Source organism: Corapipo altera, unplaced genomic scaffold (genome assembly GCF_003945725.1).
Source record: "Corapipo altera isolate COAL_440 unplaced genomic scaffold, ASM394572v1 343, whole genome shotgun sequence".
NCBI lineage: Eukaryota > Metazoa > Chordata > Aves > Passeriformes > Pipridae > Corapipo > Corapipo altera.
Genome location: NW_020884913.1, coordinates 885,118 through 1,029,296, shown reverse-complemented (window position 1 = coordinate 1,029,296; position 144,179 = coordinate 885,118).

Genomic DNA, 144,179 nt, shown 5'->3' with positions numbered 1-144,179 from the left:
AGCACACACGGAGGGTCTCCTGTGTGCAGGCACGTTCAGACTTCGGTGTGAGGCAGTTTTGGTGCACAGTAAAAGTGGTTATTCCTTCATGTGCAGGCTCTGAGGGAAGTTCAGTAAAATGGACGAGATTCCCTGTGGCAAACCAACCTCTTTCATATAAAACCAGTTTGATCTGGGGATCCCAGCTCGAACAAAACCTGACTTGAGCAGTTCCACAGTTCAAATGAAATGCATTGGGGAGCTCTCAGCAAAGCTCACTTTGACTGATGGTCTCTGCTCTGGAGAAGGACAAGAACTGGAGTTTAAAAGGTTTTCCTACTGTGAGTTTTATCCTTTTATCACTCCCTTGACAGAGGATGTGAGATGCCCTGCACTGTGCCTGGCAAAGAGCAGCCTCGTTGACCTTTCCCACTTGGGAATGCCACAGCTCCATAAAAAGTGATGACAACCATTTGTGGGGTGATTTCAACAGGGTCACGTCATGGGATAATCACACAGCTATTTATTGTGAGCACCCTCAACACTTTGGCCAAATGGAGCAGAGGCACTCTGAGAGAGAAGTACCTGCCACCAGCTCTGCCTTGTCCCTGGAGCATGTCTGAGCAGGAGATTCATTTCTCTGATACCTCCATTTAACCTGATAACAGAAAGAAAATAGCTACTCTGAGGGGACGTGGGATCTAAGTGTTTTGACATGTCTCTCTGTCTCTTTAGGCTCTCCCTCAATATCCAGTTCTCTGATGTCTGAGCACCTTTTGACCTTTCAAAAGTTGAGAAATCATTCTTTCCTCTGCTCTTCTTGAAATGTTAATTAAAACACCCTCTCAGTGCCTGTCAAAAAATCACCTCCTAAGCCAGGGCCAGTAGATACTAGTTGGCAGCATTCCTTAAAAATGCTTTCCCAAGGAGCTGGTTCGGTTTCCACTTTCAGTGACTTGTCTCAATCTGTGCTTCGAGGAAGAAAAATCTTCCCAAATCCTTGGCAAGAGTGCAGGTATGGAGAGATGTGGGGAGGTCAAAGAGCATGTGCTGCCAGCTGTGCCATCCTCTCCCCCCTGGCGTTTCAGCACTTTACAGCAGAATTCCCAATAATGAAATCCCAGCCCCACGACCCCGAGCGATCAGAGAAACCCTTCCAGAGTCAGTCCAGGCACAAATCATGCCAGGACTGGAACAATGGCTCCTTTGGAAGGCCAGTCTTCCAGAGGATTATGGATGACTTCCCAGCCCCAGTCCAAGGGACTGTCAGAGCTCTGGATTCCTGCTTCCCCTCTTTGTTTCCAAGCTCCTTTCTTGTGCCTCCCAGCCCGTGCTCCGTACCCTGCACCCCTCTCTGTGACCTCTGTGACGGGTGCCCAGCCCTCCTGGAGCTCCACAAAGCACACAAACACCTCTGGGGAGCTCATCCCACAATTCAAAGGGGCATCTAGAGGACATTTTTCTTGGATTTCTTCAGGCAAAGTGCTAAACTTCGCCCTGCTTTGCCCTCAGACAGTGACCTAAAGAATCATTTTACGTTCAAAGGCTGCCAGTGAGAGTTTTCCTTCTCTCTAACCTGCTGTCCCTTCACCCTCTGACTAATTTTGGCTGCATTAAGTAATTTTTTCACAACTCCAGTATTTGCTGGCATAGTTTCAGCTGTTTGGGAGTTGTCTGGAGGCAGTGGACACTGGGATTGTGCCTCATCCCACTGTTCCCCAGTCCTGTTGGAGCTGCCTGTGACTGGCAAAGCTCCTCAGCCCTGGACACCAGAGCACTGCTGTGTCTGTGCACACACGTGGGAAGTGGGATGTTCCCAAAGTACAGCAGTGCTGGACAGTTCATGCTTGTCAGAACTGGGAAAACACTCTAGAATGAAGTTTTAAATCATTGTTTTTTCTTCGAAACACCTTCAGTAACAAAATATTTCCTATTTATTGCAGTGACCATGCCTAGAGGGCACAATGGGGTATCTGCAATGATTATTTCTTTTTTTTTTATTAATAATTTCTCTTCTGCATGTAATCTCTTCATTCTCAACAGTTCTACTACTTTCAATGGAAATAATAGATGGATAGTAAAGAATCCTAATCTTCTGTCTATTCAGTAGTACAAATCAAACAAAGAAAATTCAGTCCCTTTTCTCTGCAAGACAGCTGATCTCATTCTCTTTTCCTTTACAGGTGAGTCAGAAACCAAGAATGAATTATACACTGACATTGATCTGCATGGAAGAGACAGAAAAAAAACATGCTGTGAGCAGGGAATGAATTCCAGTTTAAATCCTTCTGAGTTTACTCCAGGAAATACCCTGAACTGGATGTCTCTGTCATCACCAAGTGTAAACTGATCCCAAAGTCCCAAGGTCATGGATTATACTGGTACATGTTCAGGGAAAGCTCATAATTAAAATGAACAATTCCAAATAATTAAATTAAAGGAAAAACAAGATAATAATAATAATAAAAAAAGAAACAAAACAAACAAAAGAGAGGAAAGACTTGGCAAACTGGTGCAGCTCAGCCCTGACTCTCCTCATGTGCAGAACTGTGAACTTTCCACTTCACTGATTGACTGACTGATTGATTGATTGATTTACTTCTGCAGCAAATACGAGGATAAACACTCAGATCTACCCCTGGAAATATTCCTTCGTAAAGAAGTTTATTCCACATGAATTTCCAGAAGGCAATATCAGAGGGAGGGGAAGGGAGCAGGTGACCTGTGTGGCATTTTACAACTGCGAGGAGCTGGTTTGTGTTTATCTGTCCCTTCACAAACCTTCTGTGCTTCTTCCTCTGAATCACCCACCAAAGGCTTGCTCTGCACACAGAAAACTTGTGTGGCAATGGAGAACCAATGGCCCACCACCCACTCGAGCTATTTATAACCAGGGAGAACAGAAGGCATCCATATTAATTAACATTTATTGAAGAGCACGCTGAGCAGTGCCATAATCAGTGATGGGAGAAGGAGCTGCTTTGTTGACATATCACCCAACACAGATATTAATAAGATGCTTCTTAATGCAGATACTAATAAGATGTTTCTTATTTTAAGGCAATTAATTTCTGAGAAGAAAAGGAAAGTCTCCTACAACCTGAAGTGATTCACTTTTGTATTTGTATTAAAGAATATCCAAATGTACATGGCTTTTTTGTGATGCTTACAAATGATCTTTTTAGAATGCTAGGTGGTCTCCAAAAAGAAGAGAAGGAATGAATATGAAAACATTAGTAATAATGAAACCACACAAGCCTTGAGTTCTTCAAGAAACTGGTGGAACAACTGGGACAGAGGAAGGTGTCCCTGCCCATGGCAGGGTGTGGAACAAGGTGATCTTTAAGGTCCCTTCACACTCAAACCATTCTGGGATTCACTGATTCTATTTCCAGACTTACCATTCTATAACTTTGTCCCACTGTTTTTGGCTGAATGGGAGCAGATTTTGGTTGGGTTTATGCCTTTCAGGTTGCACTTTGTCAAGCAAGCAGAAGGGTGCAGGTGGATTTTAACAGGGATTTGTTTCCCTGCCTTTTTCTTTTCCTCTTCCTCCCCATCTCTAGGTGAGGGACGGGAAAAATACCAAAGGCAGAGTTTTGTTGAAGTTCCTGTGGTGTAGTTGTTATTTTACCAGCAGTGCCCCAGAGACAAACAGCAAACACCAGGGGAGGTAAAAGGTCAGTGGGACCCTCAGGTCTGTGGCAGGACTGGAGGAGCTGGGCCAGCCACGTGCACGTGGGGTCAGCACAGAAACAGGATCCCCCCCTGAGCAGGAGAGAGGATAAAAACCATTCGGGTGAGAGGGGAAAAGGTGAGAAGAGAGTGTGAAAGGTATTTGTAACACAGCCTAGAAGGTAAATCCTTCTGGAAACTCAGAGTGATCCAAGCCTGGAATAAAAATAGAAGGTGGGAGATCCTTGGCTCACGTTTCATTGGGGAAATCAATCCCAGGGCTGGAGGAGTGGGAGGGACAGGGCAGCGAGCGAGGGCTGCAAGGACACAGAGCCCATTTCTGCAAAGCCAGCTCAGGTTTCCTTGCTGTCCCAGTGCTTTTGGTGGGAATGCTTAGCCCAGTGTGAGCATTTTGGAAAGTCCCAGCTGTGGTTCCATCACGTCTTCCCTTTGACCCCAGCTCCTGTACACAAAAAAGTCTGTCCATCAGCAGCCCGTGGGCTGGATACTAAACTTTCAGAAAGGACACCAAGTGTATCTGGACCTCAAAGCACCTCTTAAATTATAATCAAATTAAAAAGAAATTCAATTGTAGGGCACCATATAAGCATTGTCCTTATGCTTTTTAGGGTGAGCAATCAGGGAAAGTTCTGTGGCCAGGCAGTGCCCTGGGAGGGACACCGTGTACAGCATTTCTCAGATCTTTGAAATACGCTTTAAAATAGTGCATTAATCCATGAAACTGATAATGGAGATGAAGAATATATGGATTATTTCTACATGCTGCAATTCCCATCCATGACAAGGGGTCATATAAGAGGCAAACAGCACTGACCTGACGTGCTGCTGTTCACCTTCTCCAACTCCCACTACTGTGGCTTTTGGCAGAGAGGCAACTGCAGAAGGGCTGTAACTGGAAATTGGATGAAATTGGGCAAGAAAAGGCAACCAAAGGCTGTGCCAGCAGCAGGAATGCAGGCCCCAGGAGGGCTGTGCACTGGCTGGGTTGCCACACACACTTTCCACACACAGAGGATCTTGGAAGTGCCATAACAAGTCAAGGCAACGTATATTGAGTGTATAGCTGAGGTTTCTAAATACCAGATGTCACATTACATCACTCTGCAGTGAGTAATGTTCTCTCATGTTATGCAATGTTAGGAGCAGTAGTCTGTTATTACAGAAGTTGCCAAGAGAAAAGCTCTGAATTTTTGGAGGTTTGTGTTTTTGTTTCGGTTTGCAGTCGTTATTTTTGCCACCGGTTTTGGGTTCCCTTTTTATTTACCTACAACATCTTAATCTGCTTCTCCTGCAGAGTGGATGGAAGTGCTTCCAAAGCTGCAGGAATGAAAGGCAAGTTGAATTTTTATAGGGTGGTAGGTAAGGAAAGTGACAAATAAGAGCCTTGCTGAGTGGTTGGTGGGGAGAGCAAACCCAGTGGTTTTTACTCTCAGAATCACACACTCTCTGCTCATGGATGAGTCTGCACTGGAGTAGTTTCTCACACACACGTGCTCTTTTCCTGCACTGAAAACAAATTGATTTCTGCAGGTGATGAGCCTCTCAGCTGGTTGGGAATGATGGGATGAGCAAGGAGATGAGCAGGGAAAACACAGACTGGGGGAAACTGCAGGTTCAGACCTGCAAAACCCAAGCAACTGGCTTGATGTGATCCCACCAGCACAGCTGGAGGCAGAGCAAGAGGAGACCTTCCCAGGGGTCCTGGGCACTGCTCAGAACCAGGGTTGAGTTGGCAGGAGCAGGCAGTGACAGGATAAAGGGAATGGCTTTCCTCTGGCAGAGAGGAGGTTTAGATTGGACATATGGGAGAAATCCTTCCCTGTGAGCGTGGGGAGGCCCTGGCACAGGTTGCCCAGAGAAGCTGTGACTGCCCCATCCCTGGAAGTGTCCAAGGGCAGGTTGGACAGGGCTTGGGACAACCTGGGCCAGTGGAAGGTGTCCCTGCCCATGGCAGAGGGTGGAATGAGATGATCTTCAAGGTCCCTTCCAACTCATACCACTCTACTATTCCATGATTCCTGATGTGCCTCAGGCATAAAAGGTGGATCCATCCTCCCAGCTGTGGCATCTGCACTGGAAGTGTCTCCACTTGAGTCTTCTCCCAATCTCCTTTTCAAGTCCACAAAATAAACAGGCATTTTGAATTTATCCCTCAGGAACAGACAGTAAAATGAGCCTTTCCCAAAAACACCCTAAGGACAAACTTTAGGGCAGCTGACACGGCCCTTTCCATCGATTCCAAAAGGAAGCTGAATTCTCCCATTTTACCCCAATTCTCTAAGACACTTTGATGAGCAGTTTCAGACAGAATAGTCACAATATCCTGACTGATGGCAGAATGCCTCAGCTTTGCAGTTTTCCTCCAGTTACAGCAAAACCTTCGAGGTTTCCAATGAGCAAAACCCGGCGTGAAAATGTGTGGAGCCTCTTCCTCCTCTGGGAAAGGCTTTGGGGAGCAGCTGGATCTGCACACCCTCAGAATCCTCAGAATTTCAGAGCACTGCAGCATTTGCTGGTGCCAGATATTTCCAAGATGTGGGTTCTGGGGAATGAATAATTCAACCTCCTTCAGCTCCCTGCTGAATGCAGTGTTTTAAATAAAACGATGTGTGCGTAGTAACGGGGAGGGAGCAGGAACCTTGGTTTCCTTTTGCTTTTAAGGTCAGAGATTGAATCATGTGCTAACTGCTCTTGCAAGCTCTGCCTTTTAAACATGCCCAGAATTATGACCTTTCAATTGTAGTCTAAATACCGGGTTTGGTTATGGGATCATCTCAGTGCCCCGTGTATGATTTATAAAGTCACATGTCAGTGAGTAGTAAAAGGGATTTACAGCAGATTGTAGGTCACAAGGGTTAGGGCACACTGGAAATATTGAAAACAGAAGTAAATTTAGCATAAATGAATGTACTGGATATTGAGTGCATGCCAAAGCATGTATGGGATTTCAGCCATTGTTTTCTATGGTCCTGAGCCAGTGGGCCCAGATTGGTGGATTTGTGAGTGAATGATTAAAAAAAAATTGTAATCAAAGCTATTAAAAAGGAGAAAGAATCTGAGTGTCATTGCTCTGTTAAACATTGAAATTAATCCCAACCTAGATCTCAAAGGGGAAGAGAAATCTTTCAATGGGTAAATGTAGGCACTTCAGAGGGTTTCTGTGGAGTTATTCACCTTTTGTTTTCCGCTCAGAAAAATCCAAATTTCTCTCTCACTTCTACATACTTGGGCTGCACTTTGCATTTTAACTTCATCCTGCACAATCAGCAGTTTCTTTAATTCCTCACAAAGCACAGCTGCCCAGCACACACGGGGTCCAGCCCTGAAACGTTCCAGCAATAAGGAGATAACTTAATTATGAGGTTTTGATAAGGAACCAAAGGCATTTGTCTCGCTCTTTATGTCACCCGGCTCCCCTCCCTCGCCCATTTGGATGAAACAGTTAAAAAAGAAACAAAAACAAAGCCAAAAAGATAAAACCAACCCTTAACTAATGTGGCATCTTGTGTGTTTTCTGAATTCCAGGCTGACAGCGCTGGAAGAAGAAAAGCCTGGGAGGCACAGAAAGCTCAGCCCCCCAAATACCTGCAGGCGGAGGAGGGAACGAGCCCTGCTGGCTGACAGGAACCTTCCCCGGGCCTTTTTTCCATCTCAGCTCTGCTGCAAAATAACTTTGAGGTTTCGAGAGTGAAATGGTTCCATTTTTTTTCCCCTTTTCAGCCAGGGAAGGTTCTGGTGCCCCTTTTCCACCCCATCTCTCGTGTCACACAGTCCACCTTTGCTGCCTGGAGCCTTTTCTCACGGGCGCTATTTCAGTCTGATGGGTCCATCCTCCTCGTGCCTTCCTTGTTTTCAATGTCCACCTTCCTGTCCTTCACAACACTGCCCTTCCTCTCCCTCTTTCCTGGTTTTGTTTGATGACACTCATCCCTCATGTCTTCCAGGGAGGCAGTGCTTTAACACTGCTCCTGCTGGTTGTTCACACCCTCCAGTAAACACAGGGAAATTGGGAAAATAAAGATTTTAATGGCACTTAGGGGTGTTTAAGTGACATGTGGTGCTCAAAGTCTCAGAGTTTTGTGAGTACAACGTGCAGGGGATGAGTGTGGCTTTTCCCCTCAGCCACAGAAAAGTGATAAAAATCCTTTACACTGATACAGAAGAAGAGAATCATACAATATCCTGAGCAGGAAGAAGCCCACAGGGATCACTGAGTCTGATCCCTGCACGGGACCATCTCCAAGAATCCCACCAAGTTCTTGGGATCATATCTTTTATTTTGCTTTCACAAACTAGAATGAGCTGTGCTGGTCAAAGCATTCTCACACCAGTTCAAGTGAAATGGAGCAGGTTATCCCTTTGGCTATGCTGACACCATGGAAAAGGATGGGAATATAAACCTAGCCTACCTTTTAGGATCTATTTTTCTAGAAGTGCTTGCTCCCCTCTTTCAGAAATGCTAAAGGAGTTTGCTTACGTTTGAGAGAGAATAATTTTAACTGTAAAGAAAGTGCAGGCAGGAGGATGTGAGCCAAGTATGGTAATATCAGCCCCCAGCTTTGCCAAGAAGTTAATACCCCCCTCCCTGGCTGTCAGCTGGAGGGTGGGAGTGGGTGGTAGGTGGTGCTGCTTCCCCAGCAAAAGAGCAGAGACAATGCAAACTGCTCTTTTTCCCCCTTTTTTTTTTCCTTGCTGCTTTTATAATAGGGCTCAGAGTAGCTTTACATCCTTTAAATAACCCAGACTGGCAGAACTTCTGCTCAGCCAGAGCAGCACAGGAAATAAATGCCATTTTGGGACAGGTTTTAAAGTGTGGCACCATCAGCACCCACCTTGTCATCCTGAGCAAGGGATCAGTGCAGGTAGAAAGGTGCTGGGCTGTGGGAAGGGCAGTGGCTTTAAACTTCAGACTGGAGAAGGGTTGATGAGATATAAGGAAGAGTTTTTTACTGTGGTGGAGGTGAACACTGGCCCAGGTTGTCCAGAGAGGTTGTGGATGCCCCATCCATGAGAACATTCGAGGCCAGGTTGGATGGGATTCTGAGCAGCCTGATCTAGTGGAAGATGTCCCTGCTCACTGCAGGTGGGCTGGACTGGAGGGTGTTTAAAGGTCCCTTCCACCCCCATTCTGTGAGTTGATGATTCCACACACCATTCCTTTGGGGCTGCTGTCAGCACTTGGGAATGGTGTCTTGCAGGCAAAATACCTCTTGCCTTGTGTGTGTGTCACAGCAGTGTCACACTGTGCCACTTTGCCCGGGACACACTGTGAGAGCAGCTCCGCATTTACAGAAAGGAAAGAAAAATGCATCCAAGTCCACATGAGGAAGATTCTGCTGGTTATCCCAAAGGGATGTGTGGGATATGTCAGGGCTTGGGATACCCCTTCATAATTCACTTTAGCAGAGGATACCCCAGTGCTGAAAGCACCAGTTGTTGAGCAGATGTTGGGCACAATAAACCCTGATGGCTGAGAATATTTCAGGTGTCTGTGTCAGGTGCTGCCTGAAAGGACTTTCAGTCTTTTTCCAGGAAGCTGCTGGACCCACTATTTACAATATGCTTTTATGGATTTAATCAGCAGGGAGAGGGGGAGCAGGAGGTTTCTAGTCCCTGCCTGAACCCCTCGTGTTTTCCCGGGATATCAGGGCACCCTTTGGAGACGCACAGGAAGAGCTGGTGAGACCTTCCTGGAGCTTTGCAGCTGCTAAAGGCAGTAAACACCAGAAGTGAGCATAGCACCAGGGCAGGCTGGAAAGTAAACACAGGAAGCTGACTCAAAACTGAAACAACAACAACAACAACCCCTCCCCCAGGTACAAAAAAAAAAAAAAAAAAGGATTTTTTTTTTTTTTTTTTTTTTTTTAAATCCTCACAACTTGAATGGGATCAAGTTTGAGCTCACACACACACACACAGAGGAACACAAAGCCTGGCTCTGTGCTAGCAGCCTTTCCAAGTAGTTTTTAAACAAGCAAGGGCTATAGAAAACCCTGGAATAATAGAGAGGACCCACGTGTTTGTTTTAAGCCCCAGAAGCTCCTGCCATGGTTGGGTGTTGGAGAAGCAGGAGCTTGTGCTGGGATTGCTGGTGATTTCCCCTTTGTCTATTCAAGGTAAGCTGCAACAATAACTTCCTGCTCACTCTGCTGTGAAAATACCCTCTGTTAGGGTATGAAAATAGCTGCGGGTCCCCTCATGCTGCAGCCTCCAAAACATCCCATCCCTGGGCAGGGAGAGGCTTGCAAACCTTGGGGGGACAGCTCATAAATCACATTTCAAAGGGCAGGTGCCCCCTGAGCTGTATCTGCCCAGCAATTTAAAGTCTAAAGAGCTTAAAAGTCAAAGGCCACATTCTGAAGGGTATTTGGTGAATGAAGAAGAAGTGCAAGGAAACAGCAACCAAGGCCAATCAGTGGGAGGGAGCAGAGCTGGCAGGGAATTGCTCCCAGCACAGGGAGGCAGGTGGGGCCCTTCTGCTACAGATTCAGTTTTGGAAATTGGATTGAGAGGTCAAGACAAGGCAGCAGTGAGTGTGTTGGCAGCCCAGAAACCACCCACGTGCTGGGCTGCATCAAGTTGTGGCTGCCCCATCCCTGGAAGTGTCCAAGGCCAGGCTGGACAAAGCTTGGAGCAACCTGGGCTGGTGGAAGGTGTCCCTGCCCATGGCAGGGGAATGAGATGGTCTTTAAGTTCCCTTCCAACCCAAAGTGTTCTATTATTCTAGAAAAGAAACCGTCAGGAAAAAAAAAATAAAAATCAGAGTACAACAATAAAATATGTTTGAAATTCATTTCTAGCCAATTTTTCACTTCAGAAAAGTCTCAAGTTTTATGTCAGCACTACTAAAACTGAATCTTTCCATTAAAAAATACTAAAGCGTAAATGAAGCATCACTTCAGCCTGAAAGAAGATTTTTCACTTTGGTTAAATGTTCTCTTTCTGCTCCAGAACAAATAATCTTTAATCTTTCTGTGTTGCTAAAAACTGGACCAAAATTAGGCTTGCATGATTTTTCCTTGCTCTTGTCTTTTTCCCAGACCCACCAGGCAAATTAAACACGGAGATCTTCGTACACCAGTTCTAAGAATGCCTGGTGGGATTTTCAGGAGCACCTAAGGATCTGTCTGCACCCTTAAGCATTTAAACAGCCTTAAATATAGCCCTAACAATGTCAGGAGGCTTTCTGTGAGCCAACGTGCTTCTTGACCCAGGATATTGTCAGCTAATCCAGCTGAGGAAGACCTGAGGTTTCCTAATCTGATACTGTTTCCAAACAACGAGGCTTGACCCGAGCAAATAACGCACATTTAGAGCCCCCTCGCAAATATTCCCACGTGGGGAGTTTGTGCAGGGAAATGAGCGTTTGTCTGACAGCTGCTGGAATCAGGTCGTTGTTGACATCTGGTTTATGAGTCATGTGCCATGCCAGCAACCTGTGCTGATATCCCAATAAATGTCCACCTCCTCACCCAGGTGTGTTGGGGGAGCAGAGCTCAGCTCCTGTGGCATCACAGGTCCCCTTTCACCAACGGGTCTGTGCAACCAGTAAAAAAAGGAAATAACGAGCAGCAAACGGCAGCTAACCCGAGGAATATTATTTGCTGAAGGCTCAGTCTCTTCATTCAGCCAAGAGATGGGACAGATTAGCTCAGCCACAATTATCTCCTCTCGGAATCGTTCCCCACCTGCTTCCTCGCCCCTGATTTTCTTATCGCGGCGTCCACGTCGTGCTCACGTACTTAAAACTGTTAATGGAAATCTTTTGTCCTCCTTCAACCCCTATTTTAGGAACCTCTATTTTCCCCTCTTTCCTGGGTCATTCTTAATAGCATCCCCAGACACGGAAGGCTCTGCTAAGCCTGCGAGCAGACAGGGCTGGGAGGCACGGAGGGAGGGGCACTCCAAGGTGAACCGAGGAACAGAAGCTCCTGCAAGGGACACACATGTGACATCTCCACGGGCCACATCCTTACGTGGCACCAGCCCTGCCTGGGGCAGCCAGACACCCCCTGCCAGCTTTACCCTGATGTTTTTGGTGCCCCGGTCACATCGAGTTCACAACGCAGCAGGTGCTGGGAGAAATGAAAGGAGGAGGTTTGGTGGGTTTTATTTTTCCTTTAGAGCTGGTTGTCTTCTTTTTAATGAAAAATCAGCTGCCCTGAGGGAGCCCCAGATTGCAGCCTAAACTTCCCTTGGCACACAGTGTAGACAGTTCCTTCGCTGTGTAAGTACCTTCCACCTAATCCCCAATCTTGTCAATATGTATTTACCCTTAATAACTTGGATCTGGGTCATCACTTTGTCTTCCATTTGTTTCAGTGTGTCCTAAGCTGGGGCTCTATTTCTGGCCAGGCTCAATGCTTGGTATTCCCCCCCTAAGACTTGGGAAGTTTCCAGCTCCTGTCTCACAAAATAAAGCAAGCTATAAACAAAGCCCCTTTCCAGCCAGGCACTGTATTGTGGGCACAAAGGCTTGTCAGGAGCTGAAATTTCCCACCCTTAAAAGTATGTCAAAGGTATTTTCACAGCCTCTGCCCCCGTGTCATTTCTCCAAAACATCTCGAGTCATTTTCCTTTAGGAGAACAGGGGATGGAAAAAAAAAAAAAAAACCCTACATACACACACACACAAACCCCAACCCTCTAATGCCTGTGTCAACAGGTGAGGCCTAAAAATTTCATTAGGGGGACAAAAAAAAAAAAGGGGAAGCAGGAACAGCTGCAGGCGTGTTTGGAGGAAATCAGAGGGGCACTTTCCATCTGGCATGTGCTCCATGGGCAAAAGAGCTTTTATAAGACTTGGGACTCAAAGACCACCTATATTTTGGGGAGCAGGCTATTCTTGTGCAGCTCATTTTAGGCAGCACAGCAACAGCTACCATTCAAAATACTCCAGCATCTCATCCCAGGAAAGTTCACACTGAGGCTCAAAAGAGACAAAAAAAAAAGTCCATCTCCAAGTGAGAGGATGGACATGGCCAAGGTGAGGATGTCTTCACTTTGTTTCAGCCCAAACCTGTTGTGAAATGCTGGATTTGACCCTTTTATCTCTGAGCTTGAGTATTTTCCCCTCTGATTTAGGACCTGACACGAAGGAAGAGATTCCTGCTTTTGACATTTTCGACCTCTGCAGAAGGAACCTCCAAAACTGAACCATTAATTCAGATAAAAGCTTCCCTTCACCTCAGCTGCCCCCAAACCTGCATCAGCTGCCACAGGAGCACAGATGGCACCTGCACTGAAGAGCAAATGGGGTTTGCTTTTCTTGTATTGTCAGGTTTGCCCAAGTAACATTTTTCCTCTACCAAGAGACTTTTTAAAACTTTGACAAAGCAGCTTTTCTGCAATAAAAAGCTTCTTCTCTGAAGGGAAAGGGCAGAGAGCAAAGGGGGGACTGAGGAAGAGCCTGGGATGCTCCTGGTTTGATGGTGTGTCATCAGACCACGGAGCAAATTGAGTCTTCTTCCTTAAGCCCTGACCCAGCAGGACATTTCCATGGATCTCTGACTGAAGCCAAGGTGACTGTGCTGCTCTGGCCCTGCTGCTCTCCCTGCTCCCTGTTTTTGGGTGACCCAATGCATCATCGTGGCTTGAGCTTTCCACAGGTCATAAAATTGGGCTTGTGTTCTGCTGGAGGTCATAAACACTTGACTCTTTTTGATGGTTGAAGCAGAGATGTGTAGCCAGCTATATCAGGGCCAAAACAGACTGGGTTTTCTCCTGGGAATCATTTCAGTTGGAAAAGACCTCGAGTCCAACTGTATTGGGCAACAAAGCAACTGGGATTGGATTTTTTTTTTTTTTTTTTTTTTTGTTAATTTTTTTTCTTTTTAATTAAAAATTGAAATTCCAACTTGAAACTGTGATTACCAATCCCTGGCACAGCAACAAGCCTTTTCTGTAAACCAGAGCTGCTCAAGTGCTGCTTCTCCTGCTCGGTTCCTCTCCTCCAATTCCTACAACTGATTTTCTTTTTCAAAGGATTTATCATTCCTGCCTTCTCCAAAGCAAAGAGGCCTTTGGAGCTGAGTTAATTGTGCAGAGGTCAGCCCTGCCACCTCTGAGCTGTGTGAAGGGTTCCTGGCCTAGAGGCAATTGAGTGTGAGGCAAGGGAAGATAATAACCTGCCACTCATAAGAGTAGGAGCACAGCAAGATCCAGAGGGGTCAAAAGAGACTCTGTACAAGAGAAATAAAAGCTCTGGCCAGATTAACTGTTTTCAAAACAAGCAACAAAGCTGTTTGTCAGTGTCCAAGCTGGAAAGAAGCTGATCAGCCTCCCCAGTCTGGTTCCAGTGCCAAGAGCTGGAGCACAAGGCGATGAATGGGATGAAATCATCCTTAAAATGAAGGTGGCCAGAGTTTATTGGAATTGTTGCGCCCACAGTTGAGGCTGGGGACTCATTCTGGGACGTGACATTCCTGCTCATGGTTCCCTCCAACCTTCTAGCTTCCAAACCTGTCCCAGGCAGGTTCAGAGAGGCTGAACTGACACCCAGGACTCTAAAGCCAGAAAGAGATCATTCATGTTTGTAAACTGAGCCCTCCACCTGTCAATATTGGGATATTTGTTGGTTGAAATGCCCTTCTGGGAACCCACTCACACTGGATGGAGAGGAGAGGGCTGGTCCCTTGGTGGATGTTGGTCCAGCCCTGTTTTTTCCATCAATTATTTAAACTGAGACATGAAAATGGATGAAAATGTTGTGGGTGAGAGGGGACACCTTTTATGACCTGCTGAGTTTCCCAGCAAGCTTCAGAAGCAGCTACAAAGGTGGGCATTGTGCTTTGCTTGAGTTGGTTTTCATTTGGTTGCCTTAATTTAATTTTAAAATCCCCAGGCAGGAGCAACAACTGCCTGAGCAGGGTGTGAGCAGAGGAGTGCCCCAACACACACAGGGGTCACTGGGTGGGTTAGAACTGCACCCATGTCTCCACGGCCTTGTTCCTGAAAACAACTTCCCAGTGTTTTCTTTTTCACGCTTTTAAATGTAAATGTTGAAAGTTCAGAGAACACTCATAAAATCTGAGTGATGAACGTTCCTCACTCCCCGCTTTAAAGGACGGCCCAAGCCACGAGCAACATAAAACCACAGATTTTTCCCAAGAGCAGAAACTTCATTAGTTGAATCATGTGGAATCAGAGCAGACAAAGCAGAGAAGATTGTCCTCTGGGGGACAATCCTGAAGCCCTTCCCTCCCACCCCCAGAACTTTCCCTCAGCTGTTGGCATGTGCCTTTCCTTACAGATTTCTTGCCAAGAAGGTCCTTTGCTTTCCTAAAAATGAGCAAATACAAACTTCCAAATCACTGAGAGCTTCCAAAGTATTGCGTGTAATTCTATCTGGATATCCATTTATGCTCAAGATGACTAAATATTAAACACACGCCTTTAATCTCGGATATTTATTGGCTGTATGTGCTCTCCTGATTTTTTCCTGCTAGTCAGGTCAGGGAGGTCAATTGGCAACACAGGTAGAAAACTAGGAAAGGTCTGACCTGTAAAATATATTGTTTCAATTTGTTATGGGGGTTAATGATCAAAATCTCAACTAACGATCACAAAACCCTTCCCTTTCCCCTCCTGCCTGAATGACACCACAAGCACTAAATGGGTCCTGAGCTCACAGATTTTAGTAAGTCTCAAATTAACTCCACCAAGACGGATTTTCCTCAATATCTCCTGGAGAACTTCCAGGTTGTTGCAGGAATGAATTCCATGGTCTTTGTCACACAGATTCTGTGAATGATGGAGGTTCAGTGTGGGCTGAGAGTGGACATGGCTGAGGAGCCCAGGAGCTCCAAAGACATGAGATTAGAGCTGAGGTTTCACAATGGAAGACATGAGGGCAGATCCAGAGGCAGGAATCCCACCAAATCCCAGCCACCCTCCCACTGAGCCGCTCTCCCCTCTGGCTCTGCCCTGCACAAGGAGCTGCTCCTCTGAGCACGGAGCTCTTCCCCTTTGGAAGGGAGCAGAGAGCTTTAATCCAGCCTGGGGAGCTCCTGGCACCTTCAGTTCAGGAGACCCATAAAACACATCCAAAGGATTCCGAGTCTGCGGCGATAGGAACAGAATTCCAGCCAAGCCACGGCCGGACTGGCCCTTCCCTGACACTTCTCCAGCTGCTCCAGCCCCGTAATCCCGTGGCCGGGAGTCCCCTCACGTCCCCTCTCCAGGGCTGTCAAGCACAGTCGTCCTTCTGTGCTTCCCAACGTGGTGTTTTAAGGAGGGATATCCCAGGAAATCCCCCTGGCTCTCCCTGCGCTCCCGCAGGTGTTCCCTGCTCCCCCCAGCCCTGCCTGGCCCCGCCGTTCAAACCGCTTTGAAATCAGCTCTCTTTGTTCCCTTTGGAGAAACGCTCTGATACAATAAAGCCTGAACAATCAGGAACGCCATCGAGCCCCCCTGAATCACTGCTCACACTGTTTCTGCATCCTCTGCCTGTGTTTGTCTTTCTTCCCAAGGCTATTCCCAAGCTGTTGCTTTCCCCTGGAGCCCTGTTAGAGCCTATTCTTTGTATTTACTAACAGGAAGCATCACAGTTCTGTCCTCACCAGCTTCACTCGCAGGCCCTCTTAATTATTAGTATATTTATTTTTTTTTTTTAAAGCTTATTTGGCAAAAATCTCCGTCCCTCTATTCTTCCTGGCTAGCAGGTTGTTTCTTTCTTCCTCAAGGTGCAATCCGGTTTCCTTTTGTTGTTAAACTGCCTAGTCCTGATACTTTCCTGGATATTGTGGGAAAGAGCCCTGGTTGACAACCAACTTTTCATTTCCATCCTGATTAGCAAGCACATAATAACTGGAAGCATAATTTACGGTCTGATTTAAGCCACCTCATTCACATTTGGAAGGAAATCCAGGATGACTAAATCTTGAAAGGAAAGGCAGGATAAGCAGCATTAAGGAACTGTCAGGGATTGGAATTGCATTAAATGTTCCTGTTTTATTGTCATAGGCTTGTGGTCTCTTGCATTAGCACAAGATGATACCGGAGAACTCTTTAATCTAAATGTATGAAACTCAGAAAATAAAATGGGAGAGAAAGGGAGGTGACAGGCATCCTGCATCTCCCTGTCTATCCAGCTCACCAAGATATCCTTTCATTATTTTCCTGGCACTGTTCCCCTGCTGACAGCTCTTCTTTTCCTGAGGCATTGCTTTACACTTCTGGTCTAAACTCTTTTGGGCAATTAAAAAAAAAACCAACAAACCCAAACAAATCCCAAACTAAACACAAAAAAGCCCCAGTGCTATAAATGTAAATAGAGGTCTGTCAATCATATTCCTGAGGCACTTGTCCTGTCTGGGGGCTGCTCAGAGGCTTCACCCTCCCTTCCAAGAGCAGCTTGAGGGGTTTGGCAGATTCAGCAGAGAATCCCTGTCACCTCCCACACTTCCAGGCTTTTGCTGCCCACGTTCCAGCTCAGGGATCCATGTCCAGCCTCAGGGATGCTCTCCCATCTCACCTTTTCCTCCCCATTCCTTTCCCTTCAGGCTCCAAAAATCAAACAATCAAAGCCACCTTGGCCTTTCAATCTTCCCAGGCACTGATGAGCAGCCAAACAACACACAAATTATTGACACTGCTCTTAAGAGATGGGGGTTGAACCCCCCTCACTGTGAAACATTAAAGCAGGAAATCTCTCTCCTTCCTGACCTGTTCAAACCAAAACAGATTGACAGGAAAGAACCACCACTTCCCAGCTCTGCAACATTCCCTTGGAAGTTTGTGCTTGTCTCCAGGCTGTTTAACTCGGGGAGAGGTTGGGACTGGGTTCAGTCACTGATGTAACAACCAGCCAGGACACAGAACCACTTTCAAACTCATGAAACTGGAATATAAATCACTATTAACACGTCATACTGTGCTTTTTCCAGCTGCAGCCAACCTAACTGTGCTTCCCTGAAAATATCAAGCAGTTCCACTGATGACATTTATCTCCTTTAGTCTGAAATGTAGGTGGGGTTTTTTATTATGCTAATTATTTTTTTGTCTGCAGATGAATATCGCCTTAGATAAACCCCCATGTTTTGTTGCCTCTCTGGAGCTGCTCTCACCCTCCTCTTCCCATTGAGGTCACCTTTTCTTGCACCTCCAGGGACCAGCCATAACTTCTCCCTGGTAAAAGATCTCAGGGAAGTCTCTGGCATTGTCCTAAATTCTCTTTCTCCCTTCTCTGATCGCCCTTCTTTGATCCTGAACAACGTTTTTTGTGACTTTTCTCCTGAGTTTCAGCCACGTGGTCTCTTATCTTCCCCAAATCAAAGTTCCTGGATGTTTCACTAAAACAATAACAAATGGAATTGTCAGCAAAACCCCTGGGGGTGTGTGTGTGTGTGAAAACCCCTCACCTCGGTGACAAGGAGGTGTTGGGGGTTAGTGCCACGGGCTGAGCCGAGGGGCAGGAGGTGTCAGAGGAGGGATCACAAGGAAGGGATGTTCAAAGGAAAGCTGGGAGAAGGGAAAAATGCAAACCCCGCACAAATTGCAGTCGTGCCCCAGCAAGCAGAGCCACGGGAAGGTCTGCAGGGGGGTCTGGGAGCTCATCCTGGGCACACTCGAGGCTCCCCAAAGCCTCCTAAATTAATCATGGCCTCAGCTTCAGGAGATGCTTTTAACGGTGGGCAGCTGGGTGTTGTAATTGCTCCTTCAATTAAAAGTGGAACGGAGCAGCCTTCGTTTGGCTTGACAAACTCCAAAGGGCTTTTAGTTTCAGAGTAAAACTCAGATAGTAACATTTTGTACTTTTTCTTTTTCCTGTGTCTCAAAAGGAAGAGAAGAAAAAGGAAAACAAGACTAAAAAATTTGAAAGAAAAATTTCGGGTTCTTTGACATTTGACAAAATCAAACTCGCACCGATTGTTCAAATCCCATTTTGATCAGAGAAGCTGGGGCTGCTCCACCCCTGGAAGTGTCCAAGGCCAAGTTGGATGAGGCTTGGAGCAACCTGGGCTAGTGGAAGGTGTCCCTGCCTGTGGCAGGGGGTGGAATGAGATGATCTTCCAACCCAAACCACTCTGGGATTCAGACTGAAACACAAAGCTCAGCCACTGCAACCTGCACAGCCTGGAATGTGGAAACAAAGCACAAAGCAAAGGGAAAAGCTGTGTTGATACCATGGCCCAGCTCTGCCTGCTCAGAGGGAAAAGGGGCTGTGAGATTCCTGAGGGAATGTGGAGCAGAAGATCATTTATTGAGCAGCAAAAGGAGGTGGTGGAAAGGAGAGTCTGGAAAGCACCACATGGACAGACCTTGAGGAAATCCCTGTGGGAACCACTTCCCTGGGAGAAGGTGACACCTGAAATACCTGGATTAGCTGCAGATTATCCACAGTTCCTCCATGCTTATTATTTGCCTCAGATGGGGGGATGGCACAAGGTTTGTCCCAGTAAAGCAACGTTTCTGCTGAACAATCCAATGAATCTCCCAACAGCCACACAGGAAGACAACACTCCATCACAGTTTCTGTGCTCCAAGTTTTTGCAGAGATTATTTGTGGTTCTTTCCCTTATATTTATCACTGTGACAAATGCTGGCCTTTCCCAGGCATGTAATAATTTGAGCTCAGCTCGTTTCAGGGTCCACAGTCTACTTCCACAGTGGAAAAACCAGGTGGATAAATCTCCCTCTGCCATTCCCTGGCACTGAGAGGGAAAAAAAACCCCACAGGTAAGGTGAGAATGACCTTCCAGCAGCATTTTAGAGTCTAACATCAGGTAGAGAAGAGCTATAACTGTCTTTCACAGGGCTGAACGGTCCCTGGTTAAAATTAGCTCTTGCACTGACACCCCAAGCCATGTCTAGCAGGTGAACACACAGGACAGGCAGTCCCTGCACCCCAAAAAAGGAGGAAGGTTCATCCCAATCCTAAATGATACTAAACATCCAAACCCCTTTATTTTCGAGACCAGTTCCTCAGCAGGTATGAAGTGACAAAATATCTTTATGCATAAAAATACACCCAGGGAAGTAAAACATAGAAAAATGTGACCTCTGACAGAACTGTTATAAATAGGATATTTGAGAAGTTTTCCATACAGCATCAGCTGCCCTTTAACCCTTGATCTGCAGGCATTTTCCATCCTTCCCTCTAGCCAACTACTGTGTCTTTGAGTGCATATATATATATATATAAATATGTATTTCTTTACCTTAGGACTGTGCAGTGGTTCAGTGCTGCTCTGGCAAAGAACTTTATTAATACTCATCTAACCTCCATCTCTTACTGCAGCTGAAGACACACAGTGGCTTCTTAAATGGCCTCTTTGCTTCTTACAAAACTCCTTTGTGCCACTCCAGGGAGGTCAATCTGCTCAGGAGTGAGATCTGGAGATCTAAAAGTGCTTTACCCCCCTGTGGCTGATGAGGAGATACAACAGACAGCAAGCCAAGAGGAGAAAGCTCCAGGGGATGGTGGGATCTGATCCTGGATCAGAGCTCAGAGCCTTTAAGCTGTTTGTTTGATTTTGTTTCGCAGGGATCAGTCCCAGCAGCATCACTCTGGGCCTGAGCTCAGCTTCACTCCAGCCCAGCTCTGACCCCACTGCCCCTCCTGAGCTGTGCCCAGGCCTCAGAGCAGAGTTACAGCTCCCAGCAGAGCCCTGGGGGGGGTCCAGTGAACCTACACCACGTCCCACCAGAGCCCAGCACTTGAGTTAGAGGTTTGTAAGAACACCAACAACTGGTCATGAGTGTCAGAGCCACACAAGAGACATGGAGACCACGGTGCTGGGTGCTAGTTTGCTTCCCCCAACACCTATTTAGGTGTTTTGAGCTCTAGGTGGGTTAGACAGCACCCAAACCTGTGCCAGGGAGGGGCTGGAAGTGTCCAGTCCTGAGCACCAGATGAGTGTTGGGACAGAAGAGCTGTGCCCTAAAATGAGAATACACCCCCCAACACCCCCAGGAAGTGAGTGCTGAGGAGCTCCCACCACTTTCCAGAACCCATTCAGACCCTTTTGTCCCTGTAACATTTAGGAACAGAGTCCAATCTCCCAGCTGCACTTCCCAGAGCTCTCCTCACACAGGGGTTGCCACATGCTGCACCTCCCTCTTCCCAAGGGATGTGCCCAGGGGAAGGTCACACCAAAACATGGGGACACCCCAAAGTCCTTTTTCACCTGTATTAAATGCAGAAATTAAAGGCAAAGGAAGAACCCTCAGGAGGTGGCAGGTGAGTGGCTGCAGGAGGGGTGGGAAGGGCTCTGGTTGCCTGGGTGGGGCTGGGAGCAGGTGAGCATTATTTATCCAGCTGGGGATGGACAAATCCAACAGGATGAAATAATAAACCACCTGATTTGCTGTGCCTGGGCAACTAGAAATGAGCTCCCCCCCTCCCCACCTGCTGGTGGGTTGCCCAGGTGTTTGTTAAAGATACGTGTATTTAAATGGCTGGCTATTTATTAGTCGTAAATAACAAAGTTATCACCAAGTGCTGGGTGAACACAAGCAATATATGTCCTTTTGTTCTAATCCTGGGCTCTTCTGATCATTTTGTGCCAGGGAAATCCATCACAAGTGAACCTGAGGTTGCATGTGATGCCTTTAGGAAATCTCATCCCTCCCTACCAGTCGTCTCCAAAGGAATTGGCTGGGGAACAATGTGGCAGTAAAATGGGAAAACTGAAAAGACTTTTTCATTAAGCAAGTGTTGAATGAATCAACTTAGGGGAGATATTAGGATGGTTGGCAGACAAAGCAATGGATCCTTCACTGTGTTTGTGGTGCCTTTGCACTTTACAGATGGAATATGAGCAGACTGTGCCTTGGCTGGGGACAGAGACATGAAGTCACTCTGGTTTCACCATTAAGTTTTTTGCACCCCTTTTGACGTAAAACCCAACCTGGAATTCTCTCCAGCCCTGCCTGCATGCTCATCTCCCATCTCTGGCTTTGCTCTAGAATTAGCTTGGTTTGGGTAAAGCCAAAACCTAAACCTAGACACAAGAAAGGAGACAAATGTGAGAAAACTGTTTAAAAAATTTTGAGTTACGTATTTAGCACCTCCTGTATTTCTCTGGGTCTCTGCAGGCTGCTTTTAAATGCCAATCCCAGAGTTAAAAGTACTAAAATCACTTTTCTCAGTGATTCTTCCTCAGCTAGATTATTTTCCCTTTATTTGAGTGGTCACTCCTTATAATACCTATTTATTTGGATCACTTATAATAACTATTTAAGTCCTTTGTCCAGTGTACTGTTACAATAAATTCATTGAGCTTTATCAGCAGCTCCAAGTAGAAGAAGAGAGCTGAGACACACTGTGGCTCTCGGGAAGCTGCTCTCTGAGTCCTGAAAATTACAGTTTTAGATCACACTTTGGCTCTTAAAAAAAAAAAAAAAGAAATAGTAATCTGAGGAAATGTGTCTCTTCCTTTATTCAGTGTCTGGAGAAATGACTTTCAGTCACCTCCAAGAGCAGTTAGAACCAGAGTGGGATGAATCCAGGCCTCTCTGCTAAGTGAGAAACACGGAGCCTCTTTTTTTCCTTTTTAAGGCTGGGAGTTACACAGGACCCAAAATAATTAGGTCCCCCAAACCATCTTAACCCTGAGAGGCTCTTCTGAAAATCCCAAGCTAATTTCAGCCCCTGGGTAAGTGTCCAAATGTTTGGGTCCCCATGGAAACCTTCCTGTGGAGTATCTGAACCGTGAGGAAGCTGTTTTTGTAGCCCCACTCCCTGTGCATTTCCACTGGTACCATTAATACATGGCAAGAATGTAAGTAGTAGGAAAATATGTTCACAGCCCTTGGTTGATTCTTTCAAGATGGTGCTGTTGTAGGAAAAAGGATTAGGTGAGTTAAAAGTGCTCGGGGCTCAGCAGTCATCGAGAGCTACAACTGCTCCCAGCAAAAATACCCCTCGCAGCTGCACTTTGGGGAGATGTTTCTCGTGGTTTGGGTTGTTTGGTTCCTTGTCAGTGTTGCTCAGTAGGGATCTCTCCCCATTCAGCAGCAGGACCCAAGGTGGGTGGGTGGGTTTTTGGTGAATGATGAGATCTGTCAGCCCCTGGGGGGAATCCAACAGGGAGACGTCGAGCTTGGAGTGAACGCAGAGGGTGAGCATGGGGTTGATTCTGCTTTGAGCTGCACCTCCCCTCCTGCTGTGCTGCCAACACTGGGATACATGGGATGTTCCTGGCACTTCCCAGCCTCCCATGAGCAGCCCTTTCACCCTTCCCTGCTGTGGGTTCACCCAGCTCTGCAAATCCTTGTGTTTTGAACCGGGACATCACCAACACTGCCAGGGTGACCCGCCCGTGGCACTGCTGCAGCCTCGGCCCTCGCTGGGCTCTCAGGCAGGGACAGCCCAGAACTCACTCAAAAAATAGGATGGAGCTGCTTCCCTGCAGCAGTGGGGTGTGGGGACACACTGGGAGCAGCTGCCAGCTCTGGCTGAGCAACCTGGGCTGGTTAAGGGTGTCCCTGCCCCTGGCAGGGGGGTTGGAACGATCTCGAAGCTCATCTCATTCCAGCCCAAACCACCCGGGGATTTTCTCTGCCTGAATTCTACTCTTCCCTCTAATGAGGACAGGGGGAAAGGCATCATCCTAAAACTCGGCCTTTTACCATCACTTGGAAATGCATCTGGTTTAGCATTCACTTGTCATGGGTTTTCCTGGGACAGCATTTGGGAGCTTCAGCACCACGGCCTGAGATTCGATGGCCTTTGCAAACCCAAACACGAGAAAAAAATATTATAATGGCATTTTAACCCATTTTAAATAGGTACTTATGGTTTAAGGCAAGGCCAAACTTTTGGTCATGACCTGTTATCTTATTTTACCTCAAACTTGCACCTATGATTAACATCCTGGAGATGTCTCATTCTGAACCAGTGAAAGCAGGGAGAGTTTATTCCTTTCCTTAGTCATTTGTTTTGATAATTACACACCAATTCTTTAGACAAGGCTTATATTTAATACGATCTCACCATTTTTTCACCTCTCTCTTCACAGAAAAGTGCTCCCTGAAGCCCAGTTCTATCCCACTCCAAGACAGGAGCTGCTTTTCAGCTGGTTGTTGAGGTTGTGGTGCCTCCAAACTTCCCTCTAATCTCTCTGGCTGTAAGTCAGGCTGTTGTTGCCAGGCTCTGCAATGGGCTCAGCCTCTTGTTTTCACAACCCACTCACCCAATATTTCCTCAGCATTATCCTTTTCCAAGCAAACTCCAATCTGTAACACCTTTGCCTGCAGCAGAGCTTAAAAAAAAATAAATAAAATCAATAGCATTAAGCCTCTGTGTAAAGCTCCTAATTTATCTGGATTTTTGGCTGGCTGAACTTCCTCTAAACTTGGAAAAATGTGTAAATCAACTAACAGCAAGAAGATAAAGAGTTGAATAAACTGTGGAGATACAGGGAAAAAAAACCCTGAAGTTTAGGGACTTCCCTGCTGTGTGGGTCTTTCATGACACACAGGAGATCAGGGGATGGTTGTTATTAATATGTAAAATATAGATGAATATATCAAGAATACAGTCAGAGACCTGGAACTGATGGTAGAAGGAATTTCAGATGGGAGAAATAACATGGCTGGTTCTTATAAATGGATAAAATAGAAAGGTATATAAATGAATATATTGCTGCAGTGTCAAGGATAGAGTCAGAGATTGGGATCTTGTGGTAGAAGGAGATTCAGAGGGGAAAAATAACATGGCTGGTTCTTATAAATGAATATAGGAGAAATATGTATAAAAGAATAAAATAGAAATGTGTATAAATGAATAAAATTGAAATGTATATAAATGAATGAAACAGAAATGTATATAAATGAATATATTGCTGCAATGTCAAGGATGCAGTCAGAGACCTGGACCTGATAACAGGAGTTTCAGAGGGGAAAAATAACAAGGTGGTGCTTAAAGCTAAAGGCAAATATGAGAGGAGATGATACCAGAGGAAAAAGCAAAAAGCACACGTTGTGTGGGAAAAAAATGTATATAAAAGTGATGGTTTGTGAGATAATATTCTATATCTCCTTTCACTTGCAATAGTTCATGGTGGTTTTCTTACATATGCCACATAAGAACCATGGTGGGTGTTTTTGTGTATACCACATTAACTGCAGAGAGCAAAAACCAACGACCAAGGCAAAACTTTGTTAAAATGTGTCCACTTTCCAAAGGAAAAACTGGAAATTACAGCCAGAGAACCTTGTGCTGGCCCAGGTGGGGCTGCCCCCCGGAGAAGGATACCTGTTTACTGCAAAGCACTGGAAGCTTCCAGGACTAAAAACCACTTTAAAAACCCTTCCCCAAACACTGAGGCTAAAAGTTGAACTGCAGGAGCACCAAAGTGGGACACTCCGAGATGTTTTCAGCCTTACTGACAACAGCCACAGCGAGGCTGCGAGAGAGAAACTCGTCCCTATCCTGTTTTTCCTGATCATTCAAACCTCTGCCTGTCTGGAACAAGCTGCCCAGAGCTCCAAACCTCCTGCAACCACATCTGTGCCGGTGCCCCGGCGAGGAGATGCTGTTGTGCAGAGCAGGGATGTGCTCATCGCCCTTTGTTCCAGCCCTGGGGGCCAGAAAACACGTCAGGTCACCGAATCAACGCAGTAAATCTTCCCCTTTTACTTAGAAAGACAAAAATAATCCTGTCTTTTCGATGAGCTCACACAACACCAAAAGACATTTCAGGCTCAGGAAAGTGTCTCATTTCTGCTGGCCAAGGGAGGCACAGCAGAAGTTGGACCGGGCTGCACTTGGACGGGCTCTGGAGCTCCACAGCGAGTCCAACTCATCCCAAACATCTCAAGGCACAGAGATTCGGTGGCAAACCCTCATATATACCCAGCTCTCTTTCTGAGCTGGTTCCAGCCTCGATATTAAATGCAGAGAAGGAAAATTCCTTGTGCAGGAGCAGAGGTTGGACCTCCTGGGCGAGAGGTCCCGGCTGCCGCAGCGAGCGCATAATCTCTGTTCATGATCTTCATTTTAAGAGCTGGCCTGATTTTCTTTTCATGTGTCCTCACTATTCCTACTGGAAGGGATTTCCAGCCTCTGTCTATTTATACCCATTTTTTCTGGTGCCAACATTGTCTCTTCACTTAAATAACTTTCCTCTGCCTGCTGCTTTGCCTCCTTGATGCACTCGCCGGCAGCTGTCAGAGCTCTGAGCCTCCTCTCCTCAGGCAAAACAAGTCAATCCCATTTCATAACCTCTGAGAAAGACTCCCCATTCCCTGGATTCTTCCTGCCCATTCCCTACAGCAAGCTCCTCTTTTTGGATGTGCTGATGAGGGTCCTCCACAACCCTTCCTCTGTGGAGGTTTCCCATCCAACATATTTTAGGGTTGTATCTGAGGACTCAGAGAAAGGTCAGGGGTTCTTCCTTTGCTTTCACCCCTGCCAGTAACAAAACAATCCCTGTGGAATAACTCAACAATTGTCACACCTCTTGTGTCACACACAGAGCCAGAAGAAAACATTGGGTATCATATTGCAGAATATTAAACTTTGCAGCTCTTCCATTTTCTCATTGACAACAGCAAACGAGGACATTGGTTTTTCCCCTAAAAATTTCAAGACAGAGTTCCAAAAACTAACAAAAATATATATTTAATGGATAAAGAGGAATACAGATTGGTAAAGAGAACAGCTTCTCCTTCGTAGCCTGGTAAGGGCAATTAATTCCTTTTCTTAACATCTTCTCTGCTTCTTTCCTTTCTGTCAACATCATATCACAGAAACACAGGATGGGTTGGTTTGGAAGGGACCTTAAAGACCATCTTGTTCCAACCCCCTGCCATGGGCAGGGACACCTTCCACTAGCCCAGGTTGCTCCAACCTGGCCTTGGACACTTCCAGGGATCCAGGGGCAGCCACAGCTTCTCTGGGCAACCTGTGCCAGGGCCTCCCCACCCTCCCAGGGAAGAATTCCTTCCTAATCTGTCTAAACCAACTCTCCTTCAGTTTGCAGCCATGCCCTCCCTTAAATCACTGCATAGAAACGAAAGATCTGTTTCTCCTTGAAGTCCAGTCAGGGATAAAACTCCCTTTGACTTCATGGTGTAGGAAGGAGCAGTTCAGGGCTCTGGGTTTTGTAACACGGACAAAAATCTGCTGGAATAAAATGAATTTCAGTGATAACCTCGTTTAAAAGAGCACTCCTATCCCAGATGGAAAAGAAACAGAGGGCTTTTCAAAAGATGCAGAGAGGAGGCAATGGCAGAAAGAAGAGTGGGACTGATTAGTCCAGAAAATGCAGCTAAAAATTCTTCCAGTGGTTCCCCCTCTGCCCAGCTCATCCAAGGTCCTGATAACAGAGCTCTGTGCAGCCCTTTAGCTGCACAGTCGTTATTAACACATCTAAAAAGGTTCTTTGCTGCTAATGAGCATGGGGGGGATTATCATGATTTACACCTTGCCTTTGGAATACGCCTCCCCACAGGAATCCTGCCACACATGTCATGGAAGCAAACGTCAGGGAGGGCAGGAATAACAAGATCTCACAGCAAAAGTCTGCCCAGCTCCAACAGAAGTTTGTCAGGAGTAACAAAAACACGGCTTAGGGCAGAACCTGCTCGAGATAAGAGGAAATATTTTTTAATCAAGCCCAAGTACGGCCCTCGCAGATGTGGAAAGAATGTAACAGGAAGGAATTTTGAATTCCCAGGGGGCTGCAAGGAACAGGTTTTACAGAGGGGTTGCTTTGAATTTTCCTTTCAGCTGCCCCTTGCCCTCTTTGCTGGGTTTCCTTGGGAATTGGGGAGCACGTGTTCCCTCTGTCCCAGACAGGCAGGTCCAGGAGCAAATCCCGTGTCACTCCTGCCCCAGGCTGGGTGACATCCCAAGGCAGGAGGAAATGTGGCCCTCCCTGACTGATTCTGCTGCTGATTGGGAATTCTGATCCTGCACCAGTGGCAGAAACGACGGGAATTCGGACACGTGGGAATATTCTTCCACGAAACCAACCTGGCTCGTCCACTGAACACCTGGGAAAATGAGGGAAAATGGAGATTTCACTTTGGATTTCTCCCACTTAACGTGCCTCACAGTGGGTGGCATTTCCCTCCCTCCTTTCCTCTTTACTCTCCAGTGCAGAAAGAACTTATTTATGAGGCAGATAACAGAACATATCCTAGAGGAGCCTGCTTGGCCTGAGTGCCATGTTTTCATAAGTGAAAGAAAAATGAGGTTAAATCTTGAACTGGAGTGAACTATTTTTGAACATGTAAACTGGGGAGTGAAACACTGGTGCTGATGGAGTTAAGGTTCTCAGGCAGCTTTATTTAACTCTGAAAAAAAAAAGATCTACTTCTTTTTTCCTCCTCTAAGAAAAGTCAGTGTTTCACACTGGGTAAAGGACACCTTCCCCTCTTGATGGTTAAAAAGCCTCACACGAAATATCAGCTTGTACTTAAAATCCCTGCAAGTGTTTTGGGTGGCAAAATTCTGTGGAAATTTGGGTTGAGTTGGGTAACATTTTTTCCTTACAATGACTTTAGTACAATCCAAATTTCCAGACCAAACAGCATTTTTTCCCCCCGAAGATTTTTCATCGTACAGTGACAATTTGCAATGTGTTATTTCAATTAATTGTCAACTATTTCCAGATCTCAGAGCAGATCAGTGTATATAAACCAGTCACTGGTAGTCAATTTGCTTTTCTTTCCTCTCATTTATTTGCCAAGACAAGAGCTTTGGGGTGACCATCTGCTTCTTATTTCAAACCTGTCTGTTTTTGTTGATACCTGATGTCTTGTGTCTCATGCAAAGGCCCAATGAAAGATTGATAAGCAGGTTTTTGTTTTGACACGGGTCCCCTATTCCCAGCAACGCTGCTTTACAATTCCAAGTTAATTTTATGCTGCAGGGGTTTTTTTCAAGCACTATAAATTCAATTTTAGACCTGTGTTTGGCAACCATTTCCAGATATGCTTTTGGAGTCACTTCATGAAATTAAAGAGGGACGTTTGTGGGCTGAAATACAGGTGCTTGTGGAACTGGGGCCTTAGGAAATGTAAAGTTAAGGCTCAATCTATTCTTCCCTACTGGTTTCCATGTTAAGCCTGCTCAGTTTTCAGGCCAAAATAGCTTTATTTGTGTTATGAGCAGTGTTGTTATATCCCTGTCAGGATCATGCTGGGGCCTTTCCACTCTTTTGCCTCTAATGCAGCTGCTGCCAGGTAAAAAGCTCCAGGCAGAGAGCCAAATACCAGCCTCACCACATCCTAAAAGTGATGTTTATTCTCTTAACTCTATTGACTTCTTGTGCTTCCCCAGTAGGATAAAGCAGCTTTAAACCCTTCCCTACGGTCACCTCTTAAGTGGCAATGACCTAGGGCAGACTGGAAAGTAAAATAGGATGAAATAACTAATAGAACAAGGACAAAACTGTGTGTGCCACCATCATAACCTGCTTGCCCAGCCCCATCCAGAGCCTTGCAAGGACCAGCACATGAGAGTCCAAGGTCCCAACAACAGGAGACATAAAACTCCTTCAAACCAGCTTTGCTTCTGTTCTCCTGTCAGAGATCTGATGTTCCCTTTGTTCACCCGATTTTTGTGACCCAGGTGTGATTCTGGCAGTAAGAACATGGTGATTTTAGGATTTCAGGCAGGAGGAGAAGCCCGAGCTCCCCTGGAGGATGATTCAGTTCACCTAAAACATCAATTGCTCACTTCACCTCTCTCTTTTTTCCTATCCTACCAACATAAATATTAGGGAGGATGAACCGTAGCCAGGAACTTCCCACTCTTCAGGTGGGAAGTTGCTCTTGTCTTCTCTCTTAATTATTCACAAAAGCAGTGGATTATACTCTATTTTCCCCCATCTACACTAAGCAGAACATCACACGTAAGGAAAATCCTCAGCTTTTTTTTTTTTCCTTCTGTTTTCCTTACTCTGTTCCTATTTTTCTCATAAAGTCTGTCACCAATGGCTGGTTTCCCTCTCTCTGTAATGGAAATTTTGGGATTGGTTGAGAAAACCCCAAATCCTAAATCATTAAGTGAGATAATATCTCAGAATTATTACTTAACAATAAGAAATTTCATAGCAGGCTTTTTGACAGGACATATTTCACTTTGAAAACCAGCTTTTTTTTTGTTTTGTTTTGGGTTTTTTTTCCTCCCTTAGGTTACAAGGTGCTTAAATCATTTTTTTTGAAGGAAGGAGGAAACAGCTGTGGCTAAAGTACACTTTTTTCCATCTGTCATTTCATCTTTATTTTAATTTTTTGGGCATGCAGCACTCCCAGAGTAAAGCAGCAGCAGCAGTGCCAATATTGGAAGTTAAAGAATGTAAACTTGAACTGGGATGGTTTCTGATCAAGGTTTGAGAGCAGGATTTTCTTTTTTCCCCCTTGTTTTCTGACTGGGCTGGAGGTCACATTTCTGCTTTCAGAGTGGTTGGAAGAGGCAGGTTCTGGGATGGGCCATCCCTTAAGCCTGGCTTTTCCCTCAGCTTTTAGCTGAGCTGGGAATCATCTCCTCTGCTGTTTCCATTTAATCACAGGAGAGACCCTGCACCAAAACTGATCCACCAAAAGGAAGGACCAGCTGATCATTGAATCATTAAGGTGGGAAAAGACCTCCAAGGTCATCAAATCCATCATTTGTCCTGCAGCTGCTCTCAATTCCAGTGTCTAGTTTATAGGGATCACTTTAGGCTGAGACTACTGAAAATAAAGATCTCAGAGGGGCACGAGCAGAACAGGCTGATGAGCCCAGACAAACACAAAGTGTTCTCTGAGTCTTTAAATGAGACTTTTCCCAAACTGACCCTTCTCAGACATCTCCTTCCCACCCACCACCTTCCCTGCAGAGCATTTCTTGTGCTTGGTAACCAAAAATTACCCTTTTGGATCAAGAATGCCTGATAACAGGTATGGAAAAGCAGCTTGGATATGTATCATCCACTCATCATTGTCATACCTGAGTGCTAAAATCTGATAGGTAATAATTCAAATAAATGATATTCAGGAAAACTTTTACTATCCTAAGTCCAGGCTTCATTCCACAGTAGGAGGGGAAAATATAAATAAGAGAATGTGAAGAGAGAGCTTTCCATGAGGGTAAAGCACAGGTGGAAACACCCAGAGGTTTTAATTTAATTTTTCCTTTAATTCCTTGTCTCCTAAGGAGCAGAAAGGATGAATTCAGGGCTTGAACACAGAGAAATTCAGTTCTCTCCTGTTGGGCAGAGAAAGTTTATGAGCTATAGAGATCTTGATGAAACATCCCACAATAAAAAACACAGATCATTTGGATGAAAAAGGGGTGTATAATCCCAGAGTTATTGTTCATTTCTGTGCCAGCTGAACGGGGTTGGCACCTCTCCCGAAAAAGCCAGTGCATATTTTGATTTTGATTTTCATTTTCTCCTTCCTTTCAAAAACCTGCCCCTGTAAAGTCAGCCAGGATTTAAACAAATACATCTCCAGCACGATAGCACTGCCATTAAAATAAATAATTAGCAATGAGGCCTGAAATAACTGTCTGAAGACCCTTGAACACGTAAATCAGCCCGAGGGTTGGAACAGCAGGGAGGTGATGATGGACCCTGGGTGAGGTGCTTGTGCTGGGGAACCCAAAGGCTTGTTTGGACAGAAGAGCATCAAACGGATCAGTGCAAGGTCTGGGAGTTCCACAGTGTTCCTGGGCCAATCCATCTCCAAGAAAACTGTCAGGAAGGGCAAAGGGGTGATATAATTCTTCCCCCTGGTTACATTATTTTTCGGGAGTGGAGCAGCTTTTAACTGACAAAGACAGATCTCACCTCTGCAATCCAGGCCTCTGAACTATCTTTTTGTTCTTTTTTTTTCATGAAAAGCACTGATTTTCTATTAAACTTTTTTTTGGCTTTGAAGCTGCAGGAACACTGTTATTTCAGTGTTGACAGCTCTCCCATAGATCCCCGTGGACTTTTTACTGCTGGAGGTAAATATTGCCTCAGGTTCCTTCTTATTGCTTGATGTCAGAGCTCAACTCATCCAGGAGTTACAAAGGGAGCTTTCCACTGGGTTTGAATTCTCAGCTTCCATCTTTATCAAACCACTTTGGTCTTTCCCAGGGACACCTTCCACTGTCCCAGGTTGCTCCAAGCCCTGTCCAACCTGGCCTTGGACACTCCCAGGGATGAGGCAGCCACAGCTTCTCTGGGCAACCTGTGCCAGGGCCTCCCCACCCTCTGAATTTCCTCCTCCTCTAATCTAAATCAATGCATTTATTAATGCTTTAATTAATCTAAATCAGTCCATTTATTTATCTCACAGCCCATTTGCTCACAGGGTTTCCAGTTCCATCTCCGTCACTCAGAGGGAGGAAACCCCAAACAAAGGATCCAGGTTTCAATCCTTCACCTTCAGCACTGTCATGAGCTGGGGCTTCCTCTTTCTCTCCCAGGTTCTCCTCTCTGCTCTGGTCCCTGGGATGGGAGGTTTTCCTCTCCTCAGGTTCTCTGATTCAGCACCGGGAAGGTCTCACAGATCCCGCTCGGTGCTGACTCACAGCCTGTTCCTCCCAGCAGGAGCTGTATCCGAGGCAGGACGTTCCTGCTGCACACACACAGGACTCAGGGAACACAAATGAGTCACTGCTGGGATTTTTTTTTTTACACCCCACATCAATAGATGCTCGTGGCAAAAGCTCTGTTGCAAATACCAGTTGGCTCTGTGATATCATTTCTTTACCCTGTTGCTGAGCTTCAGCAGCGCTGCAAGAATTCCACAGTAAGAAGAAAAAAATTACCTTCACTTTATCCCTATGAAATCTTACTTTGGATGTCCACCAAGATCAAATCAAGCTCTGAAAGCTCAGGTTTTTGTGGAAAACATCATGGTAGTAACACTGTTGACATTGGCTCGGAAGTCAGATCTTCCTCAGGAACAGGGAAAGCTGCTGCTTTTTCTATCATCAGAAAGGTGGGGAAGTCAGGAGAGATAAGACAAGGCACGTTTGGCAATGCCTGGGCTTGCCACAGATCAATATTTTTCAGGCAAAATGTTTTTCTCCGTTGAAAAATGGGTTGGTTTTGTGAGTACAATTTAACGTGTGAGAACAGACTTTTGGAACTTCTTTGTTTTGCATTAATGGACTCAAAATGATGGCTGTTAAAAAGAAAACCCTGTTTTTCAAATGTCTCCTTGTGTGAAAGCTTTATATGTTGAACTAGAAGCATGAACTACTCAAAGGGTTTCGTTTTCAACTTGCAAAACACAAATACTTGAAAAAATTCAGGATTTTTCCCTCTTTGATGAGCTGCACCTTTTTCATCTCCTTTCAAAAGGCACAAAAGCAAGATAAAATTCAGGGAAATGAACAGAGAAAGTAATTAAATGATGGGGCCAACGAGAGCCAAAAGCAGCCGTGGATGAGGGTGCTGCTGATGCACAAATGTGTGTGTTTGTGTCCAGCTGGGATGAGGATTGTAGGTCTAGAAAATGTCACCCTTAAACCGAGCTTTAAAGTTTGCAGAGTTGTAAAAAGACCTGAAAATGCATCTTTTGAGTGGAAAGGTTTAGTCAGCTTCAGAAACAGCGTTCGTTTCTAACGATGGAAAATTGCTAATCTTCCCAAGTTTGTCACCAAACCAGTGCTAAAATCTGAATGGAAAAAGTTTTGCAGTCATTTCTGTGAAACGTCCTGGAATTCTGAAAAGGAGAAAAATATGAGTGTTGCTTCTGTTTGGTTTTTTCTTGCATGGGCTGGTAGTTTGTGCCTTGGAATCAGGATCTGGACTCCACTGACCCCTCTCAGGAAAATCCTTCAGGTACCAGGAAAATGTTGTTGATGGGGAAAGAGCTTTGAGAGGATACCCTGGGTGACCTCGGAGCCAAGTCCCTCAGCTTGGGAGATTACCATTTCCCCTACGTCAAATTAGCAATTAAAAGCACTAATTACTGCGGTTTCCAACACATCTCAATGAACAGGGTAAGTGCATTTTACACTAATCCGATTAACAGATTTTTTTCCCCTCCTTTTTATCTCAAGAAAATGCCTTGTGAGCCATTGTTTTGCTGGTTAACGATTCTCGGCCGGTACTTTGGGACTAAACACCAACCGGATCATTTCCATTTAACCGATTTCTAGGGAAAAAAAAAAAAAAAAAAACCGAAAAAAAAAACCCTGCTTGCTGCCTCCACAACAGCCTTCAATAATTACACATCACACAGCCAGAGTGGAAAAGAGCAGAGCAGGGACCCCACAGTGTAACTAATGCAGACGCAGAGTAAATACCGGCGTGGAAGGCAATTCATTAGCTAATCTTATCTAAAGAGCACATCTAAATGTGTCAGGTGACACAAAGCCAGGCCAGCTCCAACTGGCTCCCTGGGAGATGCCTGTTTGAGCCACGGAAAGAATGAGGAGGCCCAGGCTGCGTGTGACACATCCCCCAGCCCTGCCTGGGGCACCACGACCAGCCCGAGCAGCAGTTTGGAGGTGACAGAAGTCTGAGATGTGTTATAGATCCTACAACGCTTTCTGCTCCATGGTGCAAAATATCTCACACGGCGGCTCTTTGGAGCAAGAAATAATGTGAAATATTTTATTATTAAATATATAAATGCATGTGTATATGTATATATAGAGAGAGAAAGAATTAGAGAATGTCCTGAGTTGAAAGGGACTCACAAAGGTCATCAAGTCCAGCCCTTGGCCCTGCACAGGACACCCCTAATTATCACATTATGCCCTTGGGAGCGTTGTTCAAACCCTCCTGGAGCTCTGTCTGGCAGCCTTGGTGCTGTGCCCATGGCCCTGGGGAGCCTGGTCAGTGCCCAACCACCCTCTGGGGGAAGAACCTTTTCCTGACCTCCACAGGTGCTGCTCCACACCTGGGCACCACCTCCTAAAGCTGGGCATGGTCAGGCTCTGGTGTGAGGCACAGCACAATTGTTGGACTAGAGAGGCAGCAAATGAGCTGCAAATGCTCTCAGGGCTCTCTGGGAGTTCCATGGAATACAGGGCAATTACACCTTCCCTCAGGACTATTCCTCTTTTATCAAAAGTGTCACCTTTCAGAATTGGCTTAAAGTAAAACAGCTAAACCAAATCAACATTTTCCTGTTAAAGTTCTCTCAAACTTCCTGGACGCTTCTCTCTAATTTCACCTTTTGCAAACACCTTCCTGCAGCACCCAAAGCCTTACAGTTTCTTGGAAACACTGTTTCTCACTTTTAGGTACCTACTGTATCCTTAACACACACACACACAAAAAAAAAGAGCCCTTCCACGTTCCCGAGTTCATAGACAGAACAGCTGTGCATCTTTATTGCACATATGCTGCATTCTGGTTTGGCTTGTTCGCCAGCAGACAGGAAAGTTTTATTTTTAGGCAGATGTGAAAGCCCTAATTTGTTGCAGAGGGGAATAGGGAGCCTAATAATAGCACACAACACAGCCAATGCCAAATTAATTAATGCAGAGCAAAACAGGTTACAGCTCACGAGCCAAAGCTACTATTTTCCACGTCCCCAGCTTTCCCTCTCTCCAAAACAGTGTAGTAGAACCAGAGCTGGGAGAAGTGTCCTTCTTCCCTGTCATACCTACTCATTGCTGGAGGCTCTTTTTTTTGAGGGGCTGCGCAGTGAGGTTTGTCTTGAGTTCACAACAAGAACTCAACCTTTCTGTCAGTTGTTATTCCTTCTGTGACCGACCAACACCCCTCGATCCCGCCGTGGCCGGACACATCCCTTGCTCACAGACAAGGAAGGGGAAGGGAGGAGGAAACCTCAGAGCTTTGGAGAAGGTTTTGAGGCACAACAAACCCTCTGCTGTGCCCAGGTGCATCCACCTGGTGGGTTCCAGCTCCAGCACCCAGGGCAGAGGGGCCGGAGGGAGGCTGGGAATAGCTGAGCTCTGCTCTGGGGTGAGCACACGTGTCTGCTGGCAGCTCTTTCCAAGTAGGAGCAGGAGCCTATTTTAAGCTCTTGCCTTTCCTCACGCATTCACTGTTGCCATGGCTGCAAAACCAATGCACATGGAAAGAGAGGTTCTCACTCTCTTGACTCAGCACAGAGGCATGTTGGTGAATCTCGATGGTTCTGAACTCCTGGGAGCGAGGGCTGCTGGGGCCGAGCCTTCCCTGCTGCTGCTGCAGTGGCCTGGCTGCTGGCTTGGTGAATCCCTGGAAACCTGCAGCAGCTGCCACACTAACCCTTTGTTTCCCACTGCTACACCTTCCAAACTTGTCATTAATTCAGCTTCTCCTCCTGTGCCACCCCTTGAAAGATAAAATCTGACAGGAGAAAGTGGTGTTGACGCTCCTGCTGTCCACTCTGAGTGGCCAGGGAGGGGGTGCCCACGTCAGGTATATGGAATATCCCAACCCTGAACTGGTATCAAATTCCCAGGGTCACAGGCAGCAGCCTGGGGAACATTTAAAGGTGAGTTCCAAGGCCCTGGCAGTGAGTTTGGATTCCAGCCTGGCAGCAGGATCCACATTAACGCTTGCACTGATTTTGCTCACATTTGCAAACTTCCAGCCAGCTCTGATTCAGATGGAATTGCTAATGTTTTGAAGCTGTTGTTTGCCAGGGTGTTTCCAGAAGAAACCATCAATACACTTGAAATGAGACCACAGCAGGTTTGGAAAACATTTGGGCAGGATACTTGATTTAAACGTTTACATTTTCCTGCCCATTCCTAACCTTAAACAGAGAAGAAAAACAACCCAGCACAACTCTTGTTAAGGGCAGTCAGGTCTTCAGTGACTATGGAGTTGCAGAACTCCTTTGCCTTCCAAGTTTATTGAAGATTTAGAGTAAGGAAGGTGTAAATGAAGTGATATGTTAAGGGGGGAATGGCTTTAAGCTGAAAGGAGGTAAATTTAGATGAGATATCAGGAAGAAATTCTTCCCTGTGAGGGTGGTGAGACCCTGGCACAGGTTGCCCAGAGAAGCTGCTGCTGCCCCATCCCTGGAAGATGAAGATAGAATTAAAAATACCAAGGCTAACTCAGGATTTGCCTTCTGAAAATGAAGTTAACACCAAAAAAATGAGAGGGTAGAAGGGGGTTGAGCAAAGAATAAACCTTTAGGAAGAGGGGGAAACAAGGTTTCCTACATTTTGTCATTTTTCTGCTCTAACTTGCAAACCTTACACTCTTTATTTGATTACCTAAGAATAGATGAGTTAATAATCTGCAAACCTGGGACTGACTCACTGGCACAAGATAGATGGGAGACAGGCAGGTTTTCTTTGGGAGCCAAACCAGATTCCAAAATAACCCCAGGAGCACACTCTATTTATCAAGTGACACTTTATTCCTTGCTCACAAGCACCTTCACTCAGCCACATTGGCTCTTCATTAACTGCTGGAATATTATAAGTGTTCATACAGAAGCAATAAAGATTAATTCTGCCAAAAAAGGTCCCATCTACTCAAAGTTTGCTGGGAAGGGTGTCCAGGAATCAGCCATGGAGATGCAGACTGGGCTGCAGAGATTTACACTGGTTTTTTGTTTTTTTTTCACATTTTGCTTTTTCTTTGCCACTGGCTGTGGCAGTGAGGGAGAGTCTAGAGGAGCTAAATACATATATATATACATATATATATATACACGCAGGTACAAAGAGTTGGTGGTGACCCAGAAGAGCACTCATGCCTTAACCTGAATATAAGATTCAGATTCCTCTATCTCAGCAGCTCTTCTTCCAAAAGATGAACTACCTGCCTCTCTGAACCCTCAGTTAATTTATAAACATGCTCATATTTCATTATTTTGTGACTTAGCAGCGTGGAGGGGTTGCTGTTTCATCAATACCCACTTCTGCTTGTGCCAAGAGTTTGCAAGACTTTAACACCATTAAAATCCAGCACCACAGCTCAGTTTAAAGCTGTCAAGTGTCAAGATATAAATATTACCCCCCAGCTATTACTGTTTATAAAGTGATCCAGCTCTTTAAAAAGTCAAGTTACACCACACACTCCTGTGGCTTCCTGCAACCGTTAATTCCAAAGGCTGCTTAAACATGTAGGATATTTTCCCTTTGACATGCTTTAAATGTATTTGTCATTAATCTTGACCCTTTGACTGTTCCCTGAGGGACAATGAAGTGATCAGACAGCTGTGCCCCTCATAACTTTTAATACTTTAATTAAATCCCCTTTGGACCTTTCTGCCCTCCTCTATTCTTTCTTTAGTTCAGCCACCGAGAAAAACGAGCACAGTTTTAACATCTAAACACTGGAAACTATGAACATATAACAATGCAGAAATAATTTCTTATTTTTCAATTTACTTAATTATTTTTAAATTTAATTTCTGGAATGAATGAATGAGAGTTCTATTTTCTCCTTGCGAGCTCTTTTTGAAGTCCCAGTGGTTTGGCCCCGCGTGGATAACCATAAACAGAACTGTACAGCTTTGGACAGATCCTCTTAAGAGAGAGTTCAAGTTCTGCTCTTCCATAGTTTAACAAGACAATAGTCTTTATAAAACTTTTACCCACAGAAATAGTTGATCTGTTCTGAGAATGATCACCCTCGTTTAAAGGTAACAGCCTTGGCTCCCAGATAAAACAATCCCTATCACTTCACTCCCCTTGTCCTCATGTTCTGCATCCAAGTGTTGGTGTTTGGGATTTATTGGCATGTATAGGAATTGCCCAAAATGTCAGCGAATTGGCAAATTGTAAATATCACTGACATTAAAAAAAAAACCCAAGAAATTGTTTTCCACTGCCTCAAACTTTCCATTAAAACACTGTCAAAAGTGAGTATCACTTTTGATTCCCTAACTTCTCTTGGAAGGATTAAAGAAGTCAACCAGGATTAAATCACTGCCAAATGACTTTGCAGTATTTATTTTGCACAGTGCAGGTGGGGACACATTGCTAGAATTCTGGGGTTTATACTTTTCCCACCCCCCACCTCCACTGAGGATCATGGAACTCTCCTAATCTCAATTAAATAAATTTGTGCCTTATTTGTAAGGGCACAGGTAAATCTCAGCTCAGCAAAAGATGAGTTTGGCTGTTTCTGCTAAAAACTGCCCCAAACAATGTCAGCTTGAGGCAGGCTGGTCTTTTTTTACAGCTGACAAACTGTTTCCTTGGAGAATATTACGGGAACCTTGGTGAGGAGAGGTGGCAATTTGGTTTTACACGTTTTTAAGCTCATCAGAACTCAGAAATCAAAGAGAAGCTCAGCCACGGGCTCAGGGGGAACCAGGTTCAACAAAACCCCTGCAAAGCCTAATTGAACTCAGGATTCTAATCATCAAACAGCTCCACAGCCAAAGCATATTGATTGTTCCAGGCAGGAGGAGATCAACAGGTCATTTGAGGATGATGGGAAAGACATGTCAGAATTTGGGAAAGGAAACCAGTGAGTGTATCTGAGATTGAGTTTGTGGCACACCTTCCACCCACAGTGAAACCAAGGCTGTTCCCCAGCATCCAGAAGAAGCAGGAGAACCTCCAAACACACAGACTCTGGGACTGTCCTGTTCTTTGGACTGACACTCCCCCAGTTTTCCCAGTCTGCAAACCTCTTTTGTGAAAGGGAAATGGTTTTGTGGGCTCTCCTGCCCCACACAGGACCCCAGAGGTTCTCATGGTCATCACCCGTGAGTTCTGGGACCACGTGAGCCCCAACTTCCCTGGAATGCTCACACAAAGGAATTTAAAGTGAATAAGCCTCCCAAAGCAGCATCCAAGACATTCTAACAAAGGAAAGCTTTTATGTCAGTTTGGGAGCTTGGACACCTCTGAAAACAGAATCATTAAAGGTTCAAAAAGACCTCCAAGATCCTCAAGTCCAACCTTTGCCTGAATAACCCTGTGCCCACTAAACCATACCACAAAGTGCCACATCTGCTCATTTTTGTGCACTTCCAGCAGTGGTGATTCCAAGTTTTATGCCTGTTATTGCCCAGGAATCCCCAACCCTTCAGTCCAGGCAGGTAAATGTCATATTTTTAAACCTGGACATCTCAAGTCCAGCTGAGCCCTGCAGGTCAATCATCCAGCAATGTCATCACTCCTGCTCCCCAGAAAGCCAGGCATGGTTTGGACTCGTTCAACATAAATTAAACCTGCCAGGGAAGGTGCCTCTGGGGATAATTCCAGTGGAGGGTCAGGACAGCTAATGAAGAGTGTCCAAAAACTGAATTCCTTTTACCTCTGTGGTATGAGGGGCCTTGCCCTGAACAGGGAATATCCCAGAGCAGCTGAGGGAGGACCTTTAAGCTCCACCACAGAAATGTTTCTATGAAGCAGCAGTGGATGGAGCAGATTTAAACTGACACAGAGGGAGGAAAAGGGCATCCGAGATAAAAGTGGCTTATAAAATAACTTGGAATGTCAGCACATGATTATGTTGTTTTCCCCTCAGTCATTAGACAGACTGCTGGGTTGCAAAACACTCTGAAGCTTGAGAAACTGCTAATGGGCAACAGCTTTTGGAATGTCATAAATGCTAAGTTTTACTGGCCTGGAAAGACAACATATTGTACAGTCAGAAGTCAGATGGGGAAATATTTGGACACTTGCAGCTTGTAATAAAGTGAGAGAAAGTGGATTAGTAGGTTTTGTAACTCATTAAAAAGGAAGAGCCACCAAAAAAAAAATAATAATAATAAAAAAAAAAGATTTGTGGGAAATCTGCACCCACCACCCACAGCTCCCCAGGCTCTTTCCAGCCCTTTCTCAAAGTGATTTACACTTGGACAAAAAGGACACCATTAAACCCCTACACCCCATCAAGAACAGCCTGAACCCACAGGACCATCTGCAGATGAGAGGTTCTGACAGAGGATAGCACTGAACCTGGAGGACACTGAATACCTGGGGCTTTGCTTTCTGGTTTGGAGGTGAGAGAAGCCCCTTGTCTTTCCAGGCAGCTCCAAAACCCAGCTGTGTGCACAGGGCTGAGCCCAAACCCACATGACCAGAGGCCTACGTGGCTTTTGGCTGAGGCAGGGAGCAGGATGAGCTTGTATCTGCCTCCAATAAATCTTCCTGACTTGCCCCAAGACTAATCCCAACGGAACGAAAGAGCCTTTTACTTTAATAAAGCAGAGGGCGATTCCAAAGGTAAATTAGGAAGAGATACATTATGAAGAATAAAAATTCCTTTCCAAGGTATTGGAAGACACTGAAAGGCTTCACAATCCCCCCTTGGCAGGCTCCAAGCTCAGCACCAGCTCTCTGCTCTTTGTTCTGAGAGCACTTCACACTCCTCAAGAGACGGACGTGCAGCAACGAGGCTTTTACTGGCTACGACAGATCAAAGCTGACCTGGGAGATAAACACATTTATTTAATGATTACATTTCCCTGTGCCAAATGAAAAAACACATAAAAGTGCAAGATTCAACGGCTTTGTGTATATATATTTTTTTTTTCTTTTTTTTGCTTGAGCTGCACAATGGAAATTGTTTGTACTCTCTGCCAGAACAGTAACGCTCCACAACGTTGGGTTTGGCAGGGACAGAGCAGAGCCCAGATCACTCTCCAGTGATTGCTGGGAGAGGAACACCAACTGCTTGTTTTTACACTCCCAAGATGTGTCATGTCCAGCACAGAGCGACCCTGGACAATTTTAGCCAACCTCTTGTGATACCCCAGAGGGATTTTTTTCATGGAAGGGGCTGCCTGGGGGGGTTTGGAGTCCCCATCCCTGGAGGTGTCCAAGCAATGGCTGGATGTGGAACTTGGAGCTCTGGGCTGGTTGACAGGGTGGGGATTGGTCACAGGTTGGACTCAGTCTTGGAGATCTTTTCTAATCTTAATGATTCTGGGATTCCTCATTAACACTGAAAATTCCAAGGTGGCACCAGAACTGGGTCCTTCCCTGCAGGAGCACAGTTAAGGATCAGGTCCTGTACAGGGTGGAGCAGTTCTGGAGAGGAGGAGCAGTCCCTAGTCCAGGTTGATGGAAGGATTATCATAAAATTCAGTGAACATCAGGTCAGGGCTCAAATACAGCTTGATTACAACCTCTTAATTAATTCTTGCCACCATGTTATTGAATACCAGCATCATTAAGTAAAGACCCGTGTTACAGTTCTGTCATTAAGCAGATCTGAAACACTTTAGAAGTCAATTAGAATTGTCAGTGTTCATTTTTCCAATAATATGAGCAGTTAAATAATCAATCTGGACTGACAGTTTTCTCTATTGGATCTGCAAAGGCATAATTTTCTAATTTTATGATGTTTGACTTCTTTATTCTGACACTGTGACAGTTTACATATTTATTTGCTTAGTCATTTGCCTTTGTGATTCCCATAATTGTAGGCATTAATCTTCACTCTTTTTATTTTTATACATTTATTTATACAAACTTCACTTGTTGCAGCCTACTTAGCACAACTCTTCATTAATATAATGCTTGTTTTTCCATGTGTGAAACCAATCAAAATTATAATGGGACAAACACTTGTCAGAGGCTGAACACTCAGTCTCTCTAAATGCATTTGTCAAAGTGGCAAGAACATTTTTTTCTGCAAGCAAAACTGGCACCTGGGAATTACAACACAAAAACCTCCCTCTCTCCCTATGGAAAATTAAGTAACTTTTTATATGCTGGAAGTGCACAGTTGCAAGCTAAATATTGTGGTGGGGTTTATTTTACCATCAGGCAGCTTAACTCCATAACTGAGTGAGCCCTGCAAAGCACTCGGTGAGGAACTGTTGATGTGCTTAAGTCTAAAATAGTTTATAGGAGGTATTTTTTTTCCCCTCTGACAATGCTGACTAAAGTTACCATTTGGTGTACTGGAAATTCTTAAATAGCACCAACAAAAGTGGACTAATAATAACCTGAGGGACTGAGAGAGACTGGAGTGAATCCCCCTGCACAGGAGTTCAAGTGCTTGCTTGGGAGTTCAGCTTTACCTGCTCATCTTTAGAATTTCTGGTAATTTTTTCTTTCTTCAAGTATCTTGGACTGATTTTGGAGACACCACCTAACATTTGGCCCATGAAAACCTCATATGGAGAAGAGCCAGGTGTTTTTTCAGACAAGCCAAGACCCCCAGGGCCAGTGTCCTTCACTGAGACTGAAGCCTCGTGCAAATTCACTTTTCTTGCCCTGATGATGCTTAACACAGAAAAAAAGATTCCCAAAGTGTTCAAACAGCTCCAGGAACTGGCAGCATTTTTCTCTTTCCTTCATCTGTGTGGGGCTTGATACCCTGGCTTGGAAGGTGTGTCCATTCAGAGAGCACCCCGGGATGATCCCACTGGGAACAGCACAAAACCTGGATGATTGTCATGACAGGTCTGACTGTGAAATGATGACATTCTCCTATTTTTGTACCAGGAACAAGTTACCTTGGTCTCACACCACACAGCTGTAGGAGGAAAAGCAGGAACATCAAGTTCCAAACTTCAATTAAGGGTCTGGGCAAGACTGATCAGTTCTTACATATTTTGACAGGACAGGATGACCACAGTAGCATAAAAATAAGATTCTCATTGATGCAGATGCTAAAACTCTGATTTTTTTTAAAAAAACATTCGAAGTTTAATAATAAAAAACCAGATGAGATTCTGATTCTTTTGGAAGATCCCAAAATGTCTACAGACAAGAGGAGAGTCATATGTGCAATTAAGACAAAGCTATACATTCTTCCCACAAAAGATTATTTTCTTTGGGTCATAACCATGTGTGAAATAATGGGGGAATCATTTTGGTATTTACTTTTTGAAACACATCATTTCCAAGCTAAAGAACAGAATGAGCTTAAGATGAGATGAACATTCACCACACTTCCACAAGCCCCAAAAAGACACTGAAATTCAGACAAAACCCAATCCTTCAAGAAACCCAAACTACTCCAATTACCATATTTTAGCCAGGATTTCCCACTTCGGGGAGATTTTAATAAGCAGTTGAAATTATCGTCTTCTAAGACATTATTACAATATGATGGATACAGAAGTATCCTTATTTTATTTTTGATATTTAGCCAGGGACCTCTCCCTAAGCTTTCTCCAGTCCCTGGAGCCAGAGCAGCCACCTCTGCCCTGAAGGACAGGACACTTCCTTCAAGGCTTTTACTCAAATATGAGAAGTTCCTCCTCTGATGCTGAAGCTCCCCAACCCTACAGCTGAGAATTCCAGAAAAAAATCTGGACAGACAGATGGACCCAAGAAGCAGGGAATTAGGGATAACCCAACCTGTCCCCCATCCTTTCCATGAGCCAACAAAGTGCCCAGCGTTGTGGTCACAGCCAAAACAAGGGGTTACAGTAACAGTAGGGTGGAAATCAGGACCTGCCCAACCTTTCCCTGTGTGTATATTTATTTTACAGCCCTGTTTTTCCACAGTTGCCATTGGGTGTAGTGCCCCAGCTGTCCTCTCTTGCTGGCAGGGTATTTTTATTCACTTATCTCCAACCTTGCAGTTATTTTTTTCCATCAGTGTTTGGTTTCCAAGTCCCTCCCCCTGACCCCCTGTGAAGAAGAGGGTCCTCTTTTCACCTCTGAACTTGGTCCTTTCAGCAGCTTTATCAGGGATGAAGAGAATTCTGTGGTTTCCTTTGTGGTTTTGGATAATCCATTTACCCTCTCCATGAGTTTCTTACTCTCTAAACATGTCATGGTCTCTGCTGGTGTGAGACTCCATCAATGACATCCCAGAACAAAGTAATACAGTGTCAAAATCACTGATTCATGTGATTTTTTTTTTCCCTCTTCATTTTCCCTGGGATCTAGAAAGCACCCAATTTTTCCACTTACAGGTAGAAGTTTATTTGATTCAGTTTTAAAATAAAAAAATCCCATTTCCAGCTCATGCTGTGTCATTAACTTGGATTAATTCACACACAAAAAACACAATTCCTAAACTACTACTCCACCAATTAAGCACAGTTTTGAAGGAGTCAAAGAGACTCAGATTCCCTTTCCTAGTACAGAACAGACTTTATGACATTGACCATTTGTTTTCCTTGCTTGTAAATTTGGGACAACGTCTCCCTGTGCTGCAGCACTAAACAGATGAACACAGTGAACATCAATACTCAGAGGAGAAGCCCAGGTATCATGGAATTGAATATTTAATTTGTAAGGAGAATAAAAATGAGGGGGAAAAAAAAAAGTCTTGGTAAAAAAAAAAAAAAGAAGAAAAAAAGAAAATCCCCTCTCAAGCACAGAGGTTTCTGATCAGGTAAAAAGTGGTCAAACACCCCCCTCAAGAACAGCTTCTCTCCCAGGGAACCTGTGGCCACTCAGCCAAAAGGTCCAGAGTCAGCAAACCTGACTTAAGTCGAAAATAACCATTTTATGGAGCTTGGAAAAAGAAACAAAAGTCAGAGGCAGAAGTGTGGAGATGGCACCTCCAAAAACCTCTTGTAAACTGGGCCAGACTTGGAGCTGCTGCATCTTGGGAACAGTTCTCTTAATAGAGCACGAGCTGAGTTTTACAACCACCCTTTCCAGGAACCCTTTGATGTTCCTGTTCCACCCATGGAGCAGATTTAGGTGCCTCATAAGCAGGCAGATAAATATGAAATTTCTGGCCTCCGTGTTTAAGAGCAGAGATGAGGGAAGAGTCCCAAAATCAGATTCAGAGCATCAGGGGTGGGTACAAACATGCCTGGGAAGCACCTGCTGGTGGAGATCAGCAAATAAACCTTTGAGGAGCAGAGTAGAGGGATAACAATCACCCCTTCCAATGGCACAGCCAATACTGGGGGGGGAAATACATCCATAAAATAACCTGGAAATAGAAGATCCCAGAGCCCCAGACAGGAAAGCTTATTTTTAAGCAGTTATTTCTGTGTTGTGTTTCCAGTTAACACCACAGGCCTGTTCACTTGCAGCTTCCCAGGGGGGTTGGAACCCACTTGCACACCCCCAGATTTCCACCCTGACCAAGAACTGCTGGACTTCTTCATACAAACAAGTGCTCTCCACTTTAAAATACACTTCTCTTTGCTTCTCTGCCTCCACTTGATGACAGTGAGTGCTCTCACACTGCACTGTTCCTTCTCAGCTTGTACATTCAGAGAGTGGGGAAATATTTCAGAAGGAACCAGCACAGCTTGCCCTTGCTGTGCTTGGGGAAATCATATTTAAACAGAATTTCTTTTACAGTTGGATGTACCTTTCCCAGAATATTGTGAGTCAGAGACATCAATGTCAACAAACTTATGTATATATTTAATAGTTGTCCTGAAGTCATAAGATAACTTCAGAGTCATAGAATGGTTTGGGTTGAAGTCACTCCTCTTTTTATTAATTCAGGCATAACTGAGATTCTGAAACTTTTCCATTCAATTCATGCTTGGGTAAGAAGAGGAAGCACAGAGGAATTTTTTAATCAGCAAAGACGACCTGCTACTGAAAATGGGCAGTTGCCACTTAGCAGGAAAGGATATTATTGAAAATACATTTTCCAACTGCTTCTGCTCCCTGTCCCAGTCTGTCCCCAGTGTCCTCAGCCTCTCACTTGGCACACAGGGGCCAGGACACAAGTTGCCTCCCACATCTGGACACACCTGGTTGCCTTTCAGCCTCTGCCTGGAGTCCTGCAGTGGAACTTTCCATTCCCTCCCCTCCAGAACAGCCAAACTCTGCTCTGGGAGGCAAAGCAATGCCCAGCACTTAAAGCCTCCATACATCCCAGCACAGACCTTTCCTCAGCTTCTCCAGCTGGGATGGTTTAGCTTTATTGGAGGTTGAGAGGTTGTGCTACTTCTGGGAACTCCAAACTGCTGCAGCATGAGCACTAATCAGCTGCTTTAAAGTGGAAAATTCACACAGAAAATTGAAGACATGAAAGTCTTAAAAAACCCCCAACACAATCCAAATGAAATATTTAGAATTGTGACAGTCTGGGGCTCGTTGCCTTAGGTGGTATCAGCCAGTGATTGTGCTACATGTGGCCAGGAGGAATTGCTCCAGGACAGGAATCCCAAGGGCAGGAGCCCTGTGAGGGAGAAGTGAAGCATTTTAACACTTGGCATAAATAAGGCATTGGCCAGAGAGTGTTCCCTCACTGACCCTCCACTCAAAGTCTCCCTTAAGTTGCAATAGGAGCCCCTGATAATCCACCCTATTTACAAATCCATTTTTTCTTCTCCTTGGCCTTTCCCAGAAAGGCAGAGGAGCTCCAGCAGGGCTGGCTCCAGGCTGCCACACGGCACCAAGGTTGGATTTCGTCACTCCAAGGACAAGAGAAACTGCTGGGCTTCTGCTGCTGCTCCTTGGAGGGAACTGAGGGATGGCTGGAAAACTGGGATGGCCTCACATCTGGTCTGCTCCTGTTGCTGCTGCCCAGACCTGACCCTTCAGGAGCATCTCGGATCCCCAAAGCACCGGTGCAGAGTTTCCTGCACTAAACTTCCTCCCTCACCATCAAACCTGCTCTTCACCCAGCTCCTGAAGTGAGGAACAAAACCTCAGGCTCACAACCCCTCTCCTCTGCACTTTGCCACCTGCAAGGCTGGGAGAAGCAGTTGGAGAGCAAAGATCTCCAGAACAGTTTTAAACATTGACTTGTGTTCTTCGCTTGGGGATTTTTTATCCACTGCTCCAGAATTGATTTCCAAACATACAGAGAGAGCTCTGAGGGGCAGCCTTTGAGATCCACTTCCCCAGATGACCCCTCCCTATCAGAAAACAGAAGAATCCCAGTGTAACAGAGCCCCAGTGGATGGAACCTGCTGTGGGAAAAGCTAAATCAGGGCTTCTCGTTCCTCCTAATCCCCCTGAGCCCTGACACCCCTCGTGGAGGCTCCAGCAAGGCCAAAAGGACTTGGATGTGACACTAAGCTGGTGGACCAGGTGGTTGGCAGTATTTCTTTCATCTCTCCCCCTATTTTTGCTTACCTGCCATTTTAAGGCCACTTGTAAATATAGATCAGAGGGTTCAGGAGCAATAGGATATGGAACACCTTGCAGGAAACATTTCTAGCAACAAAGAAGCTGCCAGGAGATTTTCCTGAACCTTTTCCACTCTTCCAGCAAGTGTTGTCTTTTATAGGTGGAAAAAAGCCGAAACCTAGAGCCCACAAGAGCCACTTGATGTCCCCCATCCAGAGCAAAATATGGGCTGAGTCAGAGCTGCAGCCTGGAGCCAGCTCTGACAGCTCTTCCCAGGAGAGAGGAATGGTCCTAGGGGAAATATTCCATGAGCACAAACTTCCCTGCTCCTGCTGTGTTCAACAGGCCTCTCTTGAAGGACACTTTGCTCAGCCTGTGCTTTCAATAATGAGTGTACTGAGGGACAGTTCCTCTGGGCTCGTTACAAATTCACTCTGCAGCTCGGCTTGGAATGACACATTTGCATGTCTACGTCCAAAAAAAAGGCCCTTTTCAAGATGACATTGTTTTTTTCCTCAGAGCTGGGCACATTTGAGGGGCAGAAAAGCTGCAGAAGTGCACGTGAGATGGTTCCCAAAGCAGATGTGAGGCAAGAGTTCAGCCTCCCATTGAAACCCAAGGCTCAAGAAATCATTATAATTGCACAGAAAGATGCTACAGACACGAGGGGTATTTTTTGTGAGCAAGTGAAGAATGATTGTTAGAGCATTTTATCCCAAATTATCAGTCACTGACGGCTTTGGGGAAAGCAGATGATTTTCTTCCTTTTTGACTCCAATTTCTGGGCAGACTCTCTTAGAAAAAAATTAAAACTCAGACCAAGATACGAAGAATTATCTTTCAAAATGAAGTTTTCTGCAAGGCATTTACTTTTTCAGGTCCCAAAATTCCAGTAAAGGAGGTCACAGACAAGGGCACAGATAGAAAAATAGTCCTTGGTTAACTCTAATCTCTGGTATTTCAATGAGATTTTCTAGAGAATTCATCCATCTCCCTGCCATGAGGGGGCTGAGCTGGCCCCGAGCACTGGGGAAAATCCCACCTGTAATGACTAATTATTCCCTTTGACAATTCATTGTAATAAATTAGGCACTGATTGGATTTTTTCCTCTGCGTTCATGAGGCAGTTTAATGTTATTTAAGCCATGAATATTTGGCAGTGCAGTGAGTTTGCACAGAAACTGAAAAAAATGGGTTTGGTGTCCAGTGCAGCCACACAATTCCACACCAGGCAGGTCCTTCTTGGGAACATCTGACAGAGCTGCTCAGGGTTACAGAGATTTTGGCCCTGATTAGCTTTATTATTATATTTTAAGGTGAAATGAAGGTGTTGAGGCAGATCATGCTGCCTTCATGTGGATGGGGTTGGTGTTCAATATCCAGCTCAAAGCAACAACAGGACTGAATTTCTTATTTTAAAATATATGTTTGTTCTCTACTACGTTATTTAAAAAAAAATATAAATTCATTCTACGGGATCTGTATGATCTTAGAATATTTGGGGAAAAAAAAAGAAACCCACATTTAAAACAAAACTAAAGCATTTCTGCTGAGCATCCACTCAAACTTCTGGTCAATGTGCAGAAGGGCTCAATCCATGATGCTCCAGCACTTCCAGGCAAGAGCACTCCCTGCCTTCTTAATCCTGACAGCAAGGAAATGGCCAAGAATCAGGATGGAATTTTTTAAAGAAAGCATAAATAGCCCTGATTCAGTTAACTGATGCATTCACCAGATGTAATCCCTAACCAATGGATTATACACACTGTTCAATGCATAATTCTGATCTGCTCTTTATTTATAAGAGAATGAAAAGGATCAGGTCTATTTTTAACTTCCTGGAAAGTTTAAAAATAAAGAACAGCTTTCAATAATGCATTAAACAGCAGGTTTCAGCCTCCTGAAAATGAGCCTGTGTGTACCAAGGAGGAGGAGAAGTCCTGTGGCTCTGCTGCTCCACCCCATGAGTGGGAAAACGGAACAGCATGGAAGGAACCAGGAATGACACAGATCCAGGGGTTGGTAAATCCAGGGACACTCCACGTGCAGAGGGAGATTTAAGGAATGGCAGGGAGTCTTTAAGTGGCCTGGAGCTCAATCCCCCCTCAGTTCAAGGAGTGTTGGGCAGCAGGAACCAAAGCACATCCAGGCAATTCCCTTGGGATGCAAACACGTGCACACACTGGGGTTGGAGCTCTAAGACCTCTTTAGTCCAGTTCTGCACCTTTAAGAACCTGCAGTTTCACTATAAAAGTTTTCCATATTTCCCCCACACCATTCCCAATGCACATTTTCCCAGCACATTTGTGCCCTGTGCCTTTCATTGTTTAAAATTCGAGTCCTCCACTGAAATGAAGGACAGGGAGAGGAGGTGCCCCTGCCAGCCCAGAGCCACACAGGGGCTGGCACAGAACCCACGGGCAAGAGGTGCCTAATAAGCATCACATGCACTTGGACTGAAAGCCAGGCTCTCTCTAAAGCAAATTAATCTGAAATTTTGTCAAGAGAGTCTGAAAAAGCTCTTCTGTAGAAGCAATTCTTTTAAAATTGAGGTGACGCACAATGAAAATGTGGCTTTTACAAGTGTTGTCTGTGTGCACAAAACTATGCCCACATACACAACATGACCTGCCTGCCAAGCTTAAAACAAGCTGGTTTACATCACAGAATGATTAGGGTTGGAAGAGACCTCAAAGATCACTAGTTCTCCTGATATAACTCCCTGTATAACTTGGGCACCAGCACAGAAGCAATTTGAAACCAAACCCAGCTGTGACCAGGGACAGGACCCCAGGGAATGGCTGGAGCTGTGTCAGGGCAGGGTCAGGTTGGATCTCAGGGAAAGGTTCTTCCCCCAGAGGCTGGTTGGGCACTGCCCAGGCTCCCCAGGGCAGTGGGCACAGCCCCAAGGCTGCCAGAGCTCCAGGAGGGTTTGGATGATCCTCTGGGGCACAGGGTGGGATTGTTGGGGATGGGCCTGTGCAGGGCTGAGGGTTGGATTGATGATCCTGGTGGGTCCCTTCCAGCTCAGCATATCCTGGGATTGTGCACCACAGGCACCAAGGCAGGGAATGCACTCCCAGAGCCCTGGCAGCAAACAGGGAGTTTTATAACAGCAGGATCAGTTCATAACCTCAGCTTTACTCAACACTCAGCCCCGAGCTGCATTAAGCAAGATGAATTTCCAGGCTCTCCTGTGCTGAGGCAGTGGACACAGAGCAAGCCCTCGGTGCTGACAGGCTCCATCTCCCATGTCAGCATTCCCTGCTCCTGGCTCCCCCTTCCCAGCACGGAGCAAGCCAAGCTCTGCCTCCCCTGACTCCAACAGCCTCACGCTGGAGGAACCGGGGCCAAATTTAACTCCCGGCATTACAACTGAAATAAAGGACAATCCTAATTAAAACTATTAGTAATCTGGTTTTAAATCCCTCAGGTAGCTGGCACATCCCTCTTCCCAATACTTAAGGATGGGAAATACTACCCCTTATCCAAATACTACAGCAAATTTAGCTGCTGAAAGCCAGCAACAGTCTGGCTTTTACTGGCATTCCTCCCTATGTGCCCTGGCTTCCATTTCCCCATATATTTTAAGCACCAGCTTCTGTCCATATTGGTGCCTTATGCTCAGGCAGTTGCACACTGTAAATATAAAAGACTCGACCAAGGGCTCCCAGATCTTCCCCCCCAATATTTTTGAGGAGAAAAGGTCAGAGTATTCCAGTGAACTGACGCACTCCCTGTCTCATTTATACAGCAAGAAGCTTAAAATTGTGCGTCATTTGACCATTTTCCATTTGTTCATGCTGAGATTAAGAGATGGGCTTATTGTTGAGCTTATAGTTGAAATTACAACTAAGAGAAAAAAAGGGTTACAGGGGATCAGTAGCTGCAGCTGGGCTGTGATTTACTGCTGCCCAGTCATGGCAATGTAAATTAGAAAACTGGAAAAAAGCAGCTCCCAGGGATTGGGAGAAGCTGAGTAATTAACCATTTCCAAGGGTAAAAACGTTTCCAAATAAAAACCTGGGAGCCAGGACTTGCTGTGAGCAGTAACAGCTCGTTTAATTGCCAAAAAGCATCTGTGACAGGGGAGGGGTGGACGCAGCTGGGACTGCAAGGGCAAAAAAAACCCCGAGCCAGGAGCAGAAGTGGTTTGTAAGGGTGAGGACTCAGCAGGTTTTGCACCACTCCAGCCCTGCTCTGGAGCTCCCAGGTCAGGCAGATGGCAAAGCTTCCATCCCCCACCAGGCACAGCTCTTCCCTTGGATACCCCCCCAGCAGATCTTCCAACACAAGGGAGGTTTTCACCACGTGAGCAAGTTCAGGATCACAAACCTCACGTGAAATATTCCCAAATTTTACAGCAGTGCAGGCAAATCCAGCTAAAACCCAGAGCTGGTCCATAAGTGTTTGTCCACGACTGTTTATTGCAGCAGGTCGCTGTGAGTGAGCACAAAACAACACCAAGCTCGAGTATCTCAACTCCAATTTGATGGAACCGTGGAAATTCTGACAAGAAACGCAGATAAAGAGTTTAAAAGACCTTTCCCTTCAGTCACAGGGATCAGTGAACACCCTCAGGTTTTAGCAAACTGTGACACTCACGAAAAATCTTTCAACTCTGATTTCTCTCCATATTCTATTCTGTATATTCCATGAATCCCAAATTGATCAGTATTTACATGACAGTGGTAAGAAGGGTGACAGATTTGCTGACGTTTCCTTGGAAGAAGTGTTGCTATCTATAGCATTTTCCATTTTCATTTGGGATATTTTTATGGGACTGGAGACAGATGGATTTTCTAGTAAGGTGAAAAGAAGAATGTTGCCATTCCAATAACTTATTTCCATGTGTGGCAAATCACTAATACCAGAAGATTTTGCTCAAACTAAATTTATGTGGTTTTCACCACCCAATAGCCTCTTTCGCTGGTGGAAAAAACCCCCAAGAAATATCATTTTTTAACTTGCAAACACTGACAAAGATGAAAACAGACAAAGCTCTGGTGCCAAATGCTGCTTGTGACAGCCAGTCTCCATGCAGGGGAGTTATTTTGCTGTTTAGAGGAAGATTTATTATGAAATATCCATTTACACACTTTATAACTATGAAAAATACAGGACATTTTCCAGAGCTGTGTCATTCTCGAATGGAAGTACCAGAAAAATAGGAAAGTGGGGCTGCAGGAGAGCTCAGAGCATCTGCTCTCACACTGAGAGCTAAACCAGGTCACCCCAGCAGGAGCTGCCAAAACCAAGTGTGCAAGAGCCACAAGTCAAACTTGAAAAAACAAATAACTTAAATATTGGTTTGAAATCTATTATGGAAGAGTTTATCTGTATTGCAGCTCCTGCTGTTGGAGTTTTGTGTTTTCTCCCTTCCCTGCACAGGCAGCTCTCCCTTGGCTCCCGTTTTACAGAGTGCAAACCTTTATCAAGCCAGGGATTAATGTTTTAGTGGGTTAATTACACTTTATTATTGGGCTTCACCCATGACATGTTGATACAGGTGATACAGCAATGCCAAAATTTAAGCTGCTACATAAACTCACACGTGAGTTAAATTTAAATTGAGAGTCACACTTGAAGCTTCAGGTGAAGGTGCCCAAAGCTGACTGTGTGCTCACATCTGCTCATCCCAAAGGAGTGGGATTTCATCCTAAATTCCAGTCCAAAGGCTTTATAACACATCCCTGCTCCCAAACCAGTCAATGCCTTCTCTCAGTCTGCCCAGCTGAGGTGCTTTTCCTCCCTGTGCCAGCCTGGGCTTTGCTGGGCACAGCTCATTTCCTCCAAACATCCCCCAGTTCTGCCCATCCCTCGGGGCCCACACACCAAACCCACGTGCACAACCAGCTCATCTCCATCTGCTCCACAGGAGAAAACATCATTTCCTTGTGCCATATCAGTAAAATCTGGAGGCATTAATGCCTTAACACCAGCATAAATGTCAGAGCTGAGCTGCACAGACACGCAGGTGAGGGTGTCCAGCAGCATTCCCAGGGATATGGTTTTCTTTGGATTGTGTTTGACCGTGAAACCGGCCAAGATTTTGCTACATTAATTTCTAAGTAATGGCACTGCAGAAATGAGGTTTAGTCCTAGAGGTCCTATACATCTGCAGCAAAGTAATCTTGTAATCTTCCAGCCTCTTGTGTATTAAGAAGTGTTGTAAGATATGGGAGTAATTTTATCCCATTTTCAAGTGGCAATCTGAGACAGAGACAAATTACTATTGCTGCCCAGCCCTAGCATTGCATTTTTTACTGGAGACTCAAAGTGCTGACAGAACAAGGAATTTAATCCAGGTCTCTCCAGCCTGGTTTAGCATCCTCAGTGTTGGACCACCTGTATTCCAGCTCTAAAAATAGGTGCAAGTGGGACCTCTCCTGAAATCACACTTGGAACAATTCTCATTTCCACTCCAAATGCACAGGTGAAACAATAGGCAAATGCACAGGTGAAACAATAGGCAAATGAGGCAACACACAAACAGGATGCAGAGCTCATTAATCACCACGACAGATAAACCTGTATCTGCTTAAAGCTGGTTTTCCCAATGACAACTAGAGCCCAGCAGCATCTCTGTTTATTCCTAATGTTTATTCCTATCCCAGGCCAATTTACAAGCCTTCTGTCAGATAAAAACTTTCAGAGCTTAAGAGAAAAAATGCATTTAGCCATGGATGCACTAAGGCAAAGCAGATAAAGTTTAGTGTCTAAACTTATGAAGATTTAAATGCTATTATGACATGAAACACACTGTGCCAATTTTCCAACTCCAGCAACCAGACTAAATGTCATTGTCTTTCTAAGAAGAAAGGAAACGAGAATAGATCCTTTTTTATTGACTGAGGAAGATTAAAGGTAATCTCCCTAAATCCTCAATCACCCCACAGGATACATTTTTTTGGACATGGCTCTGTCATTCAGAGCATCACATTCTGTAACAGAGAAAAAAACTTGCTTTATTCCTCCCTTCTTCTTGTCCCTCCATCCCCCCCCATCACACACCTCTGGTTTTGCCACCCAGTGAGACCAGTTTAAATCTGGCACTGAACCCAGGGTGGCCAAAGTCACCCTGTTTTACTTTAAAACAGTTGGACATGTCCAGAAAGTACAGGAGCCAACTGCAAGACCTTTCCTTCCTGCTTTCACTGAGGTTTAGAAGGATAAGCTCAACTTGCCAAACTGGATCCCTTTTCCTGCTCCCCTTTTCTCTCTTCCACCAGAAAAAAAAAAAAAAAAAAAAAACAAACTAATCCCCCCCCCCCAAAAAAAAAAAAAAAAAGAGGAAAAAAGCACTAAAAACCCCTTTGTGGCTCCATGGCCATGAAATCCAGGTTTTTTTCAGGTAACTGGACAAAGATAAAACTTGCTGGAAGGGCATGGATCAGATGGCAGAGCGGGGAATTCCACGGGGAATTCACTTGCTGTTTGTGATCTGTCGAAAGGAGGTGGCAGAAGTGATTTCTGGGCCAAAAAAAGACTATTTCAGTCCTGAACTTGCTGGGGCTTAGTCAAAACCACAGCAGAGTCTTGCTGAGAGGTTGGATTAATGTTGTGAGGCAAAGGAAGAGAGGCCAATTCCTCTGATATAAAATAGTCACTCTATCCCAGGAACACCACAGCAATCCCTCTGGGATTTGGTGCCCAGAAAACAGTGAGAGGTCTTTATTTCCCATAAAAGTTCATTAGCTGTTCCCTACTGGTTTGCTCCAGAGGCAGCAGAGCCTTTCCATCACCTTGGTTTGGTTTTGGATGTGCTCCTGGAAGCAGGAGGGAGATGGGAGGATGAAAACAGCCTTCCTTCTCCAGGGGAACACGTTCACCTGGGCAGAGGCACCTCCCTGAAAGATTTGGGGAAGACAAAGCATCGCCCCAGGCTGGTCAGGTCCACTCATCCCAGCAGGGATTTAAAGCTGGAGAGTCTTCCAGGAGAACTCCAGGCTGGGATGAGAATCAGCTGCACAGTGAACCCAGTCAGTACAAAAAGCTCTACTCCAAAGCAGATGCTTTAACCTGTCTGTGACATCACACAGTAAATGACAATATTAGGGAAAAACACCATGCCAAGGCAGGGGGGAGGAACCCCTTGGACCTGAAGTCATTGCCTTTCACACTGATATTTCTTTGCAGGTAAATCCAAGCTTTTATTTCAGAGCTCTACTAAACCTCACACAGCTTTAAAACTGACCACAGGGGGAAATTCTGGGGACAAATATTGCCACCAAAGAGACTTGATTTTTTTCCCAACTTTTTCTCAGCTTTAAGGGATTCAAGCCAAGCAATCTGTGACACCCACCAGGGCAACGTTTTCCCTATACTTTTTTAAGTAAAAAAAGCAATCTTAGATGCACAAACAGAGCAAGGCAGAGCAAGTGTTTCAAAGCAGAAGGGCCAAATTCTGCCCCCATGAATTTAATGCATGAAAAATCATTAGCAGGGCTTTCACTCAACTTTCCAAGCTTTCAGTTTTCGCCCCAGTGTCCAGAAGTTGCAGTCCCTATTTTAACAAGTGGGATGTTTATCTGAGTAATGACAGTGCAATTACTCACTGGCTCTAATTAGGAAATAATCACTACCAGTGTCTTAATGCAATGATAGTGCCACGGCTGCTGTTTGTTCCTGCTCGTGGGAGCCTGGCACCAAATCAATGCCCTTCCCCAACAAAGAAGGACCCAGCACTACAGAGCCATCTCTAATAACTTCATTCAACAGGCTACAAAGTAAATTTTGATGATTTAATTGGAAGTGATGTTTAATAGGAGGCTGTTTTTGCAATTACCTCTAAACCCAAATGTCCCTTTTGCTTTATGCAAGCCATGCCTTTTGCTAATGGTGTTCTCTTGGATTACTGGCTTTTTATCAGTTGTGTTTTTATGAGATTCATAGGACCCAATTTGATGTTCCCAGGTATTTCAAACAGAACACACTGTACCATTGTTCAAAAGTAATATTATTAGAAATGTGCCTTGATACATTGTGTTACAATTATTTTTGAGAATTAGAGGATTCAAATTCCCCGAATCTCATATCATTCAAAAAACTTGTAAAAGTTTAAAGACAAAAAAAACCCAACATGTTTAATGGAAAACAGTGTTCAGATTCCAAGTCATTATTGGCTCAAAAATTGAGCTTTCTCTGCTCTGATCCATCCCTGCCTCACATCAAAAAACCAGCCACTGCTTCGTGTCACCCCTTCCATCCCAGGGGGAAAAAGAAATCACTGCAGACCCTGGTTAAGCTGGGATCATGGAATAACCTGACATGGAAAGGGCCCCCAAGGACCAAAATCCAACTCCTGGCCCTGCACAGGACAATCCTAAAAATCCCCCCCTGTGCCTGAGAGCATCACAGCTGGTGTGGGACTGACACTGAAGAGCAGCATCAGCTCCTACAAAAGGCAGCATGAGCTCACTGAGATGATTAATAAACTCCCCTGAAAATGTCTGATAATCAGAATTGCTCTCAGCCTGCAGCAAAACCACACCCTCACATCCCTGTGTTTTATCTGCAGATGGGCAGGGGAAGATGACAGCCACAAAAAGTAATATTATTTTCAAATTTCCCATCCCAGTCCAAACTGTTTTGCTGGCACAGGGTGGTGGGCAAAGGTGAGGTTTCTCTCCTTGCTGCATTGGAAGCTTTGCAGCACATCTGTAAATAGGGAGTTTGTTTTCCCACTGAGGGGGGGACCAGTTAAACCAGTGAGTGACACGAGCACTGCCCTCCCCAGTCAGCTTCTTGTGCAGAAAGGAAGGAGTTAACTGCCCATGGGATGTGTAAGGAGGAAAATTCCCTCCCATCTGCATCCCATCCTGCCCTGACAGGTGTCTGGTTGCTGTAACCCCCTTAATTTGGGATCCTCTGCTACTCCCAGACTTCCATCCCTCTGCCCAGGCTCTGAGCAGCTCCAGCAGCCTCTGCTCCTGAGCTCAGTGGCCACATCACAGGAACATTTGGCCCTGTCCAAAATTAAAGCCAAACTGGATCCTGATGGTCCCTCTCCATCCAGGAATTCCAGGGCACATCCATGGGGAGGCAGCTCCACATCATCAGACCTGAGGCTTCAACATCCCACCTGGGCTGGTGCTTTGAGGCTTTTTCACTGCTCAAACTATAAGTTCTGGTTCACATTTATTATATATATAAATATGGTATTGATTGATTGATGATGATATAATATAAAAATAAATACATCAAATAAATAAATATAAAAATGCTATATATATATTATTTCTTACCCCACACTAATATTTGCTTTCACAGCTATTCCAACAGACAGTAGTTGGATCAAGGGGTGTTTGCCCAGCATTATATTCACATGGCTGCAGCAGGTATTTTCTTTAGGCTCTCATTACACAAAACCCATAACTGAAGAGCAAAAGAAAACCCCTTTATGCTGAGTGCACCTGAATTTGCTAAATACATTGTGTTACAATTCACCCTATTTTTTTTTTTTTTAACATTAGAGGACTCAAATTCTCTGCATCTAATCTTATAATATTCAACAGCTTTTAAAACTTTAAAGACAAAAAAACCCACATTTAAAAGAAACCTGTGTGGCTTATGTGAAAATGCTGTAATTTCTGGCTTGGTAATGCTTGTCTTTTGCTCTTAGAAAGAAAACGTGAATTGTTGGGGGTCAGTAAGAAGAGGAATGTAACTTGTATCTTGTGTCCACATATTCCCACATCTGCCCTGGCATCTGGGATCATCCTCAGCTCTTTGGGACAGCTCCTACCTTTTTGCTGGCTCAGCAAACACAAGACAGCAGCATTTAGGGCCCCAAAGTGCAGGTAAATAATAAATAATCAGCCACACTAATAAAAATAATCATAATTCCCCTATCAAAGTGTGGCCCCATGACTGACACAGGGCTCCTGTGCCTGCCCAGCCCCAGGATTGTTTCCCATTTCAGGATTAATGGAGAAGTAAAATATGCCAAGGTTGGGATCCTGTTCAGCACTGAACTGAACTATCAGCAAAAAAAAACTGCTTTAGGAGATACATGGCTGGATTCCTATTTATCTTTCTTTTTTATTAAAAATCCAACTAATAAAATAAAAGGCAGCTCTAAGAGACTTCAAGCCCAGCAGAGGAAGCTGAATTCAGGCCCTGCTGCCCAAACTGATGAGATCTTTGGAAGAGAATCACAAATGTCAGCAAAAATTCATTTGCCCAAACACAAGTGAGAAAGCAAATTTTATTTTTTTTTTCCCCTGCAATGAAAACAAGTCAAGGATGGTAAGATTGCTTAGAAGAGACAGAAAAGACAACAACAACAACAAAAATGGAGACAAAAATGAGGTTGAGAGGATGGAGGAAAAAGGTGGCAACAGATAAAGAACTGAGAGTGAAGGATTTACAGCCCAGGGACAGTTCAGGAGCTGTGATAAAGCTTCATGTGCTGGAGCCACGGGTTTATCCTCATCCTGTGCCAGTTCTGAGCCTTCCTCGCTGTGCCTGAACCCTGAACCCAAATGAAATCACAGTGCAGCTCGTTATGGGCTTGTGAGTTTAATTATCTGAGCCCTCCCCTGTGCTCTGGACAGCTCAGCAGCTGAACCTCCTCCTCTGGAGCCATCCTTGGGAACTCTCCAGTGCAGGATTGCTGCTGATCAGCATCATTAAACCAGGTTACATAAGGAGTAAATCACCAAAATAAATAAAAAAAAATTACTTTTCCAATTGCCCAGCTTGTGGAGATTCAGGGGGGAAGGAAGGGACAGTGTATGTTGGGTTTATTTCTAGGAAAGATGAGAGCAGGTAGCTGAGCTGCCCCTGCTGCAACCCCCTGACAGATCTGTGCCCTCTGTGCCCTCTAGTCCTGCTCTGCTCAGACATTTGGGATGATACAAGTGGCCAGAATGTGCTGCTTAAACCAAAACCAGGCTCCCAGCATCCAGACTGGAAGTGCAAAGGGCTTTTGCCACACCCAAATTCAAGGCAGGAGTGAGGGTGGGACAGGAATTAGCTGTGACAGGGATTAAAATCAGACTTCACACACCTGAGAGAAAACAACTCAAAACTGCTGCCAGACCCTCCCAGCAACAGCAGCTTTGTAAGCAACTGGCTGAACAGAGGCATTCCAAACTTCCTACCTTTGGCAAAACCACTCATTAGCATGGAATTCATCTGTAGAACCTGCAAAGACACACCACCTTTTTTTGTGTGGCCCTTGTGAGTTATGTTCTTCTGACAAACCCCAGTTACTTGTGCCCATGAATAACCCAGAGTGGACCAGCCCCTGCAATGAACTGTTGTACAGCAAACCACACACCAAAAAATGCCTTTATTACTCATTCCAGAGCCAATCCTGAAGACTTGCAAATTAACAGGTGGAATATTTGCTTTCTTATAGAAGAATATACCGATTTAACTGAGAAGTGGTGGCTGTTATGATACTGCTCCTCATCCCAATTCCATTTCTAAACCCTCTACTATTTTAAAATCTTGGGAAGTACCATCTGTGGAGATACTCTGTGAGCATTTCACGAGGAATAGTCTGGAGTGTTTTGGCAAAGCAGTGGTATCAACATTTGTAACACACAGATTCGATCACAGATAACTCCCAGTCCAAAAAACCAACACAGCCTCCCCAAGCACAGCAGCACAAGATGATTCCCATTTGGAATCATCCTGACTGGTCAGACTAAGGCAGAAGATGCTTATTTTCCATTTTAACTTTTATGCTGTATTAGATTTAGTCTCCTTGTCTGGTATCAGTTATGAAAGAAGCATTAAGAAAACATCTGCAGAGGGTCAAATCCATCTTAACCTTCAAAAACAACAACAAATCCACCCCTGCCAGCTTAATGGCAACAAGCCTACTACTAAATTAATAATAATAAACCCCAGAATAGTCTGCCAGTGCCTCAGCTGTTGTGCTCACATATAAATCTTGATTTCTCCAGTGCAGCACTGGCCTTAGGGTGGGCTGATTAAGCAAAACTTGATCATAGGAGATAAAATTCTCATCCAATTCCACCCTGAGGAAGAGAGAGAAGAGGGATCACTGGTAACTTGCCAATAAGAATCAAGGGTGGGGGGTAGAAATCAAAAGCATGGTTGTAATTTCAAACCCAGCATAAATTAATTGCCTTTTTGGAAGTCAGCCATGGGTTTGTTCACAGGGAAAATGAAAGATTGGGAATCAGCATCTTCAAGGGGGTGTTAGGATCAGGATTAACAAGAGCTGAAGAGGACCCAGTGACCACTGCAGACATCCCAAATTTGTGAGTTTGTGCCACTCAAAGTTTGTTTCCTCCGTCCCAGAGCAAAGGAGAAACACGAATCCCAATAAACAAAGGAACAGCAAACTCCCAGCAGAGAGCAGGGAACACTCCACACAACCATAAATATTTTATTGAGGCAGAATTGCTGCTTCATTCAGGAAATTATTTGATACCATCAAGGGCTGAATAAGCTGGAAGCAGAGAAGGGACTGGGCAAGCCAAGCAATTACTGTCAGGAGGAGTTGACTTCATCCAGAGCAGTGGCTGCTGCACAGGACTTTAAAAAAAGGACTTTAACTTTAAAAATTGCTACTTTTTTTTGCACATTTGCTAATTCAACACTGAAAAGGGATAAGATACCCACTGCAGTGAAAGAACATTGGTTGGTAGGGGTTGTCAGAGCACATTAGAGGCTGTTTTTAGTTCCCTAAGGTGTCAGTAGGAGACAATTTTAGCTCCTTTAACATTCTCCCACTTTCTACCTCAATATCACAGATAAATCAGTAATCATTCTATCACCTAATCTGCAGCAGGATCATTCCAGGCATCCTGCTCATGCACCTGCTGCTCAGCTCAAAGCTGAGCACATCAGTTCTCAAAGCTTTGCCCAATTTTGGCTCTTGCCATGTCCCTGCCTGCAGGTGACCTCAGCCTTTTTTGGGGGGGCTTTGGGAGAGCAAGTCCAACCTTTCTGCTCCCAGAAGGGTCTTTCTCTGGTGTTTGTTCTCACTGTGCTCTCTCCTGGAACAGCTGGAGTGGAACATCCAACCTGGTGCAGGGTTCCAATGCCCCAGTTCCCACAGAGCTGCTTTGCAACAGCAGCTCAGGGAGGAGAGGGATGGATTTTTTTGTATTGCAGTCTTTAAGATTTTCTATACATTCCCTCTTTTATCATCCACATTTATTCTCATCTCACCAGTTCATATTGGGACAGCTCTTTTGTCCTCAGGAAGATTTCTTGAATGGGGATTTTCAGCTCACAAAAGTTCAGAGGAGAGTGGCCTCTGCCTTCAGAAAATTCAGAGGGTGGATCATCCTCACTACCCCATCTATTCATTAGAACATTCCTGGCTGATTCCACACCTTTCCAGCTTTGCAAATCCTTCAATGAGAGGTGGGAGCTTCTCAGCATGCAATAGCCATCATTTTTCCTTGCACAGGCTAAAGAAACAATTTGCAGGTTGAAAATGAGACAAAGCTTTCCCCAGCAAGTGCCTGTGTCTGCCTTCCTGGTCCCTTTAGCCAAAGGAAATATTGGAAGATATAATTGCTATAACAACTTATTGTATGGATCTATAACCACCTAAAAGAGGGGGATTTGTCCTCTGGGGGTGCCTCTCTGGACTTGACAGCACCTGCACAAGTCAAAAAGTTTTTGGAAACAGGAAAAGGTTAAGAAAATAAATTAACGAGGAATTTCCTGGTGCATTTAATTCCTTACAGCACAAGGTGATTAACGAGGAGAAACACCACCACTGACTGGTGATTGTGAGGGTTCCACAATGTCTGACTGATCCCAGCTCCTTCCAGGAAATTAAAAGCTGCCATAAAGGAAAACAGGCTCTTTCCCCACTGCACTGTTTGCAGGAACAGCGTCACAGGGATCGTGAATCAGCACGGGCTGAACGTGATGCCTTTGGAGTCTCCACAGGAATTCAAGGAGCAATTAGTGCTGATATCAGTGTTGCTAAAATGAAGTGTTACTCAGTCCTCTAAGAAATTGTAATTACACACAATCAGCCCGGAGCTGAAGATCCAAACATGTCCCAGGTGTCGTCCTTGAGTTAAACAGCCCTGATTTCAAACAGCCAGGTGTTGGCAGAAGGGGAAGGTGGGATTCAGGGGCTCTTTTTATTGTTGAATCATCTCTGTAAGTACAATATGGAGAGTTTGGAACAGCACTTGCTCAGCAGGATGCCTCCACATTGGTATTATATTTATTAAAGACAAAAAGCACAAGAAACCCCCCACATTGCTCCTCACAGACTTCCACAAAGGCACACACAGATTTTTTTTTAAGCTCCCATGATAATTTCAGAAAGTGTTGCTTCCATTTCCATCACAGAGGGCAAGTAGAAAGCACTCACTGACTTGATTTGGAGAGATTCCTCTAAAATCTCTAGTCAGGTTATTGCACTGATTCATCCTCTCCCTCCCTGCTGGTTTCCAGCAGTTGCAGAGCTCCCACCAGCTAAAGATTCACATCTTTTGAGTCCTGTTTCTGCACACTGAGGAGGTGACAAATTTCTCATAAATTACCAACAAATCAAATGCATTCCAGGTAGAGAAGCTGCAGAGGAAGAGGACTCATTTTTACGTGTGCAGGCGTCTGTGAGCAGCCTGTGCACGTCACCCACAAGCTACTCCTTAATTGCAATTAGTAGCTTCTCAATTAAGGCTGTGATTGCACAGAAAGAGGCAGCAAGGGGGGTTGAGGAGCATCAAACCCTTCAGAGGGAGAGAAGGCTGGCCAGTGCTCCCAGCTGGAGCCCTGGCAGGGACTCAGAGGCACCAAGGAATGTTCTGGGAAACACTCAAGAAGCAGCCCAAGGTTCAGCAGTGGCTCTGATTAAATTTCCCTGGATCTGAAGGGGTTTGCTGCCAACTGCTGCCTCTGACATCACAGCACAGGGATTTTTGCCCTCCTCCTGACAGGCAGAGGATCATTATGATTCCCCAAGTGGACATTTTCAGATGCAATTTATTGTATTCTCTTTAACTCCACGGTTATGGAGAGCCTTGGGATGTTCCCTGTTGTGCAGCATTCCAGGAACTGCCTCAGGGGTGGATAACTACAAAATACAGTTCTGGGGTGAAGCAGGAAGGAGGGTGGGGTGAACTTGTCACCTCCTGTGTCAGCTTTGGGTGCAGCCAATCCTTCAACCTCCACATCCAGCACCAGCTCGGAAGGCAACATTATTAAAGATTCCAAAGTGTTAATGGAAATTTGGGAGCAAGGCTGCTTTTCCTGGGAAGGACCAGCAACCCAGCAAGCGAGCTGCACCAAGAGTTACTACTGAGAGTAGGAAAGAGCTTTCCACCCTCATCCATCACTTCCAAAGCCATTTTCTGTGGCGAGTCTGGAACAGGAACAGGCAGGATTTCACAGCCTGAGCACTTCTCTGCTTACACAAAACACTTGAGAAGTTTAAATAGGCTAATTCCTCTTCCCTCCACATAAAACACTGGTTCTGCCTCTTGATTTCACCTGCTTTTAAGCCAGTACTAAGTTCATGGACAAAGCACGGATCAGGTTGTACAATTACAGTTATTTAGAGCAATTAAGCAGATGAAGAGATGAAAACTTCCATCTGCTTCTTGCATTATAGTCCCAGTTCAAAGCAAAAGCTGCACCTAAAGAACCCCATGAACAAATAATTGCTCTGCAGTCCCTCAAGGTGAGCACAGCACACAAAAGTTGGTTTGTTAATCCTGAAATCACTCCAGCTCATCAAGGCTGACGCAGAAAGACAAAGTGGCAGCAAAGGATGGAGTTTCCTGCCAATCAAGCCCAGGAAATGCAGGAATCCCAGTCACTGGAAAACACCCCCCCTCCGGATTTCCAGCCCAAACCAGACATAAATTCACTCTCTGTGACAAACAGGTGCCAGTCCTGCTGCACCTTGCCCAGGAAAGGCCAATTACCCCACTAATGAGAGGAACTGGGAAAACAATCTGTGTTAATGGCTCGTGTGACCTCCAAATTAATCAATTCAACCCAGAACCGGGTGAGCTACAAGAAAGGCCTTGATCAAAGCTCTTAATGTGTTCAGGTAAAACCTGACAGAGGATTTCGGGCAGTGCAGTCACAGAATCAACAAAAGCCCAGGTTCAAAGGGATTTACAAAGGTGATTCTGGTCCAGCTTTTCACGGGGAAGGGGAATGGTGAGGGAGACTACATGAGAGCAAAAGCGATGAACTTTCAGAAAAATTATTGTTCAGCTATTTGCAGAATGGAAAGTTTCATATTTTCCTTCAGGATAAAGTGTAAAGGGAATAAATCCCTTTAAATATCTAAATCTGAGTGAAACACAAACCCTCACCCAGAACCAGAGGCCTGAAGTGCATTGTCATCACAAGAGTTCACCCACCCCTCAGCCAGGCTCTGGAGATCCCTTGGAGATGAAGGACCTTGGATGAATCCCCTGCTGCTTTTAGCAACATGTTTGGGAGCTGTTATTAATTATTAACCTGTGCTGGGTCCTGCAGCTGCCTAAGATGTGTCTGTAGGCTGCAACTGAGCCCAAATTTACCTTTATCTCCTCCAAACTCATACTTGACTGGGCAGAAAGTTTGTACCTGCCCTTTCCTGCTGAAGGGGCACCACCTGCCCCACATCATTTTTATTCCAGAAAATATATTTCAGGAGAGAGACAATATATGCCAGTTTTTTGACATCATGTCATTTGCCTCCAAGCTTCCACCCTGCTCATGCACAGACCTGATTGAACAGATTTGGGGTTTATCAAACATCCTTTCTGTATTTTTTAAGAGGAAGAGGAAAAAAATCTCTCATTGGAACGATGGAAACAAATGTGGTCTGTTTTTATCAATAACTGAAACCCTCTCACATGACAAGCTTGTTACCTCCCTTAAATTGATGCAGATAAACAACCACTGAAGCCCTTTTAAAATACAAAGCCTTTTTTCCACAAAATGAGGAGGTCTCACTTGTTAAAAAGAACGATCCCATCATATGTTTTGTTGGAAAAAGTGGTTCTGAACAGCCTCTGCTGTACCAATTCCTGTTAAAACATTAAAGGGAGTCTGACATGAAGTGCACACCCAGTTTGGTTGGAGAGGGGAGCTTTGAATCACATCACAAAATGTTCCACTCATCACCTGCTCTGGGCACAGGCTCTAAATGGGGAGACTGGGAATGTAGGTCAGGTTTTCCTACCTTTCCAAGTTGCTTATTTTTCCCCTTTTCTGTCAGACAAACAGTTTGCTGCACCTTGGCGAGTTGGATCAGCAGCAAACTCATGTTTTCAGACCCCAAGGAAGAAGTGAAAACACCTCCCTGCACAAAAAAATTCCAGTTTTTCAGGTTACCTGGGATTTTAATTTACTTCTTTAGACATGTAAGAAACCTGTTGCTGTTTCACTTTCAGAAGTTTCCAGGTAGAACTAAAATAAAGACAAGAAGCAGGAAAAAAAAGTCTACATATTTAAAAGATGTCAGAAATAGAGGTTGAAGAGAAATGGAAGTGTGCTGCTTCTTTTGTTTCCCAAAAATAAGGAAAATCGTGACTGTCCTAAAGATCCTGGATCCACAGTCCCAGCTCCCACACCTGGAACAGCAGGTACAAACTGCAGCTGGCTTCAAATGTATCCCTTTTAAAGGGATAAAGCAGAGGAGCCCCAAGTGAAAACAGTGTGAAAAGTCACTGAAAGCAGCTGGAAATCCATAGGAAGTTGAAATCTCTGCTAAAAGATGATGGCCTTGGCCTGGCAGGAGCTGACTGATGCAGAACATCTGTTTACTGACAGCTGGGACTTCCAGCTTTTTTGGTACTCTGGAACTTCCCATCCTCCTTTATGTGAAATTCCAGCCATTAAAAAAAAAAAAAAAAAAACGAGGAATTTCCCAGCACATTCTACACTTCTGAGAAATAAAACCCCTCACACCAGCCTTTGCACGTTCCTGTTCAGTAACAATCCTTGGTGTTCAAAGGAGGAACAATTCCACTAAAAACCAGGAAATGCAGGTCAGTTGTTGAATCCCAGCACAAAGCACCAATGGCCACGGGAGGCTTTACCACTGGCAGGTTATGGTTTAATGACAAAGTGCATTAAAAACCTGCTGGTGCTCCGGGAGTTTTCAAACAGACAAATGCTTGTGAGAAACACCCTTAAGTCATGTTTAGTCCAGGGCTGATGCTGGACTTGCTTGTGAATAATCAGGGCTGGTTAAGACCCTCAGGAAAAGGCCACCACTGGCAGTGGCCAGGGCAAGGCAGGAAGTTGCCAGTTTGGGATTTGCATCCTCAGGAAGAAATAAGTGTTGTGGAAAGCCCCAGTTACTGAGCTGCTCTGTCCAGTTTTTGTCCTGAAAGCAGCAAAATTTATAGCAGCATCCTCTGCAGCAGTACCAGGAACCTGCAGAGATCAGACACCCTCATCCCTGATCAGAAAAGTCATTTATTGTGAGGCTCTGGCACAGGCTGCCCAGAGAAGCTGTGGGTGCTGGAAGAGTTCAAGGCCAAGTTGGAGGGGGCTTGAGATAGTGGAAGGAACTCCCAAATATGTTGCTAAAAGCAACAAGGGATTCATGCAAGGTCCTTTATCTCCAGAGCCTGGCTGAGGGTGAACTGTCCTGGTGGCAACTCACTTCAGACCTCTGATTATTCTGGGAGGGGGAATTTCTTGGGTTTCACTTTGATTCAGACTTTTAATGGGCTTTATTTATGGCAGGGGGGGTGGAACAACACGAGCTTTAAAGGTCCCTTTAAAGGTCCCTTCCATCCAAACAATTCCATGACAATCGTGCAGAAACGAGGCAATTCCAAGCCAAAATGACTCCAAGTAAAGCATCCAGGGAAGCAGCCACAGCCCTGGAGCAGAGCAGGGAAAACAGGGAAGGAGCTCTATGATTTAGAGGCTCGGTGTCAGTGCTGTGGCTGAACAGCCCCACGGGGTTGTTGCCGAGCTACAGAGCAAATATTTTTCGCCCATTTGGTTTGTTTGACAACAAACAAAAAGCTACGGGGGAAGTGACTTCGTGTCCTGGTTCACCACAGGGAAAACCAAGCCTTGAAAGTGAGAGCAGCTTGGCTTCCTGGGCAATTCCTAGAAGTTCTACGTGGAATATTCCAGCTGGTGCCAAGTTCAGGATCACCTCAGGGCAACGGGCATGGAGAGATGAAAATGCAGCAGGAGCCCTTCCCATCCCAGGTACCAAAGGAGACTTTTCCTCCCCTCCTTCCACACTCAACAAGTTTTATTTATTGGGATTAACACCCCTGAGCTGCTCAGGCCCCACTGGGTGCAGAGCTGAGAGGGAGAGGGTCACTTGTGACAGATTTCCAGCTGATTTTTCCCCTTTGTGGCTCAAGTTTTCTGCCCTGCTCTGCAAACACAGCCCTGCCCCTCCCGGGGAGTGGGTTTGCAAGAGGATCTCACCCACAAGAGAGCACCCTGGGGGACATCAGGGCACATCACACCTGCTTGGAGCTCAACACAAAGTTCACTGGGCTTTTCATTTGGAGAAAAGAAAAAAAAAAAAAAAGGATTTGATGACTTTTCATGAACTCTGGTGTTCCAGGGGGGAAAAAGCTCAACTCCCTCTGAAGTGCTGATGTACCAAGAATTCGGGTTATAAATCAGCATCAAACATTTCCAGGAAATAGGACAGAATTTATCCGAGAAAAAGGGGCCATTAAAGCAAAGATCTCTCTCAGATCCCACTTAACATTTCTAGTGCTGTCACACTGACCCACGGACAGGCAGGAATTTGCCCCACAACGTTCACTGATTAACTGATAAGTGTTCTGTAACTGTTACATTTGTTAGAAAATCACACACATGGACCATGGTTATTAAAAGTAGTTAATGATAACTGGTGTTCAGTGATCTGGGGATGAAGGAAAAAAACTGAGTGCATTCCAAGAAGTCATTACTCGAGAAATCAAGCACTAATTTTCCCCCAAAGCATCACAATAATGGATGTGATGAAGCTGGTAGAATTTAAATAGGTTTTGAGCCAGAGAAGCACCTTTATCACATCACCACACCTACATTTAAGGACCAAGCAGAACATGCAACTTCTGAAAAAACTTTTTCCTACTCCAGTTAAACCCTGATGCTGCAAGAACTTTCATCTTGTACATGAGCAGCTCACTGGTCCTGCTCCCTGTGGGTCTCTAAAGATACTGAGAGAAACCTTTCCCTTGTTTCATGTGTTTGCACACATTATGTACAGATAATCTTATGAAATAAAGCTGTAAATTAAGGGAAGTAGGACCAGAAGGAGAAATACAAGAGCTTTTTGAAGCAAGGCTGCCAGGGCTGTATTTGCTTGGTAATAGCCATAAACTTTATATTCAGAAAAGGATGTTTAAGTATTTAATTTGATCTTCTGTGTATCAGAAGCCTGAATTTCAGTCATCCACTGCACTGAACAATATACTTGGGTTTAATCAAACCTAAGTTAGTGCTTAGCTAATATACATCCTCCTCCTGGGGGAGGAGAGTCTCAGTCTTTGAGCATCTTCACTGCCCTTGGCAACCAGTTCCAGAATATCATCAATAAATTGCATTAAAGATGTGCCCAGTCTTTAATTTCAATTTGTATGGCTTCAACCCCCAATGACATACTGTATTCTCTGGCAGGTTATAAAGGCCTTTAGGTACAGAAATTCCCACTGAAAGGGGAAGTGACAACATTTAAATTACCACTCAATCCTTTTTTACAAGCTCAATACAAAGTGTCAAAGCATTTTATCCATCTCCAGGTAATTTCTAGAGTCTCACTCTCCATTTTAAACACATTTAACAAATGCAATAAAAGTTAAAACAACAATAAAACGCTGCCTGATCAGTCCCCTGTTTCCTCAACCATTGCTTTGCAAAGTTGCAATAATTTGGGAAAAATGAGCAGATTTGTTTGAAACAGTAACAGCAGAACAAGGCAGGAGGATGGAACAGGACAGAGCAGGTCTCTGAGGGGAAAATGGGATATTCTATACAATTAATTTAAAGTGAGAACCCCCTGGCACTCTGTGCTTAGTCAGTCCCTGCCTCCCCACCCTCAGAGCCTCTGGGGGATTATAAAATGAAAGGGCAACTTGACTGGCAGGGTATTAAACGTCCCTGCAGAGCTCCAATCCGATTTGGATCATTCCCCACCCCTGCCAAGCTCCTGGAAAGCCACTCCAGCTCTCACCTCTGGAATTTACCCTTCGTGGGTGACCCCGGGGAGCTCAACTGGGCACCAACTTCTGGCACAGCTGAGCAAAGTTTTTCCCGCTGTAACAACCTCCTCCCCCCCAACTCCCTTTTCTACCCCCTGTGTGGCAGAAAACTGAAAATACTGCAGGACTTTCTCCTGCCCCTCCTGGGGAAAAGGAAAAAGTGAAACCAAACTTCAGTCCCTCCCTGGCACTGAGAGCAGCTTTTTCCCCCCAAGAGCTCTGCAGCAGCTCCGTGGATGTTGTACTTGCTCTGCAAAAGTTTTCCCATAGATCCGGTTATTTTGGTTCTGGACTGGCTGTTTTGGGGCAGTAAATCTGCCAGGGGATGACAATCACTGATGTCAGCAGCCTGACCTCTGGGAAGGGACATTTCTCTGGTGTTTTGGAGCTCGCAGGCTCCTTTAAAAAGAAAAAAAAAAAGGAGAAAGGAAAATAAGACCAAAGTTTAAGACCTGATAAATACCTTATAATTATCCATGTAGAAAATCTGTTCACTCAATTCTTATCTTCCCAGCTTAGCTTTACAGCTATACTACAGGCTTGAAGTCAATAAATGCTGATAAAACCCTGGGCCAAGTCTCCCCCCTCTTTTTTCCTAAAGTTTTTTCAGTAAACTCCCTGCACAAGTGTTTTCAAAGGAAGGAACAAGCTTTTTAGGACACTGCCCACCCAGTCAATCAGCTCTCAGCCAAAGCTGCCCTTAAGCACCACCACCAAAGTCCTGCAGGACACATTGCTCTGGTTTGTTCTCCCTTTCACAACCCTTTTTTCCCCCCTGCTGTTTCAGTTCTCCACTATTTGATTTATTCAAGACCCGCAGAAAAAGCATCAGGGAATTCAAAAGCGAGCTCAGCAAGAGGTAGCAGTGCCAGGACAAGTCATTAGCTTGGATCTTAAATCCCCACTGAAATCCAGTGGCCTGCAAAGAGGCTGAACAGCCTGTGGTGATCAAAAGCCAGACTTCAGCTCTGAAGGGACAGGTAACAAACCTTTTCACAGCTCTCCTCACTTCAGTACCTGCTCAATATTCTCATCCCATTTTCTGCAGCATAAAGGAATCACCTGCCAAGTGTAACATTGCCCCCAGCAGAGAACAAAGCTCAGATCCCTTGGGTTTGTACAGTACTGATCTGTCACCCCCCAAAAACCATAAACCCCCTTGGTTTTGTTGCCTTCAAGGCTACTGAGATCAAAATAAAGAGCATTCATCAGTCCAGACATTAAGTACAGGGTTGCACAATCAACACTGGACATTTTTTATGGCTTTGAAAAACTTCCTTCTAGTAAAAGCCACATCCTGAGTGGATTTTGAGCTTCATCTAAAGCCTAAGAGTGGTTAAAACATGGTCTTGACTTCCATTCACTTGAGGGTATTTACTGCTGCTGGGTAGAAATCCAGTGTGCAAAGACCATCTGACTGCCTTGCTGTGGATGAAGGAGAAGGAGCAACTGGCAAAATTTTGTCTTAAAATATTATTTCCAGGAGAAAATACAGAATCACCAGGCTTTGAAAGGTTCTCAGGTCCAGGTGATACCAAGTCTTGAGTAGGGAGTTGCCAATTCCAAGATGCTCAGGACACAGAATGGAATTTCTGTCTCCCAGGGATTCCAGCCAGGGCTTTGGCAATCCCACCCAGAGCTGATGGGATCCTGCTGGGGACAGTGGCAGTGGGACAAAATCTTTTCAGAAGGAAAAACAAGATTAATGCTTTTTCCACCCCTATAGAACATGAACTGTATATACCCAATCCTGCTGATGCATCAGAACCCAAATTATCTCCAGTGATATAACGCTGGGCAGGTCTCTGATACATCTCCCATTTCATTTGCCAAATATTTAGTTTGTCATCTGCTAATTAACTAAGTAGCTGGAATGTTTTCCAAGAAGTGGCAGCACAGAGGAAAGTTCTAGGCCCTTCCAGAGCAGTACCTGTTTTAAACCCAACATTGCACTGCCTTTGGCTCAGAGTTAAACATCCCAACTCACCGTGGCCAAAAGGAACCCTGACTCCCTGCAGCCCAGCATTGTCACTGATTTTAGCACAGGACACTGGGATTTTTTTTGACCAGAGCCATAATTTGCAGCTCTCAAGACTCTCATTGTTATTTCTATATTTTTCTCAGCTCTGTTCCACCCTTCCAGCTCCCACTTTTGCTCCTTCAGTGACTGTTTCACCCATTTTCCCTCAGCAGACTCCATTGCAGCCAAGGAGCTGAGCAATGAGCTGGGTTATTTTTCACTGACCTGTCAGAGAAAGTGTCTGACTTTATTTACATGGGTTTGCTAAAGGTGTGTAACAAGTCCAGCAGGACTGGATATTTTAACTGGCAATTTTCACTGTGCAGAATTATTCCCTCTTGCATTCCTGATGCTCTCTCATTTCAGTCCATCTTTATTTAACCAAACTTTAACTCATGCAGTACATAAACCCAAGGAACACAATTTTTTTTTCTTCAGCTTGCAGCAGTTTCCAGCCATTTTGCCCTGATCCATTTTAATCAGCAGGCACCAGAACACATTCCTGGCAGTGGCTTTGCTCTGCCCAATCCCTTCACAGGAACACCTGGGAGTGAACTGGGAATGTATTGATTTTTCCACATAGCTGCTGGCTACAAATCCATATTCATAACATAACATGGAATCTCTGGCTTTTATCAAAATATGAGAGAAAAATGAAAAGGAAGCAAAAATATAGACTAAAAATATTAAATTAATGGACACTTTGTTCAGTCCCTTGGCACAGAGATATTGAAAGGAAAGAACATTTTTGTTGTACAGCAGCTCAGCCAAGCTCAGCCTTTGCTGCCTGTGTTATTACAGCTCTGTCTGGACAGGAATGTTCTCATCCCAGCCCAGCCTAACCCTCAGCTGGAGTTCTACTGTCAGGACTCGGTGGCTTTACAGTCTCCTGACATTTATAGAGCAGTTCCAGTCCTGAAAAATGCCTTTTCACACAGTCCCTGTCCAGCCCTGAGAGCAGCCAGTCCTGCTCTTCAGTTCTTTGCACACCAAGGAAACATCCTCCAGGTTTGCTCTTTGCCTGTGTCCTGAAACAGGGTCACGGTTGTAAGGAACAAAAGCCTGGAAACCAAGAGTTTTCCATAGTTCACTATAAAATTGTTACTGGGATTTATGGAGTTATTGGAGAGAGGGAATTTACAAGAGCAGGTAGTGACAGGACGAGGGGGAAAGGTTTTGAACTGACAGAGGTGAGGTGGAGATATGATATTGGGAAGGAATTCTTCCCTGGGAGAGTGGGGAGGCCCCGGCACAGGGTGCCCAGGGAAGCTGTGGCTGCCCCTGGATCCCTGGGAGTGTCCAAGGCCAGGTTGGACAGAGCTTGGAGCATCCTGCTCTCATTGAATACATCCCTGCTCCCTGCAGGGGGACCAGACTAAATGCCCTTCAATGACCTCTTCCAACCATTCTCTGATTCTACACATATCCTAATTAAACATTCCCAGTAGCATTATTATAATATTAGAAAGCAGAACATTATGTTGTCAGAACTTTGGGGTTTGTTTTGTTTGGGTTTTTTTTTTTTTTTCTTTTTTTTCAGTAACACTTCTTTCCTGGGTTCATGCAGCACCATCCCTTTGCATGCCAAGGGTGGGGATGGGAGCAGGCACAGGACTAATACCTGGGTTATTTTCACAGCCTTAAGGAGAGGCTGTGCTAAAACACTGCCCGGTGCCACCGGCCTTGACGTCACGGGCACAATGTGATCAGAGAGCTCAGCTTAAAGATGCCCCAAAGCTCAAAGCCTCCTTAAGCAGTGACAGCAAGGTCAGCCTGCACTTTCTGCCAGGCACCACAGGCTGGTGGCAAAGGCTGGCAGGAGAACACCTCGTGGCCCACGTGGCATTGGAGGAGGGCAAAGAGGGAAACTCCCCTGGGAAATGTGCACACAGGATGCAGGACAGTGTGTGGCTGACTCTGACAGGGGAAATAAATTCAGTATATTGATAGTATAATGGGAAATTAATAGCTCTGCAGGGTATTATTAATATAACTTAAACATATGAAAAAGGAAAGTAACTCATAGAATGGTTTGGGTTGGGAGGGACCTTAAAACTCATCACATTCCTCCTCCAGGGACACCTTCCACTAGCCCAGGTTGCTCCAAGCCCCATCCAGCCTGGCCTTGGACACTTCCAGGGATCCAGGGGCAGCCACAGCTTCTCTGGGCAACCTGTGCCAGGGCCTCCCCACCCTCCCAGGGAAGGATTTCTTCCTAACAAAATGAAAACTCCTCCTCAAGCAATGCCAGCTCTCACCTGCTCAGCTCCCTGCTGAAACAGGAAAGTTGTAGCTTGGAGAGGGCCAGTAACTTTTAAAATTATTTGTGCCAGCCCCTCTTCCCCCCCCCCCCCCCCAAGCTAAATCCTGGAGTAGAGGGAATCTGAGCCCTAATGTACAGAATGAGCTTTATAACAAAACACAGCAAAAATGAGCTAAACACCAACAACCTCAGCACCAAGTGCCTCTAAGAATTCTAAAGACTCCTATCTGATCATTCCTTCCTCAGGGTTTCTTTTATACTGTCAGGACTGTATATTGATAGTTATTGAGGGCTGAATAATTAACAGTACATAGAACTACAGAATATTCCAAGTTGGGACTCGAGGATCAGAGTCCTACTCCTGAACTAAAGCTTATACATCATAAATGACTTTTCTTAAAGGATGTGGGAAGTCATGCCCAGTTCAGGAGTTTCAGCTTGGGAAGGTCATTCTGGTAAAAACAGCAAAAAAGAACTTGAATCTCAGGTTAAAAAGTGTTTAGGGCTGATGGCTGCAGAGAAACAACCCACTTCCACCTCTCCAGCCCTCCTGCAGAGAATCAACACCTTGCACAAACACAAGACAAACAGATGGGGGGTTCGGGGTCAAACAGGCCAACCTGCCACCACCAGATGTTGCTGGAAGGCATCTTTCATCATGATCAACCTCCTTCTGCTTATAAAAGTGTTCTGCCAGCCCTGTTTTACCCTTTCCATTCTCCAACACCTCATCCAGTGCCAGACACAAGAACCCCCAATGTCATTTGTACCCCCATGAGCTGGACATGTGTCACTGTTGTACCACCAGTGATGGGCCTGAAATTCTCTCCTGTTGTCCTTCCGCGTTGAGATGGAGTGGGAAGAGCAAAAGCAGGATTAAAAAGGCTCCAGCTCAACCTCCCCCACAGCAAAGCCCACCCCACAGCACAGCAAAATCAGTTTATATCAGTTTTGGGAGGTTTTAGTGGTTCATTAACTGTTGAGGAGCAATAGGCTTCTCTTTTAGTTACACTAAAGATAAATCCTCCTTGCTCAGAACAACTCATAATGCAGTTTGAACAGAGTTATCACTGATGAGGTCTCAGGTTCAGATCCAGATGTTTCAAGAGTAACCAGCTCTACAGTGCTGGTAATGCTGGAAAAGCTCAGTGGGAGGTTCCTTTGTTTCTTTGCTCTAACAAAACTTACTTTTATTGTGAAAAAAATTTAAAAGAAAAATATTTTTCCCCACATATGTATTCAAGTGCTTGTCTGCAGCACCAGTAAAGTGATATTACTCTTGGAAGCCAATTATTTCATAATTTAAACTATATTTGGAGGAAGAGTCCCCCCACTCTATTAATTCTGCAACTAGGTAGTTGTGGCACCATAAGCAAATATTTTAGAAGGTACCATAAACCCAGCTTTTTGAGGTATTTTCTTTGCAGTTGAGTTCAAGGCAAGTGCTCCTGCTTTACCCAAGAATGGAAACCAAAGCCTGTCACCTTGTCAGAGAATGTCTCTCCTAAGCATGTGCTCAGAGGACATTTAAATTAGAAAACAACCTTCAGCTCCTGCCAGCACTTCCCACGGTGAATTCCAGTGTCTGCACAGGGGAACATCTTCCAGTGGCTCTCCCTCCCCAAGATGGTCCTTTGCACATGCTGAGAGCACAAATCCCGATTAATGTCACATTAACTTGATGTCATTTGAGACTTGGCAAAGTTAATTTGGTTTGAGCCTTGTGCATGAGCCAGCAGGAGCTGTGTCCCTCACAGTTACCTCTTTAACTCACTGCCAGGCTTGTGCTGTAACACTCTAAGTTCACTATTTCCTTGGATTTTAGAGTTTAAACTTATATAGGAAAGGCCCAAGGACTTCTAAGATCTGGTACTGCAATAAAATTTCTAGATTCTGCTGGTATTGACACACTTATTACAGCATTTTGTGAACACTGCCTTCCTTTTTCAGTGGATCTGCTTTTTCATTGTCACAAAACCCCTGAAATCCATGGACACAGTGCAATGGAATCACTGGAATAACATGAGCTGAAGATGCTTTCAGTGAATGCAAAATACAGGACTACACTTCAGTCCTCCTGCTGTGCTTTTTTTTTTTTGCAGTTCTAGAGCAGTAAAAAGTTCCCCGGTGGCATTTCTGGTTGGAAATCCAGAAATCTCACGGGAAACAATGTGCTTTTGGCTGGGTGCAAGGGCAAGAAAAAGAAAAACCTGATGGTTTCTAGGGAATTTTAACCCATCTCCCATTCCTCACACCGGCACTGCAAGGAAAGCACAGAGAGCACAAACAGTTCAATTCTGTTTCATAAACACAAAGTGATCACCAGTTTCTAAAGCCAAACAGGAGTTCTTGGTGGTGGGAGTTAATTGAAGTGCCCAGACACAGCCCTGTCCCAGCCAGAGCTGCCTCTCCCCAGTCCCAGCCTGACCTCTTCTGACCTACCCAAGAAAATCATTTTAAGCAGCACTCCCTTGGCATTGACTGTTTACCAGGCAGGCAAAACTGGTGCTGCTGATATTAATTCGAAATGGAAGTTGATGTTTTCTGTGCATCTTGGCAGGTTTGAGGTGTCAGGGTTGGGTTAAAGTTCCTGCTTTGGTTTTAGCAGAGGACAAAATGCTTTCTGGAGCTGACAGTTCAGCACAAGAATTCTTGATGGGGAGTTTTTTGGAGAATTTAACAGCACTGAACCCAGTAAAATTTGAGGAGCTCTTCAATTCATAGAATCATGTATTCTCAGTTGGAAGAGACCCACAAGAACCAAAGCCTGACTCCTGGCCCTGCACAGGACAGCCCAAGAATCCCCCATTCCTACTGACCCATCCCTTTTATAGATACAGAACACAGACATCAGGGTGATTTAAACTCCTACTAAAATCTGTTATTTTTTTTCTGATGCCAGTTTTTGGAACTTTTTTCCCCTCAGCAGCCCTGGGTGCTGACAGAGTGCACTGCCACAGCAAAGAGCTCCCTGTATTCCTGCCGTCCTTCCCACCCAGAGGGAATTCAAACTGGGCCTGCAGATGACAAATTAGCAATTAGCACTCATTGAGATGAAGACAAATGACCAGGCAGGTAAGTGGTGCCCAGGGAAGGAGAGTTTAAATTGAGCAGCTTTGTTTCTGAATTTCTCAAACATGTTTTCCCTTCCCAGGAGGAAAAATCCTGCTGATTTGATGTTTCCAGACCAGTTGTTACAAACCAAACTAGGACAGGATTAGTTCCAATCCCAATTTTTCAGGCACCTTTCCGTGGCAGACCCACTCCAGCAGAACATCTCACATGTACCACGAGGGCACTGAACCATTTCTGGAGGGTGGGTTGAAAAAAGTGTGAAGTCACCAGGACAAGCCACCAACACAAGCCAGATAATGAGGTTACAAGTTTCCAACTGTTTTTAAAAGTAATCTTTGCTAGTTCCACACACCTGCCCCCTTTACCAATTGCTTTTGTGCTGTTTCATTACATTATTTCTATCTCTGCCTTCCCAAACCAGTTTTCTCCACAACATCCCTTTGCTGCACTTGCAGTGATAATTCCCAGGAGTGCAAATGGATACTGGACTCACATCTAGTTCTCATCAGCCTCTGGAGAGGCCATAAGTGTGCTGGGAATTGAAATAGTTGACTACAAAGAGTCAGAACAGGGCCTGAAAAAGTCAAATAATGTCAAGGTTTTGCAACCTTAATGCACTTTGAACAAAGCCATGAAGTAGCTGCTGGGAGTTAAGTGTTGTCATTTAAAACAGGAGAGGTTTAATGAAAGCTAGCTATGTTCCCCACATTAAATGGATAAAAGCTTTCCTTTCTCCTGCTGGAGAATTTCCTCCAGTGAAATCCCACCTGTAACACTATCCCCTGCTAATCACCAGCAAGCACCATGTTCTCTCCACAGAGCATGAAGTGCTCTTTAAATACACCAGCAAGCTGGACAGGGTGTTCTTTTACACTGCCCCAGAAAGCAAACCTCATTTAACACCTTTCCCAGCACGAGCCTGGAAAGGGTTAAAGAAAAACCAACATATTTTGACCAGCAGCATTACATTATCTGAGCATCAGCCAGGGCTAAAATCAATAGTGCCATATGCAGAGTGTCCTGGGTGGGAGCTTTGAGGGGTGGTTGGAACCAAACAGGCTGTGGGATGGGGTGGGAGAGAAAAATAAAATTAAACCCTTTCACTGTTTCCAGAATGCACAAAGCAAATGGACAGAATTGAGCAGAGTTGTAAAAATGCTGGCACAGAAACTAATGCACGATGTTAATTTAACCTGGAAATATTTAGGGTGAGTTCTAGAAAGTGGTTTCAGAGCAGAGACAGAGGAAGCCCCAGAGCAACCAACTGATATATCTTTAAAAAGGGAGGGAAATCAATCATTTCTACCAACAGAGCTTCACATTTGTGTCCCACAGCAGGTGCCCAGAGTCCCCAGCCCATCCCGTGTGTCCAGGGCTCGGTGGGAACGTGCAGCAGCTCTGCCCAGCTCCCAACAGCTCCTGAGCTCTCACCCAGGGAGCAGAGCCCTGGGCAGGGGCCCCAGGCCACCTGTGCTGGTTAAAAATAGATGTCACCTCCATCAAAGCCTGCCCTTGGAGCCGTTTCACTGCACTGAGCAATCCATAGAGTGACAATTTGATGGAAACCAAACAAATCCACGGCAAACGCGGTCACGAGGTCTCTGCTGTGCTCGTGTTCCCACCTACAACTGCTCCTGTCTCACCTTCCTTCTCAATTTACTACAAGGACTGCACTGCAAAGCACTTTTTTCCTGCTCTAGGCAACCTTCCACACCTGAGATCACCTCCCTGAGCTACTGGAAGGGAAAGAAATTTTGGAATACTGATGCTGAAAGCTGGTTAAACCCTGTTTGATCAGAACCCCATAAACAACAGAAGGCACAGTATTTTTAAGGCTGATACCTTTTCATTTATCTTACAATGACAACTTCTGGTTGTGGTTTTGCCACAAATAGTCCTGTTTCACTACTGAGCAGCAAACTGCCCCAGTGCACATCCTGCCAGCAGAAACACTGGAAATGGTTTGGGTGGGAAGGGACCTTAAAGCTCATCCCATTCCATGGGCAGGGACACCTTCCCCAGGCCAGGCTGCTCTGAGTGCACATTTCATCTTTGGCATCCAAATTGGTGAAAGTAACCCACATATATGGATATACATCCAATGCAGACTTAGGAATGCTTGAGGAAAAATCCAGTGTGCCACTCCAAGTACCAGTGGGAAAGCACAGGTGAAGCTTGGACCTTCTAGAATTATTAATCCAGTCCTGAGGTTCACCCAGATTCCCCACACAACTAAATCAAGCTCTTTGTGCTCTCATAATGGAATTGAGATGAATCACCCACTAATCCACACAGTCCAAGTGAATCTATTTTATGTCAAATAAAGCCACAGAATAGCTGGAATGAAAACAACCCCTTCCATGCTGTAAACCCTGTGTTATTTTTAACCAGAGAATACTTGTTTTCAATTTAATGAAAAGAGGTTCTTGCTTTCCAAAGTGTTCTCCAGCCTTCACCTGTGCTTGTTAAGGTTCCAGTTCTACTCTTCTCTAAAGGTTCTTATGGTCAGGATGGAATATCACAGCCAAAATCCCAATAATTTCATCATTACAGAAAAACCAACAGGATTCTTCAAAGAGCTTTGTGCATCACTGGTCACTCTCCACGTTTTCCAGAACAAGAGACAACATGTCCCTCAACAAAACCTGACCCCTCCAAACCCAGTGCAAACAGCCCTTTAACACCATTTTTCACCCTCTACCATTTCAGCTGCACGATTTGCAAGGAATTTCTGAAGCCTGCAAATTTCTGATTGGGAAGTTCTACAGATCATCTCTTTCCAGCAGTGTTTTACTTTCTGGTGCATCCCTGAAACCCCAAGAGTTCAGCACATTGAGCTGAGAACACACTCTATTCATCAACAAAATACTGGATAAATATCTGAGTTTCCACTACAAAGTGAACCCCAAAAACCTGGTTTCTAACAAGCTTTTTTTTAACCAGGAAAAATTACCTGCCTGTTATCCTCAGCACTGCTCTAAACCCTTGGCTTTTATTTACTGAGTTATTTCCCTGCCTCACCTGTGCCAGAAACTTCACTGCACAATTATATCAAAATATATTTCTTATTCACATTAACCATTCATTCATCAGAGTCGTACTTGGATGATAAACATCTCCAGACCACCCTGCAGGGCTCAGATTTCTTTGGGGAAAGATGAATTTACATCAATTTTCAACATGTTCCTACAGCAATGCATTAAATTTTCTGTACTTAAAGATGCTGAGTTTTGAAGTTGGGGGCATAAAACTGATGTAATGACTCAAAAACTGCTGTGAAAATAAACATAACAAATGTTAGTAGCTGGTATAGGCTCTGATTTTTAGTTCTAAAAGGTTCTTTCATACACAAACCACTCTGGAAATATTTATAGGTATTAATTTGCTCCAGAGTTAAACGAGAGAACCAGACATTGCTTTGGGTGGTCACATGCACGTGATGATTCTTTAGATGATAACAGAGGAAAGAGGCAAAACTGAGTTGCAGAAGCAGCTCTTGAACCTTTCTCCACATGGCAGGGGATGAAAATCACTGCAGTCATTTTTCTGTGACTGGGAGAAATCCAAACTGATGGCCAGCCCCATTAATTCAGCCTTTCTGCAAATTAGGTGAAGTGTTACTTGTTCCTCAGCATTTTTGTTTTATATCATTTTTCAAACTGTGTCCAGTTCTTACTGGCCAGGACAGAGAATCACTGCAAGAACCAATCTTGTTCCAGGAACATTGGGTTCTTACTGGCCTGGTCTGTATAAATCCATTAAATGCCAAAACCTTCCAAAGCAGGTGGTTGAAAGTGGGGTGAACATTGGAGAGAATCCTTGATTTTGGAAATAACAGCAGAGAACACCTCTAATAAGAGGAGCCTCAATCTCTGCCCCATCCCTGGAAGTGTTCAAGGCCAGGTTGGTTTAATCACCCTCAAAAGGAAAAATTCTCTTCAAAGTGTAAGTTTTAATGGAAAGAAATTGAGAAACCCAGGATCTGCACCAAGGCCTTTGAAATGATGCTCACATAAAATTAAAAAAAGATAATCTAAGGTAGTTTACAAGAGTGATGATCTTAAATCCTGGAATTCAAAACCTGTCGAAGATGTTCTGTGAAATTTCTGAAATTTGAGTAATTTAACTTGTAACAAAGTCCTTTGAACATGCAAATTGGTAACTCAGCTTCCTGAGAGATGAAACACCTGAAAGCTGGGACAGAATCCCACCCAGACCTGCATATTCTGATTAATATATTTACAAGTGTGGAATAACTGGATAAAGAGGTGAGTGCAGAGACCACAGTCGGGCAGGTTTAATCAGACATGATCGTGTTTGGGCATCTTTTTAATCTCCCCCAGGTTATCAGGCAACACTTTCATAGGAAACATCTATTTCAGGGAACACCAGGATCCCTCCAGCATGAAATAAAGGAGATCCCAGCCTGATCCCAGAATTGGGAATAAACTTCTGAGAGGATCTACTTTTAACAAGCTGTACCTGGGAAGTATTTATTGTGGTGCTGAACAGAGCCCTGCCCAAAACCAACCCACCTGGATATTGGCCACGTTGGGATTGTCAGGATCATTTCCAAATGGAACCAAGCAGCCCTGGAGATGGTCCCACTGCTGTCAGAGCACAATTTCAATTAAGTCAAACTTGATCAAATTGCTCTATCATTCAATGTGCTGGCTTTGCTACAGAGAGCCATGTACCCTCCTGACAGTGCAATTTCTCTCCCAAACCAAAGGGAGTAACTCCTCCTAAGTAAAGAGAACTTAGACAAGGAGGGAGATGAACCCTAAAAATAAAGCTCATTTGCAGGGAGTTTTTCCCTTATTCCAATAGTCAAAAAAAAAAAAAGAGTCTAGAATTTAACACTTCCTTCAGTTGTTACACAAAGTTTTTACACTTCAGTTTTATTATCCACACACCTAGAAAGGGAAATAGGAACACAGAGCTGGACCCAGAACTGAGGATTAGCAAGAAAGAGTTAAAATTGTTCAAAACCAAGGAGTCCTGGGGCAGGGTGGGTCCAGCTCCCACTGCAGGTAGGAGAAATAACCCCACTGAGATCAATGCTCTGTGAGCCAAGTTTTATATGGCAAAGGGGGAAAGGGGAGAAAGACAAAGAGGTCAGACTAAAAACACACTCATAGGACAGTTGGAAGCAAGCCCTGAACGGATACAAGGCCACATATTCCATCATCACAGTCCCTATATTCAAAATAGCACATGTGTGTATATATATATTTATATATATATACATCCCTAAATTTATCCTTGGCTGCTTGGTTATATATGGGACCTCTCAACTTATATACCCTCCAGCAAGGAAAATAAAATGTTTTATAGTCAAGACTATCAGGTTACTAAAAGCTTCTCATCCCAACCCCGTGGCACAGCTGGTAACTGGCTTCAAAACTAAAATACTGCTGTCAGGCCAAGAGCACAGATATACCTATGGAAACTTCTGTATTTTCAGTCAGGAGAGCTGCTATCCCAGTTTTGATATCCCTGCAGAGCTCCCAGACTCACAGCAGCTTCTAGAATTAAGGCAAATAACTCTCAAGGCTTAACAGCCTCTAAAATACTTTATCAATGTAAAAAAAATAAATCATCATTTATGTCTGCTATTTCTCCCTTTTTCATGGGAAATTGCAGTGAGAAGCTCTGTTATTGCTGTAACAATACAGGTATTTCCCCCTCACTTCCTCCCATGCTCTGGAATTAGGGAGAATCATCAGCACCAGAACTTTCTTGAATACAAGCAATAAACACAGCCAGCAAGTCAAAAAGCCTAATAAACACTCCATTTCTTTCTTAATGAAGCTTTAAAATTCAAGAAAAGTTTGAGGTTTTTTTTTACTAAATGCACTTCAACCCACAAAAGAAAAAACATTAACAGCTGATAGTTACAGTCTATGACTGACTTCAACCCACAAGAGCACAAAATGCACAGCAAACACCAACACCCCAAACAACAGGAGATTATTCCTTTATATGCAGTTCAAGCACTTTCCTCCCAACAAATGAAATAATGAGTAAAAATACAAAAACTACCTTCCTTATCATTTGCACACTAGGAAAAAACCCACCAGCACATGAGCTGTCATACAAAATGAAGCTGAACTATCAAAAGTGAGTTTAAACCACTTGGAAACTTGTATGAAAAAATAAAATTCACTTACTCTGTGCAGGGGTCTTAGAGGGCTGAAAAAGGAGCATCTCCAACAGGTCCCTTCTTCCTCAAGCCTTTCTGGGAAGTAAAAGTTACTCCTGTGTGGCCCTTCTGCTTTAATCCCCTGCAGGGACCCCTGGCAGGTAAGGGCAGGCACCTGTGGGTGCCCCACCAGCTGTGGGAGTGGGTGGGGAAGGGCTATTTAAGCCTTTCTCCTTCCTCTAACACACCTGAGGCAGGTTAGATGATGGGTTTGCTGGTCTCAGGGACAGGTTTTTGGGTGCTCTGCACAGCAGAAGGTACAAGGAAGCCTCATTAGGAAGCTCTGCTGGGTCTCCTGTTCCTTTTAGTGCTCTCAGCTCATAAAGCATTTAAGTTTTGGTGGAATTGTATTGACTGAGGTTCTCATGCTGTTCTTCTCTCCATTTTCTTTGCATTGCAGCTCTCCAGGCAACAAATTGTCTCCTCCTGTGATCTGGGTGATGGTTTGGTTGGGCAAAGCCTCTGCTGCCCTTGCAGGGGGGTTGCAGTGCCCAGGAGCAGGGAGGGGGCTCTGGATCTCTGCCAGTGTCACCCTTTGGGGTTTATATCTCCAACTATTGATTCTTTTTAATTTCCTCACTTTTTGGAGCCCAGCAAAGTGTGTGGTTTGTTGTGTCTGCAGAGCAGAGGTGCTGAGGCTGCTTTTCCCACCCTTGCTCAGGGTCAGGTCTCAAAGTGACAAAACTCAGTGTTGCTGTTTGGGGTTTTTTTCTCTTTGATACGGGAGAGCTGAGCAGACCCAGCTTTCTGTAAAATGGCCTTTTCCAGCAGCAGAAGAGGTGGATTTGGCTGTTCCAAGGCTCTGTTTCAGACAGCAGACCACGGAGCACATCGAGAGGGAGAAATATCCCGAGTGTGACTTGCACTGAGAGACAGGGAAGGAAGGATATCATCCCATCAGCCTCTCATCCATGGGAATACTCTGTCAAAGCCAAAGAAAATCAGGAGACTGACCTGAGAAAAACAGAAGACTTTTCATTTGGGCTCTCTTTGTTCTGCTTCTGGTTTCTGAGCCTCTTGGGTCATATTTTAGATTATTTTTATTCAAAAATCACAACAGCAAGAAATTCACCTGCCTTGTTGCTGGCTGGTTCCTTGTCATTTTGACTTTGCTATAAGTCAGGAGATAAATGGAACTGATACAAAGAAATAAACCACAGGGCAAGAGGATTCTGATAAAATCATGAGAGCTGGTAATGCTGTTTATTTAGAGCACGGAAAATAACTTTAAGAAAGCTTTTTCTCATGGAGTGGGTTGGTCCCCTCTCTTTTCTTGTGTTTTAAGAGGTAGAGGTGCCACAGTGTTGCCCAGGGCTGCTGGAACTCTGCAGCATGACCAGGCTAAATTTGGGAAATTGTCCTGAAAAGAAAATGTTAAAAAAATCCTCTGGAAAAGAAGATTCCCTGAAATGTTCAATCAGAACATTTAGTACAATACTTCCTTGTTATTGAAGGAAAATGTTTTTTCCTTCAATAATAAGGAAGCATTGTACTAAATATTAATATTCCACTGTGATAGGAGAATTAAAGCAAAATATTTACTGTCTTCAAGTTAAATATTTTACTGAGAAGAAGAAATTGAAACAATCCAGCAAAACATTTCAGTTTTGACAAAACTGCTTTTTTTCCCTTGGACTTTTCTGTCAAAACATTATGACCAACTCTAATAAACATATGCATAATGAGTATAAACATATGTTCACTCTAAAGATGCTGGTTTAAACACGACTGTGGAATTAAAGCTTTGTTTATCCCCAGAATGGGCTGAACACGGGCAGCAGCTGTTCAGCTTTTCAGCACTTCAGCCCTGGGTGCTCTGGGGGTGCTGATTGAGGGCATTTGGGGTGCTCAGGGGATGGGGGGGTTGTGTCTGTCCACTGGGGTCCTGTCCACCCCCAGGTTGAATTTATAACCATATATTTGACTCCCAAACCACGCAGAGACTCTCCATCCACACACTCAAAGCAGAGGATCACCCTCGTGGCGAATAAAAGGAGTTGTTTTGGCTGCAGCTCCTCAAAACACTGAGAAAATGGGAACCTCCAGCAAAGTGATGCCTCAGCAGCCCTTCCCAGACGAGCCTTTCTCATGAAGAACTTTCCATCTCCTGCCCTGCAATCAGTAGCTCTAAAACAAATGTTTGCCAACAGAGAGGCTGTGTTTGCTCAGGGCAAATAAAGGATAAATCAGGAGGTTGGTTGTGAGTAACTCAGGGGGAATGAGGCTTTCCTGCAGCCCTGGGGACATTTGTCAGGGTCCCTCTGCCCTCCTGGGGGACACTCAGCCCGTTCCTATTTTTAGATCTGTCCCTGAGTTAGGGACAGATGGGAGGAAAACAAATGGAGCAAAATTAGGGCACCAAGGAAATTGTCCTCCATTTGTATCAAAGGCAAGTGGGTAAATCATTCCTTGGAAAGCACAGTTTTTGTGGGAAAGGGAAGGGAACATCTCGTCTGTGGTGTCAGCAGGCACCTGCAGTACCTGTTGGTCACTCCCTGGTGCTGATCCCAGCTCAGCAGGCTGGGAGCAACATCCACCACTGAAAACCTCCAATTTTCATTTATTTCAGCCAAAATTTATTTATATATTGATTTTGAAATAGCAGGGACAGAGAGAAAGAGACCACACGGGCAAGGACAGTGTGTGAGGAGGAGTGTGGGCAGCCTCTCTGGGGAATTCTTGCACAACTGACATCCCTCCCCCCTTGTGCTCCCCCTGTGCTCCCAGGGGAGGTGACAGATCCCTCTGTGACATGTCCTGCTGTGGCTGTCCCTGTGCTCTTCTGCCTCAGGGACATGGGACCCCTGCCATGGGTGTTGCCCCCCCAGGGTGACATTCCCCCTTCCCAGAGCCCAGACTGGTCCAGTTGCCCTTATTTGTAACCTGATCCCAAAAAGGGTTTGGGACCAGCTTGGGACAGCACTGAGATATCCCCGAGTGACCCAGGTCGTAAAAATGCCTCTTGTGTTCTTGGAAATAACTTTGAAACTGAGCTCAGCAAGCCCAGGAGGGAAGGGAGGGATTCCAGAGGCGGAGCAGACGTTCCCAGCACAGGTGGGAATTCTCACAGTCAAGTTTAACATCCTTTGCCTGATTTCTTTTTGCATAAAGAATTCTGCAAACAGCAGAATCCTGGAATGGTTTGGGTTGGAAGCGACCTTAAAGCTCATCCAGTGTCAGCCCCTGCTGTGGGCAGGGACACTTTCCAATAGGCCAAGATGCTCCAGTTTGGTCTTGGACACTTCCAGGGATGGAGCAGCCACAGCTTCTCTGGGCAGCCTGTGCCAGGGCCTCCCCACCCTCCCAGGGAAGAGTTTCTTCGAATCCTTCCCTCTTCCAGTTGAAAAACATTCCCCTTGTCCTGTCACTCCATCCCTTGCTCAAAGTCCCTCTCCAGCTCTCTTGGAGCCCCTTTAGACACTGAAAGGCCTCCAGAAAGTTCACCCCAAAGCCTTTTGTCTTCTCCAGGTTGGGCTGAACAAGCCCAACTCTCAGCCTTTCCTCCTTTCCTCCTGCTTCAAATATCCCAAAAAAGCTCAACAACCAGTCCCAGAGGGAGCCAGGGACACTCAACCAGCAGCTTTGCTGGAGCTCTGGGTGTCTCCCCCAGAGCTGGAGTTCCCTGGGGCTGAGCAATGCCCATAATCGTGGGAGTGACCCTAAATACTCATTGAGAAACTCCTCATCTGATGGGCTTGATTTTATCACTGACCCCCTCACCACCTCCTTCTTTGCTTCCCCTCAGTCCATTTATTAGATTTATTCACTCAATAGAATTGTCATAAATGTTCTTCTGTGGTTTGTGCATGTCTCTTCTCCAATAATCAGGATAAAACATGGGCCTTATCTTCAGCATTTTTATACTGTACTGACTTTTTGAAATATCTGCTCAAGTTATCTTTTCATGTCAACAGCCCCTTATCCAAAATTTCAGCAATTTTCAGCAGTATTTTAAACAGCAAAGGCAGAAAATCTCTTTTGATGTTCTGATGCTCTTTAAGATATTCATGGAGAGAAGTGTTTGCACCACACAACTGGTAGGGAAATGCCCCAAAATGTGGCTTTCCAATGTCCAAATTCTGCTTGTCATTTTTAACTCTCCCCACTCTTTGCCACCTCTGCACATTGCAGAAATAGCTGTGAATTCCTCCAGTTCCTGGCTCCTAATTCTGCCCAAAAGGGAGGCTAAAGCCTAGATTTAGAAGTAAAGCTGGATTTAAGATACCTGAGATTCAGGGGATCCTTTTTTTTTCCACTGAGTTTTTAATTAATACTAGAAGAGTAGGACTGGTGTGACTCCAAGTCTAGTTTAATGCTCTGATGATCACAGACCTCCCTAAAGGGGGTTTATTATAATAAAAATAGATGTAATCATCTCTAAATATATAAACCCCCCATATATAATAAAAAGTCTGAGTTTCTTTGTCTGCAGGCTGGCTGTACTGATACTCATTTGCCTTTTTAAAACTGCTCCTGTTGATTTTTTTCTCTGAATGTTTCCATTCCCATATCCCACCACAATATACACAGCCTGGAAATGTTGATCTGTTAGTTGACAGTAATCCTTCCCTGTCATTTACAGCACACCCTGAGTAAAACAGACTTATTCCTACCACAATTTATAACATATCCCTACTCCAGACAGTTCAGAGTTGTTTTATCTAGAAAGGATTAAAACACTTGCAAATATTAAATTTAATCCACTCTAAGGGAGGGAATAAATTAATCATAATTAAGCCTGAGCAGCTGTAATTCTTAGCAGAATTTATTATCTAATGGGGATTCTTGCTTAAGAATAGCTCTGACTCATGGGCATCCTATTTCTTCTGTGCTGCAAATCAATACATTTAGCAAAGCAATCAAACCAAAATATTAAATGAACAATTCCTTTATTCCAAAATCAATAGAAGGAAATGGATGTCCTGCCCCCCGTGTGCTTTATGGCCCAGGGCTCCTTCAGCACAACAATCCCAGGCTGAGAGTTTGCAAACAGAGGGAGAACATCTTTTATTAGGGACCAATCCACAGGGCACAAAAACCTGGGAGCACTTGGCTTTCTTCTATCCATGGAAAACTGGAGGGACTGAGGGTGTTCATCTCACAGCCCGGGTCATTATTAGGATAATCCAGGAGTGGTGGATCTGCTCCAGAGCTGCCACCTGACCTTCAAAGGGCTAATGAACTCTTTGGGGTGGAGGGGTTTATTTGGGAGCACCAGCACCCCTTGAGCCTCCTCTCTGCCTCCAAACATTCCTCAGCTCCTGAATTCTCACCTGGGGGAGGTTCCTGGCCCTTTGTTCCACTCCCTGAGCAGAGTCACTGTGCTGGTGCCCTGTGAAGAGGTGAGTTGTGCTCTGAGGATACAAGTGAATGAGTATCTCTGCAGAAAAGCCTTGGTTTGATAGATTTTGGGTCGTGGAAAACTCATCCCAAGGGTTTGGGAGGTTCCTGGGCTGTGAGTGTCCCTTGGACAAGAGCTGCACGTGCAGCACGTGCTGAGAACTGCTCCAGACACACCTCGTGGAAATTAAATGTCCATGTATAGGATTGATCATCTCTTATGAAATCTGTTTTTTTGGTGGTCTGGAAAAGTGCTCAGCTGTCCTTAAATATCAAAAAATGATCCCATGGATGAGCTTCTGAAATGTTTTCTTGCCCTCTTTTATGAAATTACCATATACCAAAATCTCACTCCAGCAAGTGTACTTGCTGTGTATGTGCAGTGCAGGGAGGAGACTCTAGCACAGAAAAAGCAGCCATTAGATAATATAATAAGTATAGGCCCTGTTAAAGCACGATGACATAAAAATGATGTGATGGCATAGGAAAGAAATGCTGTTGTTCAGATTTACTGTTGTTGTTTACTTGTTTGTTTTCATCTGAAGTAATTTTTAGCCCCATTTTCCTATTTTCTTCCATAAATACACCAAATATTAACCGGCTGGTTTATTCAGTTCCAGCTAAATATGGCTTTTTAATTTCAGACAGATCTTTCTACTGCCCTAAATGGTCATACATGCACGGGGACATGTTTACCCATGACTAACAGATGTTGTGCCTGAAATGCTCCTGTAAACAAGGCCTTGAAACCCAAGGTTTTGGAGGCTCACACTGTATTTAAAAACATAAAATCAGCTCAGTTTGGTCATTATTGGGATCATTATTTTTGCCTTGGTGTGATAAATCTGAAACCATCACATGGCTTCCCAGTTGCCACTGTAGAGCAGGAGTTTGTGCCATGGATATTTATACCAGTGGCTGACATGAGCTTGGCTCTCTTTTATTCGCTGGAACAAATAAAACCTCGCCCAAGACTGTCCCATTTTATGCCCTGTGATGCCAGGGGCTGGCACTGGGAGATGGTTCCTATTGAAGTGGCACCTCCCAAACATCACCTGAACCGCAGGAAGTCGGACAAAGGCACAGATGGTGCTCAGGCAGAATTTAAATCTGTCTGGCTCTGGGTTGTCCTTTCTGAGAGCTAATGAGGGCATTAATCAGAGCTCACTTTCTTGGGCTGGGTTTCCATGAGGTAACTGGGTGGTGCAGAGATTTGTCTCCCTCATCCCCTGAACTCCTGGCACCTTCCAGGGCTGGCAGCCAGCCAGGCTTCCTGAGGAGGAGCAAAACCAGGGCTCTGGGGTTTGATTTTTTATTCTGTGGCTGCAGATCCCTGATCTGAGAGGGGCAGGTGCTCCTTAACCTTCCCCAGGGGGGGTGGGAGCCGTGTTTGCTGTGCCCTGGGCCGTTCCCACCTGCCCCATCCATCACACACCACGAGGAGCTGAGCTCGTGGGGCTCCATTTCAGCCTGGCAGCACTTTGGGAGGTGTTGGGTAACCCAGCTCCTTGAGGGCTGAGGGGGCAGATGCCAAGGCTCTGACTCCAAAAGGTGCCTGGAAACCTGGCAAAGAAAAAACATATTTATGGAGTGACCTTTTACTGAGGCCTCGAGTTGCGTGGTGTGACAGCTGAGGGGGCACGGCGAGAGCTGGAGGACGGGGTGGCACCGTGGAGGGCAGGCAGGAGCTGGGCCTGGGATTTTCAGGGCTGAAAGGGGTGATAGGAGTGTGGAGAGCACTTGGAAGCCTCAATCCCATGCTGAGCCAAAGGTGTCTCCTCTTTTCTCTACGGCCAAGTGTCCTCTCCTGGGTCATGTCACCTCTCTGGCCCATCTCCTGTCCTTGCTCCTCCATCCTCAGAGGTTCTCTCTCCTCCTGCTCCTTTTGGCTGATCACACAAGTGCTCCCTGGACTGTGTCAAACTGAGCTGGCAGAGCTTAAACCACGTAGATCATAAGTGAATAAAGAACTATTAGCTTAACTGGGAAGCACTGGGGGTTTGTTCTTGTGGCTGGAAGGTGGTTACTGCTGCTGGGTGGGTGTGGCTTCTCCCAAAATCTTGGCCAAAACTCAGCAGTTCTGGCCATGATGGATGTGTCTGAAATGCATTTTGGTCTGAGCAATCTCATAGAGAAATACTGAGAACAGCACTGAGTCCCTGAGAACAGAAGCCTTCAGTCTTGCCATCATTCTGACAGGCTTAGGAGTGAGAAGATTTGTTCTTCTCAGCCAACTGGAACTGCCTGTTAATTGTTGGGATGGACCTAAATTTCAGTCAGTAAGTTTGGAAAGAAATGTGTCCGTATCCTGCTGGACTGTGGAAAATGAACAGGCAAGAGCAGAGGTAGTGCTGAATAAAATGAGAATTTCCCCTCTGTCACCAGACATGTGGTGGTTGATCCAAGTAAGGCAGGTTTAAGACAAAATAAGTGCAGTATAAGCTGCAGAAAGTATTTTGAATTTATAATCAGCAATTATAAAAAGAGACCACTTATTCACATAAAAATGCTGGTTAAAGCTGACATGATCAGGCTGAAATTGGAATGTAAAGTGAACCCACTGTACAGGTTTTGGAGCATGATACAGAGTGATTGACAAACTGCTGGACTCCTCTGATCCCTCCTGCAAGAACAGGTTAAAGGAATTAAGTATTTATAGATAAACACCTGAGCATCAAAGGAGAACAGCCTTTGGCTGAACCTCGTGGAGGTGGGTAAAGTGAATCTTGACGTCATCACAGCAGATTTTGAGGTGCCATGTCCTGGCATGGACTTCCTGTTCTTCCAGGAGAACATCCCCCAGCAGCACACCTAGATAACACATCCCCAGTGTTATCTAGGCCAGTCAAGAGGAAATGCTGATAAAATGGGGGTTTAAACACCTGCCTCACACCCTCCCCCTTGGTATCACCTACTGCTTTTTCCTTTAAAAAAAAGAACATGTTGGGGTGACTTTGTCCTTTCCCAACACAGCAGTTGGCCAGGCCCTGTCCCTGAGTGATGGTTTGGTGGTTACCAGGTTGACTTCTACGTCCTCCCTCTGGCCTTGCAGGGACTCATCTGTCCCACCATCTATACCCACGAGATATGTTTTATTGATGAAGTTGTAATTAATAAAGACTAATGTGATTTGGGTGCTCAGGCAGGAGAGGAAGGCTCTAAGGACACAGAGAATCACAGAACAGTCAGGGCTGGAAAGGGACCTTTCCAGTCCAGCCTCAGGCACATCTTCAACTAGACCAGGCTGCTCAGAGCTCTGTCCACCCTGATCTTAAATGTCTCCAGGGATGGGTCACCCACCACCTCTCTGGGCAACCAGTACCAGTGTTCACCACCCTCAGTGTAAAACACTTCTTCCCTCTAGCTAATCAAAACCAATCCTCTTTTAGTTTAAAGCCATTCCCCCTTGTCCTATGCTGCTAAAATGTTTGTCCCCATCTTTCTTATATTCCCCCTTGAAGCCCTTACAGGCTGCAATAAGGTCACCCCAGACCCTTCACTCCTCTTAAACCTTCCTAATTTAAACGATTTGAGCCACGAAAGGACAGAAAACTCACTCCAGAGAAAGCACAGGGGCTGTGCAAGTGTCCAAGGGCTGATTTTTCCAGCCCTGGGGCTGCTCAGGTGAGTTTGGAGGCAGTGCAAGTGCTCTCCCCAAGGGCTGCCAGGCTGAGAACGGGACAGGGAGCAGCTGGTGTCCGGCTCTGGGGGCTGGGAGAGCGGAGGCATCGCTGGGATGCCAGTGCTCGGAGTCACAGCTCCGGAGGGAACATCCCTGCTCCGAGATCTCTTGTGGAAATACTCGGAGGAGGTTTTTTTTTCCCTTCAGGAGGGCACGAGTGTCCTTGAGCCGGACACAGAGCTGGAATCTGCTCAGCCCGGCCCTGCCAGAGCCAGTCCCTTGCTGCCACCGTGTGTTGGAGCAGGACTTGGAATACCTGGAGTCTCCTTTTGCAGGAAACTGGAGCTGCTGGAAGAGTCTTGCTTGGATGCAATGACTTCCAAGTGCTCCTTTTCCTCTTTAAGTCTGGATTCGAGCCATCTTTATTCCTTCTAACATGTTCCCCAAGGAATTTGCATTCACCTTTGCTTTAAAATTGTTGTGTGTCTTTTCAGCTTTAAAACCAAGAATCTGTGATGGAGAATTTAATTGTATCCCACGATATCCTGTGAACTTTGCTTATCCCTGTCTATATGTATATATATATTTATGTATATGTAGCACCACTGAAAGTTCGTGTTGCATTTGGCACAGACCATCCCAGATCATGCAGAGGTGATTATACTGTTCACTTGGGAATAAACAGCTTGTGACTAAATATAATACAATATTAACTCATGGATTGTCATGTCTCAGCTTGACTTAACTGAGTCAATGAATACGTGGTAGAGAAAGCAATTTAAATCCAAGAATAGTTCCTGTGTCATCAATAAATGTGTGATTTTTCCCATATAAAAAGATGAACTGAAACCCCAATAGTTAAGTTTTAGTTCTAAAAATGATCTGAAGGATGTGGGAACAAAAGCGGTGTTCTGCAATATACTATGAATAAAAGAGGCTGTAAGTAAATATAAAACTCAACTAACTAACTTTTTTTTTCTATCAGTGAGTTCATTTTTTAGGAAAATTCTTGCAAGAAGAACTGGGAAAGGCCAGTGAGGGCGGGTTGGGTGCTGGGAGAGCTTCACCCACGAGAGGGAGCTCCATTAACACAAATAGAAAGAGCTGAAAACATTCTTGTCAAAGCTGCACCTCGGTCTGAAACGAAACAGAAAGGGCACAATGGGAAGCGCCACGAGCTCATATTTTAGTATTTCAATTCCCAGCACTTCCCGGGGTAACTTGTTGCCAAAGTGATCAAGGAACTACTCTGTGGAGGACAAATCCTGGCAGTTACAGCTCTGGCACCCAAGGATGAACCAGGCCAAGTTTGCTGAAGCAGATGACAGGTTTTTTAGCACCGACTAATACAGATTTAGAGGAGGGAAAGTAAGGTTTTTTGATAGATAAAGCCTTGTACAGACCTTTAGAGCCGCTGCTCTTTCATACCTGAAGAAGATTTATGCTGGGAAAGTGTGTTGGTTTTTTGTTGATACACCTGTATCAAGGGTATAATAAAAGGTATTAGTTCTCACAAATGTTGGCATAAAGAGAAGGTGGAGAAGCCCCTTGGCAAGTCCTTGTTGATGTCACCAGAAGTCAGGCTTCATCTTCAAGATTATTTGTGCAGCTTCCTGGGTTGCTCAGAGAAGTAAGTTAGTAAAAAACCCACAAAATCCAACATCCCATTCATGCTCTTAATGAAGGAAAAAGGCACCAAATTATGGATTTTATATTAAACTGAATTTTGAGAGGAGGGAGAAATCAGCAGCATCACAGCTCAGAGGAACAGAGGCCACTTTCTAGAAGCTGACTGGTATTTAGTTGCCTAATTTTCACATATCTGGCTTGTTTTTTCTCCACTTACCCTCTCTGTCCTTCTCATTGAAAACCAGGAGCAGAATTCCTGAAATGAGGCAGGAGAGTCCCCTCCTAAAAGGATCCTCCAAAAGCAAAATAAAAGTCAATTCCCAGGCCAAATGTCCAAAGAAAAGCCTGATATTTCATTTCCAGGCCAAATGTCCAAAGCAAACCCTGCTCTCTCATTTGCAGACCGAATGTCCTGATTGCTGAAGATCCCGGGGTATCTGAAAGGGTCTTTAAGGAACTTTAACACCCCCTGGGATGGGACAGGGTGGATGAGCCTTTACAGAAACACCACTGCAGCAAATGCTCCTGTGCCAGGAGCTCGTCTTAGGACGATGTGAGCCAAACTCCCAACCTGGAGCCCCTTTCCTTGTCCCCACAGCCCTGCTGGTGCCCAACCCCCTGTGGTGGGGAAAAAAAGTGGTTTTCCCCCTGGAGTCCAAGGGAGAGAGACCTTCACTTGGAGTCGAAGGGCTGAGAGGGGTGAGAGGAGACCCCCTTGTGTGTAATGGAAAGAGATCCAGCTACAACTCCAGCTACAACTGCTGCATTGAAGAAGAGAGACACTGCTGCCCTGAAAGTGGAAAGGATCTTTCCTTCTTCCCTTCTGGACTTTTATTGGAGGGAAAAGAGAGTTGATCCAATGTAAATACTGCTTTATCATAGGAGAGATAGTTAGGACAGTGTATATAATATATTATAATATTTATTTGTGTAATAATTGTGATATAATTTCCTTCCCCCCATACTGAGTCTTGTGTTGTGTCTGGAAAACCCCTCTCACATTGGGGTGAGTTGTGGGAGGTGGGCTTGGCCTCGGAAATTGGATTTTTGGGGGTCTCAAACCACCACCACCCCCATCCCAGAGCCGCGTGTGAGGACTGGGGTCCATCGCGGCTCCTCCGGGGTGGTCGGGCCGGGGAAAACCTAAAGCAAACAAAGCCAAGCTGCAGCCAGATGTTGGGAGGCTTTCAGGTTCACTGAGAGCCTTCCCGGGGTGGGCAGCACATGCCTGGGCTCCTGCTCGCCTGGATCAGCCCAGCAGCCCCTTCCCAACCCCGCTTCCCTGGCCGGGACCATCTGAGCAAACACGGCGCTCCCGATCCATCAGGGCCGTGCCAAACAAACCCCGGCCCACAATTTACAACTTGACCTCACTCTGTGCCTGTGAATGGACCCTGTGCAAGGCCCTTGCCCGGGTGAGCTGTGCCTGCCCGGTGTGTGCACCAGGATAAATCAACCAGGGAACAGCTCCAGGGATCCCCCCGGTGATGCTTTCTGCCGGGGACGGGGATTCCAGAGGGGGCTTGTTGCAAATCCCCCAAGCTCTGGTTTATCTCTGGGGCAGGAAGCACTTCCCTCTTTGTCTAAGGCAAGAAATTCTGCTTGCTGGTGACATGAGGCAAGACTTGATGTTATCTTTATTTCTGTTTTAATATATCTTTGATGAACACTCCCTCCTCTGCAGCTCCTCCTGACCCACCTCTGGGAGGACACACGTGTCTCTGGTCCCTTGCAAATCGGACTGTGGCCTTTCTTTGGATGCTGGACAAGGCAAACCACTTGCATGTCTTTGTTCCTGTTCTTTCTCTGAAGGGCAGAGCAGTCAGCAGCCAAAGGGCAGAAGATGCTCATTGTCTCCGAACTCAGATTTAAAATCTTGGGAATAAGATGCCAGGCTTGAGACTGACTCCTCACTTGTAATCAGCTGCTGAGCTCAAATCAACTTATTTACGAGCCTCATGATGGATTTGGAGAGATTCCCCAAGTTGGAGTGATTCCCCAAGTCATATATTTTAAAACTCCCCCTAATACCTTCATGGAGGAGGTTTCTGTTCCCTGCCTGACCTGTGCAAGGAGAAAATCAATTTTTGTGATTTCAGCCTGATCGTGTTCAGATTGCAGAAACTAAGGCAAGAACACAGCTTTCCTCTGAAAACAGGGTTTAATAAAGTAATTCCTTAGGAAACCAGGAAGAAAAGAATAAAAGGCATGATGCTGAAGGGCAGCAAGGGACAAAATGCTACACCAACTGCCAGAATTTTTCCCAAATTCCAGTGATTACAATTCCATGCCATGCAGTTACATGATACATTCAGGATTTGTAATTGCACAATAAATCAACTCAGTCATGGCAGGATCTGACATGATGTTTCTGTAAAGAACATATTGCAGATGGACAAACATGGATTTAAATTCCTTTTTCGATCTGTACACACAGATGAATAACTCTTAAAGGTGACCAGACCCATCAATTTTTTACCTCAACAACAACCAGAATGTAAAAATATTATCGATATATTCACTCAATAATATCATTACTTTGAAAATAAACACACTCATCAATATGAAATGCTTCTTTCATCACTGTCATCTGATTCACATGCAACTTAAGTCATCTTTGAGACTGCTAAAAGACTTGATGCATTCGAGTTTTCCCTCATCAGATATATCAAAGTCTGTAGCCTTGATGAAGAGCCCAGGACCTCCCTCAAGGCATCACCAGAAAGAAATAAATCTGAACTCACTGGGGTGATTATGTGATACCACTGTTGTTTCTAATTTAACTTTCCCAACAAAAATACATCTTTACACCACGGAGGAGGAGGAAGATGCTTTTCTTCCTGCAAACAGACCACGAGCTTGGGTTCCTGGCTTACATTAAAATAAAGCCATTAATTTCAAAGGCCTTCCTGGAATGTAGTTTAGGCTCCTTACACTCCTGAACAACCAGCTGATGAGCAGGAATATGACAGATTTAAAGACAGGATTAGGTACCACATTTCTTGTGAGGTCCTCAAAGCTGCATCACTCCGTGTTTCCTCCAGGTCTGCTTCATAAACTACAGTTTGAAGCCAGCAAGAAGACAGGGAAACGTGGAAAGAGGTATCCTTGCCAGGAAATGGGTGTTTTTCAGGCAAGATGTTAACCTAATTTCATGCTTATGGCCCTCAGAAAGAGTTTACTCTTCAAATCTCTGAATTATATGACCATTCACACAGGAATAAATGCTTAATTAAGAAATACAGTTATGATAATTTGAGAGGCAGGTACCAATGAAGACACTAATTTTTTCTGTACTTTTACCAGCACAGATCTTCTCTAGTTGGTGGTTTTCCTGTGTCCCTTCCACTTTGCCTCCCCCAAAGCAGGACTGGGGGTCCAGCAGAAGGCAGAGGGACACATCTGTGGTGGGTGAGCTCTGAGCAGGGACCCTGAGCTGCCTGGAAGCTGCAATTCTCACGATCCCCAGGCTGAACTTTGTAAATAGGCTTGGCAAGGATCCTTGCCTGGAGAAAACAGGCTTGGAGAGGACAGAAACAAATAAACAAACAACCTTCCCTTCCTCCTCCTGCAGTTCCTCCTCTGCCCTCCTGACCCACCTCTGGGAGGACACACATGTGTCTGGCCTGTTGCAAATTGGCCTGTGGCATTTCTTTGGATGCTGGAAAAGGTAAACACTTGTGTGTCTTTGTTCCTGTTCTTTCTCTGAAGGGCAGAGCAGACAGTCAGCAGCTAGATGGGAGATGTTCATTGTCTCCTAATTCAGATTTAAAATCCCAGGAACAAGATAACAAGCTTGAGTGTGAATGAGAACAAGATCCCTTTGAAACTGAACAGTTCATGTTTTATTTTAGAGACAAGCACTGATTTTGCACTCCAGGAACACCATCCACCCCAAATCTGTCCTTCCCATCTCCCTCTGTCTCCACATGCAGCCAAATATGATGGAGCACAGGCAGTTGGGAATAGAGGGTCTTCTGCAAGCTTGTTTTCACTCAGTGTTAGAGAGAGCTCTCTCCACCCTGATCTCTGTAATTGTTGAGAATCCTCCTGGAAAATCAGCAAAATATTTTTACAGCTGATACACCTTAAACCTTGGGAACCTCCCCACTTTACAGTCACAACACTGGTGCAGCAGCCAGTGAGTACCTGGAGAACATCAAGTGTCTCTCAAGGTACCAGGTATCCTTCTCCAGATGGTTCCTCACTGGTCTTAGAACAGCAGAAATCACAGAACAATTTAGGTTGGAAAAGACCTCTGAGATCAAGCCCAATCTTTGAACAAACACCACCTTGCCAACTAGACCGTGGCACTGAGTGCTGCATGCAGGTGTTTCTTGAGCAACCTGATGGCAGGAAAAGTCTCAGCACTTCCCAGGTAAAGCCACTCCCTGGGGAGGGTTGGGCCCACTGAGTAAGGGGTTGGGCCCACTGAGTAGTTCCTATTCACTGCTGATGTGGGATGTGCTGGAAAACCCTTGTGGGTGGCACAGCCGTGTCCTGCACACAGGCAGGAGCTCTCAGCCCTCTGCCCGGGGCTGACCTGCTTTGCAGAGGCAGCTCTGTGGTTCAGGGCAGAGAGAAAAAGCCAACCAGCCCTTTTTAACAAGCTGGTGAAGCCCTCAAGGAACTGCCCACCTTGTATTTCCTGCCAGCCTTGGTGGCACCCTGGTGAATCACTGCACAATTCCTGCATCCCCTTCCCCGGGCACACAGAGCAGGGGGGGGGCATTCCCTGGCTCCTGCCCCAAAGTTGGCTCCAGCTTTTTTACAAACCACAGCTACATCTGCCTCCAGCACCTAATCCCTGATGCTTCCCCCAGAGGGGGAATATCCAGACGTTGTCATCTCATTTATTAATCACCTCTTTGCTGAGTGGGAGCCTGGCTGCTCCCTCCTCACACGGCCCAAACCCCTCAGTCCGTTCCTGTTACAACCCTCACACAAAAGAACATTTTCTTCTGCTCTTTCTTACAGAAATGGGAAGACTTGAATGCTTTTTATTCTTTTTTTTTTTTTTTCCTCTCCTGAGTTTTCTTTTGACTGACTGGGATTTTTTTCCTGGCTGTATCAGAAAGTTGGACATTGCCCTTTGTTTCGGAAGCATTGGGTGATGGATCACATTTTAATTGGCGTTGAGGTTTACAGAAAAAGGGAGCACCACAGGAAGTTATTAGAATAACAACACTGTGCATCTGCACAGGAATTAAAACTGCAAATGGAGGGGGCATATTAATTGCTACCAAATGCTTTGGTTTTTCTCCTTCCTCGAAAAGCCCAGCTCGACAAAAGATTGTTTGGGGTTTGGGGAATTTTTTTTTTTTTTAAATGTATATTTTCCTGTCTTTCTGTTCCAGTAAAAGTGTAAGTGATGAGAGTTGTGGGATTTCAGCCTTGTGTGTAAAAACTTCTTCTCCAACGTGTTTCAAAGCATTTGCAGAGGAGATAAACACATTTGTTTTGACAGGGAGGACGCTGATGGCTGCAGACAGACACAGCTTGTCCAAGGCTGTTGTTCCCACAGCGTGGATCTGAGCTGGTTTCTGCCAAAGATGGTCAGAATATTTTGCCTTTCCTTTTTATTTTTCCCTAAGAAATTATTGATATGTTGTCACAGAGCTGCAACTCCTGTTGCTGCTGAAAATAGAATAGGCAGATTGTGAACAGTTTTTCTTTCCCTCGCTGTGTTTTTAGTTTTGTAAATGACAGGAGGAAAAGCAGTGGGAAAGAATGCAAATAGAGCTCACAGATATCCAAAAACGATTTCAGCCAATCGAAATCCAATTTTTTCCCCGAGAAAGGAGAAGATTGGAAATATTTTGGGCAGCCTGTGTGGATGACACACACAGTGAGCTGCTTCAGTGCCTGCCTTGCTTTTGAATTTGATTTATTCCAACATATTACTCCTCCTTGTTCCTTACTGATATTACTTCAGGAATTTTCCCTTATCCTTCCTCTCAAAGACAGTTCCCAATCCTCAATAGCTGTAAAAGGACATACCTGGAACTGATGGCTTTTCTGGCATCTGCTGTTGATGATTGGACTTGATGATATTGGAGGTGTCTTCCAACCTTCCTGAGTCTATGGTTAAATGATTTTATTAATACAGAGAGCAGGTCTCCATGGAAGAATTGGTACCTGAGAAGTGTCTCATTTACACTGGAACACCTCTGATGTGTTTGTCACATTTACCAGAACAAAGGAAAAATTTAAGGGGAAAATAAGAACACAATTTAAAGCTATTTAATGAAATTACTCTACATTTCCACTACCATAACTATAACACAGATATTGATGCTGTTAGAGCTTAGGTGATAATCACAGTCAGTCTGATCCTTTGCTGCTGACAAAGATTCTTGAGTATCTCCTTGGTCTTGGTGATGCTTCACCACAAAAGCTGTACCAGGGCTTGTCCAGAAGAAAGAAATAAAATTTCAGTTGTTTTGGTTTTTTGGTTTTTTTTTGCTTTGCAATCTGTTGCTTTCTTTCCCATCCTGAAAACAGGAAATCCTGACAATGCCCTACCGTGGAAAGGACACAGGTGGATTGTTTGGATGTGTGCAGAAACAGCCACCAAGAGCTGAAAATCACGTTTATTTAGCTTTTCATGTGCCTTTCATGCATCTAAATATTTGCTCAGTTCCTCCCCTGAGAGATCAGATCTGCACACTCAGAGGTGGTTTGATATTGGAATGGGGTCGTGGGACAAGCCCCAAGAGGAGGAAAAATGCCAGGAGAAAAGGCACATCCCTGCTGCCAAAGCTCTGCCCTTTTAGTCTTCCTTGTAAGGACATTGTTATATTATTGAACAGAAACATCCCCTTCCACTAAACATCAAATAGCTCATGATTTTCTCAGGTAGAAGAACAGGGGGAAAAAAATCAAGGAAAGGAAAGCAAAGCATTGTTTTATCTCTGGCTGCTGTTCCAGGGGAGCTCTTGGAAGGTGTAAAAGCCTACAAGGATCTACTCAGCCCTTGGCCTCCCTCCCAGCTGGGCTTGGCTGCAAACCCTGCAGGGCACAGGTGGGATTTTCGGGGAATAAACAGCTCCATGGGGACGTCAAGTGCTTGTTGATAAATCCAAGCCCAAACTTCTCCAGGTCCTGGTCTCCCTCTCCCATCCTGCACATCTGTGGCTCTGGCATCAGGCCCAGAGGAAGGACACACAGCTGAGACAAAGAGCTCCAGGCCAGCGAGGCAGGCAAGAAAAATTCCTCTTGGATGGGATACAGATGGGGAGAAAAGGAAAGCCAAGCCCTGGAACTCTTCAAGCTGGAGTTGGAACTCTTCACTGACCTCTACCCACCCTTCCAGAGACAGCCCCTCTCCCAAACAGCCAATGGGCTTCCCAAGTAGCATTTTTGGCTTCTTGGGTTGTAGAAGAACCCCAGATTTCCATGTGTGTGTCAGCCCACCAGCTAAAAATGGCACTGTCAGCTTGGTTTTATCCCCGAGCAAATACTCGAGGGAGGAATTGTGCCCTGGGCCTGTGCTGCCAGGCATCACCTCAGGGAAATTGTTCCTAAATCTCCAGTGTTTTCTGGACCTTTGGAAACTCCTTTATCTGAGAAAATAAAACGAAGAGCCAGCAGGTGATAGATACAATGAGTTGGGTTTGCTGGGCATGTTGTTCAGGGTTGATGCTGAATTGTTCTGGCTGGGGGGAAAAACAAATGTTTGAAATTGTTTTCATGCTTTTAGAAAATGTACTTACCTGACAAAAAGGATTTTTTTAAAATTTACATCTTGCAAATCAGTATAAAACCCCAATGCAACACGTCAGAATTATTTTAAGATAAATGAGTGATTTGCCAGTGTAGGCTGTGCTGATACAATTAAAACAATATTAATGTGACCACCTTGGTCACACAAGGTGCTGGCTCAGGTGCCCCTCCCTCTGGAATCCAAAATACTGCTCAAAATCCTGCCATGAGGCACACAACACTGATGGTCACAGACAATGATCCCACAAAGGCAGGAACATTTATTTATCTTCCTCTATTCAGCCACTTAATGGTGCTCAGTCTCTGCTTTGAGCAGTTGTTGGCCTTTCCACAATCTGCTTTTTTAAACTCTTAACCACCATTTTAAGCCTCTGAAGGCGAAATCTCCCCTGGTAATATTTGTTTATCCCAAATTCTTTTTTTTCTTTAAAGTGCTATGAATTTTTATGAGCACGTGTCACTGATGTTTTTGCTGTTTAAAATTGTCTGATATTTGAAATTTCATGTGAAATTTCCTTCCATTCAGTGACAGGTGATGGAATAAGGTGCATGTGAACCACCTCTGAGATCTGCAGGGCACAGACATGTCATAATGTCTCCCGTGACATTCCAAACACTTTTTTTGTGCTGGTGGCAGGAGTGTATTTACTTTGGGAAGGCTGATTATTCTCTGTTGTCATTGTATAATTTCAGGAACACCCAGCACACAACAATCATCATTACACTCTCTCTCTTCCTAGATATCAAATGGTTTATTAGAGTGTTACTCTCCAGGGTCATTCTTTTCCTTCCTCAGATGACAGATCAGTGAAAACCAAGCCCAGATCTTTCAAAGGGCAAAGTACGAGGCTCAAATTTAGCCCTAAACGATGTGGCCACGAGGGGAGGAGGAGCTGAGGGGGAGGACCAGGGATGGAGGAGCTTTGGGATGCTCCAGCAAGAAAGCTCCCAGGTAAGCTTGAAGCCCAGGAAGCACCGTCCTTGATGGAGATGCCAAGCTCCTTAACATGTTTAGAGCCAGGGAAATAATCAGAAAGGAAAACAAAACCGGGAATGTGCCCATTGAAAGCACTTTGTCCCGCCCCGGGCGCGGTGCCAGTGCCCCCCTTCCCTCGCCCACCCTGCCTTCAGCCCCACAAAGCCATCCCGGGGCAAAACCAACACCCCCACCCGGAAAAAACAATACAAAACAAAACAAAACAAAACAAAAGCCCCCCTGGCAACAATGGTCTGTCAGGGGTGATTTACCGAGCCCGCATCCCCGGGCAAGCTCCAGTGAACACTGTCAATCCCGAGGGTTCCCACACCCGTTCCCTTCCCCGGGACACAAAGCCCCGCCGAGCTGGGCAGTAAATAAAGCTGCTGGGCCTTTGTGTGGCTCGGGGGGGGCCTTTCTCCGGGGGGGAGGCAGGAGAAATGAAGTGTGAAATGGGATATGAAATCCATTTCTTCTCTTGGGAGGGAGGTGTGTGGACTCTGCCCGTGGTCCCGGGGATACCCAGCAATACGATTTTTCTGAGGTTTGCTGAGGTGGGTAAAGAAAACCACACTTGGCTTTTGCACTTGTCCAAAATCCTGCTATTTTGTATTAAAGATATCTCTAAGATCCCCTTGATGTACCTCACAAGATGGTAACAGCCATTTTTCTGGAGAAGCACAGTCCCCCTGCACAGAGGGCAGGTGTAAATACCTGGGCTGGGGGGTGGTCTCCTCTTTCCTTTGCTCCAGTCTGAGTTTCTTGCACCCCTTCTGTCCTTGGCACTGGCCATGTCACCACCTCGCTACTCCATCGCTCTCCAAATGGTCCAGCCAGGAATCTCAGCAAGGATTTTGGTGGAGAAACAAACCCTACACCCCATGCAGCGTGTCCTCACCTCAAACAAATGTGCTGAGCCCCGTGGGGGTGAGCCCAGGGCAGGAACTCGCCCCTGGCTGGAGATGTGACCTCCAAGTGTGGTTGTTTTCTTTGTGCTCTGTGGATTTTTTTATTCAAGCTGCTTCTGATGGGAAGTGTGGGATTTCTGCAGTTCTGCAGAAATGATAAAGAACAGGAAATCAAACACGATGCTTGGGACAGGGCAAGGGGAGGGGAAAGAGCAGCATTGATGTGGAGACGAGATATTCCAGCAATAAACTGCCAAATGACATAATAAATTAGATAATAGCAAACAATTGCATCTCCCACACACCCCTCTCCCTGGACTTGCAGCCATAATCCTTCCTGCTCCACGTATTCCAGCAGTTGGATGGCTTACAATCAAGTTGTTACTCTAAAAATTACCTCTTTTCTCCTGGAAATAGTTGAATTCCCTGCTCCTTTCCCATCCCCACATTCTCCTAAGCTGTTGACTAGTCCAGGTTCATTTTTGCAGCACTGTCAGCTTGAGCCTCCTCCAACCATCACCCACCCAGAGCAGCAGCTGGGCCAAACCTCGGGGCAAGAGGCAACCACATCTTTCCTGTTTGTCTGGCTCTCACCCCCCAGATTTTATCTGCACATATTTGTGCTAAGCCTGGTGTCAGTACTCAGTAAACACAGGGGATGATCCTTTCCAGAGAGTACTGCACTTCCTTGCGGATTTTCACCTTTCCTGGGGAGGGGAATGTGGAGGAACAATTGTTGCAGCCAGATCTGCCTTACCACACCTGGGCTGGGCTGTGCCAGCCGGGGAAAAAAGCAGCTTTGGAGATGTTTGAAGGGTGGTTTGAAGCTGTTCTGTGGCACTGAGTCACAGCACCCTCGGGTTGGCAGTGGGTGAGTGACTGGGGGGGCTCAGCCTCTGGTCCTCCCCTGGGGGAAATATCTGTCTGGAGCATCCAGCTGTGCCACACACATCCAGCTGTGCCACCCACATCCAGCCTGTCCCACACACATCCAGCCTGTTCCTACATCCAGCCTGTCCCTGAATCCAGCCTGTCCCTACATCCACCCTATCCCACCACACACCCAGCCTCTGCTACACCTGCCTGGCTCTTCCCAATGTCAGGGACACTGAACCCTTGGACACCTTTCCCTTCACATGGCAAAGGGATCTTCCCCCAGAGTTTCACTCCCAGGTGAATCCCGACATGTAACATCCAGAGGATTTTTCCCACTGCCATATTCCTTGCCCTGTCCAGCATCACACCCTGGCTGGGCTGATGAAGATGCTGCAGCAGGACTGTTAAATATGAACTGTCACACCTCCTAATCCACTTAGGATGCTTTGTTTGAGTTGAAAATGGTGATACAAAACATAAATGCAGCACCAGCAGCCTTCACATCAGCTTGAGAAAAACTCAATTATTTTATTTTTCTCACAGGACTTTGATTTATCTCCCTGCAATTACTGTTACATACGCTGAGACAATTCAGCAGTAAATTCCTTCTGAACCTTCCTGACACCTGCAATCCCAGTGGCAGCACAGACAGAGGTGCCCACAGTAGGTGTGACTGCAATTCCTCCAGGGAATTCTCCAGGGTGTAGGATTGCTGCTGCAAACCACCCTGGCCTGATAAAGGCAGTTGTTTCTGTGCTCAGCACATTGTTGGCTCCCTCAGCAGCTGGAACAGATTAGCTGGGCCCTGAAATGTTGTTAAATAAAATACGCAAAAAGAAAATACAATTATTGCTAAAGTGAAAACACACCGCACGGGATTATTAAAAGACCAAGATGTTTTACATTTCGAGGATGTTCTTCAGGGTTTTTTTTCCATCCTTCACGCACCAAAACCTTGCAGGGGTGGTGTTAAACTTTTCCATCTGATCCCACGGAGCTCTGTCACCCCTGGAGGAACGGGGTTGCCCTCCCTCCCTCCTGAGTGCTCAGGGTTCTGTACTGGGAATTCCAGGAGCCCAATCCGTGTTTCCTCCTCTTTCACTGAGCTCCAGGCACACACAGGAGCGGGGCCTTGGCACCTGTGTCCAGTGGGAAGGGCGAGTTTCTTCTGCTTCTCCCCCGTGGTGCAGTGAAAACCTGCTGCCAAAATTCCCTGCTGCAAGAGGAGTTCACTGACTGTCCCTTCTCACCAGATCCCACCTACAGCTGGTTGTACACCATGGATAATGGACTCTGGCCTCCAAAATCCTCCAGGTTTGGGCTCTGTGATAACTTCAGTCTAACAGTCATTATTATTTTAGTATCACAGAATCACAGAACGGGAGGGACCTCAAAGCTCATGTCCTTCCACCCCCCTGCCATGGGCAGGGACACCTTCTACCAGCCCAGGTTGCTCCAAGCCCCGTCCAACCTGGCCTTGGACACTCCCAGGGATGAGGCAACCACAGCTTCTGTTTCATACTAATAGTATTAAACTTTGCTAATAGTAATATTAGCAAAGATTATTTTAAAAGGAATCTGCAAACCTCGATCTCATGATGATCACTTTGGATTGGAGCTGTTTACTAAATGCAGGGATATACACAAGCAGATGGGACGTGGAGATGGGTAACACAGAGGCTGGGATGAGTGTTGCTGTAGAAAATAAAACTGGGTTTAAAAAAACCTGGGTGATTCCTTAACGACTCCCCAGCCCATCAAGTTATGCAGCACTGGCTTAATGAGTTTATTTGAGCGTGTGTTTAATGTCTTTTCTGCCTCTGGCTGCAGGAAGGCAAAGCCTTGCAGACATTTTCAGGTGTGTGGTGATAATAAATCACTTTTTAAATGGCCTTAGAAAAGGGAGTTCTGAATTAAGCTGCATCCGTTAATGTTCAAGGTCTCTCCTGAGCATCACTCGATCTCCTTAATGTTCCCCAGCCTAAATCATCTCATTAATGATGTATGAAAAGTACAGTCAGCTCCTTGAAACTGTTCTCTTCCATTTGGCCCTTAATGGCTGGGGGGCATCCTGGTGATGGGTGACTGATGACAGGACTTCTCCCCAGAACCCCAGCCCGGCTTTTCACCAGCACTGTCACTCAGCGAGCTCCGGCCACTGCAAACGAGCCCCTCGTGGGAGAAGCTCAGCACAAAACATCTGCACTGCAGAGCCAGCAGCTGGGCCAGGCAGGAGTGGAACTGCCCTGCTAATTAATTGGGAAATAGCTGTTTGGACAGCAACTGGTAAACGCAGAGCAGTAAATAGAAATAAATCGAAACCCCCCACTTCAATTAGATTTTTCTCGCAGCCACGTGGAAAATTCCACCCACGCTAATTTTTAAAGAAAGCCAAGCTGCATTAAAGTAAATTGCAGGAATTAGTAGAACCCCCCCAAAAGGCTGCTCTGGTTTAGCTGTTTCATCAACAGAAGAGAGGGAATGTTTGCTGCTGGCTTACCAAAAAATTCTGAAATGATGCAAATGTCTTCAAAATAGAACACAAAACAGAGTCCAGCTGATTTTTATAAGGCACCTTCAAAAGAACCATGGATTTTTAACAGCATTCTGATGATATCCAGGGTGTTTTTTCATATCATGGTACCTTGAGGAGGCATAAGCACGCAGGTGTGTGAGGCTGTGAGTGTATAAACATAAATATTTGCTTAAAATGTTGGTATTTTCTGTCCTAAGAAAAAAGCGAAAGCCTGCGGTGTGTCCAACATGCTGCTTTTTTAATAAGCAGGAATACTTCTCTGGTGGAAAACTGTTGAGAAAACTAAATATTGGGGGGGAAGTCTCATGGAATGTATTTGCCATGGCAAAGGTATAACCAGGGAAAGTGCTGACCGAGGCTTTGCATCTTAATCCTGTTTGCAGATTCATGGAAAAGAGGGAGTGCAGCGAAACTAAAGGGATGACAACTTTCCTTCCTTCAAAAACCAACTTGCTTCAAGCAGCCTCGAGTCAAAGTGATGGACTGAGGAGTTTTGTTCCATAATATTGGAGCAACAGGAAGAGTTTGCCCCAGGCTTTGCCACATGGAACCAGGACCTTCCTCCTCAGGGGCAGCCTCAAGGCAGCACAGCCCAGGAACTCTGATCTTGCTGTCTCTCAGCCCTGCTGGGACCATTCCTGCTGGGAATCTCACCAGTTATGGTGTCCCTGCTGCACACACATCAGCTTAACCCACTGCCAGGAGCCCTCACCTGTTTTGGTCCCATAATAATCAGTTTTACTGTTTCTAAACATGGGTTTCAGTGCATTCCTGAATTCCTGGGTGACCAAGCTGATCCTTTAGTGCAGTTTTCCTGTTAACTGTGCCTTCCCACAAGCTTCAGATCCCCTCTCACTCCACAGCTAAACCTGATAACCACTGACTGCACCTCCTCCATTCAGTCCAGTACTCAGAGATGGTGAAACTGGTTCATACAATAACAGGCTGGATTTAAATCTCAGCTCTGCCACAACCACCCCAGGCAACTTTATCAGGTCATTTAATCCACCAATATCTCAGATTCCCCAACCAGAATCCAGGAAGAAACGCACTTTTCCTACATCACATGAAGTGTTCAAGTGTTTTGCAAAGAGGCCTCTGTGATGCACTTAGGGATTTCCTATATGGAAGCTTAAACACCTAAAATCCTGTCAGAACCCCTCAAAATGTTCCAGTCCAATAAAGTTCAAATGGGGAATAACACATTTGTTAAATCAGGCACAATTTTGTACGAAGAGGATGACATGGCCAGGAGACCATACGTACCTCAAACGAAAATGAGGACAAGATCACCCAGCCAATATAAACTGCCCTGGCGTGGTCAGTGTTTTTAAGATTTTTAGAGACACTTGGAACGAAAGAGGGGAAAAAACCCACAGCCAAGTCTCAGGCCTTGCACAGCCTGTGTACACTCCAGGAGGAAACTTGGGTTATGAGCAAATATTTTAGTACAAATCAAATGCCTTCCAGGGATAAGCAGCTGGGAAGGCGGGAAGAAATTAATATTGGAAGCTTTAGAACTTCCCAGAACTATTCCCTACCTCCTTGATTGAGGGAATTAACTTTTATTTTATTAACTTTTTAATGCCCTTCTGCCATGCAGGGTGCTCTGTCTGAACTGCTTCTCCCCTCCCCTCCAAAAGGGCTGCCCTGGGGATGTTGCTCTTCTGAGGCTCTAAGTAGCAGCTGGCTGTGATTAAGTGGATTGGGAGGATCAGTGCTTGATTAACTTTCTGCTGCTCTTGGTTTTGCTCAGGTTCCTGCAGGAGAATTAATCTCTTGGTTGGGCAGAATGTTGGGCTCTAATGGATACCAGACCCCGAGAGCCCACCCAGAGCACGCGGGGCCAGGGCCCTGTTTGAACACGTTCAGCCTTCGTGCTCCTGTCCTGCTGAAGGGAAAGCTCAGCTGGGCACTGAGGGGGGGTTTCTGGTCTGGTTTTTAGTGTAGGTGTTCATGAACCCACCAACAGTTTTTATCCAGCTCTGTGTCTTGGTCTATTGGTTTGTTTTAGAATCGTGGAATGGTTTGGAAGGGACCTCAAAGCTCATCCAGTGCCACCCCCTGCTGTGGGCAGGGACACCTTCCACTAGCCCAGGTTGCTCCAAGTTCTGTCCAACCTGGCCTTGGACACTTCCAGACATCCAGGGACAGCCACAGCTTCTCTGGGCAACCTGTGCCAGGGCCTCCCCACTCTCCCAGGGGAGAATTTCTTCCCAATATCTAATTTAAAACTCCCCCTCTTCAGCTTAAGGCCATTGCAGGTTGTGTGTGGAGACACTTCTCTCAACCAGAAGAAATCTCCAGGTAACCCCTGTAGAAGTGAAGTGTGGCAGTGATGTGTTCTATAAAATGTTCTTTATTAACCAATCACACTTTCCTGAAGAGAGATCTCTGAGCAGAGCACTTGGCTCCTTGGCCAAGCCACTGGAGGGACAGCTGTGCCCAGGACCAGCCTTGATTTGCTGCAGGGACAGAACTCACCCCTCCTTTGCAAAAGGTTACCCTTGCTGGCCTAAAAACTAACTATGAGACTCCCCAGGTAGTCAAGCCTAGGTCAGGTTTTATCATGTTTTTTTCCTTTTTAAAACTGAACCACAGAAAGGTGCAGGAAACTGAGATGAGCACAAAGTAAACCCAAATGCTCCTTTTAATGTGCATCATTAAGGATCAAAAGTAACTCTACTATTGCTCTCATTTCCCACCTCAGAAAAATCCCACAACAGTCCAAAATCAATAGAAGCATCAATAATTGAGTAGAAGAAGCAGCTTTCCCAAGAAGCTTCTAGTTAATATTAACTGTAATGTAAAAATAGTAAGAATTAAAAAAGAAATAATCGGTGTGTAAATGGAAGCTTGGCTGTGCTTCTGCACTAAATTATGCCTTGATGGAAATGGAGAAAGCTCAAATGAAGTCCACAGGCATCTCCTAATTATATCACAAGGTTTTATTCCACTTAGGTTTTCATGAAAGACTTCTGATTTCTTTTTATTATTCTCCATGGGAGTATAACATATTGGTTAACTGGGAGAAAGGAAGCAAAAAAAAGATGAAACTCTTGATCTCTCTTGCTCTCCGTGTTTGTCGGGACAGATCAATTGTGAGGTTTTAAACTGGGTATGGAAATTCCCTGCTTGCAATATGGCTAAAAAGAAAGAGCATGGATGATTTAACAATTTACATAACCTGAGAGACTCAGCTGCAAATTGAATGAATGGGCCCCTTTGTTTCTCTAAACTGAAATAAAGAGAGGGGGAGAACAAAACAAAACAAAAAAGAAGGTTCTTATATAATTGTCTCTGTGACTGGCAGGGTAGGAAGTTTTATGTCTATTGGTGGAATTAAGACTGGGAATTATTAGAAAACACAAAGCAATAAAGGGGTGGTTGAGCAATTGTACATATCAGCTAATAGGGAGTGACAGAGCCAGCCCTGCTGCACCAGCCCAGGCTTGGCTTTGCTCTGTTGTCCTGATTAGATTTGGGTCCTTTTTGGGGCAGTGCCGACCACATCCCACCAGTGGCAGGGCAGCCACACAGCCCTGGAGCTCCTGAGCTCATGGAGAAGTGGAGGATCCTGAGAGGTTCAAACCAAGGGGTGGTTTTAAGCTGGGAGTGTTCAAGGATGGTGCAGACGGGGCTTGGAGCAACCTGGGCCGGTGGAAGGTGTCCCTGCCCATGACAGGGATGAGCTTTAAGGTCCCTTCCAACCTCAGTCATTCCATGATTTACAGGGTGCATTGTCCCCTCTGTGGGTTCAGCGTTCCTCCACAAATCCCTTCCCTGTGGAAACCCAGGGCTTAAATTATTTGGCCTGAAGGATCACAGGCTCAAGGACATAAACCCCGTGTTCCCTCTGGCCTTGGCACACACACATCTCCAAAAATGGAAATATTTTCTGTCTTTTCCTGTGGGCATCTATTCTGTCTCTACGTGGGTGAATCCCTCCACCAGGCAACCCCTGAGCTGTGTTAAAAAAAACCAAAACACTCACCCCCTGGCCCCAAAATTCCCCACTGGGGTTGGAGTGCCCGTGGGCAGCTGCTTTACCTGCTGCTGCTGCTGCAGCAACAGCCCAGGGTGTTTAAGGCCTGTGAATCCAGCACGTTTTCAGCAGCCTGGGAGTCACAGTCAAATAAACAGCTGGAAATGGAAATTGGGAGGGGAAAGGCCGAGCTCACCAGAGTTCAGACCTCTGGCAAACATCTTGTGCTGCTCTGGACGTGAGAGCAACTGGTGGCATATGGGGCGTATCTCCTCCCTGAACTGGTTCAAGAGGGAAAAACAAACTTCACCTTTTGGAATGTAACCAGCAGAGGAAAACAAATTAACCTTTTTTTAATTATTATTTTATTTTATTTTTTTTGTTGTTGTTGTATATTTTAACTCGATGTCTGTTTTAATGTCTTGTTTTAAAGGTTTTTATGATAAATTCCTCAATTTGCCACCTCCCTCTGAGCAGAACCAGCCCAAGTCAACAACTTCTCTATCATCAATCACAGTCAGGACGTGTTACCAGTGCCTGGACACCCCTTTTCTCTGCAGCAAAAATTCTGAGAATCACGTTTATGCCTTCCACATTATCAAACTGTGGCTTTAATGTGCTTGTAACTTTTTATTTTGCCTTTTTTTTTTTCCAAAATAGACCTTTGAATGAAAATATCTTAATGAAGGACCATGGCACAGTGATCCTGGACAGGCAGCTTGACCACACAACCAACAGCAAGATGATGTTGGGAGTTCAATCTCATTATTAGACTCCAGAGACTTCACACAGAAAGCCAGGGTTTCTAAATTGAAAATATAAAAGTGATTTAATGAAAAACTGGAGCTTCAACCACTGTAATTTTAACCCTGATAAAAGCAGAACTTCATATTTCACTACTGATAAGAAACATCACCAATCTTTGTCTACAATAATTAAAAAAAAAAGTTAAAAACACTTTATGCAGCACATAAACACACATATTTTTATGAATAATGGTCTGCTTTATCTTTTATTCTTAAAATTTCAGATAGCAATAGTGGCTTCTTACCCACACTCTTCTCCCAAAAATAATCAAGTATTTTGAGGTCTTCTTTTAGGGTACATTTTTTCCTCATAAAAAATAATAAATGTCAATATCTGAACCACATTTAGGCATTTTATTTGATCTTGGGCCTGCCAACCCAAACAATTATTTGTGTCTTTATAGGAAGGCACTTCAGCATTTTAAAATAAATATTTAAATACTACTTCACAGGAAAAAATATTCATGTGGTTAGATGAGATATGCTGGAAAAATTAAGGCTGGTCCTCAAAGGCATGTCATGTTGTTACACTTTCCTGGTCTTAATTTGGTTAATCCTTCCTCAAACTGAAAAATTCAGATCAGAGGAAAAGAGAAGGTATTTTTAAAAGAGCTTTGATACCCACAGCAGATTTCTTAATGAATTTTAATTTAGCAATTTGCTTGCAGAAAGATAGGTATGAAATAACGGCTCTAATCTCTATAATTTATCTGTTTTCCTGGTGATTGTGTTCTATAAAGTCTGTGTGTCTGCCAGGCAAAGGCTCCCCATAAAAAAAATTCCAATGAGGAACAGATTTGAAAGGGCAAGTGATGCTTTTTATGTGTGTTTGTAATCAAAGAGGTGCCACTTACATGGGTATTAAATTCCCATTTTCTTCTGGAAACTCAGGAAAAAGTGATGAAAGGACTGATGATGAACACCTTGATACAAACCAGTGCTGTCAGTTCAGAGGGAACGTCACAACCTTCTATTTAAGAAACTCTCACAGAAAAAAAGCTGATAAATATTTGCAGCCCATGAATATTGATGGAGACAGGAGTGAATCCTGGCCTTCTACCTACAAAAAAAGAAAAAAAAAGATTCAGTGGGAGCAATAATCTAAAATTTCCCATTTTCAAGTAGTTTTTCAAGTTGTGTCAGACCTACTCGTGCTTTAAACTGGCAGAGAAGTTCATGAGATGCAGAGCCACGGTGGGAGCTGGGTTCAGTCGGGTCTTCTGCAGTGAAAATCCCTCTGGAACCCATGGAAAAACATCCCAGAATCACCAAACAGGGTTGGGAGGGACCTCTGGAGATCACCCAGGGCAGGGTCACCTGGAGCAGGTGACACAGGGGGGTGTCCAGGTGGGTCTCCAGAGACTGAAGTGCCTTCCTATAAAGACACAAATAATTGTTTTTGGGTTGGCAGGCCCAAGATCAAATAAAATACCTAAATGTGGCTCAGACATTGACATTTATTATTTTTTATGAGGAAAAAATGTACCCTAAAAGAAGACTTCAAAATACCTGATTATTTTTGGGAGCAGAGTGTGGGTAAGAAGCCACTATTGCTATCTGAAATCTCTAAGAATAAAAGATAAAGCAGAGACTCCCCACCCTCCCTGGGCAGCTGTTCCAGTGTTCTGCCACTGCAGTGGGAAGAAGTTTCCTCCTCATGTTGAGGTGGAACCTCCTGTGGTTTCGTTCATGGCCATTGCTCCTCATCCTGTCACTGGGCACCTCTGGAAGGAGCCTGGTCTTGGATCAGGGCAATGGAGAAATGAAGGAAAAATCTCCCTTTTTCAGGCAGCATCATTTGCCTCTTGCTGCTCGAGCTTCCCTCCATCTGAGCCTCCCCCAGTCTCCCCTAATTAGCTCCTCCTGCTTCCAAAATCCTGATAACCCGTTATCCACCCAAGGATAAGGATCTGGCTTGGAGTAGGATATGGCTCTTTCAAGTATCAGCTTTCAGAGCTGGTAAAGAATAACCCAGATCTTTGCTTGGGATGAAAAAATCCCCTTTTTTCCCCAGGGCACTGAGGCAAGTGTGAGGTAGCAAATCACACATTACTGTATTTCCAAACTATATCCCTTTGCTCTGCCTTTTAATACCATTTTCCCCCCCTCCCAATGAATTGCATATCCGTTATTTTACCACCCAGTTTATTTGATCATCAGGGAAGATAAATGGCTTCTGCTGAAATATTAAACAAAGGGAAAATTAAAGTACTGGGAAGGGTAAACAATACAGTAAAGCACAATTTCCTTTCTGCTACGTGAAGAAAATAAGTCTCTCTTTCTTGCTAAGCATCAGCCCAGATGCTGAAACTCTGGCCATGTAACTTTTCTCACCAAAGTCGGTGGGATTTGTGTGTGTTTGGGTGAAATCTGAATTGAATGGAAGCAAAGGAGGGTTTGCTAGATGAGATCCAGCCAAAAGTAAAATTTATCAAGAAGTTTAGCACACAGAGCCTTTTAATTTCACTGCTTTTGTTCATGTTCCTTTGCTTGCTCAGCATCATTCGAACCAAAGATAAAGTGAAAAAAATGTTATTTTAGTTGGAGTTTGGGCAGTTCTTAATAAAAGCAGGTGGAGATTTGCCTGGAGAAGAGCCAAGCCTGGTGTAAGAGAGCAGCAAGGCTCATCCCTCTGGGCACCAACAGCTCCAGGGACAGCCAGGGATGGATCCTGGGAAGAGCTGGAAGGACTCAGTTTAGCAGGGAGCTCGAAGGTGAGGAGAAGCTGCTTATTTTCAGCCTTTGACTGAGGTTGGATTCCTCCCAAAACATCCTGGAAGGAAACAACTCACTGGGACATCACCAAAGCATGGTCTCATCCCAGCAGGGACATCAGCAGTGACCTCAGGCAGGGACTTCAGCTCCAACCCTTGGGGCAGCCCAGGATTTGCCAGTTTGCCTTTGAGAATTCCCAGGTGAAAATTTTCTTTTGAGAATTCCCAGGTGAAGATAGGGAGCAAAATCCAATGTGCTTTTCTCACAAGTAATTCATCCCGACTGCTGCTTTGGAAGGAGACGTTTTTGTTTCAGCTGCTGCTTAGCTTAGAATTTCAAACAGGAAGTTTCTTGTAGTATTCCAGAGGCTCAGTCTTAGAACTCTGAAATAATTTCCTTGGACAGTTGATGGATGGGAAGGAAGGACTCATTTCGTACGGACTTGCCTCTGTTCCGTAGGAAATATCTGAGTATCACATCAATTTTTTTCTCGTTCTCACACGGTTACAGCCCAATTTCTGAGTTTAGGTTGAATAATCATCAAAGAAACAGTTGTGATGGGAATATGACAAATGATAGCAGAGCAGGACCTGCTCCACAGATATTGATTCTCCTCAAAGTTTTCCTGTGATTCACTGTTTTCAGCAAAGCCACCAAAAAACTATCCTCACTGTAGTCAGGGCATTCCTGACTGCACTGAGAGCAGATGATTATTGCTGGATTATTTTTGGAATCTGGGGTGGATTTTCAGACTAAACACTATTTGGGGTGCAAATGGATGATGGGAACACGAAGGACTGGGAGAGGGGCAATGAGGCAGCTCTGGGAGGGCCTATAGGGAAGGAACAAAGTCCTGGGGGCTCTGTGGCCTCACAGTGGGGAAGGTGAAGCCGAAATCTCTTTTTGGGAGGCACAAACCGGTGCTGGGGGTTCTCTGTGCTGCCCTGGCAGTGACCTCCATCCCACCCGAGAGCGCCTGGATCTCCAGGGTGGAGGAAATTCCGATTCCATGCTCACTGAGCCCTGACCTTCCCCCTGACAGAGATGGATGCCCGGCCCTGCTAATGGGCTGTGGCGGGTTGTGCTGCGGGTTTGCACCTCCAGCACTAACCTGGGACGAGCCAGCTCGCTTCCCACTCAGCCTGTGCTTCATCCATGGGCCCTGAGATACCTCCTGCACACTCATGTTCTCCCTGGCCTTCCCTCAGAGCCTGAATCCCACCTGGCTGTGGCTCATCCAGGCACACACACGGCTCCAACCACCGGGAACCTTTGGAAGTCGTGATAGTTTTGCCAACAGAGATCTTCAGGTTTCTCTGCTCACCTGAGTGAGCAAAGGCACAAACTGCTCCTCATTTTATCACCACATTTACCTACAGAGAGAGAAAAAAGCAAACACAATTAGGACAGGCATGTATCTTCACTTAGGAAAAGAGTAAGGGAGGGTGTGGAGTCACTGGTGCTGCTGTGGTTTTGTCATAAGTTATTCACCAGAATAATGAGTGAGGGGCTTTCAGCATCTCCAATTTTTTTAGTATCCAGAGGAGAACAGCAGTGTTTAGGCACATCCTGAACAAGTCTCAGATGATCAGCCTATGTACTGACCATTTGCTTTCCTTGACTTCCTCTTCCCTTCTCACTCCATCCAGCCCTCTTGACCCTTCATCCTTCTGACAAGGGAAGATAATTGCCCAAACCCCAACTAATTCCCACAGACATCCAGGCTGGAGAGGTCACAACACTCCTTCCCTGAGAGCTTCCCTTTCCTGCTGGCTAAAGTGATCTTTGAGCAGCCCACGAACCTTTAGGAAGTGCCACTTCTGCAGGCACAGGAACGTGCACAGTTTCTAGAGAAGCTTTCCCCCTTCTCCTTGGGATGGTGGGAATGGGGAGGAGTGATCCACCCCAGCAAGTGTCTGGAAAAAAATAAGGAACCTCCTCCTCTGGTCCAGGGATGCAGGACACCCCTGGGATGTACTGCTGGCACATTATGTTTTCATTGTTAGGGCTGCACATGAGAAAGAAACAGATCCATTAAAAAAAAAACAAACACAAAATCTTGAAAGAAAACATTTTCCTGGACAATTGGGAGGAATGCTGGGCACCCTCTTTTTACACTGCTCTGTCTGCCTTCAGCCCCCCCCGGACACAGGGCTAATTTAACAAGGCATGAATTTAAATACATTAAGAGCTAAACAAAACAGGGAGAGAATCAGAGAGGTGAAAAGTCAGTGCCCCTCCTTGTCCCGCTGTCTTCTTTTTGTTGGCTGCTGGGCTGGGAGACACGAAATAAAAGTGAGCAGCACAACCTGTCTGAGTTTTATTCAAATCAGCCAATTAAAACATCAAGCTGAAATGTCAACCAACACGTTCTGGCCACTCAGGAATTACAGCAGGAAAGCATCTGTCTGTCCTCACCACAAAGAAGGGAAGACTTTTAATTCCACTTCTGCAAAAGCTCTGACACGAGATTGCAGCCATGAAAAACACCATCTGCAATGTGCCCTGACTGGAGGGTTGTCATCAACTGCTGCTTTTACACTGAATTAGATCAAGTTAAACACCTTTTTTTTTTTTTTTATAATCTCATGAGCTATTTACCATGCAACGTTCTCTTCTCAAAGGTGTGGCCCTTCTGACACTGACACAATTTATTCACCTGATTTTACCTTTGTTTACTGCCCAAATGCTGATTTGACCTCGGCCATGTTGTCATGAGAACATCCAGATTGAAGCTCCTCTAGCTTTAAATTTTCTCCATATATAATCTAAAGACTTCAGGCTGAATTTTAAGGATTTCTTTTGTATGACAAGACATTGGGTTGACAGAGACATCATTTCATCACTTCCTCATCTTCTGAAGTTGCATCTTTCTGACACTCAGTGCTCTGGTCTGGTTGACAAGGTGGAGATCAGTTAAAGGTTGGACTTGATGACCTTGAAGGTATTTTCCAACCTAAATGATCCTGTGATTCTTTGATAGGAACTTGAGACTGATAGTCCAATATCTAGCAAGAAATCAAGACCTGCCCAATCTCCTCTGGTAATGTCCTGCCTACAGATAGAAACAGTTCAAAAAAAGATTTTGTCAGAGTTGAGCAGTTTCCAAAAAAAAAAAAAAAAATGTATGATTTCAACAAGTCATCTTTCTTTTTAATGGAAATACATTGAGTTGAAGAATTCCCACATGGGTGGTCACCAGCCATTAGGTGAGAGCCAGAGAAGTGATTAAGGTTCGTGCATTAGACCTTTTTTTTTGAAGTTTTATTTCATTAAGGTTGGAAAAGACCTCCTAGATCATGAAGTCCATTTGCTGGATACATAAGTGTTATTTTCCAGACAAATATAACCCACTCTTGGTCCAGCCTCTCCAAGTAATTAAAGGCTCTGTTAGGAGTGTACCCTACAGACACACGCATGCAAATGGAAACTTGGTCTCCAACATTCCACACACCAAAAAACCCAAAGCAAACAAACAAAAATCTCTCCATAATCCTCATATTCAGTGTGCAAAGGAGTTTCCAGTGGCAGTGATTGGCAGGACAGGGTCTCACAAAAGTCCTGTGCAGCTCTGGTAGAGTCTGTGTTAGTGATATTCTTGTCCCCAGGCCAGGTCAGGATCACAAAGGATGTTTTGGAAGCGCTCCTGGGATGCTGGGTTTGATATTTAGGTTTGATATTAGGTTTGATATTTAGGTTTTGCCTGAGAAAAGGGGTGTTTTCCTTTTTATCTTGCCTTCAGTTCTTCCTCCTCCACAGACACAAGGGCTCAGCTGGTGGCAGTGATGCCTCTGGCCTTAAATAACAACATCCAGGCTCGTGGCCAAGGATGACATGAAAGCACAGGCTGCAGTCTGGGTGGACACAATCCTGTTTAAACAAAAGGAGAAAGCAGACTTGCATCCACCAGGAAAAATGCCTCTTCTTTCCCAAAGGGAAGAACACCCCCACAGCAGGGTGTGGGGAGTGGGATGTGTGCTCTGCAAAGTGAGGGCAACCCACTGGATGTGCTTGTTATGTTTCTTTATTAATTCTCTTTCCCTGTTATAGCTAAAAACAAAGAGATTTTGGGGAGTTGGCTCTCCAGACTGAAGGTATTTCAGTTCTCTGCTTGACCAGATCCTGCCCTACCTGAACAGTCACAGGAGGGAGCACCAAGTGCCAGTGGACACAGGGGTGTCTGCACCCTATGGATGTGCTGCTTCTGCCCTGCCAAAAATCCTGCTCTCCACAAAACTGGTGGAGAAATGGCCTCTGCCCCTCAGTCAGTGCTGAAATGTGGGCTGAGAAACGTCCAGTAGTGCCCCATAAAGCTGAGATCCATGAGCAGCTCCTGCTCCAGCACAAATCACAGACATGGTGGTCAGTGACGGGCAGAACTGCAGAAGAACTTGGAGTCCAAGTGTCCTGATTCTCCCTGTCCACCACGAGGCCACTCTGTGCTGCTTCTCTGTTCCTGCTCAAAAAGGCAGCAGAGACAACTTTGAGTAGAGTCTGCCTTTGAGGAGAAAGCTGGGAACACCTAGAAAGGTAAGAAGAAGGTATTCCTGGAAATCTCACCTAGCCAGAGTGGATATGGGATACAGCAGCAATGTCTAGACCAAACCCCAGTGTTTCATGCAACTTAGACAAGCAGAACCAAGGATTTTCTGATTTTTCAAAGAGATTGAGTTACAGGCAGGAAGGGATGAAATCCAGGGCGCTCCCTGCCAGCCAGAATTTCCTGTGCAAACACTGTTGCCCATATTTTTGGAGAAGTGCATAAAGCCAGTTGATGCCTGCAGCAATTACAGTGTGTCAGAAAAATCAGCATTTGCACATACCCTGAGCAAGAAAGCAGCACTGGGCATATGGACCAAAGAGTTAAAATAAACACAGGTCATCCGAGAGGAAACTATTCCTTCTGCTAAGTTTGGCTTCGCTGAAATTAATTGCTATTTGGATTTTAAATCTCAGCTAAATTACATTCAGATAGGAAGAGGTGGCTGCTGCAAGTTTGGGTTCTCCACAAAAAGCCAGTGGTGATAACAGGTTCTCCACATCAGTGTTGATCTCCTTGGAAGGTTTAGAGCTAGAATGTGTCAGGTCACAGCTAATCTGGGTGGAAATTACGGCTCAAAGAGGGTTTTTTTCTTCATTTTGTTTTGCTAAAAGCAAGAAATGTAGGGCTGGGTTGGGGCATTTCACACAGACCCAGCGTTTGTTTCACCAAGACCCCTTTGCCTGCAAAGGTCTGAATTAATACAGAGCCTCAACTGCACTAAACCAAGCCCAAAAATAGATCTTAGAGTTACAATAGACATTCAGACTGTACAGAGCCATAACACACATTTTAAACACCACGGGGGGATGTTCACTGCACATACCTGTTCTGCTCGGACTGTCCCACCACAAGAGTTTATTTCCTCTATAAATTACCTCGTGAATCTCAGTTTGGATGAGACCAAATCCTGTGCCAGTCATGGCCCAGCAAGGAAAAGTGTTGACAGAGGAACAAGTAAAGCCTGAAATTTTGAAAGCTCCATTTGGGTTTTGGCCAAGCACCCAAAAAGCCTCGTGTGCCTGAGGTTTGACAGATTGATCCTTTCCCTGCCAGGGCTGGAGTGCCTCCTCCTCCCAGGCCAACACTCCAGCAAGGCCTGAAGCCTGGGATCAGCTCTTGTGCCAAGGATGCAAGGCTGAATTTTTGGAGTTTTCCATAGGAAAACTGATGAGGGATCTCTTCTGCAGGTAATTGGAAAAATTTCCCACTGTACCCTTTTTCTCTAGATACTCTGAGGGGGGTTTTCTCCTCCCTTCAGGTCTCCTGCACTTTTAGATCCTGTAGAAAGGTGGCATCACATGAGACATTTTTCCCCAAGTGGTTTTAACACAGAACCCCAAAATGGTTTGGATTGGAAGGGATGTAAAACTCATCCAGTTCCACCCCACAAGGGCCATCAAGTCCCTCGTGTGTCCTTTGAAAAGACCCTGAAATGCTCCATCTTCACATTCTGACTAAAACCTGAAGAAACAGTTTAAAGTTTTTTATAAGAAACCTTGGAAATAATAACAAATTCACATCAGTGAAACACAACAATAGGCACATAATCTCTGAGTCTCGAGAATCAATCCCTCAGGTTATCATAAAAGAGGCAAAAAGCAGATTCCTCCCCTCAGAAACTCTTGCTGGTGTGACATCAGGGCTCCTGAAATTTGGGTTAAAAATTGTAACTTTCCCCTCAGAGGTCACTGCAATAACAGGGGATCCTGGTCACCTTTTTGGGGGGCTGGGAGAGAGGAGTTGGGGCAGCTCAGCTCATGTCACTCAGGACCCTGATATCCCACCCCGGGCAGATCCTACAAAGCCCTCCTGGTTCAGGAAATCATTGCTGACCCTGCTCTGTAACAAGCCCAAACATCTGATAAACTCTCATTTCAGAGAGGCCCCAAATTAACTCCTTTCATTTCAGTTGGAGGCTTCAACAACATTTGAAATATTATCGAATATTTCAACGTCCTGAAGTTTATATGGGCAAATCTTTGCTCTGCTGATTTCAGAGCTGCACTAAATTTTACCAGTTAAAGTTCTGACCCAGGAAAGACAAAACTCTCTGAGATGGGCTCCACACCAATCATTTCATCCACCATAAATTAGCCAGGTCAGCTTTAGATTACCTATGGCAATTTAGTTTTCTTTCTTAAAAAAAAAAAAAAAAAAAAAAAAAAATCAGGGCAGGGGAAAAAAGAATTCCACTGTGCAAATATCCCAGAGAACAGATTACTTATTGTTCCAAAACATCCTCTTTAATGGCATTACCAGAGTGGCCCATGAAATCAGTCGTTTCCTAGAAAGATGGGCTGATCTCCCTCCCCAGGCTGGCAGCTGGAGGTGTGCTGGACAGGGAACACGGGAATAAATCCATGGATAGTTAAACATTAAATACACTCCATGAATAAGGAGGCAGGAGAGCTCACTCTGCTCCTGGCTCTGCTGTCGAGATGCCCTTTGGTCTCTTCCTATTTTATGAGCTTCCACTGCAGCCTCTCCTGCCCAGTGGCAGTTTCCAATCTGACTCGATTTGGCTGAAAAGTTTCATCCAGGCAGGTTTCCCACCAGGAAATGCCCTTTCATGTTAACCAGAATGGTTCACGGGCTCTTATTTGCTTCTGTCAAATCACTCGTGGCCAATCTCGTTCTTGCCATCGTTCCTGTTTCAACCTGTGGCTGGAAACGGGAGAACATTCACAAAATAAACGTTTTGGTCTTGTCACAGTCAAACATTCCCCAAAAGCCAAAATAAATATTGCTGATGTCTGTGAGTTTACAAATAATGATCATGTTTGTGTTTTGCAGCTGAAACTGAGATTAGAAACAAGCTCTGAGCTCCTGAGCCTCTTCTGGAGAGGATTCCTGAGCTCACGCTGTGGCAGATTAGGCAATCCCTGGATCTGGGCACCACTAATCTGGTTTTACAGCAGGATCCCGAGTTCTGCTGAGGGTTTTCAGGGTACTTCTCTAACAGAAGTAATAAGCAAAATGATGATCATACAGGAATTTTATTTTCAGGGAATTGGGACCACAACTTCCTGAAAACTACCAGACCAGATAATGTCTTTTTCCCTTCTCTCTCTTTTATGGCAGGCACTTGTTCTAAAAAAGTTACACAACTTTCCTCAAAATGGACTTTTAAAACCCATCATTTAATGCAACTCTGGAAAGTCAGCTCCTGGGCTATTTCCTTTCCTTCCTTCCTTCGCCTCTCCTTTCTTAAATCCATCCCTGCATTTTAAATCAGTTACGAGAAATAAAGCGAAAGGAGGTTGGAGCGGTTGAAATCTCTTCAGTGTGACAGGGCGATGTTTTTTTTGTGTTTGAGTCTAAATGAGGCTTTAGAAAATGATATGGTATCCCTTAAATGGCTCTGCCATGGTCAGAGCCCATTAGGCAGTGGAGGAAGATTCCTCAGGGAGAGCTGAGACCAGACGTCTGAATCCCGGAGGATGGAGATCACTATTTACTTTCCTGCATGGAGAATTAATGGATGTCTCCATCTTCTGAACCACTGAACATAAAGGAAGCAGAATGAGTGGGGGGAAAAAAATGGCATGTGTGTTTTTCCCTTTTTCCTTTGGTGCACATTCATGTTTTTCAGTCAGTATTTGCACATTATTCTTTGCCTTCTCCCTGTAGGATTTTCTTCCCCGACTTTAAGGCAATTCATCTGTCCTGAGAAGGTACCTGAAGATAATGAAGAGGCACATAATTTAGTAATCTTGGCCATCTTTTACTTGGAAGATTAATTTTTGGCCTTTTAGTGTCAAGGTTGGTTAAACTAAGTGAGCAGCAGCAAAAGGCACCAGGCAGAGGCACAGACAGGACCCTGGGCTGGGGCAAAGGCACAAAATAAATGAGTTTTGGAGTCCTTGCAGCATCTGCACAATGATGGACTAATGATTATTAAAACAGAAGGGCTCCCTGATTCATCTTGGGGAAGTTCAGAGCCCTCAGTTGCTCCCTTCATTTTCTTTCCTCTGCCTGTTTTTTCCACAGAAAATGATGTCCCTGGACCTGTCCTGGAACTGCCCAATTCTCATCTGCTCTGCAAGTGCTTTACTGAGTTTGGAGACTTGTTGTCTCTCCCCAGCACAGTGGGATGGCTTGGATGGGGCTTGGGGATGTTGTCTCCTACAAGCTCTGATGGAGATGGAAGGGGATGAAAGGAACCTTGAACAGTGCCCACAAAGCCAGAATTATAGAATAGTTTGGGCTGGAAGGGACTTTTAAAGGTCCTCTAGTCCAACCCCACTGCAGAGAGCATCTTAAACTAGAGGCTGTTCAGAGCTCCATCCAACCCAACCTTGAAGGTTTCCAGGGATGGGGCTCCCACCACCTCTCTGGGAAACCTGTACAGTGTTTTACCACCCCCATCATAAAAATACTGTCCCTTATATCCAGTTTAAATCTCCCTTCTTTTAGATTAAAACCATTCTCCCTTGTCCTATCACTACAAGCCTGTCCCCATCTTTCTTATAAACCTCCTTTAAGTGTTGAACAAGAAGAGAAGGTCTCTGGAACCTTCTCTCCTAGTTAGAAAAGCAGAACCCTGGAAATGAACTGTGGCCTCTGGCAGTGTCTCCTTCCAGTTTCCCCACACATCTGTCTCCCAGTTTGTCTGTGGTTGCTGTAGCAGCATAATAAGAGCTGGAGGAGATGAAAGTAATGATCCATTCAGGATATTCATCCTAAGAGAGAAGCTGAAAAAAGATCTGAGCATGAGTGAATCTTCCAGACAATGCTGAGAGTTAAAAATGCTCCTTAAACTTCACCAGCATCACTTGCCATCCTGAATTTCTCTGTAAGTTTGAATCACAGAATCACAGAATCATAGAATGGTTTGGGTTGGAAGGGACCTGAAAGCTCATCTCATTCCACCCCCTGCCATGGGCAGGGACAACTTTCATCAGCCCAGGTTGCTCCAAGCCCCATCCAACCTGGCCTTGGACACTCCCAGGGATGGATCCACAACAACAGGTCACTGTTTGCTTGGAGCCAAACTCAATTCAGGTGTCAAACACCAAAGGGAACTGGGAGTCAGCTGATTTTGTGGTACCAAAAATCGACTCCTGACCCAGCAGATCAATTATGCAGAACAGAAAACATGTTTGTTTTATAGGAACTGGGTGGAAAACAAGAAGCACCAGCAGGAGCAGCTCTTTACTTTTGTGAGAGGTTTGTGAGGGTGGGTGTGTGGGACTGAGCAAAGAACAGAAGTGTGGAAGGGCTGAATTTATGGGGTAGGAAACCAATCTGGAGTGTAACATTCCTTCCCTCCCAGCAATATCTCTTCCCAAATCGTGCTGGATTCCCTCTTCGCTTTCAGGGCACATGTGAAATAACAGAAATATAAACTCTGCACATCGTTTCAGAAATGATAAAGTGGTTACACACCCGCTCCCAACACTCAGCTGCATCTGTCAGAGCTTTATTGTTCCTCTTCTCCTTTCCTTGGTACATGACACGGGTCTGAGGCCCCTGAAACATTTCACAGCTGGATCCAACTTATCCCCTGGGAGATTTTCCTTTTCTATCAGTAACTGAAGACAAGGCTGGAGCCTAATCTTGTTTTATTGTCACCAGCTACTCCACACTTGTGTCCTCCATCATAACTCGTGTGTGTGTGGTGCAAACCTGGAAATAGGGACTCATTATGTCCTGGCTGGCAACTGGAGATCTCCTGCTGGAGGCTGGTGCTTCCCTGTGGTCCATATTCCCAGCCCACAGCATTGCACAGGGTTTTCTTTTCCAGGAGTTTGCCCAGCCTTGGACAAACAGGGTTGGATCCAGGCAGGGGTGGTTGGAGGTGTCAGTGGTTTGTTTTATGGGGAAGTTGGTGTCCACCAGCATCTCCCTCTCTCCTGGACCTCCCAGCTGCACCAAATCCCTGGAATGAGAGGTCCCAGAGGACTTCTTGGACTCATGGAGAGTTGGGGCAGCACGTGGTGCCTCCCAGTAACCATTGCTGGAGTTTCCTGCTCATTTTTAATACAATTTTTGATTTCATCTTGACTTTGGACCAGGCTGTACTTCTGCAAATGGATGGGATTGTTCCTTCATCTGCTCCTTGGTTTTTGGTTTTAGGAATGCCTCCCTTGCCCACTTATATTTTTTCAGTACAAAGTTCATCATTCAGGACAATGGAAAGTGAAAAGGGGAGAAAAAAATGAAAAAAATAAAATTATTCCCTTTTTTCCACTTGTCACTTTTTCTTACAAATGGAAAAAATATTCAACATCGTGTTGAATAGGAATAAATAGAAAAAAAGGTTGAAAATTATTTCTACCGTATTTTTGCCCCTTTTGTGCCTTTTCTCCTTTTCCAGTTTGGAAAGAGTGAGTAGAAGGGAGAGGAGGAGAGAAGAGTCAGCAATGAGGGAAACAAGTTATTTGATGAAAAATTGCAGTGCTTAAAATGAAGCATGGAATCTTATTTTGATCTCTTTAATCATAGGAATAAAGCCACATCTCTAGACTGAAAATGTTGTTCAGTCTGACATTTCAAAATGAAACACAGGTTTTCATTTCAGGAGATAATTCCATATCCACACACACACAATCAAAATATATTTTGAAACGAAAGCACCACAGGGAGAATAATATTTAAAACTGATTTTTTTTATTTCCCCCCCCCCAATAAATAAATAACTCAGTTTTCCAGGAAATGGTAAAACTGAGAACAGAGGGTGAAACAAAATGAAACAAAAGGGGGTTTTGCCATATTAAGCATCAGGGTTTGCTAACAAAATATGTGCTTTAACACGGATTTTTTTCTGTCACATTAATTCATCTACTCAGAAAGGATCCTCTCAGAAACACATGGGCATGATTTACTGGTTGTAAATAAAACATTTGTTATTATTTAGGGTTTTAGCAGCCCCTCAGGTCACGGAGTTTCTGGTGAAGCAGTGGCTCAGCCCCTCTCAGTGAACTTTTCCTCCCTGGGAATATTTTTGGAGACACTGGGGACAGGAACAGAGCAGGAGAAGGATGATGTTTCCCCCATTAAAATATGGGGAATGTGATTGGAAAAACCCTTTCAGCTCAGGTGTTCTTGGGATGGGGTGGCTCTGGGTGAACTGGTGTGGTCAGGGCAGTGCTGGGGGCCTGACCCAGCGCTCCTGCTCCCAGGGATGCTGTCCCTATTCCAGGGATTCCAGGGATGTGGTGCATTCCCAGCACACGGATGGGAGCTGCTCCTGGGTGGGAAGGGCTCAGCTGCCCAGAGGGCAAAGCTGAGCACACAGAGCCTGGCTCTGTGGCCAAAGCCAAGCCTCCTAAGAAGGGATGGTTTGTTTGCTGGGGGAGGACGTGGGTGAAACGCTGGGTGAAGTTTTATCCATGGCAGTGTGTAATCCCAGCTCACACCACGCCTGTATCCCGATTTTCACTGATCCAAGAGCTTTATCCGTCTTGCTTTCAGACCTTTGCCCATGGGAGCTGCTGCATGGCTCAGTCAAGACGCTTTCATTTTTGTTTTCTAAAGCAGCTCCCATGTCCCTTACCCCCATCTAGCTGGAACTGGATAATCCTTGAGGTCCCTTCCAAGCCAAACCATTCCACGATTCCGTGATTACGCTTCGTGTAAATCACGGGAAACATCCGAGGCTGCAAAGCAATTTGGGGTTTTCAAGACTTTTCCCTGAGTTATCCATAATCAGAGGCAGTTGGCTCCAGGCAGAAGAGATGAAGTGTCAGTGCACAGGGAGGAAAATTGTGCCTTCTGTTTCTCCTTTCGGGATATAAACCACACGCTGCAGGGCTGGCTGGGCAATGAAACGAGCTCGTGGTTCTCCAGCTGCACAGACTGTACTTTTTAGCGTTCTGTTACGTAAAGAGCATGCAAATATATTAGCAGGAAAAAAGCTGAATTTGCCTATTAAGGCCTGTGATTAATGCAGTGCTGAAAGCTCGTTTAAAGGGCTGTATATTGCAGCTCACTCGAGAAACACCGAGAAGAACGAGCACACAAAAACCGAGCTCAGTGTTCAGGGTAGGGAGGATCCCAGCGTGGCTCTAGAGGGCACTCAAGATCTTTAGGATTTCTCGGAAAGAAGAGACAGCTCCAAGTTGCTTTTTACAATTCACTCTCACAAAAAAATTTAACCCTCTTTAGGAGCAAGTGGGACCACATCAGACTCCAATATTACAGCTTCTCCCCTTTTAACCACTAATAACAGGTTGAGCTGATTTCTGTTTGGGTTTGGGGTTTCTTTCTTCCATTGCTAAGCACTGGTGAGTTGTGTGGAGCCCTCTCACAGCACCGATTTTGGCAAGGTAGGATCTGCTCAGCACGGAGAAATCCCATTCCTTCGAATGAGAAATCAGCCTGAACTGCTGAGAAATGGCAATTTATCATCAGGTTGTCCTGCTGAAACAGAGGGACCACAAAGAGATCTGGTCACATCAACAGGAATCCTGAAAAAACTCCTCAGTGTCTCCAAACCCTGGGCACGTTTCACTGTTTGGTTTTGCACGTCTCCAAAACGTCTGGGTTTGGCTGGAATGAAGCAGGGCCTTTCTTGTGGTGTTTTTCTGCCATCAGGAATTGGAAATCTCACAAGAAATCCTGTTCTGATGAGATTCCCAGCCTGATATCCAGCCCGGGAGAGAGAAACTGCTGATTAAATTTTGGATTTCGACGCTTCGCATGAGTCAGGTCAAATTCCCCAAGAAATCAAGATGTGAACAGCCTTGTTGTAGGCCGAGGGTTGTTTTCAGATTGAAGGCCATGGACTTCAATCCAGTATTACAGGCCAAGTCTGCATCTTCAATCAGCATTGGGATATCTTTTCTGCAAGGGTTTATTCCCTGCAGCTGATCCCACAGGCTCCTCTCCAGAAATCTGCACAGTCATCCTGTTTTTCCTGGGGATTCTGTCAGCTCTGCAAGAGCCCCATGTTAGAAAATACAGTGTGACTAAGAAGTCTGTCTGCTCCCTAATTATATTGCCAGAGCTCTCATGGTGTTGCTTTCTCTGGGGTTTCTATTCTGGACAAAGTGGGCCTAATAATAACATTATAATTACACTGCTATGATTTCACTGGTAACCTGCCCCATGTACTCAAATCTGAAGTGCAGATCCAAAAAAATACCACAGGGTGCAGAGGAATTCTGACAGACCCTCAGCAAAGCCACATAGGCTTCAGGAACAGGCAGCTTTGTAAATTAAAAAGATTTGATTTCACTCAGCTGATATCAAGGCCACACACCCTCCATCCAGATCCCTTCTCATCCCTTCACTGCTTTTTATTTTTCAGGCACTGCATCTTCCAGCCCTGAAATGAATTGCAGATGGAGAAGCTGAAGACAGCAAGATATCCTGGTGAATTGTTTGAGCTGAGCTACTGGAAGTCTTGCAAGTTGCTGACCATCCTAAATTAATGCTGTCAGCTCTTTCTGAGTGCTCTGTGAGCTGCTTAATTCCCTGCCAAAAGGAACTGGCTGCTCTTCTCCCCTCCTTTGGAAATGGATGTAAACCAAAGGGATGAGTCTTAGCTAAGGTTTGGGGACAGGTTTAAGTCAGGTCTATGGTTCAGAGACAATAGTAATGTGTAATATGGAGATTATAAAAGGCATTTTCAGCTTTTGGTCCAAAGTAAGTGAGTGAGCTGGAAGGGATTGTCCTGGTGGCACTTCCATGGTGAGCAGGAACAGGCTGAGAGCAACCAGCAATGGGAGTTCATCTCCCTTTTATCCCCAGATCTGGTGGAATTCAATTTTCAGATTCCATTTCTAGTCTCTCCACATCCATGAGCAGCTTTTCAGGGTTTAGCTGGGTACATGAGCATCTATCAATCATATCAACAATTCATAGATCAGGCAAGTGTGGGGTTTCAATATTAAACAGCCAAGAGGGCTCTGTTTGGCCAGACAGTTCTTGCTGTATTGCTTTTTCCCTTCCCTGGCTGAATTCCCATGGTTTTTGGCATGAACAACTGCATGTTCAAATAACCATACAACCTTCAGACATCACTTCCCCAAACATCTGTGTCACTGTGGGTTAATGGGTGAGGGAATGGGGCTACAGGACAAGAGGTTACTGTGGAATTTCTGTTGGAGAAGCACTTGAAAAGCAGCAAAATTATCTGGGACCCTTTTTGTCTCAGATACAGTGAATTCATGGATAATTCAGGGAAGTCAAAGCTCGTGGCAATCAGCCAGTTGGACAAGGTAATGTAATATCCACTCCTCCCTCCAATAGGGTGCTGGAGACAAGACCAGGATGGTTTCATCCAGATTTACAGCAAAAGACAAACCTTTTCTTAAAAGCAACTGGAAAGGGAAAATAAAACTCCATTTCAGACTAAGAAACAGCATAAAATATTGAAATGTGGAATGCAAGCTTTCCCCAGGAACCACAGATCCCCTCGGTTAACGAAAAACGATGTAGCTTAACTTAGACAAATAGTAGAACAGCAAAAAGGTACCACATGTTCCTGCCTGACTGCGAGCCAGACAATTGGTGTTCCGTTTAAATCCTGTTCTGACATCACGCTATAGAAAGGCTGGAAAACCCCTGAGCCCGCAAGTGCCGGGTTTGTCCGCGCTGAGCCAGCACGGGGAGCTCAGGGCTGAGCATCCCGGCTGAGCACCCCGGCTGAGCATCCCGGCTGAGCATCCCGGCTGCTCCCAGCGTCCTCCCGAGGAAACAACAGCCAGAATTCCTCCTTCTCGGCCACACGAGATCAGGGGAGCTCAGAACAAACGCCCCCTCGGCTGGGGGAGCCGGGCAGCCCCAGCTCTGCGGGGCTCAGCTGCCACCAGCCCCAGCTCCATGTGCCGAGGGCGATGCCAGAGCCGCGACAGCCCTGGAATACTAATGGGCAGCTGTGGAGCTGCCTGTTTATTTTCTCTTTGGAAAAAGCCGTGCAAATAAGACCCTGGCACAGAAAGTCAGTGCCCTGAGAGCTCATATGATACGCAGGATTCATTGCTTTCCTTGCCTTGGTCTCCCCCCTCCTAGGTCGTCTTTCTTCTTCTTTATTCTGCCTCCCTCCCCTCTCCAAATGAAGATGAAAGCACAGTTTCCTGGATGGTAAAGCTGCCAATTATTAAAAAGGCCCTAATCTTTCATAAGTGACTTCAAACTGCTCCTGGAAGTCTGACACCCAAAGCACTGGGCACTAATTGTGAGATGAACACAAGTCCCATCCTGGGAAGAGCCTCAGCTTCATATCCAAGGGACAGGAAAAAGCATTAGCAACCCCTAAACAGCTGGAACCGGCTCAGCCAGTTTCATAAACTTGTTTTCATTCCCTACAGTGTTGTTCTATCCTCAGTTGGTGGCAAAAGCATGAAACCAGAACTTTTTGCACCTAAAGGAAAAGCCACCTTGTACCTTACAATATCCAAAGTCCCAAGATATATAGAAATTTATGTCCCTGTGAGACTCATGGGCATTTATGGATCTAAAAATCCTGGGTGTGTTTAATTCCCACACCCCTTTAAAATGACCAGTTTCAGGGGCTAAATGGCACCAGGGGCAGAAAAACCAAGAACTTTGGATTCTAAAGCCACGGCAGCTCATCTTTTAAACAGCTCAGACATTAACTACCCTTATTGTCATTTGGTCAAAGGCATGGGAATTACAATGACGTAAATTTAAGCAGATTTAGACAGATTCAGGCCATGAGGTTGGTGCTTCTCTTGGTGTCTGAGGCCACAGGAGCTGCCTTTTGCAGAGCATCCCAGAGATGTTTGTCCCGAGGGCTCCTCAAGGATATTTCCCACCCCTTCAATGACTGGTGTCCGAGGAGCTCTTGGGAAAGTGCTGCTGTGTCCCTGTGTCTTGAGAGCCCAGTGACAGGGTGATGCTGTCACATGAGGCTGTTTACACATGTTCCCTCCTTTTCAGCTGCAGAGCATCCAACCCAAGCAGAACAAAAGTCTCCCACTAATGGTCCCTCCAAGCTGAATAACAAATGTCCTGCAGAGCAGCTCCCCACGGCTCTGCTCAGCACTCACAAAACATCAGGCCTGGCGTCCCTGCCCTGCCCAGCAGGCCCTGCTGATTGTTGTCTTTCTTATTGTGTTCTGCTCAAAATGAATTTACAGCCATCCCCGAGCAAGGATGTGCCAGAGCAGCTCCTCTTCATGGCACTCCAATGGAGCTGAGTTGATTTTCTGACCCTCCTCTCATCAGGATTTTATCTCTTTCCAGGTTGTTTTCCTCCATGTGCCTTCCAGGTAAAGTAGGTTTTACACACTCTCAAAAGGAAAAGTTATTTAGTCCCTGAACCTACCAGTTTGGCAGAGACACATAATTAGTCCCAATTAGCAAAAACGAGTCCGTCCAGAATATACTGGAAAATGAAAACAGGTTTAATTGGATTCAATCGCTCCCAATGGAGACTGTCACAGTTTATTTGCACGGAAAAAAAATAACAAAACACGACCCCCAAACCCAATAATGTGGAAACATGGCCATCTTTGAGCTCCCAGGTCTGGGTGGTCCGTGGAAACAAGATGATGGGACAGGTATTAAAATGGATGGTGTGAGCTCCTGCTCTGGAGTCAGCCTGTCCCGAGGAGAGGGGGAGCTGGATGGGCTGATGGAAAGGGCTGCAGCCAAAGGTTTGTGGCACAGCAGGCAGTTCCAAAAACCTTGTAGGCCCTAAATGAAGTGAATATTTCATGTTTGAAGGCGTTCCTTTTTCTCAGAGATCAGTCCTTTCATTTGGGTCTAGTGTCCATGGGCAAGCAGCAACACAGTGGAGGGAAAAGTAGATTTTAGATTTTTGTGCCTTTGATTGATGGCTGACTTTTGCTGTTTCCCCAGAAAATAAGGAGTGTGTGGCTCCTCTTTCAAAAACTAGCCCCTGTGCTGCGTGGAAGATGTGAGAAACATCCCTGAAATCTGTTATCCAACAATGCAAAATACTCTTGACCACACACTTGTGCTGCATAGCAAGGATTTCAGAACTCTGGGAATGCAGTATCCTGTATCACAGGGGAACACTGGGGATCCAGGGGTAAATCTGAGACTCTTATTGTGAGCAGAGCTGGAATGTGTTCCCCTGCATCCCAGATCTGACTTCACTACATCTTAATCAGCCTCATCAGAAACTAATAGGAAAAAAAACAGGGTTGAGTTTCAACAGTTGTAGGACAAAATATCTTCAGATATTGAGTTTTAGCTTGCAGACAACAAGAACGAATGTTTAAGTCTGGATGGGAATTAGAGAACTTGGAATGCTCTCCTGAAAGAGGAGAAATGCAGCTTCAACCCCTTTCTCCAGCACAGACCTGCTGGGTTGTGTCTTCATCACCCACAGGGTTAGGATTAAAAGTTCAGGCCCAGCATTATCTGAGCTCTGCTGCACAGCCCAGGGCTGCCCCTCATCCCCTGCCCTGGGAACTCCACAGGGCTGGATCCTGCCTGGCTGAGCCCTGCTGGGATATCCTGCACTCTCTGGAGGCACAGTTTGCCTTCCCTGATGTTATCCAGCTAAAAGCAGGACGTTTTCTCTGCCCCAGCCATTTCTGACACCCCACTGCTGTAAAGGCTTGGGGGGGGCCCTCTTTGGAAGGGGGTCTGGCCAAGCAGCTTGGAACACAGCATGGAAGATGGAGAGTTGCTCTGATATACCACCAGTGAGGCCAGGGGGACACTTTATTTTTAGTTTCAGATGTTTTTGTGCCCTGGGTGGGTGTTCTGGGTGAGCAGTCAGCAGAAAACCCTCCTGCAGCCTCTCAGCCCAAACCAGTGACCAGACATTCCCTTGACTCTTGTTTCCCAGGCCAGGTTCAGCCTGTGCTGCTTTAATGCCCTTTCTTGGATCTCCTCAGCTCATTTTGAAGCAAACAAAGGGTCAGACTTTCCCGTAATCCTCACACACCATTGGCATCTTTGTCTGTCTCTGCCACAGAGCAGAGCAAACACAAAGGCTGATCCCCCTGTACCCTCTGCACCGAGTCCCTCCGAGTGGGAAGTGAAAATGTTGGCAGGAGAACACGGGAAAGTTGGGCAGTTGCCTGTGCCCTACCTGGCTTGCAGATAAAAGAATCAGATTGCCAAGTCTGCCAGTCTTTTAAGCCTGACAAATCCACACACCAGGCATTTGAATGGCCATGAAAAGTTGAGGGAATATCGTCCCCAGAGCTACAAAGCTTCACTTCTTGTATTGCTCCTCAAATGAATTCAGATAATCTTATAAAACTCCAGGCTCCTTTATTTCTGTCTCTCATTGTGCTCTTCTGTAAATCATGGATTCCTATTATTCTTTTCTTTTCCATTCCAACTTCCTAATTTTTTCTCAGTGGTTTTATTTCCTGTGCCTGTGCATTTCTGTCCTCAAAGAGGCAGTTGTTGCTCACAGAAACACAGCCTGGCTTTATGCAGATGGAAGCAGTAGGAAGAGCATTGCCCATCCCCAATAAAACCTCCAGTGCTCTCTGCATCCCTCCTGGGTGCCAATCCCAGGTGGAAAAGAGCCCCTCAGCATCCCAGTTCCTTGGGCAGCAGATGCTCCAGAGATTCTCTCAGTGCCAACAGTCACCAAATATTGAGCAAACAGTCTTTGGGCTTCCTGAGCACCTGAAGGGGTGAGTCAGGTCACTCAGGCAGAAGGTCAGAACTGCTCAGTCCCATTTTCCACCACAGGCTGTTGCAGGAGAAATCCTGGGAGGCCATGGAGCTTTCCAGGACTTTGGAGGTAGAAAAGAGAAGATAAAACCCTTCAGGACCATTTCCATCTTTCCCAACACTATAAGTCCCTGTGATAGCTGGTCTTTTTCTAAAGCTAATTTTTATATATATATATATAAGTTAGTTTCTGGTTGTTATTTGCTAATTGCTGCTGATGTTTAATTATGGCAAAGTTTAAATTACACAGGCAGCCACTAATCCACATTCTTCAACGACGTGCTCCAAAATTCTACTCCAAACATTCCTTGCGGTCCTCGACAAACACAGGCAGTGCTCACTTGGCCCAAAAGTCCCACTGCAAATATTTTCACAAAAGCAAGGATGAGCAAAATCATCCCAGGGCCAATTCAATTCATTACACAGACTTCCACCCATGTTTAATCTGGAGAGATCCATTTGTTTTCCTGAACTCCCTTCCCAACCCTAAATGAAATTAGGACCAAGCCTACTTGGACCATCGTGGATTTAAGAAAAACATGCTGTAAATTAATTTCTAGGTCTTCTTACCTTGCCCACTGCTGAGACAGAAGAGCTGCTCTCCCCACAGTGAGATGCTCCTCAGTGCTCTGGGTAGGAGAGAATTAACAGAAGCTGGTTTTTTGGGAGAGCAGCTCCTGGTTTGGGAGATGGAGGTTCAAGTTTCTGCTTTTCCCAGGTTGTATCACTCACCCTCTTTACCCATCCAGGAAAGAAACATTCCCTTAATAACTGCATTAGTATTTACAGGGATGAGACCTGCAAGTAGCAGTGGATGGGGAATTCAAGCTTCCTTGTGCTCTTCTGAGTAGATTAAACTGTAATAATGGCATAAATTCAGCCTGGAGAAGAGGAGGTTTTGGGATGGCCTAGTTGTGACCTTCCAGTACCTGAGGGGAGCCTGAAAGAAAGATGGAGATGTTTTATAAGGACATGGAGTGACAGGACAAGGGACAATGGCTTTAAACTGACACAGAGTGGGTTTAAATTGGATGTTAAGAAGAAATTTTTCCCTGTGGGGGTGGTGAGGCCCTGGCACAGGTTGCCCAGAGAGTTTGATGATGTTCTCTGCTGTTCCTGGTCACTGCAACAAGTTGTCCATAGGCTGTGGACACATAAATTCTCCTGGATCCAGTGCTGCCCTCCCTACCTGTCCCAGCCTCTCTGCCTGCTGGGGCCAGTTCATCCAAAACAAGCTGCATCGAGCTCAAGTTGTTTAAATCATAGAATCATAGAATCATAGAATCATAGAATCATGGAATCAGCCAGGCTGGAAAGGACCTCTGAGATCATCAAGTCCAACCCTTCTTCTTTTTTTTTTAATTTTTTTTTTTTTTAATCCAGTCTGGGTTTTCCCCCATTCCGTACTCCCGAAAAATCCCGAGTCTTTGCTGAAGGTGGCAGGGCAGGGAAAGCTCCTGGAAGAGATGGAGGAAAATAATGCCCAGGACAAAGCAGGAGAAGCTCATGGCTCTGCACTTTTACCTGCATTTTCACCAGAAATATTTGTGTTGTAGGAAAATAGGGAGGCAAACCCTGGGCTGGGGATCCCAACCATGTCCAGCAGTGTGGGGTGTTCCCAAACAGGTGTAAGGAGAGGAGCAAACCACGAGTTCTAGACTTAAATCCCCCTCAGGCTTTTTGGTTGGTTCAGCTTTCTTTGTAGGAAAAGAAAAAACCCATAATTTGGGGAGATTCAGTTAATCTCTTAGCTTTTCTCCTCCTAATCTGTAACCATCCCCCTGAAAAATCCTCCTTTGGCTTTGTGGAGCCACATTATTTCCTATTTCACTTAGTTACAAAGTTTTTAGTTGCTTTGTGAGTAAAGGGAGGTGGATCTCTACCTTCAATAACTTTTTTTTTTGGGGAAAACAGAAGTATGTTTTCTTCCTGTGGATTTTTTAACTTACTTGTTGCAATGGAATTAAAAGCTTGGAATGTTCACCCAAGGTAAAAGTGTGCAGCCTGTGCAGTGCAAAAATTAGGAAACTCACAGGGAAATCAGAAAATCTTCAACTCTGCATTTAATCAAATCCATTTTTTTTTCTGCTAACACTTTGCAGATTCTTATTGTAACTGGCATTAATTTTTCTGCATTTGTGATCATCTAACTCCAACAAAGCTCTGTACCTTTCTGTGGAGCTTGAAAAAAACCTGCCTGAAGAGCTCAGACTTAGTAAATGGACCTTGGTGCTTTTAAACCCCTCATAAAATCAAATATTATCTTAAGAAATCCTAATCAAATTAATCTTCAACTCCATCTTCCCTCTCTTCACCCTATGACTTCACCTTGAGCTTGCCTCAATATGACCTGAATCTCATTTACTTCCCATTAGAAAAAAAAAAAATGAAGTGAACTTCTAAAAAAAATAACCTTTCAATTACCTTTTAAACTCCTAGAAGAGGACTCGTTTTGGGCCATGACATCATCCCCTGATGGTTTTAGCACATGGGCCACATTCCCTGGCTGACCTCATTTATCTGAGTGAGCAGAGATAAGGGGACAGTGAAATATGAAAAGCCCTTCGGAGTTATTGGGGATTTTTAAAGCTTTTTCAGACACATCTTTACAGAGATGGTCAGTCCTCATGAAAAACAGAGGCACTGGGCTGGATGGGTGTGCACAGAGAGCTGGAGGGGAGCTGGATCCTGGGATAAGGATAAGCTGAGTTCATGTGCAATAACTCTGCTTGCACATCCAAAGAAATAAACTCTTCCCAAGAGCCATCCATCTCTCCCTGCTCAGACACCCATTTTAGCACATGATGGATCCCTCTCCAGGGACAGACATTTCTCCCCTCTCATGATAACGGGAGCCCAGCAGGAGTGATGTCTAAATCTGCAGAGTCTGAGGGCCAGGAAGATGGATTCCACCCCAAACAGCCAGCCCAGCCAGCAGGGGAAGGGATGGATGGATATTTAAGGAGCTGCACAGACCTCAGAAGGCAGAGATGGCACAGGATAAACAGGATCTGGTTCAGCTCCAATGCACAGGCTCTGTGAGGGTGTAAAACTCCATCTGATAGAGTTTTTCTCTTGTTAAATCAGCCTAACCACGGCTGTGAGGCACTCTGTGAGCACACTGGCAGCTGTCTAAAAGAAGAACCACTTTTATATCCTTAAAACTGCCAGTACAGGTTTAATGGATATAGTTCTTATTTTTCTAGATGCACACCCTGAAAATAAGAACTCCGTCCTTGGCCCAGAGCCCCAAAACATGAGGACTGCTGCAAATAAAGTTGTCAGGGTGTTTTTTTCATCAGAGGCTTTTCTGATGATGAGAGTTTCCATGGATTTTGTTGCCTCAGGACTGTCCCCAGGATCAGAACTGCAGCAGGTGGGAAATATCATCACTCAGTCCCCACTTTGGCTCTTGAAGGGTTGATAGGAGAGGGAAGAGACCTGTGCCCAGGAACGAGGTGTCTCCCCATCACTTCAAAGAGGTATCATTCTGGGTGTCATCTGCTTTCAATGAGGGTTTGTTGTTGTTTTTGAGTTGGTTTCTTTTTTTTAATTAAATGACAACTTATTAAAGCTGTGGCCCATCTTTCAGAGCAATGTGGTGCAGTTTGAAAATCTGTCTGCACGTCCTGCTGACGTCTGTCCCTCTTGTCCTGTCCTGCCTTGACAGCCAGGGGTTGGTAGCAAAGCCAACCTGTCCCCTTTCCAGTGAACCTGCCCCAGCTTGCTGGATGTTGTGTTAGAAACACACTTCAGCATCCTTCAAATCAAGGAATAATATAGCATTTGTCCTTCCTGGTGGCTCCTGTGCTAAGCCATTAAAAAACTATCAGCTCATCACTGTCTCCCAGGCCTTTGCAGCTCAGAGGAGCTTAGCCTTGAACTGCAGTTGTGGTAGAATTGAAACCACAGTGTGGCTTTTCAGTAAGGCTCCCTTCATTTCCTCCTCCCCTCCCTTGTCTCTGCAACCTTCCTTTCCTTACCCAAGCCAGTCTTTTTCCAGGCATCAATTCCCACCTGACCTCCACCATGTCCTGCTCTGCAGGAGCCACTCCTGGGCTCCTCCTGCCGTATATCAGGGTATTTATGAGACACTCAGCATCAACACATTTAATGGATGTGATCATTCTGGGTAGCTCTGCCAACCTGCAGCTCCAAGGAGCTGTTTTAAGGCTGCTCTGCACTCCCATTCCCTGCCAGGTTCCCCTCCTGAGCCCAGGTATTCTTTAACACACCCCAGAGAACCTTTTGGTTTGTTACTCCCCGTGGATCTGCTTGTTTTCCATTCCTGCAAGGTGGGTTTGATACAGCACCAGGAAGGCCTCTTTGGAGACATAATTAATGGATGCTCAGCACAGGAAACCCTTGACTTAGAAAATGTCATATATCAAGTGAACAGGACCAATTAAGGTAGCCAGGTTTTCAGCAGAAGCAGCTTTAACATCATCAGGATTTCCTACCCAATGTACTGTTTGGAAAAGGTGAGTGGAATTGGGGGTGAGGGAAGCAGGGAGAGTGGAATTTGTTTTTCCATGGTGGAAAGTAATCTGCCACTCTTGGGAATGCTTTACCAACACCAACTGCAAAAACATCTATGTTGCCAGTTTACATTAGGGATAATATTGTGACTGCATTTAAACTGGAAGAAACCACTCCATCAGTCAAAGGAGGATTTCAGGGGATATGACCTTGAGTAATGTCCTGGCTTAGTGAAAACTGTGGATTTGATCATTAATAACATTTTGCATGATCCATTTTTTTTTATTCAAAGCAGACTTTGTCAGCCAACAGAGTAAAACCCTCTCTCATGTTCCATCTTTCTCCATTTGAGTGCAAGCAAGAGGAATCTCTATGAAAATACCCTCAGTTGGCCAAAATTGAAAAGATAACATTCCTGAGAGCGAGACTGGATTCACCTAAGGTCTCTTCAAGTCCTGAGATGGCTGAATTTGCAGTCTCAGCAGCTTGGACAGCAAAGCACAGCTAAGAAAGAGGGAAATTTTTCTCTCCTGGAAATGCCTCATGGCTCTGGCTGTGAGAGCCCTTGGTTGGTAACACTCCATGGAGGTGCAGCAGGGCCTTCACCAGCTGGGTGAGGGGGCTCTGAGCTGTGGCTGCTGCTGGAGGACCCTGCACAGATCCCAGAGAGCCACAGAGTCACAGAATCCCGGGATATGTTCAGTTGGAAGGCACCCACCAGGATCACCCAGTCCAACCCTGAGCTCTGCACAGGCCAATCCCTGATATCCCAGAGGATCATCCAAGCCCTCCTGGAGCTCTGGCAGCCTTGGTGCTGTGCCCACTGCCCTGGGGAGCCTGGTCAGTGCCCAAACAGTCCCTGGAGAAAGAACCTTTCCCTGAGATCCAGCCTGCCCCTGCCCTGGCAGAGCTCAGTCCCTGCCCCTCCTCTGCCCCTCCCAAGGAACTTGGAACTGCAGTGAGGTCTCCCCTCAGTGTCCTCTTCTCCAGGCTGAGCAGACCTGTCATACCTTCTCCTTTCACAGCTTTCTGGGTGTGTTCTGTGAGTTTAAGTGATGGGAAATGGTGGTACAGATCCTCTGGGAACTGGCAGCCCAGGACACTGAAGCTGGGTCCCACCACATCCCCAGGGATGCTTCCCAGCATCCTGGAGGACAGCTGGGTTCTTGCTCTGCTTTAGCACAGGGAAGTTCATGCACAAACCCACCTGTAAGTGGCTTCATTTTTGTTGAGGTCACGGAACTTGACCCCTCAGGACTCGCTCCTTGGCCTCATTTGGTGATTAATTGGGGTTGCTCTCATTGGATCTCCTGCATCGTGTCCCACTGTTTGTTACCTGAACAGCTGCTTTGCCTTCAGAGCCTCAGGAGAGGCAAAACACAAGCAGCAAACACCATCCATGGGGGCTGGATCCACAGCAGCACACAGGAGCCCACATCCAATCTGCCTTCAGGAGAAACTCTTCAGCAAACACAAATCCAGGCTGCTCCTGGAGACCCCGGGATTCACCAGAGCACCAAGGCCCAGCTCAGCAGGGTAAGTTATCAGTCCAGATTCGGTGAAGGATTAGTCACTGAGGGAGTTGGGTTCCTCTATTATTCATGCCATTCTGCTCCAGCCAGATTTATGTGTCAGGAAAAACACACAAACGGAATCCGATTTGCTCACAGAGGTTCCTGTTGGGTTTGATTTATGTTTGAGTAAATAAAGACATATGTCTTGTAGGGATGGGGCTCTGGCTGCCTTTCTCTTCATAGATCTATGTCTAATTTATCAGCCCCTTTCTTTGCTGGACTTCTATTTATGAGTGTTTGCAAGGAAGGCAGGGCTGGCTGCAGGGAACACCTTTGACAATTTGAGGTTTAACTTTTGGAATAGGTTGAATTTTTGGGATAGTTTTGCACTCCAATTTGCTGCTCTTCTAGGAGCCTTTAGCTGCTCATCTTGAGAGAACTTTGTGGAGGAGACCCCTTAAACCACACTATGCAGGGAGAGAAACAGCCCTGCTTGTTTTGCCATGTGGTAAATTAATTATCAAATGAGGCCAAGGAGTCCTGATGAGTGAAGTTCTGAGATCTCAACAAATCCCATTGTTACTAACCCATAATGAACCACCTTGTCATAAACCATTTGTAGCTCCTTCAGGCACCCTGAAGCACAGTGTAATGAAGCAAATCTTGCTCTATTTAAAAAAAATAATTAAATTTAACTAAAGAAATTTAGTAATTTTATTTCATTTTTTTTTAATGGACGAAAATATCTTGTTGGGTTTAGATAATTTTCTCCTCCAGTTCTATTTTGGTTCTTTTAATCCACTGAAAGTACAGAAAAGGCAAAATATTCAGTTAAATTGGAAAACCTTCTCACAATCCCTTATTTCCACATAACAAACAGCCCAGTCCAAGTCAAACTGAAATTTCATCGTTGATTCCAAGTTAAAAAAAGGAACGTTGGGTATTTGCTGGACACTTGCTTGATATCACTGCAACTGGTTGGATTCTGCAAAAAATGGACAGAAAGAAACCAGTGAACTCAAATGTGGTTGAGAATTTGATCCAAACTCAGCACAAAACACAGTGTGGATATTCCAGCCCAGGGAAGGATCATCCATCCTCAGGGATGCCCAGTTGTCTCTGGGATGTTCAGCTTGATTCCTGAATCCATGGAAACAAGGTATGTTGGAAGAGCAGAATTTTAGGAAGTCTGAGAGTTGTATCAGGAAACAAGGAAGATTTCAGTAATACCTGAAGGTGCAAATAAATATTAAAAACATTGAATTTGTTTTAAATGACCCAAACTCTTCATTTCTGGTGTGGATCAGCTGTCCATCCATCCTGGCTAAGAGGGAATTTCCCCAGGATACCAGGCTGAGTTTCTCCTCCCTTCCTTGGTGTCCTGCACTGCTTGATTCCCTTCCCACAGAAGGTCTCACAGGAGAAATCCTGATGGATTTTCCCAGGTCACCTTCGATCTCCTGCCCACCAATGTCCCCTTAATGGTGGAAATGGGCACCCCCATGGCCAGAGGCAGCCTGGATCCCGTGGTGAGCAGCTCCAGGAGCACCAACACCGCTGGAAAATCAGCTCAGTGACAGGAATGTTTGTTTGGACTCTCCCTCTGCCCACAGCTCCCTTTGCTGCTCCTGCTAAAGAGCCTGAGAAAATATTTATCAGAGGAATGTGGTAACAGATTTATGGGATCCCCAAAGCCTGAAGTCAGAACTGCAGCATCAGAAGCCTTTGAGAGTGAGGGAACACCTTGGGAATACGAGGGAACCTGGGAGATCCCTGATGGTTCTGCTAATTAATGAGGAGGCTGTGAGCAATAAACCCCACGGAGAACAGAGCCTGGCAGGGGCTCCTCCCCCTTGGACAAGCCTTGGAGCTCACCTGGAAGATGGGAATAGTTTCCAGCCAGCTGTGGAATTTATGGGCATTCTGTGGGAGTTTGTTTAAATGGATTTGGGGCCTTTTTAATGTTTTTATTTATTTACTTACTTTTTATAGGATTGACATTTGTAAGGGTACTTTTGTTTTGATCTGCCTTGACATTTAGTTTGAATGCAGGGGATGGGATGGGATGGGATGGGATGGAATGGGATGGAATGGAAAGGAGTGGGATGGAACAGGATGGGATGGAATGGAGTGGAATGGAATGGGATGGATGGGATGGGATGGAATGGGATGGGATGGAATGGGATGGGATGGGATGGGATGGAATTTCCCTTCCAATAATAGCTCCAGGCTGACTGTAGTTTAGAGTGGGACACACTGTGGGACAGGGGCACTGGGTACACCAACAATGGGATCATGAAGGGCATCACAACATGCTGGAGATTCTGGGGTGGGCAGAAGGCAGGGAATCATTCCATAGGGATCAAAAAGGATAATGTAAAAGTGTGGACTGTCCTCATGACTGGAACTGCAGTGGCTGCACTTGACCCTTAAACATGTGCAAGGGGGTTCCAAATCACTTGGAATTCTATTTCCATTGAAAAAATGCAGAGTGGCTCTGAAAGATTGTAATCATCCTTAAGATTGGCAAGAAAGCAATAATCCAACCCCAAAATATTACAGGAGTTCCTGTGGGGTCAGGGGGGTTTTCCATCTCAGCATTCCCTCATTTAATAAATGGTGTCTCCTTGGGTGAAGGATGGACCTGATCCTGGGGGACTTTGCAGTGCTGATGGTGCAGGAGTCAACCTTTCCCTCACTTCTGAGGAATACAGAGCCACTTATTCCCTGCCCTCCTGTGGGGATTGCCATGATATCAACACCTCATCATTGTGGCATCGCTGGAGATGGGCTGTGTTTCAAACCAGGCCCTCAGTTGTGGCCTCTCTCTCTCTCAAAGAACCTCCCTCCAGTCCTTCAGAGAGAGCTGGAAGGAAACATTTCCCTCAGGCAGTTTCTATCCCCTGCAATGCCAAAAGGGAAGCGGGAGAAACACAAGGAAGTTGCAATGATAATACCAAAATAATCTGCAGTTCTTGCCATGTGTTATAGTAATTACACCCTTCCCCTTCCATCCCCAGATGTTCCCTGTTTGAAGAGAGATTCATGGGTTACCCAGTGAATCAGGAGGGAGGTGCAGGGAGAGGATGTGAGCCATGAGGATAAGGTAAGAAAAAGAGAAAAAAAAAAGAAGGGGAAAAAAAAGAAATAGAAAGAAAAAAAGGGAAAAAAAAAAGAAAAAAAAAAGAGAGAGAGGAGATTGTTGAACTGTTTTGGAAGGGGAGGAGGAAGCCTCAGTTCAGGGCTCCTGAAATCTCCCATCATTCAGATGAGAAGGTTTCTGCAGTGGAGAGAAGGAAAATCGATATCATGTGAAGCTGTTGAGGAGAGGAGTGAGGAGCACGGCAACAAATCAAAGAGCTGCTGAAAAATCTTGAGCTGCAAAGAAGGAATTTTCAGTCAGGCTCTTAAAAACCAGAGTAAAAGGTAGTTTTGAGTTGGAGTATCAGGATGTGTGGAGTGTGCTTGCTGCTATTAGAGGAATTAGTGCAGAATAGTGAGTGGGATCCAGTAGCTCCAAATGAAGAAATAGGCAAATCTGGCCAGGGGACTCTTCCACAAACACAATTTATTACTCAGAAGAAGCCAGACCTTTGGCTAAATCTCACCAATGTTTCATTTCCTCAAAATTCCCCTAAACTTTCATTTTAGGGGCAAATGTTGGCAGATGCTTGAGGGGAGGGAGCCTGTTTAACATTTTAAATAACATTTTTTTCAACCACTTCCAGCAAAGTGGTTGAACTATTTCGGAATGAGCAGAAAGTGAACACGAACCCCTTGCCCACAAGGCAAAAACTGAAACCTCAGCTTTATGAGCAGCCCTGATGATCCCCTATATCTCCATTAGCAAAAGCTGTGCTTGGACCAGAAAGCAGTTTCTCCCAGTGACAGGTGTCTTTGATTATTCCAGCAGGATTTGCAGCACTCCTTATCCATGGTTTTTCAGCCATTTTCCCACTGGGGGGTCCTGAGCCTTGCAAGGAGCATAAATGGGGGGATGAAGAGCACTCAGGAGTGGCCTTTGTTCTCTGTGACAAATAAGATGCACGTCGAGGTCTGGAGCTGCAATTGAACCAAAGAGACACCAAAGCAGGAAGGGTGAAGGTGCAGTGGAATGGCTTTGCCCAGCTTTTGGTTGGAGCTGGAGCTGCACCTGCCTCTTTAGGGTCCCCCCAGAGCTGTTCCCATGCCAGGGATGGAGGTTGCTGTGCCCTGGCCACACACATTCCCTGCTCCTGCGGGCGGGTGCCAGGAGCACGTGGTGGATGGGCACTGCACCAGCTGGCTCCTGGAACCAGAGAGGGGCAACAAAAGGGGATTTAGCTCCCAGTATCCAAGGAGTTGCACAGTCAACACTGGTCTGCTGGAGCTGCTTTGTTCCTTCTTAAGATGGAAAATCCCATCCCTTCTCCCCGCACGGTTCAGCGAGGGTTCAGTGAGGGAGAAGGTGGGAAATGGGCTGCAGGCTGATGAGGAAGGGGCAGGAAACAGCAGAAAAATTGAATTTGCTGAGAAAAGTTAAAAGGTGTTTAGTAGCTTGTTCAGTTTGGGGAGTTTTGTTGTGTTTTAAATTGCATGTCCATTATATCAACACAGGCTCTTGGGTTGCAATTATGCAGAAAGCAAAGCTGACTCTGCTGAACATCATCGTGCTCCCGAGCTGCTCAGCAGGAGCCTGACTCAAGGCTCATTGCTATGGCAAGGAATTAAGAAACATTGGATGATAGGGTTACATTTTCCTGGAAGGAACAAGGCTACAGAACAACAGGGAGCAAAGGTATTGCTGGAATAATAATAATTAAAAAAAGACCGATT